Raw genomic sequence first — 144,179 nt, 5'->3', positions numbered from 1 at the left:
TCGAAATGCTTCATACGAGCAGGAAAGTCATTCTTTGCCTGATGTTTCAGTTTTACCACTGCGACGCCGTAAGCCTGAATGCAGAACTACAGAGTGATTCAGTTCCAAGTTCGACGTGAGACAGAAAATGACGAAAGAAATACTTGTTCATGTGATATAGTTACAAATTAACAATTTTCCAATTTTTTTCCTTTACTTGTGCTGTGAAACCTTACTTCCTGGCAAATTTCATCATTGTAGATCAACGGAAAGGACACTATAGGTTTTGACGAGTGAGTTTGCGAGTATCAAAGTGTTTGACAAAAACGGCCGTACCTTTTGTTTTTTATACCGCCAAGAGGCCATAGATCTTAGTATGTAACATAAAAAATCAATTAACCGCCCCTGAGAAATACTCTAATGGAGAAAAAGTCTGATAGCAAATGAAAAAACTTTTTCCCTGTGATTAAAAATTTACAGTTTTCGAATTTTTTCCTTTGGTTTTACAATGAAAACTTGCTTCTTGCCAAATTTCATGATTCTAGGCCAAAAGCAAGTACCCCATAGGTTTTGCTGAGTGAATTTGCGAGTATTAAGATATGCGACATAAATGGCGGTATCTTTTGATTACATTGACTAAAAAGCTTTAATTTTTTTACACTGCCAAGGGACCATAGACCTCAGTATTTGACAAAAACTTCCATATGATGTGTTTAACATTTCCTGAGAAAAAATCTTTTTAACAGTCAGACAGACAAACAGACATGCAAAGTGACAACAAAGCAATCCTATAATGGTTCCGTTTTGACTGATTGAGGCACGGAGCCCTAAAAAGGATGTAAACTGTTACTATTTCTAAATTAACCGCCGTTATTGTTAATACATCCGTCTCACAGTGGGACAAGAGAGTCAATGCCTTTATGGAAAAATGTTTACAGTTGTTCACGGAACCAGGATTATACCGAAGCATCCACCTCTTCGTCCGAAGCAAATCGGCAGCCATGAATATCTTTCTTCAGGGTTTCAAAAATACGGAATATGCATGGCGAGAGATAGGAACTGTACGCAGGCTATGTGAAGACTTCCCAGGCGAGACTTCTGCAACGTTGTCGAAACAACCCAGTCAACGTTTGGATGGCTATTAGTCTACAACGAAATAATGCCGTCCGTCAGCATTCCTGGCCGTTTGGACTCGATGGGGAGCTTCAGTTTTTACAAAATGTCCACGTACCTCTGTGCGTTAGTAGTAGCGCTGTATTACAGGGGGCCTTGCAATCAAAGAAGGTCGTCTTGACTTACCAGGTAGTGTCGTGCATGTTGTTTCGACTAAGATGCAAAAGTTTCACAGAAAAGTGCTTATACGTCCTCCGCACAATCCCGGTCTGTCCCCATGCGATTTCCATATTTTGGGACGCCGAAAAAGACGTTGGTGGATGTCGATTTGCTTCGGAAGAGGGGGTGCACGTCTGGGTACAATCACGGTACCGTAGGCAACCGCGGACGTTTTTCTATGAAGGAGTTCTCTGGCTTGTCTCACAATGGTATAAATGTATTAATATTTACGGCTATTAGTTTTGAAACAATAAATACTTCACTTACTTTTTTCCTTCTGTTTCGTCTTCATTTCCTTGCGTGACTTTTTGTTGATGACTCGGAAAATCGAAAATACTAGGCACAGCGTTGTTATATAGTCACCTTTTGTCGCCTTTTGTCATAAATTTGACTTCAAATCGTGAAGGAAAATGCGGGTATTTTCTGTCGGAAACTAATTTTCTTTTCTCATCACAAGAAATCATTTTAAAAACTTAGACACAGTGCTGAGGTTCAACAGTTTGATTTATTTCATATCTCATTATAAATCGGCTTTTGGAAATGTAGACCATCCTCAGATATCATAAGACTAAAGAGACAGTCCACATATCACCATCAGCGAGAGTTCATAGCTGTTCAAAGATTAGTGCTACTTAGTAAATCAGAATATATAGAAGAACCGCACTCCCTTATTACATCTAGAAAAGTATTTACATTCATCGAACTTGCGGAATTCCTTAAGTTATCGAAAGATCTCGCTACGAGATATGCTATAGAAACTAAAAACCTTATTAAAACCTAACAATCCATATTTAATGGTAGTAACTTCAAATACCCCCCCCCCCTAAACATGAATTAATAGCACCTACATTGTACGGGTTACCTAAGCTTCACAAAGAGTATTCCAATAAGACCTGAAGCGTCTTCGGTTTCAGCACTTTGTCATAAATTAGCCAAAGAGTTACATTCGCTAGTTAAAAAAATTATTACCCAAAATTTGGAAAAGCTAATTCGCTTACATTAATGCAGAAAATAAAAGATGCTCCCGTTCCACTTAACGCTAAGCTAGTCTGATTTGATTTCAGCAACGTATTTTCCAGTACTGCAGTTAGGGAGACTATGGAAACGTTATCAGATCTTATATACAATCAGAACGAATCCAACAGATACAGAGGATATAAGATTGGCAACTGAGACGCGCTTATAGCATAATTATTTTCAATTTCAATAGACTTTGTAAAGTCAGTCAAATGGGTTAGCAAAGGAGTCCCCTCAGGGCCATTAGCAGATGACTTAATTTTGAACAAACATTTTTAGATAAAATCCCTAAGTTCTACAGTACGGTACAGTACTAAATATTTGAGTGATGTAATGTGCTTGTGCACAGGTACCACCAGAATATTAATCGAGTTTTTCCAACATATAAATTTTCATTACTATAAAACTAAATTCACAATGTTTATAACGCAATTCGGAGGAAACTTAATCACCTTTTTAGACCTTGCCACTGGCAGTAGTAACCAAAAGCATTTATACAGACACAGTATAACCTGCGACTGTATCACATAAACATGCAGCTTGTTGTTCCGTGATACATCACTTGCTATCTTTACACAGACCACATTAGGTTTCTAAAATGAATTAAAAATAATTAAAGAAATAGCATACACTGATGGCTATAGCGCTATGCGCTATGCTAATTGACAACATACTCAGTAGAAAGAATAGACAGAATGCTTTTCTTACTTTCTGGTTCAAATGGCTCTGAGCACTATGGGACTTAACATCTATGGTCATGAGTCCCCTAGAACTTAGAACTACTTAAACCTAACTAACCGAAGGACAGCACACAACACCCAGCCATCACGAGGCAGAGAAAATCCCTGACCCCGCCGGGAATCGAACCCGGGAACCCGGGCGTGGGAAGCGAGAACGCTACCGCACGACCACGAGATGCGGGCTCTTACTTTCTGCTTCAACTTCTTCCACAAGATGGAACTATTACTCATGTTCAAACCAAGCATACTAGGGAAGCAAACCGTAGGCAAAAATACTCCTCGTGTGGTGCAAGGCCGCTTAATTAGCAGCAGCTGTTAATTACTGTATTAGCAACCGCTGCCACGGGCTGTCGGATATTGGCTTTTGAGCTATAGAAGCATTGTTATTTCAATTCATCTGGTGAAACGCTTTTTTTCGTATTGGCAATAGGTTTATCATAACTGCTTAGTGCCTGCTCATTGCGTTGTGCAACGAAGCGAAAATTTCTAAATTCATTGAAAAAACGAAGCTATTATCTCTAAGATAAAACTTTGGATGGAGGATCTCCCGTTTCTTCCAACTACAAGAGAGGGCTAGAAGATAGACTTTTGAATCGGAAAAAAGTCTGTCAATGCATATCCAACCTTTTAGACCTGTCTAGTAGCGTCTTTGTTTTGTCCAACACGTTCCGTGAAGGAAATCTTGTACTCGTACGCAGCATGTAACCTCTGTTTGGACTCTTTGATAATAGTACTTTGCATAGTCATCGGATTGTCATGGGCGGATCACTGTCTTCGGCAGTATAATATTTCTATCGTTTATCCACTTATTTCTTTAATACTTGTGAATGATATGACGCACTTAGTGTACGAAGCCGGCAGTTATTTGTTATAATCCTGGTTATTTCGAGGATGTTAGGTACGTAATTGAAAGTAAGCCCAATTGTTTGGCATTGAAAAATACCTCACCGAAGGGCACCCACAGAGGCAGTAGCGATGGTGACGTAGCCCCAAGAGGGTGGGCGGGCGGGGTGGAGTGGGGGTGGGTGGGGGGTGGGTGGAAGGCTAGAGCCACCAACCTCATTTGCACTTACGCCCTTCCGACAGGCCGCTACCGTCGGGTGTCTCGTCAGACTATGCCCGTCAACGGACAGGCGGCGTTCGAATGAAGATTAATTGAGGTGGAAATGAGACTGGGAGTCTACTCCCGCTAATATTAGAAAATTACATGAAGCGTTCAATACATAACGTAACACTTTTTTTTGGCCCGTTTGGGTTGAAAAATGCAGAAATTGTTGTGGGACGTCGTGGAATATTCCCCCTTCAGCCACCATACTTTCATGAAGTTCCAGTAGGTGGCGGCACTATACGTAACCTTCAAAATGGCGTCTGTAACGGAGGTGTGTTCCAACCACAGAGCTGTCATTGATTTCTTTTGACGAAAAACCAGAGATGTTCAAAGGCGCTTACAAAATGTGTACGTTTACCTTGCAGTGAACAGAAGCACGGTGAGTCGTTGGGTGAGGCATCTGTCATCATCGCAACGAGATCGCGCGAACCTGTCCGATCTCCAGCGTGCCGGCCGGCCGCACACAGCTGTGATTCCTGCAGTGTTGGAACGTGCGGACACTCTCACTCGAGGTGATCGACGGATAACAATCAAACACCTCGCTGCTGAACTGGACGTCTCTGTTGATCGTGCTGACACACTCGTCCATCACTTGTGGTGCTCAAAGGTGTGTGGCTGCTGAGTTCCTCGCCGCATAACGTAAGACCATAGAGAGCAACGAAGGACCATCTGTGAGGAGTTGCTTGCGCATTACAAGGATGATCGTGACAACTTTTCAATGAAACATGGATTCATTGCCTCAAACCGCAAACAAAACGGAGATCCATGTAGTTGCGCCACAGCACTTCTCCTCCGACGAAGTAGTTCAGCGCCACATCCTCAGCCGGCAAAGTCATGGCGACGGTCTTCTGGGACTCTGTAGGGATTATTCCGCTTTATGTTCTCCCTCACGGTGCAACGATTAACTCTGAAGTGTAGTGTGCTGCCCTCAGGAAAATGAAGAAACAACTTCAGCCTGTTCGTCGCCACAATAGTGCAAACGAACTTTTCCTTCTCCATGAAAACGCAGGGCTCAATAAAGGCTTGTGCCCTGTCTCCAGTAAACGCTTTGGCAACGAGACTTTCAATCATAATCTTACTTTTTTCACTTGTCTGCTAGGAAAACAGTTTCAATACCTGTACGATGTTACACAGTGACACTATAAAATAAGATAGATTTTTAACACCACCCCTATATTCTCTTACGACACTGTCATTTTGCAACTATATTTTGCCTGGATGCCTTTGCACTACCATAACTGACCTCGCAACTCTGTAAATGACGTTGTTGGACACCTGGTGTATCATTTCTTCTGAAGAGTTTCGTCCCTCCATATGACTGTCCTGGGTACGTTGAAAGGTGATTGTGTCGTATAGACGTATCACAGTGTCACCCATACCTAACATTGTCGCCTCGCAGACAGTACAATGTGAAGAAATTGCGGTGCACGTGTAGTCAAGTGGCCGCTGAAGCAGCAGGTCACATTGAAAAGCTGAGAGTAATACTGGAATTACAGGGTACATGCCACATCAAAAATTACCAGAAACATTCTCCGTGAAGCTGAAACAGCGAGGAAGGCGAAACGTCGATTTCAAAATGACCAAGTGTATGATAATAAATCATCCAAATGTGAATGAATGTCCTCATTTAAGTACGTCGGTGTATTCTATGGGCGGAAGGGCAATACATCACTGAACTCAAATATATTGTCACATAACTATGCCGGTTTTAGCGCGAGCAAGGTCATCCCAAGAGTGATGTGGCCGAAACTTTCATTAGCAATGATGTAAACAGTCACAATGGGAGAACAGAAACTACGACTATTAGGCTTTTGTAAGAAGCGTGGAATGTCAGATCCCTTAATCGGGCAGGTAGGTTGGAAAATTTAAAAAGGGAAATTGATAGGTTAATGTTGGATATAGTGGGAATTAGTGAAGTTCGGTGATAGGAGGAACAAGGGTAAAAATCGTAGAGGGAGACCTAGAGATGAATACACTAAGCAGATTCAGAAGGATGTAGGTTGCAGTAGGTACTGGGAGATGAAGAAGCTTGCACAGGTAGAGTAGCATGGAGAGCTGCATCAAACCAGTCTCAGGACTGAAGACCACAACAACATCAAGAGAGTAAAACATACATATTATTTCTCAAGTCAACATCCCTTTTTCGCAACACGTGTTGATTGTACGGGGATTAATGAGATACAGTTAGAAAGTTTTTTAACCAGCTTCTGACGTTGTATACCGATTTTGCATTAAAACGTGCAGTTAGTGGGAAAAAAATTAGCATAAAAGAGACTTTTAAGTATCATCATGGATTCACAGCTTTGTTCCTATATTTTACACAACGAACTTATTAATTACTTATTAAACGAGTTTATTAATTCAAATAACTTACTGAAATGGAGCCGGATGACGTCTTCGACAACCGTAGATACTACAACAAAAGCAAGTCTTGCCATTTTCAAGGCAAAACTGCGGCAAGTAAGAGCTGTGCAAGGGTACTTAAAACCTCAGTTTTCAGAGATACTCCGGGAAGATAACACTCCCACTCACTGTAAACAACAGCGCCATCAAAAATGACCGACGTCAGAAGTTATCGATACTGAAATTGATAATCAGAGGGTGTGATAGCATAAACGCTGTCCGCCTGTTTTTTGACAAGGGAGAGAGCAGGATTCCATGCAGAATTTAAACGGAAACCACCATTTCTATTTATAAGATTACTTGCTAAATTAATCTCAACAGCTTCCTTAATAACACTATTACAGTAGCTGGAAGTGGATGCCAGAATCCCCGTGTTGTTATATTCCATTGGATGACCAGTGCCAAGACATTGTTCTGCAACGGCGGATTTTCTCGGCTGTTGTAAGCGTGTGTGCCGCATGTGCTCAGTCCACCGGTCCTCCACAGTCCTGATAGACCGACCAACATATGACATGACACAACTGCATGGAACACGAGAGACACCCAGCTTACACAGACTAAGATCATCCCTTACGGAACCTAAAAGGACCTTGAACTTAGATGGTGGTCGAAGAACATAGTTCACAAAATACGAGTATTTCCGCAAAATACGATCAATCCTGTTCGAAATGCTCCCTGCGCAAGGCAAAAAGGCCGCAGACTTTGGTGGCACCTCTGTATTACCATCACACACCCTGTGCACAGTTGGTCGGTAGCGCAACGCACGTCTCATTTGTCTTTCATCATAACCATTCTGACGAAAGGTGACTTCGAGATGGATTAACTAAGCTGACGAACTCACAACTGACGTGGACCCTGTGAATCAAGGTATGAAGTACCCCTTCACGTAGATCCGGATGGTGACAATTACAAGCCTGCAGATACAAGTCAGTATGAATAGGCTTCCTATAGACGACGTCTCCCAACGCACCATCCGCCTTCCTGCTGACCAACACATCAAGGAAGGGAAGACAGCCATCCTTTTCCACCAAAGTCAAGTGTTCTAAAAGTCGTTTAAGTTCTCACTGCCATGAGGCCAAACAACAAAACTATCGTTTAAATATGTGAAGAAAAAAAAAACACAGGTTGCAAAGCCACCGGCTCCAACGCACGATCCTCGAAATCTTCCATAAACAGTCGGCGGCTCGTGGTCTTGCGGTAGCGTTCTCGCTCCTCACGAACAGGGGCCCGGGTTCGATTCCCGGCGGGGTCAGGGATTTTCTCTGCCTCGAGATGACTTGTTGTTGTGTGTCTTTTATCATCGTTTCATCCTCATTCACTCGCAAGTCGTCGTAGTGGCGTTAAAGAACTTGTGGAACGGCGGCCGAACCGCCCCGCGAGGGGTCTCCCGGCCACCAATGCCATACGCTCATTATTATTATTATTCAATAAACAAATTGCACGTAACTGATGACAACGGGCTTCCCATCCCAACTCCATCTGTCACTGGTCACTGAATAAAAAGTAAGTGGAAGTCAACACATGTCGAAGAAAGTTCGTTAATTCAGTACCAAGCATAACCTCAATCAGCCGTAACGAATCAGACAAAGAAACACGAATGAAGAGAGAGACCACATCGAAACTTACTAGATTATCAGAGTCACTGAAACGCATTCCCTCGAATCGACATAAGAAATCCTCCGAATTCTTAACGTGCTGCTCACACCTGCCTACTATAGCGCCCAAGAGAACAGCAAGGTGTTTTGCTACACGACGTGTCGGAGAACCAATCTTACAATTATATGAAGAGGATTTCCTTCCTGGAGGACGTTAGGGAGACCATATAACCTAGAGTGAGCAACACAGTAAGAATTAAGATTCTTGATAGTCTTCTTCGATGAGTAACTTTCTTCAGGAGGCTTGTCTAAATACTTTTTTGGGGTCAGCACCGATCCTTCGACATGCTGAATCAGACAGTACGTTCAAAAGATGACGCGTTTAATGGGTCTAATCCCCACAGTATTTCTTTCCAGATAATAAATAACGTGTGCATCTAGTTTGGCAGAAATCGATCCTTGGGTTTAGGGGTAGCTTTTTACCCGCTTCTTTGGCCGCGTACGCACAAGTCACAAATATTTCACATATTTGTACTCATACGAGGGTTGTCCAGAAAGTAAGTTCCGATCGGTCGCGAAATGGAAACCACAGTGAAAAACAGTAACGTTTTATTTTCAACAGTTAGATACACATCCCACCTACTTCTCTACATAGTCGCCGCTCCAACTTCGAGTTCTTTCGTAGTGTTGTATCAGCTTTCCAAATCCTCGTCTTAGAAAGCAGCCGCCTGTGCTTTCGGCCAGTAATCTTTAATTGTCTGTAGCTCGATATCTGTGGAAAAAATGTAGCTCGATATCTGTGGAAAAAAATCGTTTTCATAGCCAACGGTTCTTGGGAGAAGAGATGAGACTCGGGAACCCAATTACGGACTGTATTGTGGGTGATCAAACACTTCTCATCGGAAACGCTGCAGGAGCGTCTTCATTGCCCCTGCAGGGTGCGGCCAAGAATTGGCATAAAGAAGGAACTGCTGCACACTTGTGTTATGTGGGCTGCATGACACAGACGAAATCTCTAACCAGTCCCTCATACTTGGCGGGAGACGCTATTCCCTACGCATCTTTACGTGCTCACTGTTCACTCGAAACTGAAAAGAGCGACGCGACACGACCGATGGGCATACTAGAGACACTGCCCAACACATCTGTGCAAAGCTTTACCCGATTTTCCCAGTGGTTTCCATTTCGCGATCGATCGGAACTTACTTTCTGGACAACCCTCGTATTTCATCTGTATCTCTGGCGAATTTCTTCCTGCAGCTTTGGTTACAGGCAGCACATCATGTATGATGTCATAGCTCCTCAATGATATGCGGTACAATGACATACTTGTGCAGATACATCCAGTGGCATGTGTGGATACTATATGTGAAATGTGTTGCTACAAGAGTTAGAAGCAAATGACTAACAAACTAAAACGTCATGCATAATGTGGCAGTTTCCCTGCAAGAACAGCGAAACTATAATAAGCGATAAACTTTTGTCCTTTCATCACTTTGCAGATGATGTAAGTGACGAGAAGCCTCGTAAAGGTTTGAAATCATGTGTTATGTGTATTGCAAGTGCTCTCATTCTCAATTACTGGATGGGTGTAGTCTGGCTATTTGCGTGTCGTGAGCTACACTAATGTTTCACCCCAACTCCACGATTTGAGAGCCAGGTCATTAGTATCCTCATAAATTTTCTTACTACACAGGAAATGACATATGTATCAAAGTTGGGTGAAATCGATCCATTGGGTTTAGAAGGAGTTTTGGAACATGTATACATACATCGACCTTTATAATATGTATGAATTTCGTAACCTGTACACCCCCAAGCATCTACTGATTTACTCATGTATTCTTTCTGCTATACAAAATGTGCACAATAAGTAACATTTCTTTTTTGTTGCTCTTCCTCATGTTGCGGTCTTAATGTCAGAACTGTAAACGGGCAGCTTATGACACGACAGAACCATTTACAGCTACTACAAGCGTTGCAGGACAATAACTAAATAACTGTTTCTAAATGAGAATTCAGGCTTTATCGGCGAATCTCGATGATAAAATCTTCTCGGGTTGACATTCGAGTCAGTGCGTTGTTCTCCGGCAACATTTCATCAAGTTTCTTGCTCCATCTTCAGGCGAATATGCCTGAAGATGACTAGTAACAAACTTGCTGAAACGTTGCCGAAGAACAACGCGTTGGCTCGGCTGTCAACACGACAAAATTTTATCAACCATTTCTAAAATTGTGAAAATCGAGAAAAAAATGGTTCAAATGGCTCTAAGCGCTATGGAACTTAACATCGGAGGTCATCAGTCCCCTGGACTTAGAACTACCTAAACCTAACTAACCTAAGGACATCACACACATCCATGCCCGAGGTGGCATGGTGCGACCGTAGCAGTAGCGCGGTTCCGGACTGAAGCGCCTAGCACCGCTAGGCCACAGCGGCCGATGAGCAAAAATTAATAACTGAAGTTTATTCACTATGTTTGGTCTGCAAGAAACCTAAGGAATATGTAGTCCTTCACTGAAATAAATACTGATCGAAGCAACAATATTCCACTTTAACAGAGGGCCACACGACGTCGTAATATATCACACTCCTTCAAAAAAACCAACGGGGCACAATTGGTAACGCGTGGGTGCCCAGAGCTGCTACGTCTTTTCATGCAAACGCGCCATAGCAAGCTAATGCAGAGTAGACGTTGTTGCCGGTTACGTTATTATAAAGGTTCCCACAACAAAGCCTAACTTAAAGCATAATTTGTTTATTGTTCAAACCTGTTTATTAATAATGGCGTGTTATGGCAATTCGGGAGATACGATAATCTCAGAAGCTTTGCTGTCCTTCACAGACAGTTTGATAGTGATGTTATTTATGTTGACTGGCACTGGTATAAGTGGTTCCTTATGAGAATCGTAACTGCCACATTCAGTTCAACTCCTCTACTTTGACTGTCTGCTCTGAGTAACATTGCTCCGTCACATTTCAGACGATAAGATGCAGTGACCCGTGAATGGGAAAAGATTAATAACAGTCTACTCAGCATGGGTATCAAGTCAAAGAGACCATTCTGGACAGTTTATGTGATCCAACCACTCTAGACTGAAGATGGATGGAGGGAGACGTGAAAAAACAACACCAACATAAAGCGCCTGGGCATCGAAGACCCTACACGTGTATCAGACCTGCAACTGCCTTGGAGAAGATGGTGTCAACTGAACAGAACTCAATCTGGACATGGTGAACTGAGTTCTTTATATACAAATAGTGAGTCTCAGATTCCCCATTGTGTGACTGTGAAGCTTTAGAGGTATTGTATAGGAATGTCCCGAGAGATGTTTCAGTGGAGACTGGAAGGATACCACCAATGCCTCTTCAACAACACTGGAATCGCTACACTCTCGACATACTCTGTAAGGTCAAATGAGACTAGAGCTCTTCCATATTCCTTTAGTGCTTTATTATGTAAATACTGCTGTGATCTCTATATGTCATACAATAAATAAGAAAAATAAATAGCGGGTCGAACAAAGCACCACAGTGCTTATAAATTGCATTCATTATTGGCAGAACCAAATTGCAATTCTCATTCCTCCATATTGATTAAGGATTTCCATGTTTTCTTAAGCTGTTTGGCCGGCCGCGGTGGTCTAGCGGTTCTAGGCGCTCAGTCCGGAACCGCGCGACTGCTACGGTCGCAGGTTCGAATCCTACCTCGGGCATGGTTGTGTGTGATGTCCTTAGGTTAGTCAGGTTTAAGTAGTTCTAAGTTCTAGGGGACTGATGACCACAGAAGTTAAGTCCCATAGGGGTCAGAGCCATTTGAACCATTTAAGCTGTTTCAGTAAGATGACCACCGATTTTCTTGTCCATCTTTGTCCAGTCGACCTATTGTTCTATCTTTAATGGCCTTGAAGAGCTGTTAAATCATAAGGATCCTTATTCGACGCATATGAAATGGTTGTTGGCAGATTATGAGGCTGCGTACAAGTGAGATGATACCAGAGTTGACAGTGGTAGCGGTCTCGCTTGCCACCGGCCCAGATGCCATGGTCCTAAAAAATTATGCGCGTCGGTCGTCTGCGAATGCCGCTCTCAGTTATCTGCACCGAGCAAACACAAATTTAATATCAAGTTCCGCAAGGATTCCACCTGCCGTACACGCTGTCTGAGTTTGCTCTTCATTTTCTCAACCCGGGAAAATACACGAGATTCTGTTCTCTTCTGGACCTTAGTCAAGATTACCATGCTGCCGCGTAAAGGAAATGCAACACAAATACCGGAGGGAGGAATTATCTTACGTTAAAACAATTTTGGTCTAAAGGACTCATATGCTACCAATCAAATACGTACACATTGGTTGCTGAAGTTTATAAGCACTGTTTTCCTGGAATCTCGCATGTAACTGATTTTCGCGCATCGTAAGAAGCTCGTGGAACATGGAAATGCTTCTATGATTTCCTTAAAAGTACGTTGTTTGATTGAATGCGTTTAATAACGTTTTTAGCCTTTTCTACATTGCGATTACTTCCAGATTTTGGTCGTTCTTGTAAAGATATTGTTATATAAATACTCAGCTACTTAATAAGAAATGTTCCACAGAGAGCAAGTGATAGAGCAAACGAAATTGAACAAAATAGAAAAACTACAAATGTTTTAATGAAATTTGACATTAATAAACTGTAAATGGTATGTGATCATTATACGTATGCTTGTTTGAAAGCCGCCCGCTGTGGCCGAGCGGTTCTAGGCACTTCAGTCCGGAACCGTGCTGCTGATACGGTCGCGGGTTCGAATCCTGTCTCGGGCAAGGATGTGTGTGGTGTCCTTAGGTTAGTTCGGTTTAAGTAATTCTAAGTATAGGGGACTAATGACCTCAGATGTTAAGTCCCATAGTGCTTAGAGCCATTTGAACCATTTGAACCTTGTTTTAAACTATCTATTTAGTGTTTTATAACTACAGATTACAAACGTATGACATGTGAAACAATTTTCGCATCCAGTTGCTTAATTCTGTTATATACGTACAGTGCTCCGGCAGGGCGAAGCAGGCTCTAAAATGTCCGCGAGTTGCCTATCATAAGAATCACACGTGAGTTTCCAGTGATCGCCAAAATACATTGTATCCTGTAACAGCTTTCAGGCAATTTCTAATTTTTTTTTCAAATAAAATTTAGTCGTCAGTTGCTAATATATTTTTCATTATTATGCTTTACCTGTTTCGACAAATTATTTTGTCATCTTCAGAAGCTTACAAAACTAGGGATGTTATACAGTGAGGTAATGGGATAGCGATATGCACATATACAGCTGGCGGTAGTATCGCATACACATCATATAAAAGGCCAGTGCATAGTAGGAGCTTTCATTTGTACTCAGGTAAGTCTTGTAAAAAGGTTTCCGGAGTGATTATGGCCGTACGGCGGGAATTAACAGACTTTTGGACGTTGAATGGTAGTTGAAGCTACACACATACGACATTCCATTGCGGAAATCACTCGGGAGTTCAATATTCCGAGATTCACAGTGTCAAGAGTTGCTGAGAATGTCAAATTAAAATTCAAATGGCTCTGAGCACTATGGGACTTAACTTCTAAGGTCATCAATCCCCTAGAACTTAGAACTACTTAAACCCAACTAACCTAAGGACATAACACAGCCGGCCCGGGTGGCCGAGCGGTTCTAGGCGCTACAGTCTGGAACAGCGCGACCGCTGCGGTCGCAGGTTCGAATCCTGCCTCGGGCATGGATGTGTGTGATGTCCTTAGGTTAGTTAGGTTTAAGTAGTTCTAAGTTCTAGGGGACTGATGACCTCCGATGTTAAGTTCCATAGTGCTCAGAGCCATTTTGACATCACACACATCCATGCCCGAGGCAGGATTCGAACCTGCGACCGTAGCGGTCGCGCGGTTCCAGACTGAGGTGCCTAGAACGGCTTGGCCACCGCGGCCGGCATACCAAAGTACAGGCATTACCTCTCACCATGGACAACGTAGTGGCAGCGGCGTTTGCGTAGAGTTGCCAGTGCTAACAGACAACCGACACGACGTGAAACAACCACAGAAACCAATGTGGGACGCCTTTGCTAACCGCACGATATCGCCTACAACGCCACTCCTGAGCTCGTGACCATATCAGTTGGACCCTAGACGACTGGAAGATCGTGGTCTGGTCAGATGAGTCCCAATTTCGGTTGGTAGGAGCTGATGTCTGGGTTCGATTGCGGCTTAGACGCCACGAAGCCATGGACCGAAGTTGTCAACGAGGCACTGTACAAGCTGTTGGTGATTCTATAATAGTGTAGGCTATGTTTATATGGAACAGACCAGGTCCTATGGTTCATCTGAACCCGCCATTGACTGTAAATGGTTAAAGGCCGCTCCTTGGACACCATTCGCAACCATTCATCGACGTCATGTTCCCAAATAACAACGGAATTTTTATTGATGACAATGTGCCATGTTATCGAGCCACAGTTGTTCCCGATTCGTTTGAAGAACATTCTGGTCACGTACATCGCCCAACGTGAATTCCATCAACCATGGGACATAATCGAGAGGTCAGCTAGCGCGCAAGATCGGCACCGGCAACACTTTCGCAGTGATGGACGACTATAGAGGCAGCATGACTCAGTATTTCTGCAGAGGACTTCCAACGACTTGTTGAGTCCATGCCACGTCCATTTGGTGCACTACGCCGGGCAAAAGGAGGTCCAGCAAGATCTGAGGTGGTATCTCATGACTTTTGTCATCTCTGTATAAATCTTTGTAGGCTTCTGAAGATGAGAAATTAATTTGACGAAACCGGCAAAGCATAATCAAAATATGTTTGTAACTGACAACTAGCCGGCCGCTGTGGCCGAACGGTTCTAGGCGCTTCAGTCCGGAACCACGCGGCTGCTACGGTCGCAGCTTCGAATCCTGCCTCGGGCATGGATGTGTGTGATGTCCTTAGCTTAGTTAGGTTTAAGTAGTTTTAAGTCTAGGGGACTGATGACCTTAGATGTTAAATTCAAAAATGGTTCAAATGGCTCTGAGCACTATGGGACTTAACTTCTAAAATCATCAGTCCCCTAGAACTTAGAACTACTTAAACCTAACTAAGCTAAGGACATCACACACATCCAAGCCCGAGGCAGGATTCGAACCTGCGACCGTAGCAGCCGCGTGGTTCCCGAACGTGGCACCTAGAACCGCTCGGCCACCCCGGCCGGCAGATGTTAAGTCCAATAGTACTTAGAGCCATTTGAACCATTTGACGGGTAAATTTTACTCTGAAAAATATATATGACAGTTGCTTAAAATTACAGCCATGTACAAAATAGTTTCTAAATATAGTCTTTAAGCCCAGTCTATTTAGACTGGCGTATTATATCCATGAATAATCGGTTGAGAGATATCTAGTAAGTCTTCAGCGTTCCCTATCACCGGACAACCCTGATCCATGACAGCTGAATTCCTGCATATTGGTACTGTGCTCACACGTCTTCCCTGATGATGTCCTAAATCTCCTCAGTGAGAGTTGGCTATTGGAGGGGGCGGGACGGCGGGGTGTGGCTCACAAGCATCCTCCTGTCCGTGGAGTATTCTCGAACCCATCCTGATACAATGAGGGAGCGAATGGCTGGTACAGTGTCTTACTGAGCGTATGAATTGCGTTCGAGTTGTTGTAGGATAAGAGATACTCATGAGGTTCCTCAGTCATTCACCGATAAAGAACGATAGCAGACATATCGGTGAACCACTGTCAATACTCATAAACATCCCTCACACGAGACTATCTCCTCTAGTTGCCTGAAACGCCTCCTGAGCTCAAGAACGATGCTTCACCTCATTCACAAATGGATACTCCGGTTCATCAGTCCGGGCTGCCTTTTCCTGAACTTCGAGCATCGGATGTTGGTATTCCTATATCAAAGCTCATCGAAGTGCAAAACGATCTGCAAAGAACAGATATACGAATGTGAGGCTGTGGCTGATTTGCTGTGCTGTGATCCACCTAGCCGCTTCTGCAAATCTCAATAGTCGACGACGATATTTTTCGCAATCCACTGTTGCCTGCCACTATTGCTTCTGGAAACGGCGGGTTCAGATGGCTCTAAGCAGTATGGAACTTAACATCTGAGCTCATCAGTCCCCTCGAACTTAGAACTACTTAAACATAACTAGCCTAAGGACATCACACATGTCCATGCCCGAGGCGGGATCCGAACCTGCGACTGTAGCAGCCGCGCAGTTCCGGACTGAAGTTCCTAGAATAGTTTGGCCACAGCGGACGGCTACGACGAGTTCCTCCAAGTCGAGGTACTTAGTGTGCACTCTTCTCATAGTGGCAGGTGAGAAGTCCAGTGAATGCACGGTCACACAGAGACCGTCGCACGAGTCGGGTATCCGCAAGCTCATTGCTGAGCTCCTGGATAGCATTCCGTAAAAGAGAAAGAAATTGCGATGCTCTTTTTGGATTACAAACATAAGGAATTTTCCAGGGTTACCCTTTCAATTGTGGACAGGCTGCTGATGTTCATAAGCGTGTTACAAGGAATAGAGTGAAAAACATTACAGAAATAGGACCTTCGCCCTACACAGGTTCCAAGACGTAAGACACAGCGTTACTTCGCGGTACCACTTCCACATATCAGCGAAATTGCTCTACGTGTAATGAAGTCCAGTCTGATTGAGCAACTGCCTCTCATGATTTCTTAGGAACTACTGTCTAGCACAATTAGGCCGAGCGACAGACTGTTGGTTATAAAACCCAATTTATGATGAACCATATACGATCATTTTGCGAATCATGAAATAAAGTAACCACCCAGCTGTTTTACCAATTATTATTATTGCAAGTGATAGGAGGATAGAGAGATTTACGTGACGCAGCATGTAATAGTGTCATGGAAATATACAGCAGCACGAGAAGGCTTCTGAACTACATCTAATTTAACGAAGGTCAGCCTTCGGATTCCAAAACTTCTTCTTTTCTGCTGGAGATTCATGAATATACATGCTAAATGGTTGTCAGTGACATTTGATACAGTCTCTCACTGTTTCTTGAGAATACTGGAGGTGCATAAAAGAGTCCTTAATTGCTTTTCGAGTACGTACCACAGTGGTTCGATAATACATAACCATTAGATTGTTAAGGCCATCTGGGCAACGTTGTATGTTTCCAGCGGAGCATATTTCATCTGTGAAATTCGGTCTGCTGTTGGGATCGACGCCTGTGGTATTGAACTAACATGTTAACTAAAATGATTTTGCAAACCTTACCATCTTCAGTTTAGTTCTATTTAAACTTTCGCTACTTGATAGGACCCGCCTGAAAAGCAAAAATTTGTAAAGACATGTGGAAGAGAACGAATAAACCATTGAAAGAAACACATTTTAATCCGTATGAGAGGGTAGTATTTCATAAATGCGTACCATGTTTACGATACAGGTTACAAACATTGCTCAAGGTCACGACAATCTGCATCCACAACAATCTGGAACCGCGCTGGAGACTGGCTCCACGAAACATCACAGGTGCAACATTGGCTACTTCCCTCGGTATTCTCCTCCAACATATGTTAGTGTCCCGTTGATAATCTCTGTCCTTCAGATAGCCCCACAGACAGAAATCACACGGGTTAAAAATCTGATGATGTTGATGGTCACGCAATTTTGAAACATCGGCCATTGATTAGTAACTTAATGAGCAATGCGTAGATATTCGCTAGGAGCAGCAGCGCTATTGCTGTTGTTCTGTTAAAACAGCTTTACGAGGAAAGCCCTGTTCACTCTGTCCAGATCCATGTTGACTGTCTGAAACTGACGCTTGTGTTTCAACATTTCGTCGTCGTACTAGAAACGGCTTCTAACGGCAAGTCCTCTAAACCACTGGACCGATTTCAACTAGATTTCGTACACATATCATTTACCGTCTGTAAAGAATGTGGGGCAAGAACCACCCACCTGTCAAAGGGGTGGGGGTATGACACCAACACCATTAATAACGCAAATCCTGCAGCGCACAGTCTGTTCATCACACCTGTCAAGTTGGCTACCGCACTACGGTACTTACGAGGGTTGCCCAGAAAGTAATGCACCACACTTTTTTTTCAACAATTCTTTACTGAACATAATGAGAATTATACACACGAAAGAATGGTGTTTTATCTACGCACTCTATTTTTTCACGTCATCTACATCCCGTTCTATGGCCTTCCTCCAGCACGAAACAAAGGCGTGTATGCCCTGTCGGTACCAATCCTTGTCCTGGTGGCGGAGCCAGTGCTTCACTGTGTGAATCACCTCCTCATCGTCCTCTAAATGTCTTCCACGAATGGCATCTTTTAATGGCCCAAACAAGTGGAAGTCCGAGGCGCTAGGTCAAGGATGGCGTAACACTGTCCAACCCTGCAATTGTAGTCTTTCTCGCGTATTCCAATTATGAATTCTTATCGGGTTATCAGCCGAGTGGTGGCATCGTCTTTTCGCAACGTTTCGGTGAGTTTCGTACCCATCATCTTCGGGCCGGCCGAAGTGGCCGCGCGGTTCTGGCGCTGCAGTCTGGATCCGCGAGACCGCTACGGTCGCAGGTTCGAATCCTGCCTCGGGCATGGATGTGTGTGATGTCCTTGGGTTAGTTAGGTTTAACTAGTTCTAAGTTCTAGGGGACTAATGACCTCAGCAGTTGAGTCCCATAGTGCTCAGAGCCATTTGAACCATTTTTGAACCATCATCTTCTGGAAAAGTCGCCAGAATATAATTGGTACTAAACTCATCGAAACGTTGCGGCAAGACGACGCACCACTCGGCTGATAACCCGAGAAGAACTCAAGAACTCATCACTGTCCAACCTTGTTTTGTGACGTGTTCAGCAGTCCTTAGACTTGTGTGGAGCCGAGCGTTATCGTGTTGCAGCAGAACCTCTCCTGGGTTGCTATGGCTTCTCAATTAATGGTACCGCCTTTTGGCATCACATCAATGAGAACCACATCTTAACAGTCCCGGAAAACGGTGATCATGACCTTACCGGCGGAGCAGTTGCGTAGAATTTTTTTCTTCTGTGGGGAGACCGAATGGCGCCGTTCAATCGACTGTCGTTTTGTTTGGGACTCAAAATGGTGAATCCAAGTTTCATCACCTGTCACAATCCGGGACAAGAAGGCTTCCTCCTCAGCTTCAAAACGTTGCAACAAATCAAGAGAAATGTTTTTCTCTGCGATTTGTGATTTACCGTTAGACGCCGTGGGACCCACCTCGCACACACTTTTGAATATCCAAGAGTGCGGATAATTGCCTCGACAGTTCCTTTGCTGATTACTAGATGCAGCACTAACTGCCGAGTCGTAATGCGTCTGTTTTCGCGAATGGAAACATCAGCTCGCTACAACACGTCAGGTGTGACAACCGTGGATGGTCACCCCGACCGCTGCAAATCGTGGAGCTCCGCCGAACCGCCTTCTGATGACCTCATCCTACGTGCCCAGTCACCAACTGTACTTCTGAGAGCAGATGCTCCATAGATTTTGCAAAAGCGTTTGTGACGTACGTCACCTACAGACGCCATTTTGAAACTGTCTTGCAGCTACGCTATCTGTCGGAAGTGACGGGAATTTAGCGCCCTCTCTCAGGAGATTTCAAATAATACGTACATAACGTTTCGAATTCGCAGTATTGTTTTCAGCTGAGAAAAAAATGCGGTGCAATACTTTCTGGACAACCCTCGCAGTTATCCGTTGGCTCAGGTAGCGAAAGTTTAATTATAACCATCCTGTACTTTTTAATTCATTGTTCACAGCTCTTGGTTTACGGTAGATCATCGTGTTTGGTCAGAGGACTGGATGCCCTCTCTAATAAAAGAAACCGTGACGTCCTCCCAGACCAAACACAACGAACAATACCGAAAAAAAATCTGGGTAGCGTTGCTGCGCCTAGATCACGGGGTCGCAGGTTCGATACCCGACCGGGTCTGAGATTTTCTCCGCCCTCGGACTAGGTGTTTGTGTTGTCCTAATCACTACATGTTTATTGAAATTCGAGCAGTTCGAGTAACCGTCTCCACAGATAAACCATACAAAAATTTTTAGGGCCAGTCGTACACTAGTGAGAACACGATGAAATCATTTACAGTCAATTTTACTTTTCAAAATTTCTTACTGAATGAGTTTAGGTAAAATATGTTCAGACTTCATATGCAGACAGTTTATTTTGTCACAGTGCAGCGTAGCTGACCGGTGTGGCCATGCGGTTCTAGGCGCTTCGGTCTGGAACCGCGTGACCGCTACGGTCGCAGGTTCGAATCCTGCCTCGGGCATGGATGTATGTGATGTCCTTAGGTCAGTTAGGTTTAAGTAGTTCTAAGATCTAGGGGACTGATGACCTCAGAAGTTAAGTCCCATAATGCTCAGAGCCATTTGAACCAGTGCAGCGTTACATTCGCGTATGTATTATTCAGTGCTCAGAATTTTTTCATACACATTTCGTACCAAAATACACATGGCATTTTTAGGGAAGCATTTTTGGCGATTCATTCTTTCAAAATTCAATCAGTAATTTTGTGTAGCATTTTTCATTCTGTTAACTTAGTGTGTTGGAACTACAAGTCACGTATTGTGACGTCACGATTTGTAGCACTCCACTGTACCGCACAATAGAACTTCAAACAACGACTTACTAAATATACAGTTTTCCGATTTCTATCCACTTTGCTGAAGTTAATTAAAATTACACATATACAGTTTTAGATAGTCTCGGCGACCCATTTCTCGCGCTTACATTAACTTTTGATTTTGCCAGTTAATGACTTAAATGTATCCCCGAAATGTCATTACTGCATATTAATTGGTTTTTGGTATTGCGATTTTTTCCGTCATTCTAATTAAGTTTGTACGGAACCCTCAGAGCGCGGCCCTACTTGCTCTCTCCCTCTCCCCCCCTCTCTCTCTCTCTCTCTCTCTCCCTCTCTCTCTCTCTCTCTCTCTCTCTCTCTCTCTCTCTCTTCGGCTGTCTCTTATACACTACTGGCCAATAAAATTGCTACACCAAGAAGAAATGCAGATGATAAACGGGTATTCATTGGACAAATATATTATACTAGAACTGACACGTGATTACATTTTCACGCAATTTGGGTACATAGATCCTGAGAAATCAGTACCCAGAGCAACCACCTCTGACCGTAATAACCGCCTTGATACGGCTGGGTATTGAGTCAAACAGAGCTTGAATGGCGTGTACAGGTACAGCTACCCATGCAGCTTCAACACGATACCACAGTTCATCAAGAGTAGTGACTGGCGTATTGTGACGAGCCAGTTACTCGGCCACCATTGACCAGACGTTTTCAGTTGGTGAGAGATCTGGAGAATGTGCTGGCCAGGGCAACAGTCTGTACCCAGAAACGCCCGTACAGGACAAGCAACATGCGTTCGCGCATTATCCTGCTGAAATGTAGGGTTTCGCAGGGATCGAATGAAGGGTAGAGCCACGGGTCGTAACACATCTGAAATGTAACGTCCACTGTTCAAAGTGCCGTCAATGCGAACAAGAGGTGACCGAGACGTGTAAGCAATGGCACCCCATACCATCACGCCGGGTGATGACGCCAGTATGGCGATGATGAATACACGCTTCCAATGTGCGTTCACCGCGATGTCGCCAAACACGGATGCGACCATCATGATGCTGTAAACTGAACCTGGATTCAACAGAAAAAATGACGTTTTGCCATTCGTGCACCCAGGTTCGTCGTTGAGTACACCACCGCAGGTGCTCCTGTCTGTGATGCAGCGTCAAGGGTAACCGCAGCCATGGTGTCCGAGCTGATAGTCCATGCTGCTCGTCGTCGAACTGTTCGTGCAGATGGTTGGTGTCCTGCAAACGTCCCCATCTGTTGACTCAGGGATCGAAACGTGGCTGCACGATCCGTTACAGCCATGCGGATGAGATGCCTGTCTTCTCGACAGCTAGTGATACGAGCCCGTTGGGATCCAGCACGGCGTTCCGTATTACCCTCCTGAACCCACCGATTCCATATTCTGCTAACAGTCATTGGATCTCGACCAACGCGAGCAGCAATGTCGCGATACGATAAACCGCAATCGCGATAGGCTACAATCCGACCTTTATCAAAGTCGGATACTTGATGGTACGCATTTCTCCTCCTTACACGAGGCATCACAACAACGTTTCACCAGGCAACGCCGGTCAACTGCTGTTTGTGTCTGAGAAATTGGTTGGAAACTTTCCTCATGTCAGCACGTTGTAGGTGCCGCCACCGGCGCCAACCTTGTGTGAATGCTCTGAAAAGCTAATGATTTGCATGTCAAAGCGTCATCTTCCTGTCGGTTAAATTTCGCGTCTGTAGGACGTCATCGTCGTGGTGCAGCAATTTTAATGGCTAGTTGTGTAGAAAATAAACGGTGTTCTGTATTTACAAGAAAAAAGGAAAGGCAAAGAACAACTTTCTTTTTGGATTATCTTCTCAGTTCCACTGAGCAAAGATGAATTCCCTGGTTACATTTATGTACACATAAAGCGTCAACGCCTAAAAGCTTTTTTATGATGCTAAAATACACAAGTGTGTCTTTCAACTGCAAATGTTTGTTACCTCAATTCCACAGTGACCCCCTTCTCTTAGAAGATCAGTACCACAGGGCGTTAACCCCGACAAAGAGGAAAAAGAAAAAAATCCCTTCGGTGTGTTTGAGTGGGCGGCGCCGCTTGCCTGTGCCTGGGGACCGCGCCTCCGCTCTGCCCGTGGCGGGGCGGCCGACTTTATTGGCACGCGCGCGCCGCGCCGCCTCGCATCGCATCGGCTGCATCTGTGTAATGGGCGGATATTGCTTCATGTTTCACGGCCCGCTCCCTGGCGCGGATCTTGATAACAAATATTCAGACATATTTAAGAAACACAAATGCAATCTCGGTAGGAGATTTTAATATCTCAACTTGGACGTGACTTTGTTGCTCAGAGAAGCAAATATCATTTCTAAATGTAGCAATTTCAGTAAACAGAAGAGGGCAGTCGGATCGGCCTAATAGAACTACACTTCGCGAAAATCGTTAATAGTCAGACCAACTATACCATCCGCATATTAGAGTTGGTCGGAAGCAAAAGACACCGTTTGCTTTACGGAACTAATTCCCTGGAATAAAACGAGGAAACAAGTCGGCATTTCTACACGGGATTATTTACCCAAATGCGTGTAGGATTGCAGATCCCTTTTTGCGCATAAATACCAGGCACGTGGTGCATCTCCAACACTGGAACAGTTTGTTATGGATGGATCGGTTTTTGTAGTTGGCTTTCTGTACACCGCGGCCTCTCCCTCCACCAAGTGATGCCTAGGAGTTACTGATTATGGGATGCAGCTACAACAGACTTAAAATGGGAAGCTTTTCACAAGATAGTCATGTACAACTCGATTTTACTGTCCTTAGTTCTAATATAATTTCCAAGAAACTGAGAGAAGCCCTTCAGGACAGCCATACCGAGATAGTATCCATTCTGCAGATGAACCGTTATTACACTGTAAAGTGGGGATCAACTCAACAATAGCTGGTTCGAATCTCCGTAGTGAAATGCATTTGATGATTAGTGTTTGGCTACCAAGTGGAGGCGAGGTAGTGGCGTACAGTTTTTCATGATCATATTGTATGCCAATCTTTCTGGAGTCTGTTACATGTGCTGTGAGAGTGTGACATCGTTGATGGTGATCCGGATGTCGAATGGAAATTTTACAGAATAATTTAGGAAATAAACATGTTTTTTTAATGAGATCTATGGCAGAGGCTAGCTCCAGCAGCGTATGTGCATCTCTCCTTTTTTAATTTCGTTTTAATCGATGCTGCAAACCGACGGTGTTCTACAAAAGATACCAGCGATCTGTATTTCAAATCAGAACTTTCTAGACACTCAGAGACAAGCATTATTCGTTTGCTAAAACAAGAAAAAGTGACGGTATTTTTTTTTTTGTGCGCTACCTCACTTCTTTTTTGTCTTCCACCTTATACGTTGCAGATTAGAGCTATTCTTTAAGTGTTTGTCCATATATGTATTTTCTCCGCTGACTTCAAATGAGATTAAACTTGTGTATGACCTAGTCTACTGACATCATTTTCAGTACTTTTCTTTCCGAGGAACACACATGTGTATGCATTCACTATTTTTCAGAACATTCAACGGCTGGAACAGCGAATTCGGCAACGAATTGTTGGGAGACGTAATTACCGAATACATACCGTATTCGGTCTTCATTTCTCTTTGAACAAAATACAGTGACCCTGAGATACGTTACCTACAATTTTGCAGTAATTTTTGCTTAAGTTATGCTAAAAGCGATATGGTCATTGGTCTCAAATTAATAACGTTGTCGATCTTCAATACCTGTCAGACATAGCCCCGCTGTACTATTTTTTTTAATCAAGGGTGATAGAAAAAAGGTTTAGTATTCTCATACAACACTCTGTATTACAAGGGGCGTTCAGTAAAGAAGGCGATTCATTATTTTCTGTAAGGGAGTTCAGGATTACAAAACTTTCCACACATATTTGGCTATAAAACCCCGTTTTTCAACGCAGTCACCGTTCAATGCAACGATCGTACACCCCGTTCCTGGGAGAGCCTGTATGCCCGCATGGTACCATTCTATTGATCGACATCGGAGCCAACATCTTACTGCATCAGTAACTTCTAGTTTATCCTTTCTTTTTTTTTTTTTGAGATCTTCTCGGACGCACTAACTTCAGAACAATATACACTAGAGTTGACGTTACGCAAAGAGAAAAGGCGAAAAGACGTCAAACAGAATAACCCCTTCATAATGCTAGAAGACTGTCGACACGACTGCACCAGCCGAGGTTGTGGCTTTGAACTTTTTCTCCGGAGGACAGGTGGCGTGGCGCCATTACATGGATTGCCGTTTTGTTGCCCGTTCGAAGTGATGAACCCATGTTTTATCGCCTGTGACGATGTTCGGGAAAAACTTGTCCCGTTTAGCCTGGTAGCGCGCAAACAGTTCCATAAAGCTGGTCTTCCGTTGCTCTGTACTTTCTTCTGTTAGGCGGCGAGAAACCAAGTGGGCACACGCCTCTGAGTACCCCAACTGATGGACGACAGTGTCAGCACTACCAACGGAGATGTTCAATAGAGTAGCGAGGTGTTTGATTGTAATCCGTCTATCACTTTGAATGAGAGTATTCGTACGTTCCAGCATTACAGGAGTCAGAGCCGTGTGCGGCCGGCTGGCACACGGGAAGTCTGACAGGTTTCCATGATCATTTCGCTATTATGACAGACGTCTTGCCCAACGACTCATCGGGCTTTTGTTTACTGACAGGTCTCCATAGACATTCTGCAAGCGTATATTAATATCTACGATGCTCTAATTTACCGCCAAAAGAAATTCAACGGCAGCTCTCTGCTTGGAGTGCACCTCGGCTACAGACGCCATTTTGAAAGTTACGTGTAGCGCCGCCACGTGTCGTAACTTCATGAAACCGTAGGGACTGAAGCAGGAATATTCCACTATGTCCAACAAGTTTTTTTTTTGCCGAAATTGGGCGAGAAAAAAAGTGATGTATTACTTACTGAACGCCCCTACGCCCCTCGTACTTTGTTTTCGATGCACGAACTCTGTATGATAATAGAATCACGAATCATCGTCAAATGAAATGCTGTCTTCTCGTGGTGACTGTTGTTTGCATCTGTTACATTCATGTCATTTAACTTAGTTCACTTAATTGTCCCCTCATGAACGTCTACGTGTCAGTGTATATTTTCTCTCCATTGTCTCCCCTTACTCTGTTTTTCTGTCCCCCTTTTTATCGCCATTATACTTATAATTTTCTCCTTTTATTAGCTGTCATTTCACTCGGCTGAAGAGCGGCGGACTGTGCCGCTGGCAGCCTTACCCTGCCTATGTGAGGCAGGGGAATCAAATCACAATGAAGGGGCGAAAATTAGTTCAATTAAATCATCCGTCTGAGAACCTTCACTGCTTTAGCGACAACAGAGGGAGGTGATACTCCAGACAGTGTTAGGGCGACGTTCTTCTTGTTCACTGTTGAGAGCAGACGATGTGAATACACGTGCGTCTTTCTCTCTTTCTCTATCTGTCTGTCTGTCTGTCTTAAAACTTCAATTTACAGCTTTATACCTGAGCTTCAGAAACTGCCCGCAGGCATCTACGGTAATGAACCGACTAAGTCTGACACGGCAAATATTTACAATGTCCAGATTTGCTGAAATGTTATAAACCAACCTCCATGTCTGTGTAACATTCAACTGTATACCTTTTTTCTGTTTTCCGGTAACATGTGCTGTGAACAGAAATAATGTCATCGTGGTCTTCACCCTGAAGACTAGTTTGATGCAGGTTTCCACGGTAGTGTGTGGTGTACAAGCCTCTTCATCCCTGCGTAAATATTACAACCTGCATAATTTGGAACCTGCTTACTCTGGGCAAGCCTTGGTCTCCCTCCGCAATTTTTACCACCGTCACTTTACTCCAGTATTAAGTTGATGACTTCTTGATTCCTCGGTATGTTTCCTGTGAACCCTATTCCTTCTTTTAGCCAAGTTGTGCCGTAAATACCTCTTTTCCAACTTTTTGATGCATTACCTTCTCATTAGTTATCCTATCTACCCATATAACTATCAGCACTACGCTGTTCTACCAAGTTTCAAAAGCTTCTATTGTGTTTTTGTTTGAACTGTTTGACGATAACGTTTCACTTCAAAACAATGCAGCACTCTAGACAAATACCTTCAAAAATATCTCCAAATACTTGAAATTGTATTAGATGTTAACAATTTTCTCTTTTTCAAAAACGCTTGTATTGCTGTTGCCATTGCGCATATTACGTCCTTTCTGATTCAGCCTTTCCACGTTTTTTGCTATTTAGCAAACCTCATCTATTCGTTAGCGCCTCATTATAATCTAACTGCATTAGCATAACCTGATTTAATTCGACTACATTCCATTATCCTCGTTTTCGTTTTGTTGATGTTCATCTTGTAATGTCTTTTCAGGACACTATCCATTCCGTTCAAAAGCTGTTCCAAGTCCTTTGTCATCTCTGATAATATTACAAAGTCATCTCCAAACCTCGAAGCTTAATTGATTTTCTCTGAACTTTGATTCCTTTTGCAAATTCCTCCGTGGTTTCCGTCACAGCTTGCTCACTATAGGCTACAAAACTGCCTTATTCTCTTCTCCACCACAGCTTCCTTTGTATCTCTTGTGACTTAATTGCAGCCTGTTTTCTTAACAAGTTGTGGTTAAACCTTCGCTCCGTGTATTTTATCCGTGTTATCTTCAGAATTTTAAAGAGTGTTTCGAGACAAACTGAAACAATTCTCTGAAAAATTTCACTTTCGCTCGCGCTCGGAAATAGTGACGCTATCGGGCATCGCCCGGTTCGGCCGTGCACCGCTGGAGCTGGTAGGCGGCAGACGCAGCAGACAGCTTCATTAACGGCGGAGACCCCCGGCCCCACACTGTGCCGCTCGAGAGCAGCCGGAAATGGGAACCTGTTGATGCGATCCGGCGAGCACAGCGGCCAGAGGTTGGGCACTACTGCATGCGTAAAGCGAAGATAAACTCCTCGTGGCTAAAAAGCGTCATTTTAACTATTTCGAGTATTTAGTAAGCGAAACGATATTTCTGTATTGTAGGTTGCATTAAGTTTACCCAAGTAATGTAACCGAGCTCCTTAAAGAGCGGGTAATCTGATATTATGTGGTTGTTTCGTTGCGTAACAGAGTAAAAAAAAAATATCTGTAAGCTCCAACGGATGCAGCAATGCTAAATAATACTACTGCTAGTCACTGTTTTACGTGTAAAAATAAATTGCAGAACTTAGCAACTTCAGATGTCCTTCGAATCAGACTGTGGATGTTCCATAGAAGATCCCAAACAACTTAGATCAGTTGTAACAAGACTGAGGTGAACTAATCTGGACCAGACCTATCGTTTTAATTCCACCATAATCTAATGAGTCTCAGTCATCTTCTAATCTGGTAAGAAGAAACATCCGCACTTGCTGTGTTATACAGGGAGGTCCATTGATCGTGACCAGGTCAAATATCTCACGAAATAACCGTCAAACAAAAACCTACAAAGAACGAAACTTGTCTAGCTTGAAGGGGGAAACCAGATGGCCCTATGGTTGGCCCGCTAGATGGCGCTGCCATACGTCAAACGGATACCAACTGCGTTTTTTAAAATAGGAACCCCCATTTTTTATTACATATTCGTGTAGAAATATGAATGTTTTAATTGGACCACTTTCTTCGCTTTGCGCTATAATAGTCACAAACATATGGTTCACAATGTTAGACGAACAGTTGGTGACAGGTAGGTTTTTTAAATTAAAACGTAGGTGCGTTTGAACATTTTATTTCGGTTGTTCCAGTGTGATACATGTACCTTTGTGAACTTATCATTTCTGAGAACGCATGCTGTTAGAGCGTGATTACCTGTAAATACCACATTAATGCAATAAATGCTCAAAATGATGTCCGCCAACCTCAATGCATTTGGCAATACGTGTAACGACATTCCTCTTAACAGTGAGAAGTTCATCTTCTGTAATGTTCGTACATGCATTGACAATGCGCTAAAGCGTGTTGTCAGGCGTTGTCGGTAGATCACGATAGCAAATATCCTTCAACTTTCCCCACAGAAAGAAATCCGGGGACGTCAGATCCGGTGAACCTGTCCCGAAATATGCTATTCAATACCGCTTCAAGCGCACGCGAGCTATGTGCCGCACATCCATTATCTGTCATGCAGTGAAACATCTTGTAGTAACATCGCTAGAACGTTACGTAGGAAAACAGCATACACTGCACCATTTAGATTGCCATCGATAAAGTGGAGGCCAATTATCCTTCCACCCATAATGCCGCACCATGCATTAACCCGCCAAGGTCGCTGATGTTCCACTTGTCGCAGCCATCGTGTATTTTCCGTTGCCCAATAGTGCATATTATGCCGGTTTACGATACCTCTGTTGGTGGATGACGCTTCGTCGCTAAATAGAACGCGTGCAAAAAATCTGTCATCGTCCCGTAATTTCTCTTGTGGCCAGTCGCAGAACTGTACACGATGTTCAAAGTCGTCGCCATGCAATTTCTGGTGCATAGAAATATGATACGGGTGGAGTCGATGTTGATGTAGCATTCTCAACACCGACGTTTTTGAGATTCCCGATTCTCGCGACATTTGTCTGCTACTGATGTGCGGATTAGCCGCGACAACAGCTGAAACACCTACTTGGGCATCATCATTTGTTGCAGATCGTGGTTGACGTTTCACATGTGGCTGAGCACTTCCTGTTTCCTTAAATAACGTAAGTGTCCGGCGAACGGTCCGGACACTTGGATGATGTCCAGGATACCGAGCAACATACATAGCACACGCCTGTTGGGTATTTTTATCAAAATAGCTATACATCAACACGATATCGACCTATTCCGCAAATGGTAAACGGTCCATTTTAACACGGGTAATGTATCACGAAGCAAATACCGTCCGCACTGGCGGAATGTTACGTGATACCACGTACTTATACGTTTGTGACTATTACAGAACCATCTATCACAAAGCGGAAAAAGTGGTCCAACTAAAACATTCATATATCTTTACCTACTGCTCGAATATGTAATAAAAATGGGGGTTCCTATTTAAAAAAACGCAGTTAATACCCGTTTGAACTATGGCAGCGCCATCTAGCGGTTCATCCATATCGCCATCTGGATTCCCGTTTCAAGCTAGACGAGTTTCGTTCTTTGTAGTTTTTTCGTTTGATGCGTATTTCGTGAGATATTTGGTCCGGTCACTATCAATGGACCACCCTGTATAGGTTTAGCTAGGTGCAGCAATTACCATTTCGCTGCTGACAACAAGTGGCGAATCGTTTTCGGTGAAACGCTGCCTCCCTCTTGTATCTAAAATCATGGCAATCTTTTGTGTGGATGCTGTTCTTTCCTTGCAGGATGGTTCGTTTCTGCATGGAAAGCGGAAGAAAGTTTAGCTGTGAGCGGAAAAGCGGTATACATTTTTCAGCGGAACTGGCCAACGAAAGCACTTCCATTCTTTCATTTCCGTTTTGCTCTCAGTTCACGGGCAGTTCTCTGTTCCTTAGCTCCAGTCGAGCATCTTTTCAGTTCGGATCTGTAGTGCTCATGCACAATCTTGTGTCGTCCACTATTAGTACGAAGAGTTTCTTGTACTCACAACACTAAATACGGAACTAATTCTCATGAATTCGTTTACGCCCTGCTCTGTCCATGAAGTCATTCATGCGTCAAAGTACAAGCAATTGCCAAAGCTTAAAATTAAGAAGTAGGTGCAACAAATTATGTGAGGTGCATTAATAATTATTAACCATTAACTTCATATTTTCTATGTCTTGTACAGATTAAAAAATAAATCAATAAACTTAACAGGGAAGGCTCTTCTGTGGCGAAGGATTCTCCTTCTTCATTTACACTAAGTAGTTGCTGTTTATCTTGGACTTTTTGCTAACTACCCATACAGGTACATTGATAGCTAGGTAAACCTCAGTCACTTACATTCTATAAGAATTGGTATCTATTTAAAAATAAAATAGCTGTTTATCAAGATAATACACTCCTGGAAATGGAAAAAAGAACACATTGACACCGGTGTGTCAGACTCACCATACTTGCTCCGGACACTGCGAGAGGGCTGTACAAGCAATGATCACACGCACGGCACAGCGGACACACCAGGAACCGCGGTGTTGGCCGTCGAATGGCGCTAGCTGCGCAGCATTTGTGCACCGCCGCCGTCAGTGTCAGCCAGTTTGCCCTGGCATACGGAGCTCCATCGCAGTCTTTAACACTGGTAGCATGCCGCGACAGCGTAGACGTGAACCGTATGTGCAGTTGACGGACTTTGAGCGAGGGCGTATAGTGGGCATGCGGGAGGCCGGGTGGACGTACCGCTGAATTGCTCAACACGTGGGGCGTGAGGTCTCCACAGTACATCGATGTTGTCGCCAGTGGTCGGCGGAAGGTGCACGTGCCCGTCGACCTGGGACCGGACCACAGCGACGCACGGATGCACGCCAAGACCGTAGGATCCTACGCAGTGCCGTAGGGGACCGCACCGCCACTTCCCAGCACATTAGGGACACTGTTGCTCCTGGGGTATCGGCGAGGACCATTCGCAACCGTCTCCATGAAGCTGGGCTACGGTCCCGCACACCGTTAGGCCGTCTTCCGCTCACGCCCCAACATCGTGCAGCCCGCCTCCAGTGGTGTCGCGACAGGCGTGAATGGAGGGACGAATGAGGACGTGTCGTCTTCAGCGATGAGAGTCGCTTCTGCCTTGGTGCCAATGATGGTCGTATGCGTGTTTGGCGCCGTGCAGGTGAGCGCCACAATCAGGATTGCATACGACCGAGGCACCCGGCATCATGGTGTGGGGAGCGATCTCCTACACTGGCCGTACACCACTGGTGATCGTCGAGGGGACACTGAACAGTTCACGGTACATCCAAACCGTCATCGAACCCATCGTTCTACCATTCCTAGACCGGCAAGGGAACTTGCTGTTCCAACAGGACAATGCACGTCCGCATGTATCCCGTGCCACCCAACGTGCTCTAGAAGGTGTAAGTCAACTACCCTGGCCAGCAAGATCTCCGGATCTGTCCCCCATTGAGCATGTTTGGGACTGGATGAAGCGTCGTCTCACGCGGTCTGCACGTCCAGCACGAACGCTGGTCCAACTGAGGCGCCAGGTGGAAATGGCATGGCAAGCCGTTCCACAGGACTACATCCAGCATCTCTACGATCGTCTCCATGGGAGAATAGCAGCCTGCATTGCTGCGAAAGGTGGATATACACTGTACTAGTGCCGACATTGTGCATGCTCTGTTGCCTCTGTCTATGTGCCTGTGGTTCTGTCAGTGTGATCATGTGATGTATCTGACCCCAGGAATGTGTCAATAAAGTTTCCCCTTCCTGGGACAATGAATTCACGGCGTTCTTATTTCAATTTCCAGGAGTGTATCAAGGAGTTTCAGTCCACAAATTTAGAGAGCCAGGTAATTAAAATCTAGAAGCAATGGCTAACAGACCTGAAACGTTTTCTTTCGATTTTGCAGACGTTCCTAATTTTTTTGTCTCATAACTGTAAGACAGTTGTAGGTATATAGACCGAATATATAGCAACATCCTGAACCTCAGGGAAGAAGTCACAGCTTACAGCCGGCCGCGGTGGTCTAGTGGTTCTAGGCGCGCAGTCCGGAACCGCGGGGCTGCTACGGTCGCAGGTTCGAATCCTGCCTCGGGCATGGATGTGTGTGATGTCCTTAGGTTAGTTAGGTTTAATTAGTTCTAAGTTCTAGGGGACTTATGACCACAGCAGTTGAGTCCCATAGTGCTCAGAGCCATTTGAACCATTTTGAACCACAGCTTACAGAACATTATTTCTGTGTTGTGGATGTGTGAATCGCACTTAAACTGAAACTGGTCTTTATTGCTGGTTTGAAAACAGTCACAAAAAGCTATACCTGGAAGCGTGAGAAAGAATCCCAAGATTAGTGAAGAGCTTTTTTCTCGACGTACCCTTATCAAATTTGTACAATAATTTTAATTATTAGTTCTGGAGAATACATATTTTTGGGGTTTCGTGTTTCAGTTCGTAAAAACGGGGCAGTTATGATATCACTTTGTTGTCCATCTATTAAGACTCGTTTTTCTCAGGAACAAGTAAGACATCAAGTTGAAATTTATGTCAAATATTATGATCTACGGTCCATTGGTGGTGAAAGAAAGTTTAATCGTCTGAGTCAATGCAGTCAAAAGATATGGGCATTTGTGTCACATATTTTCATAAAAGCAAAGTTACTCATAAAAGTCTGTAGAAGAACTATCTACTCACTTAATTAAATTTTTACGAAACCCTCAGTGTCTGGTCCTGCTCGCACATGTTCAGTTTTTTCTTATTTTATTTGCGAAAGTTACAAAGCAAATTAGAATATTTGTCAGAAGATCAACAGAACAAGAAATAACACTAAACACAAAAAACAGCGAACTGAGCTTCTTTATCACTTCAAAAACGAGCTGATTCCTTTTCTTCTTGTTGTGCAACGAACATCAAAGTATTTCGCTTTTTATTTCTTTACTATGAATTATCAGTAGTAGCGTTCTAGCAGTCTTTAATGTCCTTGGAAGATCATTGATCACAGTCAACTTTGCAGAACATCACATTTTATGTACTTTTATTACCGTTGCAATTTTACTACCGTGACTCGGTTTATTCACGCGATCTTTTCCTTTATGTTATGGAGGTATGCTTGTATACATGGAAGAGGGATGCTATTAACGTAGTAACATTTCGGTTTCCAAATTAGAATTGTGACCTACACACAAGCATTTCAAGGTGCATTTTTAAATGTACGCGCATATATTTCTATACTCCGTAACATAATTATAATTATCAGCAGATAATAGAAAATTGACGACGTGTTAAAAATCTATTGGACTTCTAGAGATATCAGAAACATCCCCAGGCCCAAAAAAGAAGTATCAAGACACAGTAATTTCTATTTACTTTGTCGTGACATAATCGATTAAAAAACGTCGTTCCATGTAGCAAGCCATTTGGTCAAAAAACAAGGCTACAGAACGCTGTCCATGGGCCTCAGATTTCCAAAACATAGAAATTTAGATTAATAAAAACCTAAAATTTAAGTAGAATTTACTAAATATATCCTCAGATTTTAATCTGATATACCATTTTTTGTAGAATCGCGTCTCTCTAGACGGGTCTAATAAGGAAACGAGGTAATACTTTCTGAGACACAGCCACGCGGGATTAGCCGCGCGGCTGGTCCCGGCGGAGGTTCGAGTCCTCTCTCGGGCCTGGGTGTGCGTGTTTGTCCTTAGGATAATTTAGGTTAAGTAGTGTGTAAGCGTAGGGACTGATGCCCTTAGCAGTTAAGTACCATAAGATTTCAGACACATTTGAACATTTTGGAACACACACACTGATGATTGCCACGCCGTGATTCAAAGAAGCGTTAGACGCTATATTTAACTTAAAAAACTGGCTTCTTAGATGTGTACGCCAATACGTGTTTCTTGCAGGATGCCTTGTTGCCATGAGGTCTGTATATATGGGAAAGCTAAACTACTGCAGCATCCCAACTCCCATTCTGTTCATACATTTGATAGTTTTGTTCAACATGTATTATGTATCGGTTTACCAATTCCATACTATCGTATAAAACCACATTAATGCGAAGCGAAGAGATATTTCTCGCATCCTCAGGAATTATGCTTCCTGAGTCTTCAGTTATTTCTATCGATTTTGATGGGTATATTGCACAGTTCCTTTGAGGACAATTTCATCGAATAACCCTAAAAAACATTAAATTGTTGTATTGTTTCATAGATTCACTTTTTTGTTTTATGACATTGTTTTGAATAGTTCATTTAATATTACATATTACCAGTAGGCACACTATTATATTACCATGTATAAATTTTGGCTCCAATGTGAAGAACGTCATTGTTATGTAATAGAAATTGAGCGAGTGTACTACGGTTTTGTTACGCCCTTAGTGTCACTCCTTAAGTCTTTGTAACTTTACAGAGTAAAAACAGAAAGAAAATAAATGTTAATCATACCTACACGTCGACAAACAACAGTTTATTTTTTTAAATTTAGAATGTATCTACAGATTTTATCGAATAAACTGTAAGACCAGCGCGTCAAATGTATTTCGTTCTATAGTATTCGGGAATGTTAGTGCCGTCGCTAAGGAGTCTGATCACAATATTGTTTCTGTTCGAAGAGTCATACGGAATTTCTGTACACGAAATTCAGTTTTCTCAGTGTTTCTCTGGTGTAAGACTATTTCATTCTTCTGCCGCGGTTTCAAATATTTTATAGATACACTTTCCTTTGTGTCGGTAAAAGTTAAATTCTACCAGTGAAAATCATGGATGACGGTAGTTTAGCCCCATATGACTGTTAGAAGTAGCCATCAGAATCAAAATGTTACTATAGTTTCAGCTTATATACTGTCGGGCTTTTACTGTGTGAAGTTTTTGCCTTCTCTTTTCGTTTAGGATGATGAAGTAAAAGTAAAAAAATAACAGCTACTATCTATATCGAAATATCTACGGAAATAACGTCGCTAGCGTCGACAACAGTTTTATGATAGTAAGAAACTGCTTCGATAGCAAAAAGAAATTATTTAATCTCCCATCATTCAAATTTCATAGAGGATATGTCACAACAGCACTGAGAAAACATTGCTAAGTCAGTAGCGCTCGTAAGATTGTGTGTTCAAAATAAATACGAGCACGCCGATTTTCATTTATTGTTCACTGCCATGATACGCAGTTCTATTAAACGTATTATCTCTGATCTTACGTTTGACGTCAGGTTTAACTCGGAAACAAAGAGCGCGATTCTAAAACAACGCTGAAAAATTATCAAGTGAAGGAAGCTGTCATCGCAAGCTGTTGGGGCTAACCTGTTGCTGGTTAATGTAAGTTATTGCTGTCTGCTCTGTATTTCTCCAGCAGTCTCATTAGTTGCTAATTTCTGTTTCGCTATTTACGATGACTATCTATGTTCTAGGAAAGAGCACCGTTTCTCTTTTAGAGACATTTTAACGATTATCTGTTATTTACTTTTGGCACTGAGGACTGGAGATGTGTTTACTATCCCTGTTATTTCGCATTTTGTTGCAGACGAATACCAAAGCAGAATCTAAATCAATCCCTTAGGGCGATTGTGTGTTTGTTTGCTGTCCAACTGTTGTTTGTTCAGAACATCGTTAGTTTCAGAGAAAAGAGCAGTACCGTTCTCGAATAATTTTCCTTGATTTCCACATCCGGTACAAACTTCTCATTGATTTCCCACGGTGGCTCTTCTGCACCGAAATCTGGCCGTAGTGGTAGTGCGTTGGATATTTTGTCCAGTATTTGCAATAACAGTTTTTCTTCTTTTCTTGATTTTATGCTTGTCAACAGCGCATGACCGAGCGTTAGTAAACTTCTGTCTAAAATCTGATGACATGAAACAGATTAAACGAGTTGTAAAACATTTGTCCTTACCACCTTTACCGCGCTTCTTTCAGTTGCGTGGGAATACTACGTACTAGATCCACCGTGAAAAATATGTTGTGTAAATCTTTTTGCTGAATGTTGATAATGTCTTATGGGTCCGCATTCATCTGTGAAGTTAAAAATGAGCAACGGATCTCAGTGTTTAATGAAGTGCTCGTTTAAATTAACAGCCCAGTTGGAAAAGAGATCATATTTTATTTTTACCGAAGGTGTCGTTAAACCAGAAGACGTTAATTACTCGTATTTTAGGACTGATTAAGGTAGAAATCAGTTTTTTGTAGCAGGTGGCTCAAGTTCTAAAATTTCAGTGTGTATTCTGATGAAATGGATGTACTAACTGTAAGAAACTCTTTTTTTGGAAATACAGAAGCGTCCGATCTTACCCGTCGGCTTTGACCCATGACGTCACAAATACCGCGGAAACGACTATAAACAATTCCAATATGGTGGCTATAAAAACATCGCATACGTATTGTAAACACTGAAATACACAAGTTTCACAAAAAGCCTAATGACTGTAACGGGACAAGCGTGGGAAATTAGGGGTTTTTGGGTGCGGAGAAACTAAATATACAGAAATGTAGCCACCGACCGCCATTCAAAACCACGCAAAACAACGAAATAAATCAACATCACAAAACTGACCAAATACCAAAAAACACATTCCTATCCATAATCGGACACTTCCCTTAACCTATATAGCTCAACAGAACCTACCGATCACATCCCCCAATAGAAAACTAAGAAACGAAAGCTTCCCTTACACCTACATACATCGGCACTTATGCAGTTTAGCAGGTACGGAAAAAATTTTTCATTTTTTTTCAAAATTTGATCATCATGTGTCGTTATGCGGTGGGGGGAGTCTGCAGTGCCCCCCCATCCCCCCACAGGCTTCATTAGTGTCAAATCAATATTTTCGAATCATAGGCGGCCGCTGCCGCGGCCGCATTCCAAAAAAAAACTCCCAACCTAACCTCAAGTGGGCTACGCTACAGATCAATATGTTCATCAAATTGCTTCATATTACGTATACATGTTCATTAGTGTCAAATCAATATTTTCGAATCATAGGCGGCCGCTGCCGCGGCCGCATTCCAAAAAAAAAACTCCCAACCTAACCTCAAGTGGGCTACGCTACAGATCAATATGTTCATCAAATTGCTTCATATTACGTATACATGTTCATTAGTGTCAAATCAATATTTTCGAATCATAGGCGGCCGCTGCCGCGGCCGCATTCCAAAAAAAAACTCCCAACCTAACCTCGTATTCAGGGCTACGCTACAGATCAATGTGTAGGTCCCTTACGTCACGGGTCAAAGCCGACGCGTGAGATCGGATGTTTCCAACCTATACCCAATACACAAAACATACATAAATAACAAAAAAAAAAACGGAACTTACCTCAAAAAAGTTCCAGCTCCACAAACTAGATTGGCCACCACAATCACACACAAATGCACACACGCACGCACGCACACACACACACACACACACACACACATACAAAAACACACACACACACCAACGAAAAAATACTGAACTAAAATAAAAACCCAACCCACCCAAACGTCAACCCCCTCCCCCACAACTCCAAAATACAACACACAAACACTATACAACAAAATAAACCACCCACCCACCTACCCAGCCCACCCTAACTAACCACTTTCGGTCTATACATTTTACCCACAGCCCTTAAAAAAACCCGAAGAATGCAATAGCCCTCTGGGACACTCTTCCGCCAACAGTACTCATCTAAATGAGACTGAAGGTTGGAAGAGCGCCTCTTCCCCCTCCCAAGAACTGACTTAACCGCTCCCCACATCCCCTCAATTGTGTTAGTGCAAGCCCCAGTATCATAATTCTTAAACTCTAGACTGTGGTTCACTACTAAATGATTAAATCCCCTCTCACCCAACCCCCTATATGAAGAAAACGCATCTGAAACTACTGTGGACCCCGGCTCTACATACTCCTCAATTAACCCCACTAATTCAGGCTTCGACCTCCCCTCCACAACCCTAAAAACACATTCAGTACCCCCACCCCCCTGAACAACAGCCCCCCACACCCAAAGACCAGCCACAGACTTCCCCCTCCCATACTTCCTTTTACCAAACTGCGACTCATCCACCTCCACAAGCACCCCATGCCCACCCAACTTACCCCTGTACTTAATAAATTCGGAACACACCTCACGACAAAAGGAATACCAGTCTAAAACAGTCCTCTCACTCACACCAGTCTCAAACGCGCAAAAACTCTGCCCGCAACTATAACAAAAATAATACGTAATAAGCACAATCTCACGCATGGCCAATCTAGACTTCTCGAACCAGGTACCACGCCTTACAGAACGCCATACGCCATCTTTCCGGCAACACCACATGTATCCGTCCCTGGTCCGAGAGTCCGGAACTTTAACCAATTTCATAGGTTCACCGCACACACCGCACTTCACGACCTCGGCAATTAAGCCAAATAGCTGAAGAAATTTAATCAGCTCTAAAGCTGTCTCCCCCATCATCGCCCTCAACCGAACACTGTTAAGGCGGTCTTTCATATCCATTCCTGAACAAAAAACCACAACCAAATACACTCAATAACAAACTCACCCGACGTACAGCAATGAGCATTAAATTAACCATTAACTCACTAATAGAAATTCCGCTTCAAATCCAACACCTGAGCAACAGAAAACTGACCCCACCACACGAAACAAACGAAAGAAACGAAAACCATGAACACACCACCAGAGAGCACGACAAACAAAAACAAGACATCTACAAACACGCCACAATCGCAAATCAAACTCCGCGCCGTAATGACGTCACACACCACAACACGCTTACGTCACGGGTCAAAGCCGACGGGTAAGATCGGACGCTTCTGTTGACCCCTTTTTTTTATATGGTTTCAGTTTTTAATATCGACATTAATATTAGTTCTAAAGACGTTCTGAACAGTGTAGGCACTCTTACTATACATCACTGGAAAAAAACTGATTGTGGACCCGATGTATGAACTGAAAGACAGAAGTTACAGAATTTTCTGAACATACTGCCGCGTTGTCAATGTTTCCAGTACATTTTTTCCCATCATTATGAGCATGGTCCTCCGTGGTTACTGTTAATAGTGCGGTTCTTACAGTAATGGCACGGAATACATGGTTTACATCCTTTTCCATTTTTCCGTCCCTTCTCCTATTGAACAGAGAGGTGTCGAATATTTTATTTTATGAAATTAAGCTCCATTGTATTACCAAAAACACATTAAATCAGATCGGTACGTCACGTCTGCAATATCGCCTGTTTCCTAGCCAAACAACAACAGCAGTAACAACTGACGAAGGAAATTTGGAAGAGAGATACTAGTGAAGGAAAGCAATAGAGAACATGTTCTCGCCATACGGCAAACTATCCATATTAGCTAGTCTGCAGTTTCCTATCTATTTCACCTTATTTCTGCAGATGTTTTAAAAGGTCTTGCGTCCGCTAGGTTGTAGAAGTCATAGAGATCAACGAGAGAGTGATGACGAATATCTGTTTCATACTTGACTAATATGAGGAAAAGTCGCTAGACTCCCAGGAGAACATGGACATTTTTGAATCCAGTACCCAATGTAAAGCATCTACTTTCTAATGTTAAAGAAATACAGGTAACTAAAAACAGAATGATACAGCATACCGTGACATTACGACAGGTCAGTAGGCAAGACTCTAAGGACAGGCGAGTGATGTAGTAGCGTTCAGTCACCTATAGCAGCCAAGCAAATAACCGACCACTGCCAGGACTATAAGCACGAAGGCAGTTACAAGTCCTGGACCGTGCCACAGCTTCCAAGTCTTGGAGATGGCGTCAGTACAGATTCGACCGGGGGTCAAGATGTCGGAATACTCAGTACAGGACTTGCGATTCGTAACTCAGTTTATTACGAACTGGACAACATTCTGGTAGGTCTTCTGGTAGTTTTCTATTGAAGATGCTGTCCGTTTTTTGTTCCAACGACTTGTTTACTTACGCTGTCCCAAAAGATGTCACTGCGAAGCAGGACAAATGCGTAGTCAGACTTGATCCGATAACGTTTTCCAGTACGTGCTCAGCTATAGCAGATTTTTCGGGGTAGCGTAAATATGTTTATTGACACTTTGTGCGTTGTTCACGGTGAGCACTGTTTGCCTGACGCGTGATATTTGCACGCACACGTTATTTTGAAAATTCCAAGCCTTCTATCATCTACTGCATTTTTTATTGGTCTCACTAGTTGGATATTTAACATAGGCCTAAAGATCGATTTAATTATGCTTCTCTTCAGCAAGAAGATTAGCTATTATTATTATTATTATTATTATTATTCTTTCTTTTCTCAGACGTTATGTCTGGTCAAAAATAAAAGTGACGCAGATCTTGATCAAGCTGACTTCCTTTTAACTGTACGGTATATGTTACATTGCATTTAGGAACTTTCGGGTAATTGAACATGTATCAATAATTACAGATTTCTGTAGTTGTATATATAAGTTTGGATGTAGCTGTATTGCGTTGATGTACTAGTGGATATTGTGTGGTATGACTCCTGTAGTTGATAGTATAATTGGTATAATGTCAACTTTATCCTGATGCCACATGTCCTTGACTTCCTCAGCCAGTTTGATGTATTTTTCTTTTTTTTCTCCTGTTTTCTTTGTATATTTGTTGTTTTGGGTATGGATATTTCGATTAGTTGTATTAAATTCTTCTTTTTATTGGTGAGTATGATGTCAGGTTTGTTATGTGGTGTTGTTTTATCTGTTATGATGGTTCTGTTCCAGTATAATTTGTATTCATCATTCTCCAGTACATTTTGTGGTGCATACTTGTATGTGGGAACGTGTTGTTTTATTAGTTTATGTTGTATGGCAAGTTGTTGATGTATTATTTTTGCTACATTGTCATGTCTTCTGGGGTATTCTGTATTTGCTAATATTGTACATCCGCTTGTGATGTGGTCTACTGTTTCTATTTGTTGTTTGCAAAGTCTGCATTTATCTGTTGTGGTATTGGGATCTTTAATAATATGCTTGCTGTAATATCTAGTGTTTATTGTTTGATCCTGTATTGTAATCATGAATCCTTCAGTTTCACTATATATATATATATATATATATATATATATATATATATATTGCCTTTTCTTACCCATGCGTTGGATGCGTCTTGATCGATGTGTGGCTGTGTTAGATGATACGGGTGCTTACCATGTCGTATTTTCTTTTTCCAATTTACTTTCTTTGTATCTGTTGATGTTATGTTATCTAAAGGGTTGTAGAAGTGTTTATGAAATTGCAATCGAGTAGCCGATGTATTTATATGAGTGATTGCTTTGTGTATTTTGCTAGTTTCTGCTCGATCTATAAAGAATTTTCTTAAATTGTCTACCTGTCCATAATGTAGGTTTTTTATGTCAATAAATCCCCTTCCTCCTTCCTTTCTGCTTAATGTAAATCATTCTGTTGCTGAATGTATGTGATTTATTCTATACTTGTGGCATTGTGATCGTGTTAGTGTATTGAGTGCTTCTAGGTCTGTGTTACTCCATTTCACTACTCCAAATGAGTAGGTCAATATTGCTATAGCATAGGTATTTATAGCTTTTGTCTTGTTTCTTGATGTCAATTCTGTTTTCAGTATTTTTGTTAGCCTTTGTCTATATTTTTCTTTTAGTTCTTCTTTAACATTTGTATTATATATTCCTATTTTTTGTCTGTATAATAGATATTTATAGGCATCTGTTTTTTCCATCGCTTCTATGCAGTCGCTGTGGTTATCCAATATGTAATCTTCTTGTTTAGTGTGTTTTCCATTGACTATGCTGTTTTTCTTACATTTGTTTGTTCCAGAAGCCATATTTATATCATTGCTGAATACTTCTGTTATCTTTAGTAATTGGTTGAGTTGTTGATTTGTTGCTGCCAGTAGTTTTAGATCATCCATGTATAGCAAATGTGTGATTTTGTGTGGGTATGTTCCAGTAATATTATATCCATAATTTGTATTATTTAGCATGTTGGATAGTGGGTTCAGAGCAAGGCAGAACCAGAAAGGACTTAATGAGTCTCCTTGGTATATTCCACGCTTAATCTGTATTGGCTGTGATGTGATATTATCTGAATTTGTTTGGATATGAAGTGTGGTTTTCCAATTTTTCATTACTATGTTTAGGAACTGTATCAATTTAGGATCTACTTTGTATATTTCCAATATCTGTAGTAACCATGAGTGGGGTACACTATCAAAAGCTTTTTGGTAATCAATGTATGTGTAGTGTAGCGACCTTTGTTTAGTTTTAGCTTGATATGTCACTTCTGCATCTATTATCAGTTGCTCTTTACATCCTCATGCTCCTTTGCAGCAGCCTTTTTGTTCTTCATTTATAATTTTGTTCTGTGTTGCATGTGTCATTAATTCTGTGTAATGACTAAAGTTAATATTTTGTAGATTGTTGGTAGGTATGTTATGGGGCGGTATTTTGCTGGGTTTGCTGTGTGTAAGTGTATCAGGGACTGTGTATGGGTCTGCAATGTAATTGTTAAATAATTTAGTTAGATGTGAATGCGTTGAGGTGAACTTCTTTAGCCAGAAATTTGCTATTTTATCATTTCCAGGGGCTTTCCAATTGTGCGTAGAATTAATTGCTCGGGTGACTTCATGTTCCAAAATTATCACTTCAGGCATTTGTGGTACCGTCTTGTATGTGTCTGTTTCTGCTTGTACCCACTGTGCATTTCTGCTATCGATGGGTTTGACCATATGTTGCTCCAGAAGTGTTCCATGTCTATTATGTTTGGTGGATTGTCTAGGTTTCTAAACAAAATTAAGTCATTTATGGGGGGAAGGTATCAGTCAAGAAGATGTGTAAAAATCTAATTTTTGGGCCAAATAGTTTTTGTGGAATCGAATGATAAGAGTGTCAAAGCAGTCGGAACACGATGTGTCTGCACAGGCGAGCAGTGCAGTGACAAAATCGCGCACAGCGCGGAATGCAGGGAGCACGTCTTTGTAGCAGCGAAAGGGTTAATGCGGCCGTGGCGGCCTTACGTCATGAACCGCGCGCTCCCCCCTAAACCTAAGCTTGCGAACTATGCTATACTATGGCGCTGCTTCTATTGGCGCGTGCGTCGTGTGCAACTGGCAACGCAGCAATCTCCCGCGTCTGGGCGGGCATGCGCGAGCCGCCAAGATAAAAGAACTGAACTATAGTCGTCGTCGGAGCCGACGTCTTGCTGCGTCAGTAAAATCCCGACAGTTCTGCGCGTCCTTGTTGAGATGCTGACCAGTCACCAAGCTTTTGTTCACTGCTAGGCCCCCGTAGACATTCATCAAACGCCTATTATGCTCTGGTTTACCGCCAAAAAAAAAAAAAAAAAAACTCAGTGAAGGGTGTCTGCTTGGAAAGCACCGCGGTTGCAGTCGCCATTTTGAAGGCTACGTGTAACGGAGCCACCTGTCGGAACCTCAAGAAACTACAGTGGCAGAAGCGGGAGTATTCCCCGACGTTCCACAACAAATTCTGCATGTTTTTCAACCGAAATTGGCCGAGGAAAGAATGTGATGCATTACTTAATAAATGTCCCTCGTATTTGTGATGGTTGTTTCGTAAGTGCTTGTGCCCATGCTGCAGGTTATAGGCGTATGGTAAAGTTGTTACACGACGCAATGATAGTGTCGGTGCCGGCAGCGCGCCATGTGGCTGTCGCCGGCGGCGGCGGCGCTCGCGCTGTCGCTGTGCCTCTGGCCGGAGCCCGGTGCGGGCGCCGAGCAGGACCTGACCGTGGTGCAGACGTCGGAGGGCGTGCTGCGCGGCCACATGATGACGTCGTTCGGCGGCCGGCTCTTCATCGCGTTCCGCGGCGTGCCGTACGCGCGCCCCCCCGTCGGCGTGCTGCGCTTCCGGCCGCCGGAGCCGCCCGTGCCCTGGACCGGCATCCGCTCCGCCAAGTACGAGGGCTCCGTCTGTCCGCAGGTAGGCCTGCACGCTGCCACTCACTATCTACATCTACATCTACGTGATTACTCTGCTATTGACAATAAAGTGCCTGGCAGAGTGTTCAGTGAACCACCTTCATGCTGTCTCTCTACTCTCTACCGTTCCACTCTCGAACGGCACGCGGGAAAAACGAGCACTTAAATTTCTCCACGGGAGCCCTAATTACTCTTATTTTATCGTGATGATAATTTCTCCCTATGTAGATGGGTGCCAACAGAATGTTTTCGCAATCGGAGGAGAAAACTGGTGATTGAAATTTCATGAGAAGATTCTATCGCAACGAAAAACGCCTTTGTTTTAATGATTGCCACTCCAATTCACGTATCATGTCTGTGACACTATCTCCCGTATTTCGCGATAATACAAAACGAGCTGCCCTTCTTTGTACTTTTTCGATGTCATCCGTCAGTCCCACCTGATGCGGATCCCACACCGCACAGCAATACTCGAGAATAGGGTTGTGCATATATTTGAATTTTAAAAGGCACGACGAAATGTTTTGTACTAGATACGCATTGAGACCAAGTACTAACTAAGCAAAATATGAGGCGTATCGGAAGGTAAGTTCCGATCGGTCGTGAAATGGTGACCAGGGTGAAAATGAAAAATGTTTTATTTGCAACATTTAGCTACAACTACCAGATAGTTATCTACAAAGTCGCCGATCCAACTTAGACATCTGTTGTAACGTTGTACAAACTTTCCAACGCCATCGTCACAGAAGGCAGCCGCCTGTGCTCTCCGCCAATTCTCTACGCTGGTCTACAGCTCGTTCTCTGTGCCAAAATGTTGTCTTCATAGCCAGTAGTTCATGTACTTACAGATGAAATCCACAGGGAACCATTTACGAGCTGTATTGTAGATTATCAAACACTTCCCATCGGACACGCTACAGGAGCGTCTTCATTGCCCCTGCAGAATGCGGCCGAAAATTGTCGTGAAGAAGGAAACGCGTGACAGTTATGTACTCGAGAATAGGGCGGACAAGCGTAGTGTAAGTAGCCTCTTTGGTAGACCTGTTGCACCTTCTAACTGTTCCTCCAATGAATCGCAGTCTTTCGTTGGCTCTACCCACAACATTATCTATGTGATCGTTCCAATTTATGGTATTTGTAATTGTAATCCCTAAGCATTTAGCTGAATTTACAGCCTTCAGATTTGTGTGACTTAACGCGTAATCTAAATTTTGCTGATTTCTTTTAGTAGTCATGTGAATAACTTCACACTTTTTCTTATTCAGGATCAATTGCCACTTTTCGCACCATACAGATATCTTATCTAAATCATTCTGGAAGTCGTTTTGGTCATCTGATGACTTTTCAAGGCGGTAAATGACAGCATCATCTGCAAACAATCTAAGACGGCTACTCACAGTCTCCTATGTCGTTAATATAGATCAGGAACAATAGAGGACCTATAACACTTCCTTGGGGAACGCCGGATGTTACTTCCGTTTTACACGACGACTTTCCGTCTATTACTTCGAACTGTGACCTTTCTGACAGGAAATCACGAATCCAGTCGCACAAGTGAGACGATACTCCGTAGGCACGCAATTTGATTAGAAGACGCTTGTGAGGAACGGTGTCGAAAGCCTTCCGGAAATCTAAAAATATGGAATCAATTTAACATCCCCTGTCGATAGCACTTATTACTTCATGAGTTTAAAGAGCTAGTTGTGTTTCACAAGAACGATATTTTCTGACTCAATGCTGACTATATGTCAATAAATCGTTTTCTTCGAGGTACTTCGTAATGTTCGAATACAGTATATGTTCTAAAACCCTACTGCAAATCGACGTTAGTGATAAAGGCCTGTAATTCAGCGGATTACTCCTACTTCCCTTTTTGGGTATTGGTGTGACTTGAGTGATTTTCCAGTCTTTAGGTACGTATCTTTCTGCGAGCGAATGGTTGTACATAATTGCTAAATATGGAGCTATTTTATCAGCATAATCTATCTGATAGTCAAGTCTGCTGCCTCAGTACACAGAGGATGTCCCACTCGTCTTGACAAGTCCAAATAACGTTTGTCGAGATGCAAAGTAACAAATATATTACAATTTGCGGCATGGCTGTGCATTAAAACAGTGATCCAATAAGTGTAGAACTAGATTGATACTGATAGGACGAGAATGATTGCTCGTGACGTTTTTACATATGTGTAGTGTGGCCTGAAGAGATCATCCTCGATGACTTATTTTTCTAGGATGGGATGTAAGGATAAAAGGAAAACACTTTATTTATTACACATTCAGTTAGGCTTGGGCACTCAATGGGTCCTTTAGCCTTCTGTCTTTGGTGATATCTGTCTGCTGTGGAGGGTGAGATGTGTCTAGGCTGCTTCCTCGTGTTATGACGTATCGCCTATGCGGGATGAAACGTTATTGACTTCGATACTCGATATTTGTGCCATCTTGCAGGGTTTACCGTTCCTACAGATTCTAATTGTCGAACTTCGTCCCTAAGGGTATCGATTTTTTCAAAAACTCTTTTATAGTGGTCTCGTGGAGTGTGGTGCCGATGTCGACGTTTCTTGTCCACCATGGAGCTCCTGTCATTCATCGGTGGCAAATGTTTTGCAGCGCTTGGAGTTTGTTGTAGTTGGAGACGCACGTAGTTTCCCACGAGGTGGAGCCATATAACATTGTGGGTTCCAACATTGCCTTATAAAGTTAGAGTTTAGTCTTAGGGTTGAGATCCTTACTCTTCAGGAACGGAATCAATGACCTGGCCATCTTCTGGGCTGCCGTCTTCTTGTCGTCAATATGCTGCGTAAAGAGCAATCTTTTGTCAAGGTAGACACCGAGGTACTTCACTCCCGGCGACCATGGGACAAACTGATCAGCTGTTTGGAGTCTGTCGTTCAGAACTGGTTTCCTCCGTGTGAACATAACGGCTGCCGTCTTCGTCGGGTTGATCGTTATCTTATTTTGCAGCGCCGAGCGTTCCATTACATCAAGTTGCCGTGGCATCCTAGCGATTAGCTGGTCCAAGTGTCGTCCAGTAGTCAGAAATGCCGTATCGTCCGAGTAAAAACTCGCCGTAACAAGGGGGACTGTTGGGATGTCATTTATATGTAAGTTGAAAAGCAGAGGCGAAATGACACAGCCCTGCGGAAATCCTGCAGAGATCAGTTTCATTTCGGAGTTTTTATCGTCGACTCGGACATACAGTTTCCTGTCCTGCAGAAAGCTGTCTGAGTCCAATGTAACAATCCGCAATAGGGATAGTGCGATGTAGTTTGACGATAAGGTTGGGCCGCCACACCTTATCGTATGCTTTTTCAATGTCAAGGAATACACCAGTTGTGAAGTGCTGCTTGTTGTATCCTTCTTGTATCCGTTGGGTGATCCGTAGAAGTTCGACAGATAACTTGTCCTTGAAACCGAATTGTTCGGGTCGTATAACATCATGCGCTGTAAGCGTGTCTTGGAGCCTCTTCAACAGCACTCTCTCGAGGACCTTGCCAAGGGTCGGCAAGAGGATAATTGGCCGATAACTGCTGGGTTCTGCTAGGTTTTTACCTGGCTTTGGGACTGGAACTATTCGAGCTTTCTTCCATGCCGTAGGAAAATATTCCCGCAGTAGACAGCTGTTGAAAATTCGGGTAAGGAGCACAGTTGGCTTCCTGGGCAACTTGTTTCAAATCGGTGTTGCTTATGGAATCGTTGCCTGGGGCGTTATTGCGAGTATTCCGGATAATTTTACGGATCTCTGCTGGTGTGGTGAGTTGTGGGCGGCTCTGCACAGGCGTAGTACGAAAAGCAGTCCATTCTGCTGTAACGACGGCTTCCTGTTCTTGCAGGCGGACGTCGTTCACGGGGGTCGCTGGTGTAGACGTCTGTTCTTGGTAAGTCGTAGGGTCCTGACGTCTTCTACATCCAGACTTTTGTGCAGTCATCTTCCACTAGATGTAGTTGCTATTGACATTCCTGAAATGTTTAGATACTATCACAACGGGCGTGCTTATTTACCAAATCATTGAGCTTATTACACCACTATATGAATAAAGTGTCCACTATTGCTTATTATATCAGTGGAGATATAATTTTGTGTGTTTTATAGACGATTCTGTTGACGCACCAGGTTTGAGTCTCCTTCAGGCCGTTCCGCAAGAGCACTGGGTCTCGTTTTCCACTCGTTTACCCAACGGATATAGTTCAGAAATGCCAGGAATCAGTTGTCAGGACCCGAAAAGACTAAACGACTACTTTGTGTCATTGTTAGCCATACTGGAGCTATTTTGTGTTTTTCGGAATTCTGTTTCTTAAACAAAATTTTGTAAAAGTGCTTAGAGCACAGTGGCGTGCAGCGTACATGAAGAAGGTTCAAGTTCCCGTAGTAGCCTCGAAATACTTTACACAGTAACACTCGTGTGACAAGTCAGATGTACTATCTTTCACACTGTAACGATATCAATGGAAACTAAACAGCTGCGTAGGCTGATACGTTAAATAATATATCACACAGATGAAAATCTAATTCATATAGAAGGACCCTGAGTTAATGAGCGTATGCAAACGTCTTTGATAGCATCACTCACTGTGAAACGCATACATTTATAACGCGGGCACCCGTAGGACGACGAGTCTGCAGAGTATTATCCGTATTCCTTTTTACACTATTATCAAGAGTGGATAGTTCTTTCCTGGGTTACTTTAGAAACCTACGGGAGGAATTCGAAAACAAGATAAATTACGTGAGTGGAGAAAAGAGGTTTCCTTACAGAAATACAATATGAAATCATACCCGTAGCGTAATAGACTTATTTACTTATGTATGCAGTTTGGACAAGAAGAGAATAGAAGCTTTCGAAATGTGGTGCTACAGAAGAATGCTGAAGATTAGATGGGTAGATCATATAACTAATGAGGTGGTATTGAATAGGATTGGGGAGAAGAGAAGTTTGTGGCACAACTTGACTAGAAGAAGGGATCGGTTGGTAGGACATGTTCTGGGGCATCAAGTGATCACCAATTTGGTATTGGAGGGCAGCGTGGAGGGTAAAAATCGTAGAGGGAGACCAAGAGATGAATACACTAAACAGATACAGAAGGATATAGGTTGCAGTAGGTACTGGGAGATGAAGAAGCTTGCACAGGATAGAGTAGCATGGAGAGCTGCATCAAACCAGTCTCAGGACTGAAGATCACAACAACAACAACAATGTCATTTTGCCAAAAGGCAATAAATTAAAATCAGTGTGAATATAAGAAAGAATTTATTTACAGATTCTATATAAACGTCTTAAGTGCTGTCCTGTATTACGCCAAAACCGATGTAGAATTTATCGTAATGCTGTACCAGACTCCCTACCCCTTTGCATATAAGCTTACCGTCCGTCTACCGAGTTTTGTCATAGGATGAACCTAAATTCCGTCATTTGAAGAAGTCACAGTTGTTCCTGCCACCAGGGACAGCAGTCAATATGACAACATATTGTGACACATTGTGAAGCTCGTGCACATCCTTACGAAACAAATGGAAGTCCAATATGTCGCCAGATGTCGTCTGCTGGACGACAGAGGCCGTCCGCATCATGCTGAAGCAGCTCAGTATCTTCTTCTCCGATTCTAAGCTGAGGGAGATGTCAGCCTTCCTTCAGTCCGGATTCGAAACCGCAGGAGGCCTATTAATTTCTGTCGGTGAAGAAGTGGATGGTCGGCTGGGAGTGAACGCAAAATGAGGAACTACACGACTTTGCTAGCTACCATCCTGTTAAGATATATGTGTCTTGGGAGGGCAACATAAGTGGTTGACTGGGGGTTGAGGGACTAAAAAGCAAAAGAACATGAATGCACGATCGTATTTATATGAACTGATTTTGGCCCATCAGTTGTAGTCAAAGCACCGATCACACACCGCTGCAGAACAGTTTCTGTGTTTTAAAAAATTACAAGTTTAGTATTTCTCCGCAGATTTTTTAACGAATGTATGAATAAATGAATGCATCTGCAGTTGATTACATTGGCTGGATAACTTAGAAATACGAGGAATGCCTATGACATTCAGTAGTTAACTCATTAATGTGTGACACAGTTGTAGTGGCGCTGGTTATTTAAGTAACTAATGGAGGCAGCCAAATTCACAAGAAACAGACTCAGGGTCTCCTGCAATTCGTGAATAATCAATCAAACTGTTAAGTCCATAATATGTTCTATATGAAAACTCTAAGGTTCTTTTATGGTCTCACTCACAGAAAAATTCTAATTCGCTGTGTGTGCTGGGCTCTCGAAATGACTAAAATGTCAACATTTGCACTGCTCAGCCACTTACCACACACAACTCAAAAAACGTAAACTTTACAAGCGAATGTCCTGGAAACAGAACTCCTCACCCTTTGGAGTCAAAAAACCTACCCCACCCATCCTTCTGAACATCCAAGTCCAGCTTCAAAGCGTTCCTTCACTAACCCTTTCAACTGCCTTCCCATTCGTTGCCACTATCTCTCTTTCCTACCAAGCCATTCCTTCCTATTGACGTGCATTATGTTACATTTCACCATATCTACAGGGTCTAGTCCATGACCCCTATACTCATCAGTGCCGTGTCGATCAGGGAGCAGTGAGGGGGCATGTGTTTGTGCTCTAGAGTGCCAAGAAAAAATCATTCACAGTGACTTGTTTATTATTCATAATACAGAATGGTCTTCCCAGGGCTCTAGCTGCTCAGCCGGTTTTGTGCAGACCCCGTCAGCATTAGGAGGCACCGTTACGTCACAGCCGGCCTGTTCCCCCAGGCGTCGTAGCCAGCAGGGACCACGCCGGTGGACAATAGCTCTCTGAAGCGCTCTCGCTGACGTAGAAGACGTGCCCCCGGGAGATTCGCCCTCCAGCCCAGCAGAGTTGGGCCAGAAGACTCCACTTATGAGACAGAGGCCGGCTTCATGTGTTGGCTTCCAACACTACGGCGGACGGCGAACAGCTTCTTGCCCCGCTATCAAGCTCCTGTAGGCCAGTAGGCTGATAGCGGTTTCTGCAGCCCATAAGAATCCAGAAGTTGGTGCTACAGCGTACCGGGGGAGTCACTCTTGAAAGGTTTTGTATTTTTACTGGAACTTCCCATGCGCTCCACTGCAGTGGAGGTATTACTCTCGTTTAGTCAGCTCTCCTTGTGACTTCAGATTTTCGTAACTTAGTTTTTCAGACGCTCTTTCTGCTGTGTCAGAGGTTGAATAGTTACTGTCGCGTTGGATCTGGGCTTTCTTGTGACACTATGCTCTGTCACCAATATGACTTCGTCGTTTTGCCCCATGATGTCATTGTGACTTGTTTGCGGATTCGGGCGCTCGCAATCGCTTCTGCATTCACCTCGTCCTACTCAGAATTTTCCCCTAGTTGGCAGTCTGATGGTCATTGATTCAGACAATCTGGCTTCAGTAAATATTTATTCTTTGCCTGGGATACTATTCTGTGGTGAATCACAACTTGGGATGAATAAGCCAACATTAATAAAAAGAGTTTCATAACATATCGCGCTCAAAACGATCACAATGACATCAAACACTGTACAGGGTATTCAGAAAATAGTGTCACCTTTATCTATATGAGGCAGTATTGGTCGAAACTAGATGGGGAGTCCCTACAATTATATGTCTGGAAAACCAATACCTGTTGAGATATGGCCTAATCTGTCCTCTCATTCTTATCTGTTACGTTGAGATAGACACTAGAGACAGTGCTGCATGTGGTTACCACATATCCTTACACATACTTCAGCCTTTCTTCGCAGTGAATCAAATACATCATGCATTGTTCACACACATGTGCACATTATCGACGAGGTGGGCAAACACCAACACCTTTAAATCTCCCAAAGGGCAGAAATATAACAGATTCAGGTCAGGTGAACGGGGAAGCCGTGCTACCAGACCTCCTTGGCCAATCTTCCGCCCATGTAGTATTGCAGTGAGGTAGTCTCATACGACCACTAGAGAATGGAATGGTGCCGCGAGGTGCAAAACCGCAGTTGTCTTTCTGCAAGTGTAACGTTTTCCAATAGCACTGGTAATTAATCATTCATAAATTAGTGATACACAATACCCGTTAATGTGTTTGGTAAAGCATATGGCCCTGCGAGTCTGTCACCAGCAATTCCTGTCTATCTACTGATTCTGATAAGATATTGGTGGCTCACCTCCATGACTGCTCGAGAATCTTCATCTGCTCACACGTGGATATTGTGGTAATTTGCTATGCCATCTCTTGTGATGACTAATACCACCACAAACTATACATTACTTGCCACATTTGAAATGTCCCATATACCACAGGGACTGGTTTCTGAACAAGTAATTATAGAATCTTTTCTTCTGTCTTTGAGCAGTACTACCTCCTGCAGGAACATGTCACTTTTTAAACATCTTCTGTATTCAAAATTAATAATAAAATATTTCACTAATATGAATATTCTACTGCTAGCCTAAGAGATAAATAACCTGTAAGTTTTTATTATTAAGTAAAGCTGTAGAAGTTTCGAAATACCAGTCTTGCATACTTTGACGTGTGCATTAAAAGTCTCTATATTTTTTTTTGTTGAATTTCTGCCGTAGACGATCGTAACGAGAGTTCCATGTACAAACATGCCCGCTGGTTATGCCGCGTGGGCCGTCCCAGCTTAGCCGCCGGGGTAGCTGCCCCCGACGAAACACATCTCTAAACGATACACCAGAGCGTGTTCGCTAAAGTAGCACCCCTTTCAGCTTTATATATTGGGGTTACTGCGGTACCAATTACACGCAGAAACATTCTGTCTTGCCGGATCTCTAAAGAAACTCCCACCAAATTTTTCTAAACTGTGCTGTGAGCTCATGGCTTAAAATTCATTGTCTTACAAGTGCTCTATATTCAGCGTTCCTCGCTGAAGTAGGGTAACACATTAGGTTCGTTTGAGTAAGGATCAGCACCAGACACGACTATGTGAATTCATTTGTTCGAGACGTTATTGCAGTTGCAATGAGTCATGACTGATCGAAAGCTGGGCGAGTGCTTGTCAATGGATGGTCATGACTAATCTGGACTGGTCACAGATATTTATTCTTGCAATTCCAAAGTGTTTAATTACATTCCTACAAAGAGAACTCGTTGAAGAAACAAGTACTAGATTCCTGCTAGCCTTTTGAGCGGACGATACATCTGAACCTTGTCGAAATTTATTGCATCCTAGTCTAATTTTACTTCCTTAAGGGATTTTCCAGCTGTAATGGGTTGTGCCTATGAATCCTGGACTACGGAAAGCAAAATGAATAATTTTCCATTTTCCATATAAGGGGTGCAACATAAGATCCGACAGATAGGGGTAAAAGCTGTATCATTGTCATAGTGAGATGCACGGGATAACTTGACTCAACGAAGAACAGGCATGGGTAACAATATGCATACAGTACAGTTACATACATATACCGGTGAAATCAAACTGCATACCAGATTCGTAACGAGTCTTGGCATTGACCAGACAAAGCTCTATCTGTTCAGATGTTTGGATGTTTAGATGTTTACATTTAATACCCACTTTTAAAGCAACAATAGTGCATACGAAAATGAAAAATTTTGATAAATGTTCTACGGTCGCAGGTTCGAATCTTGCCTCGGGAATGGGTGTGTGTGATGTCCTTAGGTTAGTTAGGTTTAAGTAGTTCTAAGTTCTAAGGGACTGATGACCTCAGATGTTAAGTCCCATAGTGCTGAGAGCCATTTGAACCATTTGATAAATGTTTATCTAGGAAATATTATTACACTACCACTGATTTACCTGCTATCAAAGGCCTGACTAGGCAGCCAGAATAATGTAGAATGAGACGCAGCTGACAATGTACTTCTCTGTAGCATACTGAGGTACGGTCCGTACCGCTTGAAACGATATTGCGTTAAACCGAGCGATGTGGCAAAGTGGTTAGCTCTCTGAACTCGCATTTGGGAGAGTGACAGCTCAAACCCCCGGCCGACCATTCAGAATTAGGTCTTCTGTGATTTCCCTAAATCGCTTAAGGCAAATCCAGGGGTGGTTCCCCTGAAAAAGGCACTGCTGATTTCCTTCCCCATCCTCTCCTAATCCGAGCTTGTGCTCCGTATATAATGGACTCACTGCCGCCCGGACGTTAAGTACTAATTTTTTTCTTTTTGTATATTACATTAACTGTTCGTGACTTTCTAAATAAAAATAGTTTTTGTGTACGAAGTTAATTCATTGAGACTAACCTGGTGTACTTACGTTTGTTAATATACTGAATGCCAATAGCACTAGCCATACGTTCGTACACTGGCCACATTATAGCCACTCTCTACCAATTTAACCACTGATGATTTTCCTTGAAACTAGTTGATTACCAGCATATATTTCCTATTATTTTTCATAAATATCCGCTATCGCCAGATATTAAATAAAAAAATGAATGTCTTCTCTGATATATACTGCACTTTGCAGTCAAATATTGGCCGTTAATCTAACGTGTACTGCAAGCCACACCGGGGGCAAATTTTGCTACTTTTCGTAATTGCCGTTTACCTTCAGTTTTTGCTTTTACAGTATTCGGAATGGAGATGTGTGGCGCAGCAAGAAGTAGCACTGTACAGGTGTAAGACAATCAGATCACGTTGTCGAGAATGTCGTTAAAATTGGTTGTGTAATTTCATGCGTCGCTGTACTATGAGGGATTTGACGCGGGGTGTTTTACCAGTCAGTTAGGAGGATTAAGACATGTATACAGTTTTGAATATCGGAATCTTCTTGGGCCTTTAAGCTACATTCTGAATTATTTAGGTTCCGTCGTTGGAGTTACCCCGTTAGTGGAGGCACGTTCCAACTACGTAGGATTAATTAAATACCACCTACACGTAGCGCCATTAGAAAAGCACGAGTTTACCGAAATACCGCTAAACTGCTCGTAAGCTCCTAAGCAGGTCGAAAGTTTGCGTCTGAGTAGGGAGTAGGGTGTACTGCGCTAACCCTCTGATCGGAATATACTGTCGCCTCCAGATTTTGGATTGAGAACGCTACAGTAAGGCAATTGGGTCTCTAATCACTATGCTCTGTTGATGATTTTAGAAAAGACAACGATGGCGTTTCGACAGTCATCTTAACAAGTCAACTTTTTAAAAAATGGGGAAGTTGCCGTAAAGAACAAATAGATTGTTGGCCGATAAGCATCTACACGTACTCAAAGTAAATACTAGTGCTGACCGCCCTGCTTTATTATATCACAGACTGCTGCTATTGAGTAGAAGAATGCTGTCAAATATTTTCTTCTGCACTGCTTAAATATTTGCAGCGTACCACCGAATCGGCATTGTGTTAAACCGATCCAAATAAATATCTGTTTGATACTACCAATCAATGTGCTCCGTTTGGTATGAGTCTGATGTCTGGGATATATGGCATGAAGGGTATAAAAAGTTTAGTTTAACAATTCATATGTTAAACGAGGACTCTGTTTGAAACTTTCTAACACTGAAGAACTGTCACCCAAGGACAAAATGAGAAAAGAAGCCGGACACATGGGGGTAGGACTCAAGCTTAGAGGGTTCCATACAAACTTCATTATGTGTATAGATCGTTAATCTACAGGTTTTGATCGATGAGTCTATCCGTATCAAAATATGGGACACAAATGGTTGTATCTTTTGATTACATTGACTGAGAAGCTTATTTTTTATACCACCAAGGGACCGCAGACCTTAGCATTTTGCCGGCCGAAGTGGCCGTGCGGTTAAAGGCGCTGCAGTCTGGAACCGCGCGACCGCTACGGTCGCAGGTTCGAATCCTGCCTCGGGCATGGATGTTTGTGATGTCCTTAGGTTAGTTAGGTTTAACTAGTTCTAAGTTCTAGGGGACTAATGACCTCAGCAGTTGAGTCCCATAGTGCTCAGAGCCATTTGAACCATTTTGAACCTTAGCATTTCACATAAAATGATTCAAATGGCTCTCAGCACTATGGGACTTAACATCTTAGGTCATCAGTCTCCTAAAACTTAGAACTACTTAAACGTAACTAACCTAAGGACTTCACACACATCCATGCCCCAGGCAGGATTCGAACCTGCGACGGTTCCGGACTGGAGCGCCTAGAACCGCTCGGCCACCGCGGCCGGCTAGCATTTCACATAAATTTCAACTTGAGACGTCTACCCGTTCCTGAAGAAAAGGGGTCTTAACAACGGACACACAGACTGGCGGACAATAAAATATTCTTATATGGGTTCGTTTCATTTTTAGCGGTGGAGGTATGGAACCCAATGAAAGAGAATGGAACAGGGCAGAATTAGCACCACAAAATTTATGGCAGGAGTCTATAAAGTGGCTTCATGTTAACACGAAGCCCACTAACTTTTACGTGCATGATATGAGAGACTCCGAAGTAACTCTCTGGATTTATTGGCTTCTGCAGTGTCCGGCGAGCAGTACGAAGTACTGCGAATTCTCTATAGCACGATTTTTGTCTCAAACCTAAAAAAATGCTTCTTTATTAGGCACAGGAAGCTTTAATTTAGCTTGTTGTCATAAAAATCATGTTGTCTGCGATTCAAGTAAGTGGTATACAAGTAAGAGTATACAAGTCTCCCCGTCTTTGCTAAACTCGTCACACAATATATGCCAACTGACAATACTGTGAAAACGATAGCTTACTACCCATCTCGTAGCGGAGATGTTGGTCTGGCTTCAACAGCCACAGACAGTGGTCATGTGAGCGTGAGTTGCATGATATGAGAGACTCCGAAGTAACTCTCTGGATTTATTGGCTTCTGCAGTGTCCGGCGAGCAGTACGAAGTACTGCGAATTCTCTATAGCACGATTTTTGTCTCAAACCTAAAAAAATGCTTCTTTATTAGACACAGGAAGCTTTAATTTAGCTTGTTGTCATAAAAATCATGTTGTCTGCGATTCAAGTAAGTGGTATACAAGTAAGAGTATACAAGTCTCCCCGTCTTTGCTAAACTCGTCACACAATATATGCCAACTGACAATACTGTGAAAACGATAGCTTACTACCCATCTCGTAGCGGAGATGTTGGTCTGGCTTCAACAGCCACAGACAGTGGTCATGTGAGCGTGAGTTGTGTTTGTGTGAATGTGTGTGTATATGATGTCTACTTACGAAGAAGGCCTCATGGCCCAAAGCTTATTTGTTAAGCAGTCTTTTTGTTGTTCCTGTCTACGACTCAACTTCTCCGTTATAAGGCAAGTAGCTCAGGGATGTGTGTTAATTAACCTCTGCATATTGCGATTTTACAGGAGGAGGAGGAGGAGACTAGTGTTTAACGTCCCGTCGAAAACGAGGTCATTGAGACGAGCTCGGATAAGGGAAGGATTGGGAAGGAAATCGGCCGTGCCCTTTCAAAGGAACCATCCTAGCATTTGCCTGAGACAATTTAGGGAAATCACGGAAAACCTAAATCAGGATGTCCGCAGACGGGTTTGAACCGTCGTCCTCTCGAATGCGAGTACAGTGAGCTAACCACTGTGCCACCTTGAGATTTTACAAACCACGTTCCAGGACAGGTGCTTCCCCATTCATACGACATCCATGACTTAAAATAACGTCCATGGACAAAGTAAAACTTTTGTGTCGTCTTCTCATGTGAATTTGGAGGGATCATATTCAGTGAACCAATGCAGTTTAAATGCTAAAGGCATTAGGCGCAATAACGTTGTATCTGTCTTCTCTTCCTAACAAGATACAATATTAAGAGAAACAGTGTTGCAGCCACCTACAACCATTGGAATAAATCAGTAGTGAAGGTTGAAATTGTGTGTCGGACCGCGACTCGAACCTGGTTGCTCTGATTCTCTAGAAGTGTTACCCTAACCACCTCCGTCATTCGGACCGTCTTCACGGCTGACCCTAGTTCTCAACCTGTTTCCCGCGAGTAGCAACCCCTTCCATTAACACCACTGTTGTAGCATTCGCTAAGTTCCGGAGTGGTTCGAAAGATGCGGCGCACCGGCACTGAAAGTACCTAGAGCCGGACATGTCCGGCAGAACAGACAACACATGGCAGGGCGAGAATTCGAATCGGCCAGCTAGCGCGTCCAGATGGCCGAGGCGCGCCGCACGGTAGTTCAGCGTGTTCGGTCAGAAGGTTAGCTGCCCTCTCTAATAAAAAACTGAGTTAGTGGATGAACGATTATCTTGAACAAGCGGCATGGGTCGTCCTGCCCAAACAAACAGAACGATCAAAATGACATAAAGAAAGGCGGTTAAAGTAACCGTTCAAGAGGAGTGGGGAATCCAAGTTCGAGTCCCTGTCCTGCAAAAATTTCAACCTTCATCACTAATTTATCCCGATGCCAGTCCGCTGCTGAAGTCTTACTTTTCGCAATATTGTATTTTTACGGCCGCTGAAACACCAGTTGTGTCTTTTCTGTCACACATGGCCACAAACCAATTTACAATATATATATATACGTAGGTTGGAACTTAAATAGTGGCAACATTGCTGTGGAGACACTATGCAATGGAACCTACTATTGTCGCTGATAGCACACGTTGTTGACATACCTACCTTACCTCAGAGCAAATGGACTCGCCAGTCCCACGTCACCGGCATGCGCATAATCGAGGGAAGCACAGTCACTTCTGAGCGAGCGGTCTAACGTAACGGTGTCACTATGTTTTCGAAACAGGAACAACGGAGTTGGATCAAGATTGAATGTGCCAGAGGTCGTACAGCACGACAGTGTCATCAAGGTCTTCAAGAGGCGTGCAGGGAATCGGCATTGCCATGCAGAACAATGACACGTTGGGTAAAAGCCTTCAACGAAGGTTGGAAAACTGTGGCAGACATGCATCGAGCAGGCCATCCTAGCGTCTCTGAAGAAGGAGTGCGTGCTGTGCCACGTTAGCGTACAGTGATCGACGCAAAAAGATTCGTGAGCTCGCCCACGAAACCGGATCAGCGCATACGACTGTGCTTCGCATCCTGAAGGAACGCCTGGGAATGTGAAACATTGCATCACGATGTGTTTCGCATCACTTGACGGAAATGCAGAAATGGATGCGTTACGACGATGCTCAGACGCACTTGGAGCGCTATGAGCGCGAAGGAGAGGATTTATTATGGCGTATCGTAACAGTGGATGAGACGGGCCACATCGTACGAGCCAAAACTGAAACGCCACTCCAACGAATGGCGTCATTATGGGTCGCCGCGAAAGTCGAAAGTGCGTCAGAGCCCCAGTATAGTGAAAGTTATGCTGATTCTCGTGTACCACTGTGATGGTGTTATCCTAACGCATTACGTTCCTCCACAGCATACAGTCAATGCACAGTATTACTGTTAGTGTCTGGAGCATCACCTGCGACAAGCTTTGCGAAAGAAGCGGCGATACTTTGTGCCCAACCCACCCATCATTTCACACGACAATGGGAGGGTGCGTATAGCGCAAGCTGTGGCTACTCTGTTCGGCCAATGGGACTGGGAAGTACTATACCATCCACCATACTCCCCGGACGTAAGTCCTTGTGACTTTGATTTGATTCCGAAGATGATGGAACCACTTCGTGGCATTCGCATCACAACTGTTCCAGAGATTCCACAGGCAGTAGACCGCTACATTCGCACCATCAACAGAACAGGCTCTGCTAACGGTATACTACGCCTTCCACATCGCTGGCAACGGGTTCTACACACATGTAACTCTTTTGTATAGGTTGTGAATAAATAGTTGCCACTATTTAAGTGCCAACTCTCGTATACATACGGCTCTATGTACTTTCGGTGTGGATGCACCATAGGTTCTGAACTCCTGTGGTACTTAGCGAATGCTACGAGCAGTGGGGCTAATGGGAGGGGCTGCTACTTGCACGTCACAGTTCTTCAACCTCCACCAGTTATCCCAAAGCTTTTAGGCGGCTGAAGCCCTGTTTCTCGTGATGTAGCAGCGTCAATCGCTTCCGTATTCTCCGCAGCTGCTGGTGACGACTGACATGTTCGCGGGCGACGAGGACTGCCTGTACCTGAACGTGTACACGCACAAGGACGCGAACAAGGTGCCGGTGCTGGTGTGGCTGCATGGCGGCGGCTTCCACGCGGGCGATGGCGGCGTCGAGGAGAACGGGCCCGAGTACCTGATGGACCAGAACCTGGTGCTCGTCACGCTCAACCACCGCCTCGGCGTGCTCGGCTTCCTCAGCACCGGCGACGCAGAGCTGCCCGGCAACTACGGCCTCAAGGTGCGCGCCTCACGGCTCACTGACTCTGGCGTGCTGTGCACTCACCGTCGGGACACGCCGCTAGCTGAACGTAGCTCTGCTTCTTTCCTTTAAAAACTAAGCGCTTAGAATGCTCTCTCGGGTCAAAGTTATCTAACTGGTATTTTAGGGCATAACACTCATAAGCTATCAAAAGAGACTATAATACGTGTTGATGGTGTTGGGACAGCAACCAGCCACAAACTTACTTTCAGTTCCTTTATTCAAAGGCTACCGTTACCGGTTTCGAATCGCTGTGATTCATCCTCAGACGGTTTACACGCTTTCTTTATGACATGTGGTGTGTTTTTTTACACATTAATTGTCCTAAAATATAAATAATACATAATTATAAACACGCCACACTCAGATGGTTGCGTTACAGATTTTTGTTGCATGTGATTTACGTGAAATGTCGGTTTGGAGTGTTTGTTTTCACAACATTCGTCCAACAGATGTGAATACATTCCCACTGCATTCTTATTGTTGCACACGTAAATTTTTCTCACTGAACACTTTAGATTTGTCACTGAGAATATTTCTGCCACGCACTACATGTTTTGATACATACAAAGAGCTTACAAACATATGAGTATCAAAGATAGTATGATATATCGTAACATTTGACGATGATGTCCTATATTTGGAAAGGATCATATATTCATTTACGCAACTGTAATGCCTTTTACACTAGTACAGAGTCATTGATTTTTTGAGTTGATATTGTTACATTAATTATATATATTACTGTATAGGTAAAATAGTACATTATTTAATTACATTTAGCATCATGAGAATTATAGTAACATATAAATTTGCTACTTGATCTGCAGATAGGCGTACTAATATTATTTGCTTTGGAGGTTGGAAAATAATTTTTGGAAATTTTTCAGGAAAGGGGTGTTAGCTAACTCTGTTTGTTCGTTAAGGATATAGTCTGGGGTGTTGTTTTTGTGTGTGTGTATTTATATTTTTTCTAATATATTCATAGGGGCTCCATTTTCTGCTAGATGTAAAATTTTTAAGTTGTCCTCAATGTTTCCCACTGAATGGTTTTCTTCAGCAATATGGGCTCCAAATGCGGATTTGTTCAAGTTACCAAGTCTTAAAGCATCAATGTGTTCTTTGTATCAAAACTTTTGCCTGTCTGTCCAATGTAGAATTTTGGGCATGTATCGCATTTGAGTTTGTATATTCCTGATTTACGGTAGGGACTCTTGGAGGTATTTACATCATGGATTACTTCTTGTTGTAGTTTATTATTTGTGGAAAAGCTGATTGTGATATTTTTCTTTTTAAATAAGTTTGCTATTTGGTATGAAAGTGGGCCTATGTATGGGAGAGTAGCATATTTAGGTTTGGCTTCTGTGGCACACAGATTTGGCTTGAGGTGACTGCTGTGAAGTGCATCTGTAGTTTTTGTCTGCATTTTGTTGTATAGTTTTCTATTATTGTGGGTTTATATCCATTATTATGAGCAACTGTTTTAATTATATTGATTTCATTTTGTTGGTCTGTGTCACTCATAGGTACTTTTTTTTAATTCGGTGTAGCATCGTTTTGAAATACGCCATTTTTCGTGGTGCGTGGTAGAAATCTTCTCAGTGACAAATTTAAAGTGTTCACACAGAAAAATTTACATGTGCAACAATCAGAAATCGGGAATGTATTCACATTTGTTGGACGAATGTTATGAAAACAAATACTCCAAACCGACATTTCACGTAAGTCACACGCAACGAAAATCTGTAACTCAACTATCTGTGTGTGGCGTGTTAATAATTATGTATTATTTATATTTTAGGACAATTAATCTGTAAAAAAGAAACCACATGTCATAAAGAAAGCGTGTAAACCGTCTGAGGATGAATCACAGCGATTTGAAACCGATAACGGTACCCTTTGAATAAAGGTACTGAAAGTAAATTTGTGGCTGGTTGCTGTCCCAACACCGTCAACATTTGTCTTCAAACAACAGCCACGGTCTCCATCATGTCATGATATGACAAAATTGCATTTAATACGAGTATTAAACCTAATTTTTATTTGCTCATCCAAGTTAACATTTGTGTCAAGATAGCATACATTATTTTAAAAAAAGAAACAAATAAAGAAAGAAAAAAAACCGACGCACCACGAAGGAATTATTCAAATGGGCTGGGAATAGGTAGATGTGATATTCTATCATCCTCAGAAATATCCGAAGGAGCTGAATTGCTTTTCAGCTCATTTGCATGCACTCCACATAACGTAAGTGTCTTGCAGGTCCTCCAATCTCGTTTTGGTGCAGTCATTAGTTATACAAAATGGTGACCACAAGAAAATACTGCTCTCTATGGTAGTTAACTAGGGGTATAAATTGGTGTCATGAATCTAAAATTTTCAGGGAATACCAGAAACAGTCCTTAAGTCTTGTAAACTCAAATTCACTACAAGAAGCTGTATTTGTGAAGTGCTAACACTCTCATCATTACCTGCCACAAATAATGAACATAACTCTAACACATCAATCATTCTTGAACTCTTGTACTCTAAAAGATTTTCCCATCGTCTGTTAACTGTCGTTCACTAAGCGAGGGCTTTTATATAAACCGAATAATGAACTAAGCAGCCACAATCAAAAGCGTCAAGCGCTCTGTCAAAAACTCGCCGTCAACAACGTATCACTAGTAATTTCACTATTTTCGTGATAGTACGCTGATTTATGTGTAGTTCGAAAACCACCTATCGTACTTGTTGCCTAACACAAAGTGTTATTAAAAATCTAAGTTATTCGTATGCATTGAGACTCGACGACAACACTAATCGTCGTTGCTGACTAACCGCAAATAAGCGTGATATAATACATTTTTAGCTAGTATCAGATGGCAAATCTGAACTTTAAATTAGTTGACGAAAATGTTTGAACTGGATTGGGACAGCGATCTAGAAGCGTATGTCTGTTAACCAAACACGAAGTATGTTAATCATTGTTTCATTCCCAAACAACAAACTTGAAATGACGTAATGTATGTGTTGGATAGTGATTCGAACACATCATCTAGCCCGATTATCATGTAAGCACTGTCATGACATATACCGTATTTTCTCACCAGTAGTGTGATGTTTGGGACTGCAGTGACGAGAAAATTAACAACTTCTGCCTTCTCGGGATTCGAACCCAGCTCCTATCGCCGTTGTTTTCTAGACACGACCAGACATTAACTATAGGTTTCTTTCACCAGTAGCGACATGTGCGCATTTTTGAACTAGAAGTGACGTGATGAAGAGTACAATGATGACTGAGAGTCGGATCCTGTGCTTATCGTTGTTCACTACACATGAAGACACAATTTTTTCACCATTGTTCGAAGTTGAAACGATGATAAGAAAAGATCGTGTTTCTCTGTGGGAGCCGAACCCGTCATATATCATTATTGACAATGAATGAGGAGACGTTAAAAATGAAAGTGAATTTCCATCAACAGTTAGGTGTGCTCTAGCTTATGCCTGAAAGGACATTACGAAAGTTTATGTGCCCATCCAGGATCGCATCCTGACACGCCCCGTAACTGGAGAACTTGAGGGGTTTATAAACTTGAGCGAAGAGCGAATGCTATTTTTTCAACTGTAACACATCGGTCTTCACGAATAATGTCGCCAATGTGGGATTCAGGCGAAGGAGTTAACACGTCTCGTGACCGGCCAGGAATCTTCTGCCCACTTACAATCATTTCCGCGATTCGTACAACTTTCAGCACAATATAAAACTATTCGAGAACAGATTTTATCTTGTTCTTCGCCTTCATCAAACAAAATAGCGGATCACTGAACGTTGTTGAACTCAAATGGAAGGTTTTAGCAGCCACGCCATCGTTACTTGCAATGTTGAGTTATAAACGAAACAATTTTTATCCGCCAGCAGTTCTCAGCACATGCATGTGATGAGAACCAAAAGTCATGAAACTAAGAAGATCCTGCAAACTTTTATCTTTTTAAATCCTTTTTCCTCTTTAATTGCTGAATTTACCTCGTATATTTCGTTATTCACCATCTCTTTTCGGCAGTTGCCGTTAGAAAAACAAAAACTATGTATGAAATCCTTTTAAATGATGTTGTGATGACGGGCTACGCCCGAAACACCTAAACAAAGAAATTGTTAGTTATAAGTAGAATTTTACCATTAGCTGCAGAATAAAGCAGTGAAAAAAGGCGTGCTCAGTACTGACTGGCGTTTGACCTCTTCGTGAAGATATAGTGCCATCAATTCGTTGTTTTCTCAAGGCTACGAACTCCTTAAGTTCTTGCGTAAGACGCATGTCAGGGTTCGAAACCTGGCTGGGCACAAAAACTTTCATAATGTCCTATCAGGCTTAAGCATGAGTACACCTAACTGTTGATGGACATTTACTTTCATTTTTAAAGTCTTTGCATTCATGGTCAATAATGACATATGACGGGTTCGACTCCCAGAGAGACACAGATCTTTTCGTCACGTCGTTTCATGTTCAAACTTGCCGCTCCTAGCTAATAGCGAAACAAAATTTGATAATTAATGTATCTTCTTGTGCAGTGAACGATAAGTGCGGGATCCGATTCCCAGTCGTCGCTGTACTCTTTGTCACGCCAATTCTAGTTCAAAAATACGCACATATCGCTACTAGTGAAAGAAACCTATAGTTAATGTCTATTGAATCATTGGAAGCCAGAAGTTGCTAATTTTCTCGTCACTGCAGTTCCAAACGTTACACTACTGGCGAGAAAATTCGATATCTCCACATGACTGTGCTTACATGTAGGTGCTGAGTTCGAATCGCCACGCAACACATACATTACCTCATTTCAAGTTTGCCGGCCAGGGTGGCCAAGCGGTTAAAGGCGCTACAGTCTGGAACCGCGCGACCGCTACGGTCGCAGGTTCGAATCCTGCCTCGGGCATGGATGTATGTGATGTCCTTAGGTTAGTTAGGTTTAAGTAGTTCTAAGTTCTAGGGGACTGATGACCATAGCTGTTAAGTCCCATAGCGCTCAGAGCCATTTCAAGTTTTTTTATTTGGGAATGAAACCATAAGTAACATATTTCGTGTTTGGTTAACAGCGACAACTGATTCTAGATACCTGTCCCTATCCAGTTCATACATTTTCGTCACCTAATTTAAAGTTCAGATTTGCTAACTGATACTTGCTAAAAATATATTGTATCTCGTCTCTTTACGGTGAATCAGCAATGTCGATCAGTGCTGTGGTCGAATCTCGGTCAGGCACAAATAAGAGGCGTATTTGGAAAGTAAGGGCTGATCGGTCGCCAAAGGGAAACCACTGTTAAAATCCGATGAAGCTCTGCACAGATGTGTTGAGCAGCGTCTTTAGTACGCCCGTCGATGCCGCAACGTCTCTGTTTTCAGTTCTGAACGCACAGTGAGCACATAAAGATGCCTAGAACAATAGTATCTCCCGCAAAGGGCCTGGTGAGAAATTTCGCCTGAAGCTATGCAGACCACGTAACATAACTGTCACGTGTTTCCTTCTTCAAGACAATTCTCGGCCGCATTCTGCAGGGTCAATGAAGACGTTCCTGCAGCCTGAAGCTATGCAACCCATGTAACATAACTGTCATCCGTTTCTTTCTTCAAGACAATTTTCGGCCGCATTCTGCAGGGACAATGAAGACGCTCCTGCAGTGTTTCCATTGGTAAGTGTTTGATAATCCACAATACAGCCCGTAAATGTTTCCCTCTGCGTTTCAGCTCTAAGTACACGAACCACTGGCTATGAAGACAACATTTTGGCACAGACAACGAGCTGTAGACCAGCGTAGAGAATTGGTGGAGAGCGTTGGCGGCTACCATCTGTGACCATGGCGTTGCAAAGTTTGTACAACGCTACCACATATGTCTAAGTTGAATCGGCGACTATGTAGATAACTAGCTGGAAGTTGTAGCTAAATGTTGCAAATAAAATATTTTTCATTTTCACTCTGGTTACCATTTCGTGACCTATCGGACATTACCGATACGCCTCGTAATTTGCTTTGTTAGTATTGGGTCTCAATGCATATCTTTAACAAAAAATTTCGTCGTGTCATTTAAAGTCAAATAAATACACAACACTATTCTGGAGTATTGCTGTGCCGTGTGGGATCCACATCGGGTGGGACTGACGGATGACATCGAAAAAGTTCAAAGAAGGGCAGCTCGTTTTGTATTATCGCGAAATAGGGGACACAGACATGATACGTGAATTGGAGTGGCAATCATTAAAACAAAGGCGTTTTTCGTTGCTATGAGATCTTCTCATGAAATTTCAATCACCAGTTTTCTCCTCCGATTGCGAAAATATTGTTTTGGCATCCACCTACAGAGGGGGAAATGGTCATCACGACAAAATAAGAGAAATCCGGGCTCACACCGAAAAATTTAAGTGCTCCTTTTTTCAAGCGCGCCGTTCGAGAGTGGAACGGTAGAGAGACAGTTTGAAGGTGGTCCATTGAATCCTCTGCCTGGAATCATAGAGATTTGGGAGTCCAGATGTGGTGTCACCGCCAGACACCACACTTGCTAGGTGGTAGTTTTAAATCGGCCGCGGTCCATTAGTACATGTCGGACCCGCGTGTCGCCACTGTGTGATCGCAGACCGAGCGCCACCACAAGGCAGGTCTCGAGATATGGACTAGCACTCGCCCCAGTTGTACGGACAACGTAGCTAGCGATGCACACTGACGAAGCCTCGCTCATTTGCAGAGCAGATAGTTAGAATAGCCTTCAGCTAAGTCAATGGCTACAACCTAGCAAGGCGCCATTAGTAACATTGCATGTATCTAAAGAGTCTCACTTGTATCGCCACAATCTCCAGATGTACCAAAAGGATGGATTAAAGTTAAATATTCCAGAAGCCACGTACTTTTCTTTATAGCATTCATTACGTATCCTGTTTCAGACCTCACGCCATCCTGCTTTAGCTTAGCGCGTGCCTTTCGGCTTCCTCTCATTGTGTCTAGGCTGTCTTGTCTAGACACAACATTTTTGGTGACGAGTCAACGGAAAGGGTCTTGTTCTTTCTAATTGCTTACATTTACTTGTGTCATGGCTTCGCCAGATGTACTGTCCGAATTTTATCGCTTGCAAAATCAGCAGACGCAGGCGTTATTGGATGCCCTTGGACAGCTCGTCCAGGGTCAACGTGCACTGCAAAACGATGCGGCCGCCGCCGCTTTACCGCTACCGCAGCCACAACATGCAGTTGCACCCCCATTCCGTAATTTTCAGGCAGACGTGGAAACACGGACGGAGTGGTCACGCCAATTTGGATTTCATCTCGCCGCCTACAGAATTCAAGGTAACGAGCGGCAGCCTCATTTATTGGCATGTGTAGGGGTGGAAACGTACCGTGTGATAGTGAAATTATTTCCCCGACGCGACATAGCAACTCTGTCCTACGAAGAAATTTTGTCGGCATTGGACACCTATTTCAAAGAAACAGTCAATGTCGTTGCAAAAAGGTATACGTTCTTTCGTACAAAACGTACGGCCAGTCAGACTAATAGGGAGTGGGTTGCAACTTTGCAAGGCCTTACAAGGGATTGTGCTTTTGAGTGTGAATGTGGACTCCCTTATTCAGATACAATGGTCCGTGATGCAATTGCACAGAACGTTTCTGATGTTCGTATACGGGAACAGATTTTGAAACTAGTTAATCCCTCCCTTCAACAAGTGATAGACATATTGGATAGACAAGACACGCTTGACTTTGCTCAGGAATCATTTGCAACTTCGCCAGCCGTGTGTACCATTAACCGGCCCGCCGGGCGCGCTGCACAGCCCGGTAAACTGCCCTCGCGCACGTCCACGCAGCTGCCGCCACGCTCTAAACCAGGTGTGCCGCGCCAGCATACAAATGTAGTGAAATCATGCCCGCGGTGTGCTACTAGACATTCGCGTGAAAATTGCCCGTCACGCCAAGCTATTTGCTTTTTCTGTAATAAGAAAGGACATGTTCAAAGTGTTTGCTAGAAAAAGCTCAGATCAGACACTCATCATTCCAGGCCCTTTGCTTCGTGCCGGAATCGAACCAAGAATACTCAGGCTCGTGAACCTTCACCCATGGACATTCATGTAGTTAATTCCACTCTGCCCAGTGCCACTCTTTCTAACAGTGACTGTGTTCGTCCCACACAAAGTGTGCGTCGACGTCGCCGGAAATCACGTCAATTAACAAGTGATGCTGTACCTGTATCAGTTCAAATTGCACGAGACAGTCGCTCTTGTCGTCAGCAGGACAATAAACTTTTTGTAGATTTGGACTTTAATGGCAAGGTCATACCATTCCAGCTCGATACCGGAGCTGCTGTTTCATTGATCAATCACGACACGTACAAACAACTGGGCAAACCTCCGTTGCGTGCCGCAAATGTTAAGTTACATAGTTATTCAGGTCAGAATATCCCTGTGTTAGGACCGTGCACTCTTCTTGCAACATACAAGGGGCAAACAAAACTTGTGTCATTTTACGTTCTTCGTTCTTCTACTGCAGTGAACTTGTTTGGTTTAGATTTATTTCAGTTGTTTAACATGTCTATAGTAAATCAGGTCCTATCAGTGAATCAGACTGTGCTTTCAGACAGTGTTTCTCGTCTATGTGAAGAATTTGCAGACATTTTTGCACCGGGCCTTGGTTGCGCTAAGAACTATGAAGCACATTTGGAACTGAAAGTAAACACGCAACCGAAATTTTTCAGAGCGCGCAATGTTCCTCACACATTGCGTGATGAGGTCGCGGGCCCCTTACCTGATTTGGAATCACAAGGTGTGAGTGAATGTGTGCAATGCCTCTTCCATTTCAGCTCCGCTCCATAGCTTACGCCGTACAGGTGTTCCGTTCGGCTGGACGACGGAATGCGAACGCGCCTTTCTCCAGTTGAAATCGGCGTTGCTTTCAAATACTTGCCTTACACCATTCGATCCCCTTTTGTTGATGGTAAAAGTATCGGATTTCGGGATCAGTGCTGTGCTTGAGCACAAAGATGGATCGCATGATCGCCCTATTGCCTTTGCGTCCAAATTGCTCTCGTCTGCGCAAAGAAATTACTGGCAGATAGAGAAAGAAGCTTTGGCTCTCATGATTTCTTGTATGGTCGTCACTTTACCATCATCACAGACCATAAACCCTTGACATCGCTTTTTCATCCGAACAAGCCTGTACCTCCACGTACAGCGCAGAAATTCATTCGCTGGTCTATTTTCCTCTCACAGTACCGCTACGATATCTTGTATCGGTCCACTGCTAAGCACGGAAACGCCGATGCGTTGTCCCGTTTGCCTGTTGCTGAGGATAGAGCATTCGATTCTTCCGAACTTGCTTGCATGTTCATTGATGCGGAAACCGATGACGTGGTCGAATCGTTTCCGATTGGTTTTCGTCGTGTAGCTACAGCCACAGATGCTGACCCTGTCCTTGCTACCGTTTTGCGTTTTGTTGCTACGCAATGGCCTTTGTCAAAGTCTCGGATCGAGGATCCATTGGTTCGCCGATTTTTTGCTCACAAGGAGCGACTTTTTGTTCGACATGGTGTTTTGTTGTTGCGTTCTGATAGTGATCAGTCCCGAGTCGTGGTCCCACGTTCGTTCGAGTCCTCTGTTTTACGGCTTCTTCACCAAGGACATTGGGGTATAGTGCGAACGAAACAACTTGCTCGTCAGCACTGTACTTGGTTCGGAATCGATGCTGCGATTACGAATATGTGTTCTTCTTGCATGGCGTGTGCCGAACAACAATCCGCACCGCCGCGGAAAGTCTTTGCATGGCCACAAGCCACTTCCCCTTGGCAACGCTTGCACATCGATTTTGCTGGTCCATTCTGGAATGCTCGATGGTTGGTTCTGGTAGATGCCTTCAGTAATTTTCCTTTTGTTGTCCAGATGTCTTCCACGACGTCAACTGCCACCATCCAAGCGTTGTCTGCTATTTTTTGCATTGAAGGTCCTCTGCAGACTATTGTTTCTGACAATGGCCCACAATTCATGTCCGCAGAATTTCAGTCATTCTGCCAGGCCAATGGTATTCAACATCTGCCATCCGCGCCGTTTTCGCCTCAGTCAAACGGTGCCGCTGAACGATTGGTCCGCACTTTCAAGTCACAGATGTTGAAGTTGAAAGAGTCGCATTCTCGGGAGGACGCGTTGTTGCTCTTTTTGTCTTCGTATCGCTCTCAGCCCCGAGATGGTCGCTCACCGGCTGAGTTGCTCCACGGTCGTCCTCATCGAACCTTGATGTCTTTGCTGCATCCGCAGCATCAGGTTCCTGTGCAGCGGGAGACTCCTGCTTTTGCTCCAGGCGACGTTGTATTCTATCGCAACTTTCGCGGTTCACGGCGTTGGCTCGCAGGGCGCATTCTTCACTGCCTCGGCCGCGCGATGTATTTGGTTTTGGGGGCCTCTGGTGAGGTGCGTCGGCATCTCAATCAGCTGCGCCTCTGTCGTCGCACGGGTTCTGCCGCTCCCCGTCTGCTTTCAGCGACGGTGCCGTCCGTTCAGCGCCCTGGGGACCCATCTACTGGCTCGCCTCATCCCCAGGTGTTACCGACGATGCCTTCCATTTTGCCCCATGGCCTCCGCCGCCGCCGCCGCCTGTCCTCCAGCCGGCGCCGCCTGCAGTGGACGCTTCGCTGCAGCCGCCAAGAGCCTCCCTGGGTTACGCGCCGCCGATCGCTTCCCGTGACCAGCAGTCCTCCGCCATGGAACTCTTGCCCGCTCCGGACCACACGACGTCATCGCGCGTCGGATAGCCCGACGCAATGGAGGTCGACCCTTCGGCCCCTCCTGTCTCTTTACGGGCGCATACACCGCATGTTGACGTGCACCCTGGACTAGGTTTTCAGGCGTTTCCTAGCTCCCCTTGGACCGAATGGCCGGGTGCGGGTGGCACAGCCTCGCCTGTTGTTAGGCTCCCCACCTCATCGCATACGTCAACATAGGGTCCTCCCCACGGCGGGCGGAAGCCTTATAACACGACCGTTCGCCGATTTGCGGGGGAGGAATGTGGTGTCACCGCCAGACACCACACTTGCTAGGTGGTAGTTTTAAATCGGCCGCGGTCCATTAGTACATGTCGGACCCGCGTGTCGCCACTGTGTGATCGCAGACCGAGCGCCACCACAAGGCAGGTCTCGAGATACGGACTAGCACTCGCCCCAGTTGTACGGACGTCGTAGCTAGCGATGCACACTGACGAAGCCTCGCTCATTTGCAGAGCAGATAGTTAGAATAGCCTTCAGCTAAGTCAATGGCTACGACCTAGCAAGGCGCCATTAGTAACATTGCATGTATCTAAAGAGTCTCACTTGTATCGCCACAATCTCCAGATGTACCAAAAGGATGGATTAAAGTTAAGTATTCCAGAAGCTACGTACTTTTCTTTATAGCATTCATTACGTATCCTTTTTCAGACCTCACCCCATCCTGCTTTAGCTTAGCGCGTGCCTTTCGGCTTCCTCTCATTGTGTCTAGGCTGTCTTGTCTAGACACAACACCAGATATTCCTGAAACTCTCTTATTCGCAAGAGAATGTACTTTTGAGTAAGGTTACGGACTGATTGATGTGTTATAGTTGCGGGTATTATTTCTGTCAGGTACTAGTGAAAGTGGCAATAGTTTAGAAATGTCGCTTCTTGCAATAATGTTGAGTTTACGAGCATTAAGGACTGTCTCATGTGTTCCCTGATATTTGTAATATCGTGGTATTAATTTATATTTGCAGTTAATTTCCATACAAAACCGTGTTTTCTAGAGGTCACTTGTGGTAACCATTTTGTATAGTGAAGCAACTATACCGAAACGCGATTAAAGGACTTGCAAGACAGTTACGTTATCTGAGCTGGATGCAAATCAGCTGAAACGCAATACAGGTCGTTAGGATACATATACAGACGAACAAATTTTTACTATTTCATAAAAAATTGGATGATTTATTCTAGACAATTAATGATTTATTCTAGACAATCTAGACAATTCAGCAAGTCGATAAGGTGTTGGTCCACCTCAGGCCCATATTCAAGCTGTTATTCGACTTGGCACTGATTGAGAGAATTGTTGGATGTCCTCCTGAGAGATGTCGTGCCAAATTTTGTCCAATTTGACGCGTTAGGTCATCAAAATCTCGAACTGGTTGGAGTATCCTGCTCATAATGCCGTTGTCGATCGGGCGACCTTGCTGGTTAAGACTGTGTTTGGAAAAATGAAGACGAGCAGCAGCAACCTGGCCTTGTGCAGGCGATTCAAATGGTTCAGATGGCTCTGAGCACTATGGGACTCAACTGCTGTGGTCATCAGTCCCCTAGAACTTAGAACTACTTAAACCTAACTAACCTAATGACATCACACACACCCATGCCCGACGCAGGATTCGAACCTGCGACCGTAGCAGCAGCGCGGCTCCGGACTGGAGCGCCTAGAACCGCACGGCCACCGCGGCCGGCTGTGCAGGCGGGCGTTATCTTGCTGAAATATAAGCCCAGGAAGGCTTACCATGAAAGGCAACAAAACGGGGCGCAGAATATCGTCGACGCACTACTGTACTGTAAAGGGTCCTGTTAACAAAAGAAATGGCACACCAGACCACCACTTCTGGTTGTCGCGCTATATGGCGGGCGACAGTCAGGTTGGTATCCCATCGAATAATCATTCCGGTCACATATATCTCTGAGTACTGGCCATTCCTCCTGCGTCACCCTGTATTTTAGTGGGGAAAAACGGTCAACGTAGTTCTGTGCCAATGAACCTGAAGATGGGAATTCATTGCCTAGAAACATGTCGTTCAACAGAAAGAAAAATATAAAATGGTTAAATGCAATGATTCAAGATATTAGTAATTTATAAGCTATGTTTGAGCTGTTTTATGGAGAATCATCCTTGTAAACCAATTTTTGTGTTATTGTGACTGAGACAGAAACGAAACAAGTTAGCAACCCATCATAGAAAAAGAATGTAATTTGATTTGAACAGGCAGCCCAGGAATGATCAGTGTTTTCTGGGATACAATAGGTATTTTCCCCAGTGATTTTCTTTCTAAGCTAAAAAAAATCTGGAAGGATCTGAAGTACAAATTGTCAGAATATCGACCCTGTGCACAAACCTCTTCCCTTTAGTAAAAAGTTTAAAGATCTTTTTGGGTGACAAACTTTTTAAGTTTAACGAAGGGTAGGTAGGTGTATTGCAGACGTTCAGGAGTAGTGCTTGAGGAATACGACCACGTAACTGGAGGAAAAAAAATCTGGACTGACCTAAAGGGGCTATGTCAAAATACAAGACTTTATGACTTACAAGATCTGACACGTGAAGCGTCGTGGCTAACTCGTCCGTTTCGGTCAGTTTTGGAGCAATTTGGAGCAGTTTACTCACAAGGGAACCTCCCCATCGCACCCCCTTCAGATTTAGTTATAAGTTGGCACAGTGGATAGGGCTTGAAAAACTGATACAGATCACTCGAGAAAACAGGAAGAAGTTGTGTGGAACTATGGAAAAAATAAGCAAAATATACAAACTGAGTAGTCCATGCGCAAGATAGGCAACATCAAGGATAAACTGAGCTCAGCAGCGCCGTGGTCCCGTGGTTAGCGTGAGCAGCTGCGGAACGGGAGGTCCTTGGTTCAAGTCTTACCTCGAGTGAAAAGTTTAATTTTTTGTTTTCAGACCATTATTTTGCGAAGTTGCACACGTACACAGAGCAGTATTGTTTACGTGATTGTGTGTCAATTATCAAAGTTCAGGCACTCACACATAATCAACCTCGCTCTTCAAAATTCCGGGACATGTTCAGATTTGCTTGGACATATGCAGGATTTGTCGGTCTACACACGAAAAAATTTGAAAACGTTAAAAACATATATTTTGACAGGGCATGGGAAAACTGTGCGACTGTGAAACTGTTGCATTCATTTGTCGGAGTTTTGTGACAAACTCTTATGTTTTCATCACTTTTTTGGGCGTGATTATCACATCCACAAGAAAACCTAAATCGGGCAAGGTAGAAGAAACTTTTTACCCGTTAGCCAAGTGTACAAGTTAGGTGAGTCGACAACATATTCCTGTCATGTGACGCACATGCCGTCACCAGTGTCGTATAGAATATATCAGAAGTGTTTTCCTGTGGAGGAATCGGTTGACCTATGACCTTGCGATCAAATGTTTTGGTTCCCATTGGAGAGGCACGTCCTTTCGCCTACTAATCTCACGGTTTTGCAGTGTGGTGGCAAAACACAGACACTAAACTTGTTACAGTGAACAGAGACGTCAATGAACGAACGGCAGATCATAACTTTGCGAAAATAAAGAAAGTAAACTTTTCACCAGAGGGAAGACTTGAACCAAGGACCTCTCGTTTCGCAGCTACTCACGCTAATCACGGGGCCACGGCGCTCCTGAGCTCACACTATCCTTGATGTTGCCTATCTTCGCATGGACTACTCAGTTTGTATATTTGGCTTTTTTTTTTCAAATACCAGACAACTTCTTCCTGTTTTCTCGATTGATCTGTATTCAGTTTTTCAAGGCCTATCCATTGTGCCAACTTATAACTAAATCTGAGGGGGGTGCGATGGGGAGGTTCCCTTATCAGTAAGGCGCGTCTGATTCAAATACGCCCTACATTCTAGACTTGATAAATGCTTTTATTGTGATTACCGGTGTGGCTTTCTGTGACATTTTTACTTCCCTCTCTTCTGCTAGCTGTAACTTATTCTTTCAGACCAGACTAGTTAATTTTTTCTGAGGATTCTGTTGTTTCAGTATTGCTAGGATGCCATTGCATCAGCATGTCGTTACTCCCATATGACTTGAAATAAACTTGACACAATGTTGATAGGACTGTCATTATTTTAATATTTCTATTCATTGTGCCAACTATTGTTATTATTATTATTATTATTATTATTATTACTACTACTAGTGGCAGCAGTAGTAGTAACCCACGGACTATGTACATTGCAGAGTTAACTGTAAATACAATCTCTAACCATGCCTGCTTAGATGTATGAGAACGCCTGAAGATCTCAATATTATCAGTGAAAATAAATATGCAAATAAACATACATTTTTTAGGACGCACAGTAATTGTGATAGTTTTCGATTAATAACTATCTTGTTATTCAGGATGATATAAATCCGACGTCACGTATGTATTTCTTTTCTGGCTTCAGACGCGTTAGAATCATGTTACATTCGTATTCGTATCACCACACTGAATTTCCTTCCGAATGACCGTTTTTAAGAAACGATTAACTTATCGAAAAGTTCCTGCTCACAATATCATGACCCTGAAAAATTCTTCTTTCTTTAAAGACTTAAAGATAACTATTTTAAGCCAAAACTGTGTACACAGAATTACTTACAGCTGTCGAGCGTGCAATGTAAATTTATAATACAGTACGGACTCTGAGTCTCCATCTATCAGCAGCACTCCAATATCAGTGTTCACTTAGTACGAATATTCGCAAAATGCACGTATCATTTAATAATTTCTCCAGCAGATACTTTCGTTCAGCCTAATAGCAATTACAGTAATCATTGCCTAATGCAATATGTTATTTGCATTCTGGGCAATTCCCAATTACAATTAATATTTCTGCATCAAGGCCTGATTTTCCAGCCAGCAGGCATTGCCCGTGATTTGTTGTGATCCTCGTTTAACATTGCTCGGATAAACAATTAATCCATCACTAACAACTGCAACTGATTTCTCCGACAATAAAAGCTTTCATAATGCATTATGCAGCCAGCAATTACTCCTTTAATGTTGAAAATGGTATTTTTTGGCCTGTGCCAAATTCATCTGATGTCGATGGCATTTAAGGACAAAAATAAATTAACTAAATAATTGAACTCCCAAGTGTCGTAATGGGTAAGCAACAATTTAAGAGGAAACACTGCGCTAGTCATCCGAGTGAAAATAAATAGAAATAGAAACTTTTACACTTGGAATGGTCAGCATCAAAACCCGATGACGTACTAACCGACGCCTTTGCGACAGTGAATATGTTTTAAATGTTCACAGGGTTTCAGATGTGAAAAGTCGATGTTCGTCCTCAAAGTAAAGATGTTATTTTACATTCAACTTTTGATGGGTGACACTAACTGACGATTAGTGCTATGTCGTCTCCAGGTGTTCCGATTTAAGGGCTCAGAAAATACTAGGAAACCTAAACGCGGGGCATGGGTCGAGACGTAACGAGATCTTAATGTGGGCAAAAGACGCTTGTGGGCCTCTGTCAGAATTTCATTATTTACTATTCATTAAACACTTTTCTCGAAATAGGAGCAGACCCTATATTTTAGACGTGTGCCATGCACATGGAATCATATAATAGGTCTCCATGAATTTACGATAATTTAGGCTCTATCGGCAGCGCAGGTAAGAACTCATTTACGTGAAAAATTTGCTTGTTACAGAAAACATGCTTACTGCGGTGATATGTAGTCAGTATAATCACCCACATGTAAAAGCGCAGAGATCACATTTCCGAGTTAGCACGGAACACGACGGTTGATCGTATCTGCTGCTATTATTTCCATAATCTCTTCACATACCTTGTGCAGACCAGCGGTTTAAATCTATACGCAAGGGTCTTGACCAAATCCCACGCACAGATGTGTTCGGCGTCGATTTCAGGTGAATTCGTATCGCAGATATTTGGGAAAGTACCAGCACGGTCTCCTTAACTTATGGCTGAGGTTCTGACGAGCTGTGATGGAAATTTATGGAGAGCTACATCCTGCTGAAATACAGGCGTATTCAGAATTTGATCAGTCTCCGATGGTAATTCTAGAAAATGGTAAAGATTTTTAGTTAAATTTTGCTTGTTACAGAAAACATACATACTGCGGTGTAGTTCTGTTCATCCGTAGCCACGATATTCCGTTCTGATTCTTGTGTCTCATGATGCAGTGAAGTAGGCCAGTGGACAAGGGAACATTCCCAGGGGTAAATAAATGATCTTGATGGAACTTGGCGGGTGTGCGGAGGGGAAAAAATAATGCAGTACGTATTCTTTTGTTTGTGCCAATTCCACTCTGAAGGAGTTAAACGCACCCTGAAAGGTAATTTGGCATATTAGATTTGAAGAGAATATCTTCGAATCGATTCAACATAATAAATGTTTTTCAGGTAAAAGTTGATCTATAATTAACGTTGTAGAAATCTGCATAATCAAGTACTGTAATAATTTGAAAGTTGACAAACGAAAACACTTGTTGCAATATAAATCAAAGAAGCTTTCAAGCTACATGGGTCCATGTGTAATAAAGCTAGTTTCTGCAATACCATTTTTGGCAAATAAGCTGTATACAATATGCTGTCGAAGTATTTTCAACATACCTAATTAAAATATCTAAGTAGTAGTTATTATTCTAATTATTTATTTTCTTCGTTTTTATTTTACTTTTTAAATTTTTATTTTACGTTTTACATTTTTAGATTACCGTTTCACATACCTATATTTTGTTAATGTAAAATAATATACGACTTATTATTATGATAGAAAATCATTACAATAATCATAATCTATACAAAAATGCTTAAAATATAACTTGTTTTGCACCTTACAGATAAAATGAAAGAAATTTCTCCACATAATATACACGATGGACAAGACGATATAAAACAAAATCCAGCAGAATTTCAAATTTCCACGGTAAATCCTCTAATTATTTTGGTTTGTGTCAGGCAAATTTCCGGACATTGGTAAACCTCGGCGAAGATAATTGATTATGTAATTGTCACTGCAGTTTAGTTACTCTGACGGAACAAAATCGCGACACAAAAAAGGAGCTGTGCGTTATAAAAGAAAATTCGTAATCGCATGAGACTTGCCCTGGCAGCACCACTATGAGGATACAAATCAAGTTTGCTTTAAATAGACGCTGCAACGGTCGTGAGTGTTGGTTGCCTTTGACAGTGGACGTCGTGGGTTGATGTTAGTCAGGAATGCCTTTAAGGCAACTTAATCACTCAACTTATTAGAGAATTTATTGTCGGTGGAGATAGCAACTCTTACATTGAATAGATTCAGTAAATTAACATTTTTTTGTGAAATGGGTTTACTTACAGTGAGTCCAAAAAGTATACGTCTAGTTATAATTTTTTTAAATAATTAAGTGTATGTCACAAGAAAGGAAGGGAACATAAAATGTGAACATCCAGTCATATGCAACGAACCTTGGTAAGTCATTGTTATTGATGGACAAGGAAATAACTCCCTCCATAGCGATAAAAAAATTGACAAAATGGAGAATTTGTTCAAGGGCTACTACAAAATGTATTCATCCACTCATATTTTTTTAAATTATCGATCTGAAAATATGATTTCAGTTACAAAAATTAATATTTAGTGGGGTTTCCCTTTGCAACTATTACTGCTAGTAGCCGTCTGTAAATCGACTTGACCAAATGTGCCGTCAGAGAGGCTGGACTTTTGTCCAATTCGTCTCTTGTTGGAAATGTGATTTCTCCTCATGCTATCTCCCAGTACTTTCCAAAGGCGTTCAATACGATTAGTGTCTGGGCTCTGAGGAGGGGTGTTAAGTTGTTTTGGGGTATTGTACATGAGCCACAGTCTTGTATTTAGAGCCGTATTCTTTGGGTCGTTATCTTGCTGAAAAATGTAGTTTCCTTGCAGACCTAAATTTTCGGCGCTAGGATTCAGATTGTCCTTTAAAATGTTGATATACGTATGGTGATCCATTGAACCTTGTATGAAATGCAATTTTCCAACACCTGCAGCACTCATACAGCCCTACAGAAAGTGTTTAAACGTCGCACAAAATTGCGTGGCAACATCTCGGCATTCTCCTAACGCCACACCATTCGCCTGCCATCCGACCCGGATACGTTATATTTACTCTCGTTAGAAAATATTACTCTATTCCAGAAGTTTTCTTTTTTGGATCTATGTTGCATGTTGCACCGCAAAATAAAGACGTTTCTTTCGATTCTGTTCTCTGACCCAAAATTTCTTGCGCGCTACCCGGCTGTGATACCATACGGTTTGAAGGTATGTCTGATTGTGTTGGCACATACCTTCTTTCCCTAGATTAACTCACCAGCCAACTTAGGAGCGCTAATTTTAGGTTTTTTCTTCATTTCTCTCATGATAAATCTCACGTCTGCATCAGTCAGAGTGTGAGGGCATCCGGTACGTGGTTAGTTTCTTAATGATTTTGTTGCGCAAAATTATCGACTGAACCGTCGATCTAGGTCTACCGACTACTTTAGCAATCTGGTAAGAAGATTTTCACTCATTATGAAAGCGCAGAATAAGTTTTCTTTCGATCAGCGTCGTCTCACTACCCTTATGGCCCATGGTGCTAATTTCACTGTATCAGCGCCTTTCAGAACCACAACAGGCGATACAGTGCGGCCGCGCACGATTGACTCTAGTGTGTCGCGTGGGTCAGCGTTATAGTTTAATCACTGCGCGCAGAATTTTCGGCATGTTGAGCTCTTGTATTACATTTTCTATTTTGTTAAACTTGCTGTCGATTTGGATGCATTTCTTTCCTTGCTTCTCAACAAAAATGAGTTACGAGGTACTTCTTACATGACGGGCTCCTTAGATTTTGTATACATTTCTTTTCATCTTACACAGACTTTGTTTTCTAAAAGACATGCAGCTAGACGAATACTTTTTGGACTCACTGTATATCTCTTTATGACTGCAGCGTCGCCCACAACCAGCATTAATCGTCCCTCTATTGGCCGACCAGATGTTAACATGCGTGAACTCCGTTAAAACAAGAGCGACATTTCAGATTAGTGAGTTACATCTACACAAGCGTAGGGATGCTTTCACGGTGGTCTAGCGGTTCAGGCGCTCAGTCCGGAACCGCGCGACTGCTACGTTCGCAGGTTCGAATCCTGCCTCGGGCATGGATGTGTGTGATGTCCTTAGGTTAGTTAGGTTTAAGTAGTTCTAAGTGCTAGGGGACTGATGACCACAGAAGTTAAGTCCCATAGTGCTCAGAGCCATTTCCCATTTTTTTTGCTTTCAGATGAGCTGCCAAGCGGTCTCAAAAATAGCTCGAAAACAGATGTAAGATTGGCAGTGTCCTCAAAAGTTTAGGAAACGATCCTTGTAAATTTTTAAGGCCGCAGTGAATTCTCCAAATCTCGCGTTTTCTTTAGTGTCATTGAGCTTCGTGAATTGAACTTTGTTTGTCAATGTTCGTCCCGTCCAGAATGCGATTTTCTTTTTAAATTCGTCAAAATCAAATCAGAAATAAGTTGTTTCACACTTTACAGCGGCTTACTGTGGCCAGCGTGCATTAACTCCGCTTAACATGCGAAGCGTTCAATCCATTCTGAATGTTCTAATTTCTGTTCCTGCCCTCCTTGTTGCATCATATATTCGATAACAGCGGCTTTTAAATCGGAAAATCGTCCCAGGCATGCCGCTTGATTTAACTAACGTACATGGCAGTAATGTTTAAAGTCTCCATAGTTTTCCTTCTTTTCCGTCGAAAACTGTTGCAAATCACAGTGGAGTAATGTGTGCGACTTCAGAAATTTTGCTATTCATATCACCAATTTCTTCAAATGCTCCATGCCTGCAAAATTTAGCACGAAGTGCTTCGTGGTGTACATAAGTATAAATACTATCTGTCGATCATTGTAATTTTTGGTCTTTTATTGACAGCTATATCTTTAAATTCTTCCTCCGTGATATTGTAATACCGTTTCATAGCAAATTCGAAATGCCTGTCGATTATGCTACTGCATAATAGATATTGAAAACCCTCATCACTTTCTTCTGACATTCCCATTCATTTTTAAGCTTGTGGCAATAGATCACTGGACTGCCTCGTTTTTTGGAAACAGCGACTGGCCTGTCAACATCGTTCATACCATGAACAAATAATGTAGTGTAAACAGCACTGACACCACGATTATGCCGAACTAAAGCGGGTTGTGCCGACCAAAAGATTCCATACTACAATACTAAAGGAAATTTTGCAAAAACAGACATAATGTCCGACTGGATACCGTAATCACTGTTTATACAATGCTACTTATAATCCGTCTTGATTGCAAAAATGTTTATTCACATGAGTGGTTTCGGTTCCTCTAGAACCGTCTTCAGTTCTGAAACGACAATGATACTAATTTCTATTTCACAAATGCAAACCTTTTTCATCCTATCCGATCAACATCAAATGTACCAGAACGTACCTGCATTTTTGGCTACAGGAATAGCCCGTCCCGTTACAGGAGTAACCTTCACATGTTGCGTCACATTAAATTGGTCGGCAGAATGCACGTCATTTATATTAATTACAAAACTATTACCGACATGGCACGTGTGAGGTTTGCAACGCTTTATCTGGCTCTGGCGTAGATCTGTTGCATCTCCTGATCTTCTGCCAATACAACGGTCTTTGATTCGCCTTCTCCGCAACGTTTTCTATGTGGTCGTTCCAATTTAAGTTGTTGATAACTGTTATCCCTAGATAGTTAGTTGAATTGACAGCCCTTAAATTTGTGTGATTTATGATGTAAAAGAAATTCGACTGATTTCTTTTCGTGCTGATGTGCATAGTCTCACACTTCTCGTTGCTGAGAGACAATTGCACATTTCGCACCATACAGATATCGTGTCTAAGTCATTTTGCAACTGGTTTTGAGCTTATGATGACTTTACTAGACGGTAAACGATAGCATCATCTGAAATTTAAGAGATTTTCTCAGATTATCTCCTAAATCATTTGTGTAGATTAGGAACAGCAGAGGGCCTGTAAGACTTCGTTGTGAAACACCAGATATCACCTCTGTTTTACTAGATCATTTGACGTCCATTACTACGAACTGTGACCTTTCTGACAGGAAATCACGAATCCAGTCGCACAACTGAGGCGATTCTCCAAAGGCGAGCGATTTCGTTAGATGCAGCTTGTGAGAAACGCTGTGGAAAACCTACTGAAAATCCAGAAATATGTATTCATTTTGAGATCCCCTGTCGATAGCACTCATTACTTCGTGCGAGTAAAGAAAGCTTTGTATTGCAGAAGAACGATATTTTCTCAATCTGTGCTGACTGTATGTTAATAGACCGTTTCCTTAGAGGTAATTCATAATGTTCGCACACAGTATGTCACCCACAAATCTTTCAAAAATCGATGTCGATGGTATGGGTCTGTTATTTAGCGGATTACTCCTATTACCTTTGTTAAGTACTGGCGTGGCGTGTGCAACTTCGTAGTTTCTAGATACGGATTTGTTACCGAGCGAACTGCTGTGCACTGGAACTGCTACCGGATGATGCAGCAAAGCATCCTAAACGCGTCGTCAATAAAAAGAATCACCACTTAGTAAGTGCAGGGTGTTCCATTTATCTGATGACCGCCTGCCCCGGCTGTTGCAGACCGACCACGAAAGCTACGGCTGCAGATTGAATGGGTTTCCTTTGGGTTTGAGCCTGAAGGCCATACAGACATACGCGCCTTGTCGGCTAGTGTCATTCGAGCAGCGAAACAGGCATCAGGAGTGTAACAGTGAAGTCTGCGAACGCAACAACGGCAAGAGCGAATTAATCAGTTCCACGACGAGTGTTTATTTACGATTCGTATGTGCGTACAAAGGCTGCTCGTACTGTTCGACGAGTGTTTGAACAGAAGTTTCCCGGTGTTCGAGTTCAGAGTCGTGACGTAGTTCACAAATTAGTGAATGATTTCGTGAAACGGGAAGTGCTCAGAACAAGAAGCGTAAACGACGACGTACAGTGCTCACAGAAGCTCATCTCAATGAGATTGCATGCCGCCTGGAAAACTCCGCTACAAAATTTCGCAGCAAACACAAAAATCGTGCACCTCTGTACAAAGAGGCGCTGCGCTGCTTGGGCGAAGGCCTTATAAAGTATCAGTAGTACAAGGACGTCGAACTCGTGATCCTGCGCACATGGTTAAGTTTTGCAAATGGGTTTTAAAACAAGTGCACGACGGTGAAATGGATCTTTACATGATTCTGTTTTCAGTCGAGGCTCAGTTACGTTTACACGGGTGTGTTAATTCCCAAAACTGTCGACATTAGCGCGCAGACAGACCTGTTCTGCTTCGTGAGGATCCCCTTCATGATCAGAAAATAGGGGTGTGCTGCCAGAATAGTAGGCATAATTTTTTTCATGACACAGTTAGGCGTGAAAGGTATGTGCAAAACATGTTACGACCGTTTTTTAATGAACTGGGTGAAACAGAACGAAGCTTCGCATTTTTTCAACAGGATTCGGCAAGGGCTCATACGGCCACTGTTTCTTTGCGCGGAATTCGCGATGTGTTCAATGAAAGAATGATTAGTAACAATATCTGGCGCGCTACAAGTCCTGATTTAACTTCGTGCGATTTTTATTTGTTGGGCGCACTGAAGGACAAAATATACACAACAAATCCTCACACGATAGAGGAACTCAAGGATAAATGGCTCTGAGCACTACGGGACTTAACTGCTTTGGTCATCAGTCCCCTAGAAGTTAGAACTACTTAAACCGTAGCGGTCGCGCGGTTCCAGACTGTAGAGCCTAGGACCGCTCGGCCACTCCGGCCTGCGAACTCAAGGATAATAGCCGTGAATCAATTAATTCAATAATCGTGCGATTAATAATTTCTTGAGTAGGTGTCAGAAATGCGTGGGAAATAATGGCATCTCCTTGCGTGACATAGGTGAGTACAAAATTTATTTGCTCATATTTAAAATGTAGTTTTGCCCTACCGGTGCAGTAGACGGGCGACACGCCATCTGATGGCCTGGCAGCGGAGCGCTCTCTGCCCGGCTATCTATTGCGCCGAACAGGCGGTCATCAGACAAATGGAGCGCCCAGCAGCTACGTTGTCTGTTTACTTATAATTGGTTTAGACAGGTTCCGGATGAAGCAGTGCCAGCGTGTAATGCGTCGCTTTGCCGCAGGACCAGGTGATGGCGCTGCAGTGGGTGCAGCGCAACGTGGCCGAGTTCGGCGGCGACCCGTCGCGCGTGACGCTGTACGGCGCCGGGTCGGGCGGGGCGTGCGCGCAGTACCACATGCTGAGCCCGCTCTCGGCCGGCCTCTTCCACCGCGTCATCGCGCAGAGCGGCTCCGTGCTCAACCCCTGGGCGCTGCAGCGCAAACCCATCCGGGTACGCCACCGCAGCACCACGTAGCATACCGCAGCCGAAGCGTACGTGACGGCGCTGATGTCTCATTCTAATTCTGCACCCACGAAGTCCGACGACACCCAGGGTATCATCAGATAATACAGACCATTAAGTGGGGTAGGACGTCAAACGGGCCGACTTGGAGCAGGAGAGGCATCGCAGGAGATTTTAATTTCCAGAGTCTATACTTTTACAAATAAAGTCATAAAACTTTGTCAGCATCAGCAGGAAGGATTCAGCATTCACACTGATTTCAGTGCAAGTTCGAAAACATAACAAAATAATTTTTTTACATGTGAATTTCATTATTTTTTTCACTTACTTGTGGCTGCCTTTGTTCCTATAGCTACACTTTTCTTCATAAGTTAGAGACATCCTTCGATGAAATTTTCACAGCATACATACCATACTTACAGGTGTATGAAGCTCTAGAATCTATTTAATTTATGAAAAAGCGAATGAACTGTTATATTTTAAACTTCATGTTTAGAAAAAACTTAAATTTTATAGTTAATTACCTCAATTTGTACCACAGTTTTTAATAGATGTGGAAAATTCTAGAGTTTCATACACCTTTAAGTATGGTTTGTATGCTGTGCAAAATTCATCGAAGAATCTCTTTTACTTATGAAGAAAAGTGTATCTATAGCAACAAATGCTGCCGTTAGTAAGTGAAAAATATGATGAAATTTCACATGTAAAGAAAATTACTTCGTTATGTTTTCGAACTTCCACTGCTATGAGTGTGAATTCTGAATCCTTCCTGGTCATGCTGACAAAGTTTCATGAAATTATTTGTAAAAGTATAAACAGTGGAAATTAAAATGTCCTGTGGTGCCTCTCGTGCTCCAAGTCGGCCCGTTTGACGTCCTACCCCCCTTAAGTAGCAGGGGTGTTTAAAGCTGAAATGTTACTATAGAGAACTTTATTACTTAATCAGCTATTACTATTTGAATACCTATTGTATGAGATGGAAGTTTCTCGCGACGACATCCTTGTACAAAACATCCTTATTTAACCTGTCACGTTGGATCTGGGTTACATTGCGATCCTTCAACGAAATTGTCCATCTTCTCCGTCAGCAGCAACGGACTGTTGCGTCTGGTCCTCTTTATTCGTTTACTGTTATTTCCATCCCTCACGAAGCAGTGCCCTGGCAGCGGAAAAAATCACTCTTCAGCCGAAGGTTTTACATATTTCATAACAGTTTTAAAATATATAAAATAATACAGTCAGGTGCGAGTAGGACTCGCGCTCCGAGGGCTACGTACAAATTTTCATGGTTGGAAGGAGGGGGGTGGGGGGGGGGGGCAGGATGCTGGAATCACAGATGCACTGCAAATTTTGTACACCTTCAGTAGGCCATTAAAATAACATAGCGTGCATGTAGTGAAGTGCACTACTCTGGCAATTACGAGAAAATAAGAGAAGTTTTACCCGTCTATCATGTGGCTCTTGTAACTGTGAGTAGGTGCCGGAGCTTTAGAGTTTCATGGTGGTCAAGTAGCAGCTGTGTCTTTGATGTGTTATCACGGTGTTGGACCCTCGAGGGAGACATCCGTGTTCAAATCTCCCTCATGGCCCAATTTTTTTTCCCGCACGGTAGCTCAGCGTGTCAGGTCAGAGAACTGCCTGTTCTCTGTAATAGAAAAGACCGAGTGAAGGGATCAATGACGAACTTCAGCGAGCGTCATGTGACGACCGCCACGATCAAATGCAACGAACATTAACAAACAAATGCAAAAAAAGAAAAAAAAGAGTGGTTAGCGTTCGATCTACATAAGGCGAAGGCGAACGTGTATAAGGCGACGGTTCGATTACCGCTAAAACTTAATTTTTAATCTATATTAAACTGTTGGGTGAAACAGAAATTTTTCAAAATGTTAACGAGGTATGTTTTCCCTCAGAAACTCTGAATATTCCCTGTCAATGCGGGAAACATGCGTTCATTCGATGCAGTAGATGCCGTTTCAGTTGATGTTTAGCACGTCTGCATGACAAATTTCATCCTGCAACGTGTGATGTCGAGAGCACATTTGACGAGTAGTTGTACGTTACTCTTGTGAGCTGCCACATTCTGACTTACTATATTACCGAATAAAGTGATTTGCATGATTATTTATCGAGGTCTGTCTTGGGCTTTCCAGACCTGTCCCTCGTCCTTGAAAATTTAATTAAAAATAGTAAATACTCAAATAACAATGTGAAATTCACTACAACTTCATGAAAATGCACGTGAGGTTATTTTTCATTATGTTATCTCTCAAATGGTACATAAGTTAAGTAACGCGACCAGTGATAATAAATACAGATTAAAAACTTAGAAAAGTATGGATTAAAAAATGAATGTTAACGTGACTCAAACAGCCCCTTCGACCACTACTATCTCGCTCAGAGCGAACGCTTTTGACCACAATAACTTCTCATGGTCGGCGCCTTCACACATATAACGTACATCAGTTCCAGAATAGACGAGTAAAACTTCTGTTGCGATCTTCTCAGAGTTTCCAGAGTAGTGCACCTTACTACTAAGGTATACAAAGTTTGAAGTAAGTCCATGATCCCAACGTCGTGGTCTCTACTTGTTAGTTGTGTATATCGATAGTTCATCCATCCCGTTCATCCATCCCGGGAATCTGAAACCTAAACGGTTTTTGCCTCTTATTGATATCGATAGTGGCAAGACATCTATACCAGGAATTTCTAGTCTTTCAAGAATGTTTTAATTTTCAATTTTAAGTTCAAATTATTTGTGTAATTTCGCTTTTGCTTCTGTAATACCTTAGAAAGCGAGGTCTTATCAGACGGACAGTCAGTCGGATAAGGAATGAGAAACAAATATTTTTTCTCGTGTGATATAAATACAGATTAACAATTTTCCTTTACTTGTAACGTGAAATCTTGCTCCTTGCCAAAATTCATGACTGTAGGTGAGCGAGAAAAACTCAGTAGGTGATATGAGTGAGTTAGCGAGTATCAAAATATGTGACTTCAAAGGCCTTGATTCCACTGACTTAGAAACTTCAATTGTAGGCCACGATAATCGTAGAAGGATATAGTCCACAGGAGCTGCCTATTAATAGCTATAGTAATTTTGTTGTATGTTCGTTTACAGTCCCTAGACGACATGTGATTGTTCGGCGTAAGTCATCATCACTTCATGCACTTTTGTCTATATCTGAACTGGCGGAGCCAGCACTGTAGTAGGAAGGTACACAGTTCAGTATATTTCAGTGAGCGTTCTCAGTATCGAGAGTTGGTTAGCATGCTCTAGTAAGGTTACAGCCACTGTCCCGGTTGAAATTATCCTCGCAGGTCCTATCTTCTATTTCTTCTTTAGTAACAGAATCCGAGTATGTACAAGAGTGAGACAAGGTTTTAACTTCATGAATCATTATTCTGTCTTTATTTATGAGATTGTTCATCAAATACTTATTTCTCAGGTTATCGATATTTCTGTGTTTCTTTGGCGCTCCGCACTGCGATCTGTAGCAGTAGATCGCCACGTAGTTGTTCAACATCTTCACGTTTTCGTTTCTTGGAGAGCGCTACCTTTATATCGCGAACGCCATAGCCAGTCTTTCAAAATGTGTACGTCAAATGATTGATCTAAGAAGCCAGGTGGTCCTTGTCACAAATAGTTGTTGCTCTTCATATTAATATACTTAAAACAGCTGTCTTCTCGACATGGCGGTGATAACGCTGTGCACTGTGATATAGATCAGTGAGCGTCGGCTTGCAATGCACAGTGTGGTCGTGCCATCCATCCGATTTTCATTGAACCAAATATCTAAAATTGGCATTTTCCTCCTCTCTCTGTCTTCACACTGAACTGATTTTTCTTCCTGAGGCAACAGAGACATGATGATTTTAACATACTACCGTTCCTCTGGTGTAGAGTTATTGTCCATGATTTTTGCAGGACGTTAGTGGCTGTAATAAATTAAAAATTATCACCGAGTTTACGATTTCCTCTAAAATAAATTCCTTGTATGTGAATGCGTCCGTCAACGCACAGAAACACGAGAGCAAGGAAAAAGTGTCTGTAAAAATTCAGAATAGCCCGGGCATCAGGCTGCCAACAGTGATTTCTCCAGAAAGAGCTAAATAAAGATTCACTTTTGTATGATGCAAAAAATCTTCTGACATCAGTTATCAACCGTGTTTGTGTTGGTAGCAGTTTTCAAATAAGACACAGGAAGAACCGCTGCTCTTTATTTTTAGCTGGATTTCGAAGGATAACACGAGCATCCGTGATCGGTTTGGTCAGCCGCCAATCCACATTGACCATCAGTTTTGGCGCCATTTAGGCGGACGTTCTCCTGACTGCTGGAGCTTTGTAGGCTTAGAGAGTGCTACCAATTCGACAAAAAATCATTCCGATCTGATCATTACTTATGAGTCACGATATCTCATTGACTAATTTACCGATGGTAGTCCGGATGTCCCATCTGCACAAAGCCACGAGATCACCTTTGCTGCACCTCAGGTAACGCCAAATGTTCTACGATGGTTGTGTCATGACAGTACCACTCTCTCATCCTTTTGTTATTCTCTTATCTAACACTTTTTGCTACTTATGATTTTTATTACACAGTTGCCCGAGAAATATTCGCCATACTTTCTTTAGTTTTCAGATTCAATGGTCTAAGCACTCTTTACGACTTATTTCAACAATTAAATTTCCTGCCAGATTAAAACTGCGTGCTGGACTGAGGTCGAACTCGGGACCTTTGCCTTTCGCAGCCAAGTGCTCCTGATATTATTATTGAACCAGTACGAGGTATTTGTATTTGCTTTTCAAGATGGCAGTGCAGTATATCTGTTTTATCCGCGTCAAAATATGATCATCATCGGAGTGGTGTTGCACAATTTCTCTCCTCTTCTATAAATCTATGAGTGGCTTTAATCATGTCAGTTGTGATTCAGTAGAAAGTCTAGGTTTAACTACATTATGCTGCTGCTTGGTATCACGCTCAAAGTAGCAAGATATCAGGCAGGTTCCCACTTTTAGCAGAACATAGTCGAAAGCAGGAGAGACAATAGCGGCTATTCCGGTTGCCCATAGCCTCTTTATATCATTGGCTGTTAAATTCACTTGCAACTGGTAACTGATAACGGATAATGAAAATAAAGAGAACGAATTGTAGAGACCAGACTAAATCTGTGTAGCCTCATCTGCAACAGTGTTACATATTGCAATGGAATTGCCTTCAAGTGTACCCAAATGTATAGCCTGCCCTTGTCAGTTGCGAAAGTGTTCTGTTGTACACACGAAACAAATAGCGTCCCGGGTCCATTCAGTGAAAACTGTTAATAAGTTTATGAGGTCAGTCAATGGCTAGGCAGTTCTCACTGGGATGTCTGTATGCCTCACGCACAGACTGAGGTGGAGTTCCACATGTGTCGACAATTAGACAAACATATTTAACAGTGAAACTTCCTGGCAGATTAAAACTGTGCGCCGGACCGAGACTCGAACTCTGGACGTTTGCCTTTCGCGGGCAGGAGCTGCACCACCTGAGCTACCCAAGCACGACTCGCTACCCGTCGTCGCAGTTTCAGTTCTGCCAGTACCTCGTCTCCTACTTTCCAAACTTCACAGAACCTCTTCTGCGAACCTCTGCAGACTATCGCATATTTCTCTGGACTTACTGTCCTTGAAATAAATTAAAGATAACTCCAATCCCACCGCCGCGACAAAATTTCTGGGAAATTTCCCTTGTTTGTAAGCTAAATGTCTGAATTGGAAATTCTCTCTCTAATATTACCAACAGTGATCTCCACTGTCCAACAACTAGCTCGCCTTGTATTTATCGGAAAGGAAATGGTCTGTAATGGATCGAATCTCGAATCTACCCCTCTGCCATTCGGTGGAAAAACAGAAAAAAGAACTGACCCTGCACTGAATCTTGTGAGATACACTGCAACATACATTAAAGAGCCGAAACATTACGACCCCCTGCTTGACAGCTTGATGGTCTACCTTTGGAACGTAATACGAAAGCTATTCTGCGTGGCGTGGAGTTATCAAGTTTATGGTAGGTTTCCAGTGGTATGTGGTATCAGGCGTCTAACTACAGGTTCCCCAATTCCCGTAAATTACGAGCCGGTTGTTTGTAAGACCATAGCTGGCGGTCGACATCGTCCCAGATGTGTTCTATCGGGTTCACATCACGTGCATTTCATGGCTAAGCTCACTATTACACTCCTGGCCTTGTGACATTAACTTCTATCTTGCTGGAAGACGCCATCGCCGTTGGATAAGTCAACAGAGATGATAGGATGTTCGTGGTCCTGAATAATGATCACATATTCCGCAGCTGTGAGGTGCCTTCGATTACTACCATCCGTGGGGCAATATATGTTCCTAGCAGCCGTTCACCTGTATGACACTGTATCCTGATATGACCATCGACATGCACTAAAATGGAACGTGTTTAATCCAACAGATAACACGTTTCTATTAACACGTGGTCTAATTTCGATGACTCTGTGCCCTCTGCAGCCGTAATTGCCGAAGTCATCGGTTCAAAATTGGTACACTTAGGGGTCGTCTGCTGCGAGGCCCCGTGTTCAATAATGTGCGTTGAACGGTGTGCTCCAAGATGCTTGTGTCTGCACATGCTATGTTGTCAAATGTACCAAAGATCATTGCCTGTCCTTATTTGCGGAGCGGACAAACATTCAATCTACGCCTTCTGTGATGACGCCCTCACGTCCAACAACTTGTCGTCCACTCGTGGTTCCATCGTCCTTCAACCACTTTTCGCAGATACTCACGACGGTAGCACACGAGCATCCGGCCAGATTTGCCGTCGAGATTCTCGCTCCCACGCGATTAATCGTACCCTTCTACGCTTCGTTAAAGTCGTTTAAGTCAGTCGGTTTCTCTAATTGCGGCCCGTATCGTCACTAGAATGATTCCACAGTCGTCTCTGCTGCGCTCATACGAGGGCTGGAGCTTTAATAGTGGCAACTATTTATTTACAGATCTTACAAAATGGATACGTGTTTCAAAGTTTTACTGACCTTCAAAGTAGTCACCAGCATTGTGCATAACCCGTTGCCAGTGATGTGGAAGTCGTTGGATCCTCTTAGCAGTGCCAGTTGTGCTGGCAGTTCGAGCGGCGCGTCTATTGCTCGACGAATTTGTAACAGTTCTGAAGCGAATGCCGTGAAGTGTTTCCATCAGTGTAGAAATCGAGTAGAACTTACGAGGGCCTAACTCAGGGGAGTGCTGTAGGTGGCGTAGCACTTAGCAGCCCCATCAGTCAAACAAATCAGTAACAGCTTGCACTGTACGTGCTTGAGCATTATCCTGCAAAATGATGGTCAGTTCCTGCAGAAAGTGTTGTCTCTTTTGTCTCTAAGCTGGTCGTAGGTTGTGTTCCAAAAATGAACAGCATAGAGATAGAAGTGATGACGCTTTCTGCAGGACATGACCATCATTTTGCGGGACAATGCTCAAGCATGTACAGTGGAAACAGTACGTGCTGCAACGGGTTATATACAATGCTGGTGACTACTTTGAAGGTCAGTAAAACTTTGAAGCGCGTATCTATTTTGTACGAGCTGTAAATAAATAGTTGTCACTATTAAAGTTCCAAGTCTCGTATGTTTACCGCGTCATTTGCCCTCAGCGCCACCAAGCGACATTTACTCTGACGGTGGGCAGCGACCGTAATGTGGTGGCTAATGTTATTATAGTTCGGTAGTTTTGGTATACTACGTAAATGACGTAGTAAATGGTGCGATTACCAGTAACATTGGTAGCACAGGTAGGGAAGAAGCATAAATGAATGTGTAAGAGAGAAACTGGGGGCCGACGACTCCTATTTACTGTTTTGGTTGTTTGGTTGTTTTCCTTACAAATAATTACAACCGCACACCATTCAGTGTTAGTCCGCTGTGTATTTTATATCCTTTCAAAATATAAATTTCAATATGTAATAAAAATTAACTGATCACGTAACTACTGCGCGTTAATGTTACCAAACAATTACTTTTGATGCAAGTACAGTTTATCTGCACAAATATACGAAATATATAGAACGCTTTACATCATGTTCAAAGGCAAAACTTTTCTGTTATTGTTGATAAATGCGAAAAGCGCTTAAGAATAACAGAAACATATTTTATATAAGCTTGCGAAGTATTGAAGAGATGTCTGATATGTTGTTCTGTTGCAACCTTTTTTTATTTTATCTTTTTTTATTAAATTGTGTTTTCTGGAGCTATATGATCAACCTGTATTTTTCTTTATTTTTAGTACAACACCCCTCTGTCCCACGTTAAAGATCACCAAATTTTCGAATAAATCCTGAATTAAACACTGATAGTTTCAATTTTGCTATAAATGCTGTTAATTTTTCAGTAACAGACAGCAGAACAACTCTGTAGAACAAAAATGTTATGTAGGTTACGCAGGCCTTTGTATATCCTTACTCAAACACTTTACTGCTTCTAGTTTCTAGGAGAATCTCGTAAGATGCGATTCGCATACGCTAACAAAGAAATCGAAAAGGTGTAACGCCCGATAGCTATGCAACAAGCCTATCGTATGGGAAACGCGGGTACGAGCGTAACTGACCAAAGTTCCTAGGAAAGCTACCGTAGTCTACGCTTATTTATCGTAGTCTTCGGCCCACGCTAATTTTACAACTTTAGTTGTGGCTAATCAGCATATATTCATCGAAATCTCATTTTTTCGCTAACCTTCTGTTTTCTGCACAAACGTCCAATAAGAACAACAGAAGAGATTTTAAAGGAGTTTAGTCTACTGTAGTTTTTGTAGCTTCAGGTAAATGGAATAATGGATATTTGAAGCTGACATGCACGGTGCAGAGAGGATGGTTCAGTTTTTAAGAACGGTGCTTGTGTTGGCAACACCTTAGCGAATGATTCACACACAAAGACTATGGACGCTTTCAATTACTTTAGTGTACCCTGCACGTTTTATAAATGTGTGAGCGCGAAATAATTTGACTACGTAGTACTAAACTTGTTTGTGATCCCAAGTGCATTCTGTAAAAAAAATTGTAGATGTTAATTAGATCTTACTGTTGTTAACAGAATTATCTTCTTTGGCTGACCGCCCCCTGATCATTTACTTAGCATCACTGATAAATGAGTCGGATGTTTCAGATTTGGTTGCAGATGACAACCTCATGACGTTCTATAGTGGGTGTATTCGGAACGGGAATCATTTAGACTCAAGAGAACAAAATTAATAGCTAATCGATTAAATAATCAGTGACACCGACACTAAAGCCACCGAAGTAGCGCCAAACAGAGAGCAAAAAGATAGATAAGTCAGTAGAATGCTTACGCACGAAAGGAAAAAGTTTCGTGTTTTAATCTTCCAGGGAGACTCAGATCAGCACACATTTCTCTGCAGATTGTAAATTCAATCTCGAAATTATATTTCGAATGTTCAGGATTTAATTTCTTGAATTTCTTTTATTAAAATATTGTTTTTAATCGTCAAACAATATCTTCTAGAGAAGATCTTGAATATTTTGTTTGACGAGAGAAGAATGACAGAACTCGAGGAGCCCGTAAAGCTCTTTTCATTCTTGTCGAGACCTCAGCAGTGTCTCACGGTCGCTCGAAATCCTTTAAGTACCAGAAACGCGGTTAAGTGCTCCGAGTGATTCCGTCCTCAACTTGCTGCTTCAGAAGCACTTAGTGGAAACGAGTCTTACTTGAGCCCACGGCTGTTGTTGAATCACAAGGAAGCACGGAAGAACGTAAATCTCGTTTTAAGTGTTGGTATTGTACGCTTATCTCGCCGTGGTTAAAGTGAGCTGGAACGCTAGGCTCTTTGACACTATGGCACATTGATTCTTCTAAGTCTGCATATGTCGGTACAAAAAGACACGCTTGAAGCACTTTAAAGTTCTCGTGTGTGTTGCCAAACATTGGCGATGAAGTATAAGTAGGAGAAAAACTGAGATTACCAGATAACTTTTGCGAAAACAGTCAGCTGATATGAACATTTTATTTATTCTGCACGTTCTGACAGAATGTAATTGTAAAAGAGCCAACTATTGGCTTTGATGGAGAGCGGTATTAACGTCATGGAACTAGAACGTTTCAGCCATTAGTACCGCGATAATGCCACACGGCGATGGTTAAATAGGCAAAATACATCGATTAATATAGTTGTACAAGTAGATGCTGTCACCAGTTACCCAGTACTGCAGTTACGCAAAAAGTTGGGTTATCGTGCCGCTAGATTGCGTGTAGTTCGTATGAAACAAGCTACCGGCATTACGATGCGGTCTGGGTCAATGAATATGCGAAAGCCTGTAATAACACGGTTAGTACTAAGAGCAAGTCTAAACTGCAGCTTGAAATGCATATCTGGTGCACAACCATTAGGACTACATGGCGAAACTGGGTACCGAAAAGACGCAATCTGACGGTGACCAGAAGACAGTGGCCAAATTTGTTCCCTGGCAACGGAGGAGATAGAATTCACAAAAAAATTAAATGACTATGTATGGAAAACTGTCAGATTATACCCACCAAGAAGTGTGTAAAAGCGTTATTCAATTGCAAAAGCATACATCTAATGAAATACAGTTAGCAAATCCGTCATCCGTCTACGGCGCTTCGTGTCTCATACCTAACTTCAAATGTGCATTATTTTAAATGAGATATTATTTACAAATAAAAAGTTCACTATCAAAAAGTCTAACGATATTGGAGGTTCGAAAAAAGCACCAGTTTCTGGTTATAAGGACGACTGCAAGCACAGAGATTAATTGGAAACTCAAGCCTGCTGTAAAAACGTTACACAGGTAAAGGTGCATATTACGTAAATTATGTAAATATTAGTACCTAACAGAATGTTATTACATAGACAGACAGATAGATGATGCAGAAAAACACGATAAAAATGTCAGAGTAGGGTAGGTGACGTCGCAATGAACGAAGTTTGTGAGGTAACTGTAGCTTTGTAGTCTGGAGATATTTCTATATAACGTAGCTAACCAGAGACGAGCTCGCAGAAGCGTGCGTTTGTGATGTAGCTGCCTCCAACTAACACCTGTTGTGTTAAAAAGTAAATTAGCTCAAGGTAATTGTTTAAGCTGGACAGTCAAAGCTAGGTTAACTTTATATTCCTTTGTATGTTTATTTATTCTGTGCTTTTTACTGAGTAAAGCGTGACTACAGAGGCAACTACGCTAGAAGTAACTACATTAGTTTGTGATAATAGCAAGCAGTATTACGGCAACAGCACTACAGTAAGATAGTTGTCCTGTATTGCTGTAAGTTGCAGTGTTTTTCACAATGGAATCCAAACGCCACGTGTTTAAGTATTTGCTGATGAACTAAGAGCAGGATGAACTTAAGGGAATCGGAAATTAAATTTCGAAAAGTATTATTTTCTTAAATCTATACGAAGTTGAAATCCCCGAAGGCACAACCTCTCGAAAATCGATGGAAAGTTCACAATGACTGCCGCGGCTTCAAAAATGCTTGGCACCAGCTCTTCACCGTTCCGCGCACTCATGTTTGCCTGGCCGCCGTTTTGGGATCGTGGCTTCACCGTGACCTATGACTGCTTCTCTAGCAAATTTTGATCGATTGAAAGCTCACTATCCTAATCATATGTATTATTTCTCTGTTCAACATTCTTTTTTCACAACACATTCTAATCGCACAGGGAAGAATTAGGCACCGTTAGAGATAATTTTTATCCGACTTCTGACATTACGTACCGATGTTGCGTTTAGACGTACCGTTTGTGAAAACATTTAACATAAAGGGGAAGTTAACAATCATTGGCAAAAGGGACTCATGGATGCCCAGCTTCATTTTTCATATTTTACGAAGATAACTTATTAATCGCGAATAAGAGACTCCCTTTCAGTATTGCTACAAAAACCATTTTGTTTGTTTTAAAGTGCTTAATTAACTGGATAATTTGTATCCAGAATTGTCATAGATAATAACCATGATCACTGCGATATTCCGTTATCTCTGCTCGTCGTACAAATTGACTTTTCTAAATGAATCTACTTTCCGAAACGACGAATATGTTTGTCGTCGTCGTCTTGAATGGTGATTTACCTATTGCTACTACGGCCTAACGAGTAACGCGCTTAATGTAACTGAAAATGTTTATCGAGTTAAAGTTGCAGGTTCTGTGCCCCTGCTGACAGCGCCTGACCTCTGTCCGACGTACCAGCTGGGACAAACATTCCGAAAGCAAAACACATTTTTGGAGAGATGGAAATTTATATGTAAAGATGTATGGGGTGTTCAAAAAGTCTCTCCGCAATGCCGTATGATTGTTAGCCGCGCGTGCCGTACGCCGCTGTGAATATGCCGAAATGAAACTCAGTGAAATACAAGTTATTACTTTATTGAATATTCATTTTTACTTACAAATTTTCACGTGAAACGTTGAAAGTGTCCCCCCTGTTGTTGAGTACACAATTCAGTTCGTCTAATCATGTTTCCAAACACAAGCTGTAGCATTTCTTCTGTAACAAAAGCGATGAAAGTGGATATTGCTGTATTCAATACATCGATGGATTTTGGATGGTGTTTTCGCTGCACCCCAGAAGAAAAAGTCAGGTGGTGTTAGGTCAGGCGATCGTCGAGGCCAGAGTCCCCATGAAATTATGCCATCACCAAAAACATCAATAAGCAGTGACATTGAAATGCGAGGTGTATGCGCGGTTACACCATCTTGTTGAAAATAGCCGGCTAACAATCATACGGCACTGCAGAGAGACTTTTTGAACACCCCGTACTATAAATCCACGATTATTATTTCCCGTCGATCAGTTCATTTTTAAAAAAAGTTTTCTCTTCATTCCCACAACTAATCTCATCTCAAAGACTACATTTATTCCAAATATTGTCATCATTTAAAACAACAAAAGTGCGAAAGTTTCGCATGGGTTACCTGGTCTGGATTAACCTTAATTTTTTTCTCAAGAAAGTAACATGTGACGGTTCTCGATTGTTCTGATGGTGAAAATTATAGTAAAACGACAGGAGAAATTGAATGGAAGAGTAAAAAAAAGGAAGATGGAGAGAAAACACACTACGAAACACTGAGTTATTCGAGACAAAAGAGTCACCTAGCTATTTCCTTACTATCAAATGTATAAGCCTACACCATTTACCTGTCTTTGAAACTTACGAACCTTTCTGTGTGAAAAGAAGTCTCCGTGTGTTTTCTTTTATAATATCACATTGTTTCAGCGATAAATAGATAAAAATTAGGGTGTAAACTATCGTGTTAATTTTTTCCTTTCGAAGCGCAGTATACTGGGGGCACCAGTCGTGCATTTCTGACAGCGTGCTGGATTGGCCATGCTGGAACGTCTACAATCTACACTACTGGCTATTAAAATTGCTACACCAAGAAGAATTGCAGATGACAATCGGGTATTCATTGGATAAACATATATTATACTAGAACTGACACGTGATTACATTTTAACGCAATTTGGGTGCATATATCCTGAGAAATCAGTACCCAAAACAACCCCCTCTGGCCGTAATAACGGCCTTGATACGCCTGGGCATTGAGTCAATCAGAGCTTGGATGGCGTGTACAGGTACAGCTGCCCACGCAGCTTCAACACTATACCACAGTTCATCAAGAGTAGTGACTGGCGTATTGTGACGAGCCAGTTGCTCGGCCACCATTGACCAGACGTTTTCAGTTGGTGAGAGATCTGGAGAATGTGCTGGCCAGGGCAGCAGTCGAACATTTTATGTGTCCAAAAAGGCCCGTACAGGACCTGCAACATGCGATCGTGCATTATCCTGCTGAAATGTAGGGTCTCGCAGGGATCGAATGAAGGGTAGAGCCACGGTTTGTAACACATCTGAAATGTAACGGCCACTGTTCAAAGTGCCGTCAATGCGAACAAGAGGTGACCGAGACGTGTAACCAATGGCACCCGATACCATCACGCGAGGTGATACGCCAGTAAGGCGATGACCAATACATGCTTCCAATGTGCGTTCACCGCGATGTAGCCGGCCGAAGTGGCCGTGCGGTTAAAGGCGCTGCAGTCTGGAACCGCAAGACCGCTACGGTCGCAGGTTCGAATCCTGCCTCGGGCATGGATGTTTGTGATGTCCTTAGGTTAGTTAGGTTTAACTAGTTCTAAGTTCTAGGGGACTAATGACCTCAGCAGTTGAGTCCCATAGTGCTCAGAGCCATTTGAACCATTTGAACCACCGCGATGTAACCAAACACGGGCGCGACCATCATGATGCTGTAAACAGAACCTGGATTCATCCGAAAAAAATGACTTTTTGCAATTCGTGCACCCAGGTTCGTCGTTGAGTACACCATGGCAGGCGCTCCTGTCTGTGATACAGCGTCAAGGGTCTCCGAGCTGATAGTCCATGCTGCTGCAAACGTCGACGAACTGTTCGTGCAGATGATCGTTGTCTTGCAAACATCCCCACTCTGTTGGCTCAGGGATCGAGACGTGGCTGCATGATTCGTTACAGCCATGCGGATAAGATCCCTGTCATCTCGATTGCTAGTGATACGAGGCCGTTGGGATCCAGTACGGCGTTCCGTCTTACTCTCCTGAACCCACCGATTCCATATTCTGCTAACAGCCATTGGATCTCGACCAACGCGTGCAGCAATGTCGCGATACGATGAACCGCAATCGCGATAGGCTACAATCCGACCTGTGTCAAAGTCGGAAACGTGATGGTACGCATTTCTCCTCCTTACACGAGGCATCACAACAACGTTTCACCAGGCAACGCCGGTCAACTGCTGTTTGTGTATGAGGAATCGGTTGGAAACTTTCCTCGTGTCAGCACGTTGTAGGTGTCGCCACCGGCGCCAACCTTGTGTGAATGCTCTGAAAAGCTAATCATTTGCATATCACAGCATCTTCTTACTATAAGTTAAATTGCGCGTCTGTAGCACGTCATCTTCGTGGTGTAGCAATTTTAATGGCCAATAGTGTATTTCCGTATTACCAAATGTATTTTCTTTGAAAATTAAGAACCCTTCTGTGTGAAAAGAAGTCTCGGGGTGCCATCTTTTATAATATCACATTGATTCAGCGATAGATAGATACAAGGTAGGATGTAAACTATCGTGTTAATTTTTTCCTTTCGAAGCGATGTGTACTGGGGGCACCAGTCGCGTGTCTCTGACAGTGTGCTCGATCTGTCAAGCTGGATCGCCTATAATCTAACTAGGTAATGTTAATGATGGGACTCATTTGTAACCGTCGTCAAGGGGGAAACCGCCGGTGACCAGAGTAAAACCTGGCCAAAGAACGGAAAACGGCACGTGTGTGAGTGGCACACGTGCTGCAGGTAGCGGAGGAGGGGGGGCGGGCGTGTGGTGCTGGAGCGCCTCGCGCTTGACCCGCATGCCAGCGCGCCGGTAGCTGCCGCCCGCATCCCACGCCGCTGATGAATGGCCGCCGCGCGCCGTGACGTCAGCAACACGCGAGCAGCAGCGCACGTGCTGGCTCTGGACACCCACAGGAATTTACTTACTCGACACAAGTTACTTCCTCTGCCTCTAAGTGAGCAATCCCAAAAATCTCCGAGAACGAAAATGAATGTGGAGTGTGGCGTCAGATTAACCATACGACAGGTTCACAGAGGACACAAAAGGCATGCGACACCGCATAATCTCGTGTCGGACCTCCATTTTCCCGGCGTAGTGCAGTATCTTCTGGTAGTCGAAAATGACCATTTACAGTCAATGACAGCTTCAGTTGGACCACAGAAACCCGTCCATCCCATGTAAATACAACACACGCCACTATGCAGTCAAGTCGTTGGATGTCCCCTGCAGAAATATTGAGCCATGCTGCGGAGGCAGCCGTCCACAGGATTTTGTGCATGATCTGACCACTCGCTTATGTTCCATAGCCGGAAGGAGTGGCTGAGCGGTTCTAGGCGCTACAGTCTGGAACCGTGCGGCCGCTACGGTCACAGGTTCGAATCATGCCTCGGGCATGAATGTGTGTCATGTTCTTAGGATAGTTAGGTTTAAGGAGTTCTAAGTTCTAGAGGACTGATGAACTCAGAAGTTAAGTCCCATAGTGCTCAGAGCCATTTGAACCATTTACTTTATGTCCCATAAATGATTGATGGAATTCATGTCACCCGATCTGGGTGGCTAAATTATTAGCTCGAATTGTCCAAAATGTTCTTCAAACCAATCGCAAATAAATGGGACCCAGTGACATTACAGAATACCAGCCATAAAAGTTCCATTGTTGTTTGGGAACACGAAGTCCATGAATGGTTGCAAATGGTCTCATGGTAGCCGAAAATGACCATTTACAGTCAACGACAACTTCAGTTGGACCACAGAAAACAGTCCATTCCATGTAAATACAGCACACGCCATTATGCAAATGGTTCAAATGGCTCTGAGCACTATGGGACGTAACTGCTGAGGTCATCAGTCCCCTAGAACTTAGAACTACTTAAACTTAAGGACATCACACACATCCATGCCCGAGGCAGGATTCGAACCTGAACCCGCAGCGGTCTCGCGATTCCAGACTGTAACGCCTAGAACCGCTCGGCCACCCTGGCCGGCGCCATTATGCAGCCAACACCAACATGCACAGTGCCTTATTGATAACTTGGGTTCATGGCTTCGTCGAGCGCTAACATTAGCTCTTTTTTTATCAGTCTTATTTGGATTGATGCGGCCCGCCACGATTTTCTCTCCTGGGCTAACCTCTTCGTCTCAGAATAGCACTTAAAACCTACATCCTTAATTATTTGCTGGATATATTCCAATCTCTGTCTTTCTCTACAGGTTTTACTCTCTTAGCAACTAAAATCGGGACTTGTCTGACCAAGTCACGGTTTTTCAGTCGTCTAGGGCTCAACCTATATGGTGACGAGACCAGGACACGCGCTGTAGGCGATTTTGTGCTGTTAGCAAAAGCACGCAGTCTTGCTTGTCTGTGAGCACTGACAACTCAATGCATAAGCCGCTGGTGTCGGTCGTTAAGTGAAGGCGGTCGTCCACAGCGTTGTCTGTGGTGAGAGATAATGCCTGAAATGTGGTGTTCTCGGCACACGTTTGACACTGTGGATCTCGGAATATTGAATTCTCTTACGCTTTTCGAAATAGCGTGTCTCATGCGTCTAGCTCCAATTACCATCCACATTCAGAGTCTGTTAATTGCCGTGGTGTGACCAAAATCAGTCGGAAAACTTTTCACATGAATCTCCTAATTACAAATGAGAGCTCAGCCAATGCACTGTCCTTTTATATCTTATGTACCTGATAGTATCACCATCTGTATATGAGCTTATCGGAATCCCATCACTGTTGGAATCACGGTGCATAATCATCGAGACGTGCTCGGCATGGCACTGAGATGACTTTGACGTCAATGATATATTGTCTTTGTTATGTTGTTAGGTGCTGTGCTAAAGCTGAGATGTAGACTCAGGTCGATTTTTATCCATATTTTTAAACTAGTAGAGTCTTAGGTCAGGGGCAATGGTGATATAGTGTGTAGAGCAGCGGTATTTTCTCCGTTTTTGCCACTTAAATGTCCTCGATCTCAACGGGACGCTAAACCTCAATATTCTTTCCTTTTTTTGTTTTCTCCGTTCCATTCCCGCTAAGAAGGCCCCATATTCGCTCCGCCGGCTGTTAGTGTTAGTACCGGGTACATCACGTATCTTTCCCGTGGGATAAACGCTGGTCGTGGTGAGCGATTCGCCACACCTTCCCTCCAAGTTCCGCGGCGGATAGGAGAGCTGCACTACACCTGCATTTAAGCCAATATTTCGATCACGGGCTTGTGTATAGACTTTACCTTTTAAATTACCTTTCTTAAGTCTTTCTTGAGCTGTTTGTTACCAATTTAAACTTTTCGTTAGTTGTCTGCCCCTTGATTTTTCAGTGATTAAGTAATTAGTGACTCAATTAGAACGTGACTGAACTCATCCTGGAGATATTCCACGACATGACAAAAGCGCAACCGTATATGGTAACCTAGGAAAGTGTAGACAGTACTGGACATAGCAACTGTAATTGCAACCACACCTGAAACGAACGAGAAGACGTACTGTACGATATTGGGCGAATGACGACTAAATTTGTGTGAAAAAGCTGCATCCATGGGCATGTCAGAAGAGGTGGAACAATTTACACGTAGCAGTCTTTGTTAACATGGGTTATTGTGCAACTAGTTGTGTAACGAGTCACTGGTTGATAGGCGTGTTAGTCGCCCACCATTGTTACGTTTAGCTTTCCAACAGCATATTTTCTCTGCTAATAACCACTGTTAGCGTTTCTCCCTTGTACCACTACGTCTGATTCTTATGCGGCTCCCATACACTTTCGCTCTGATTAATTCCACCTTCAACGTGCCGTATTTTCATTGGCTGCTTTCACCAATGGCTCCTTTAGACATTTACATCCTTTATTCTCATTGGGGATTGAGAATATCATAAACATTATTACACGTTAATTCTATCTTAGCAAATCAGATTTAATGCAGTTACCATCGTCTAAACGCAAGTTATTAAAATGTGTGAAATGCGTCAATCAGTAAACGATCTCCATGTTCAACCTTTGTTCAAGGGATGACTCTCCAAGGGATGACTCACGAGAGATGATTCCGTCCCATCAATATCGCTCCAGAGCGAGGGAAATATGTTCAGTTATGAATCGACAAAACTATGTCTATTTTATCTAAGAGTTACAGGTTGTGAATTTTAGGTCTGAATTATTCTTTAAAACACACACTGAGCTGGCTGAAATCCAAACAATAAAAAAGTAAAGTAATAAAAGGTATCATGATCGTTAGCTTATCAGTGAGTTAGCTTTCACGCTTCAACAGGTTTATCAGCGGAAGGCGTCATTTGCAGTAGATAATAATAGTAATTCTTTTCGACTCAACAGCGTAGTGTTAGTGTTTCTATTGGAAGGCATTTCGGCGACATGCGTGTCCCTGAACTACCTCAGTGATCTTACCGAGGAAAGAGGATCTACAGTTTAATCTGGAATCCGGCCAGTCAGACTGAAATATTCCGTGGTCCGACCTACTCGATACCGCGACCTTTCCGTTTCAACGCACGCAGTTCACCACTACACCACCAACCCCTGACATATACAGCAAATTACACTGTAGTCTGCGGGCAGAAGCCGGATTACAACGGAAGTATTTCTACCGTATTAGTGTATGACTGTGTTTCGACTTACAATTGTGTCCTAGAGCTATGACAAGTGTACGCATGGAACTGCACTATCTGACAGAAAAAGTGAACGAGCCGTAAAGGGAGGAAGAAACGAAATGAAACTTCACAGATTTGGAGTGTATGTGATGTCATTTCAATGTAATTTACATAGAACATGACACCGTCAGCTTACTTATCACGATGACATTGTTCCACCTCCGGCCTTGATTAAGGCACTGATTCGGTTGGGAAAGGTGTCGTACAGTCGTTGCATCCTCTCGTAAGCCACGTTGGCCCGTTACTGTTGTAACTGGTCCTCGATATTCCGGATGCTGGCAATGGAACGGAGTTGATGTCCGAGATGGCCCCACACGTTTTCAATCGGAGACAGATCTCTATATATTGCTGGCCGCGGGGAGAACCTCAACATCACGCATACAGTTCACAGAGACACAGACAATGTGTGGACGAGCGTTGTCCTGCTGAAAAATGGCAACACGATATTGCCTCATCAAAGGTAACGCGTACGGACGCAGGATGTCTGTGACGTATCGTTGTGGTGTCAGAGTTGCCTCAATCACTACCATCCGTGATCTGAAGTCATGCCCGCATGCTTTCCTCACCATGACGCCGGGAGTAACACCATCCTGTCAAAAACGTAGCAAGGATGCGATCTCAGAATAGGTCGCTGTCATTTGTCGTTGTGGTACAGAACCGCGATTCATTGCTGTATACAATGCAATGGTTTTCATCAGCCGTCCATATTCCCGATCACGGCACACCTACAAACTCAGCCGTTTTGTAGTCTTAACTGCAGCCCTCGCTGGGGATGGTAATTCCCTAGTCTGTCTGCTGCTAGTCTCCCATCAGTAATCCACAGAACCTTGCAAAGGGTCCATTACATGTTCTCGGATGGCAAGCGCAGATGTGAAGGGGTTGCAATATGCCAGGTGCACAATACGACCATCGTCCCTTGCACTGATCAGACGTGGTTGATCTGACCTTTGTGAGTATGCCTGGCCTCACGTCACATACAGTCCAATAACGGATCACAGTCAGATCCGAATGCCCTAGAAATCTGAATACTGCACGATTCCACCTGCCGGACAAATGTAGGCCACAAAATAAGGCTCCTTTCAAACCGTTAAGTGCTGATAACGCTGTCTCATACGTGTACGCAGGATCTCCATATCCTTCACAGCGATATTCAGCTTCTGACGCTGCTCACGCCTCTTATACACCCTAACAGGCCTGGTAACAAAACCAAACATGAACAACATTAACGTAGTCTGGTGGCAGTTCTAGCTGGCACAGAGGACTGCAACTCTAACCATTTACAAATCCGCCGATTGTGTGAACATGTACGAAGTAACGTTGACATCTCACCATATCTTCTGGATGTTTCACTTATTTTGTCAGGAAGACCGTAGCCACCGCATTTCTGACATGTAGTGATGCATTTTCAGATGAAACGGACGGAAGCTATAGGCACACCGCGTTAATAACATTTTCTTGACACCTAAAGAAATACGGAAAATACTTCATGATGGTTTCCTTCCTGACCTTCTCACACTTTCTGTTAATTCCTCACTCCATCCCTTATACCATCCGCCCTTGTTAGTTTGTTTTGTTTAAGCACGCTCAATCTAGTGAAACCGAAATGTATGTGCCTTTCATTTATTTTTAGATTTCAACCAAGAATAGTTTTACCTCTGGATCTCTTTGGACACCTGTATCGACAAGAATTCAACGAAATTCCAATTCCAATCTCCGAAACAACATTCCGGGGTAAACGTGAAGCTATTATGAAAATGGAATGAGCAATTCCTTAAAGAGATGAAAATAAGTGTTTAAAAGGTATACAAAATGTGTGTGTGAAATCTTATGGGGCTTAACTGCTAAGGTCATCAGTCCCTAAGCTTACACACTACTTAACCTAAAGTATCTTAAGGACAAACACAAACACCCATGCCCGAGGGGGGACTCGAACCTCCGCCGGGACTAGCCGCACAGTAAAAGGTATACATATCAATAATTTTTAGTATGATATAATTCAATATAGATTATGTACAAACAAAGAAGGTATATCAAAATATACTCTTTACATTTCAGTTCCAGTGGGTCAGCTGGTGTAGTGGAAGTAGATCCATATAGTAGTCGACATCGAGAAACAGGGTCTCTCTGCATCGGGAAAGATAGTTCTTATTTAACTCTTACTCAATAGAGTGCAATCAGAATATCCTTATGGGTTATTTTCATATCCCCTTCCCATTTCAGTGCTCTCCAACCCTCCTCCTCCTCCTCTTCTTCTTCTTCTTATTCTTATTCTTCTTCTTCTCTTCTTTCATCTTGACTGTTACCCTTCTGTTTGGATTGGAGCTTCCTCATTTTTTACTCCCTTTACAAAACTGTGTTGCCACAGAAACGCCTGCCAGGACACGTCCCCTCTACCCCCTCTCTGCCGTACCCTACTTTCACCGCTGCGTTAAAGTTCTTGGACGTTTCTCTAGCTGCTTCCACGGATTAAAACAAGTCCACGTCGCTGATGCTGCATAGATGGCCAGTCGCTTTTGGCTTCTATGGAAGCACAACGACTTGAATGTGGGAAATTTCTCGTTCACTGCCTCTCAGTCGATCCTTTTTAGTGAAATACGAACAAACTGAAGGGCCTTAAACAATTCCGCAGCGATTTAGGCCAATTAAAATGTATGTATTGATTATAGACCGTTATAACTGTTTAATGCTTAGTGATATATTGATAAGAACTACGTAAACTATAAAGGAATGTTCAAATTTTTATATATTCTGTAGTTGTTCTGATTGACTCCTCTTGGCCACATGGACAACATTTGAGCCATAATCCCTTTCAAAACATACACTGATATGGGATGCCTCCTAATATTGTGTCGGATCTTCTTTTGCCTGACGTAGTGAAGTAACTCGACGTGGTACGGTCTCAACAAGTCATTGAAAGTCCTCTGCAGGAATATGGAGCTATGCTGCCTCCATAGCCGTCCACAATTGCGGAAGTGTTGCCGATGTAGGATTTTGTGCTCAAACTGGCCTTCCGATTAAATTTTAGAGGCGACGCGTAGGCAAAATCATTTGCTCGAATAATGCAGGACGTTCTTCTAACCAATCGCGAACAATTGTGGCCCGGTGGACATCGCGCATTGACATCCACAAACCTTCCATTGTCGTTCGGGAACATGAAGTCCATAAATGGCTGCAGATGGTCAATGACGTGTCAGTTGGACCAGAGGACCAAGTTCATTCCGTGTATACACAGCCCACACAATTATAGAGCCATCATTAGGTTGCGCAATGCCTTGCTGATAACTTGGGTCCACGTCTTCGTGGGGTCTGCGTTGCACTCGAATCCTACAATCAGCTCTTACCAACTGACATCGGAACTCTACTGACCAGGCCACTGTTTTCCAGTCGTCTAGTGAGTACGTAGTTACAATCACAGGAGAGACGCTGCAGGCGATGTCGTGCTGTTAGCAAAGGCACTCGCATCGGTCGTCTGCTGCCTTAACAAGATTTGGCCGCACTGTCCCAACGGATACATTCGTCGTACGTCCCACACTGATTTCTGCGGTTGTTTCACACAGAGTTGCTTGTCTGTTAGCACTGACAATCCTACATGTACGCCGGTTCTCTCTGTCATTATGTGAAGGCCTTCGACCACTGTGTTGTCCATGGTCGGAGGTAATGCCTGAAACTTGCTATTCTCGGCACAATCTTGGCATTGTGGATCTCGGAATGCTTATTTCCGAAATGGAATGGCTCATGCGTCTAGCTCCAACTACCATTCCGTGTTCAGAGTCTGTTAATTCCCGTCGTGGGGTCATAATCACATCAGAAACATTTTCAATCAATCACCTGAGTACAAATGTCAGCTGCCCCAATCCAAAGCCCTTTTATACCTTCTCTATGCAATACTACCGCTATCTGTGCATATCGCTTTTCCACGAGTACTGTGACATTAATGAACATTATGACACACATATGGGATCACCGACGCAAGTGCATTTTGAGTTGTGGAATTACTCAGGGGGCACATACGAAACGTCTTACATATAAATTCGCAAAAAGAAATCCAACGGTGTCAGACCTTCAGATCTAGGAGACCAAGAACAGGGAACAGTATTTTACGCCCAGTACGACCGATGCCACTGTTTGGAAGATAGTGATTTAAAAATTTGCGAACCTCCATACTCCTGTATGAAGATTCTCCCTCTTTCCGAAAGATTTCATGGAATCTGTATCAGGTTGTGACATCAGCCATTGCTCAAGCACGTCCAGGTAAATGTTTGTTTAGACGCTTGGATCAATAAAGGAAAAGCATCGTTCAAATTTTGTGCTGACATCGCCCACGGAACATTTATGTTCAGTGAGTCACGCTGATAATTAGTTGTAGGCATTTCTGTAACACATATTCCAATTTCATCAGGTTAACGTTGCCATTTATGTTTCCAGCATTGCCGTAGCATAATTCATACGTTTGACGGAGTCTTCCTGTTTCATTTAGTGTAAATTTTGAATTGAGCGCGGTATCATGCTCGCCTTCCTTTTGAGAACAACCAAACCGATTTTCATCGGGCTTTAAAGCTCCCTATTGCTTTCGTACATCGATTTCCGTGGACTACTTTCAGACGATAGAAGAATTATTTAGACGTCTTGTGCTGATACACATGGCGACCGGTGTGTTTTTTTTCCCTCTGCACAAACATCCTTTGTCTTCAAACTACCGATGACGTCTGCGAACGTCGTTGGCATTTGTAGGTGCCTGACTATACCAATGACAAAACTCTCTCGGCACTATGATGCCAGGATAAGAATTGTTTGGTGCTAACACGCAGCATAGCTTCTGTACGGTCGCCAACACTTTCAAGTTTTCCACGGATCTTTTCATTTATTGCGTAACGACGTTGGTTTCCAATTCATTGTGCTTGATCAACAATCGAAATTTCAAACTTTATTTTTATATTCATTGCAATTCTTATCAGTATATCTCTGTGCATTAAGTTCACGGTTATTCAAAAAAGGAGCAGATTTAAAGAACTTAATTCTCAGAAGGCACAAAAGATAAAAACATAGCTGCGACGGTCCTAGAGAGCATAGAAGTTCATTTCAAACCAGCAGTGGCCCAGTAGCTTGTTTGATTAGTGTCCTGCAATTAGGAAAACAGAGACCGTTGTTGATGTGCAAAATTAATTTCGCTCATAATTCCATGAAGAGCCACCTCGTCATATGAACATTTATGAGTCAGCGTATCCGTACAACTTACGAAAAGGAGCCGTTGGAATCCACAATACGAGAAAGCAATGAACTTAAAATCCGTCAACAATAACGTGTCGCGTACTTAAAGATCATCTCCATCAAAAACCGTACAAACTACAGCTATTATTAGAGTTTGGTCCAGACGACTACGCCAACAAGTAAGATTCTTGCACTTCAGCCCTAGAGTACATAGAGGACGGTAATCTTTCTGACGATCAATTTTTCCGATAATTCGCCTTTCACATTTCTGGCACAGGTAGCCGCCACAAAGCCATATTTATGCAGAGTGAAAATCCTACGGTACTTATTCAACATAACAAGTGACTCACTGAAAGTTAACGTGTTCCACGCCATTGTTTTTTTTTTATTGAAAACACTGCCACAGGAATCTACTATCCAGACATGCTAGAAAACTGGCTGTTTTCCCAAGTCCAAGGTGATACTTGTAACTTAATTTTCATGAAAGATGCTGTTCCGGATCTCTTCTCCAACCACGTCCGATGTTAACTGGCAAACATCATTGCAAGAAATAAGATTCGAAGAGGAGTATCTGAAGCAGAATTTTATCGTCGATGGCCTCTCAGGCTATCAGACCCAACCCTGCAATTTTTATATCTGGGGGTATATAAAAGACGTTCAGTTTCTCCCAATTATACCTGCAACTCTGATTCGCGTGTGGCAAGAAATGAGCTACCTTGCATACTGGGTGCTCCACAGCGTGTACTTATTCGATAAAGGATACCTTGTTGTACGCCATGACGTGCGCTTCAAAGGGATTTATTTATCAGGCAAGTATTCGACAATGCAGTCCATGATGAGTGGCATCTGATACAGGGAATAAACAAGAAATGTATGCAACTTATGACGATAACACAGTAACACCTTACGTAGACTAAAGCAGAAACGTAAGATTACTGTAGTACTTTGCACGTCTAAATCAAACGAGGTGTTTGTAAAGTGTGAAATTTGTACGGCGATCAATAGTTATGTTGCCCTAGAAAACATTGAAATCCTGTGATTATTTAAAATATAAATATAGATCGACGTAATTTTTAACCATCATAGAGATTTTACATTTGACACATACGTTGTTTTATGTAGACGTGTACAACGTGTAATAAATGTTATATTTCTGCTACAGTGTATAGAAAGTGTTCTTGTATTGTACACATGATGTAACGGGTGTAAGTGCAGATAAGTGTGAACGCAGTGACGCAAAACGGTCAGTATAAAGGGCTAGGCGTAGTATACACAGTGGTGAAGATACACAGTGACAATTATTGAACTATATGAAATAAAATCGTCATAACATCTGAACGGTTTGCGCCTGGACCTTCAAACTGCACGATTGGCCACGGTGCATGATGAGAATTAGTATGCGCACGATATGGTTTGGTTTATCGACGAAGCCCACTTTCATTCGGATGGATTCGTCAATAAGCAAAATTGGCACATTTGGTGGACTGAGAATCCGCATTCCGCGATCGACAAGTCTCTTCAGCTTCAACGGGTGACTATGTGATGCGCAGTGTCCAGTCACGGAATAATCGGTGCGATATTCCTAGACGGCACAGGTTTTGGAAAATGATTTCATCCCTGTTATGCAAAGTGACCATGATTTCGAGAAGATGGGGTTCGTGCAAGGCAGAGCTCGAACCCATCAAAGCAGGAGAGTGTTTAATGTCCTGGAGGAGCACTCTGGGGACCGCATTCTGCCTCTGGGGACCCAGAGGCCACTGGCATAGGCCTCGATTGGCCACCATGTTCTCCAGATCTGATCACCAGCGACTCCTTTTTGTGAGGCTACATTACAGACTAGGTGTAAAACAAGAATCCCAAAACCATTGCTGATCTGAAAATAGCCATTCAGGAGGTCACCAACAGCATCGATGTTCCGACACTTCAGAGGGTCATGCAGAATTTCGTTATTCGTCTGCGCCACATCATCGCCAATGATGGCAGGCGTATCGAATATGTCATAACCTAAGTCCGAATATCTGTAGTGACGTTTACATGTTGGATAAAGTGTGTGCACACCGTAGTTTGTAACTAATTTACGTATTTTTCATGTAGTTCAATAAGCGTCACCCTGTATTACAGTGCAGAAAACATCAGGTAGCAAATTATGTGACGTGTTTGTGGTAAGACTGTTGGACGGACAGAAAAGACAGCCCACACATTGCTGTGTGTACATATTTAAGACACCACGTATAAAAATATCTGCAGCTATCCCCGTTACACCCTGTATGCGTAGGTATTTATAGATAAGTATGCATATATTTCTTAGTTATCCTCTGTGTCAGATGCCACTGATAATGGGCTGTATGCCCGAGTACTGGTCTGCCAATAAACACTTCTGAAATGCAAGTGAAGTTGCACAGCCATATATCGTTTCTGAACTGAGCTACCATTTTGATGTCTGCCGTGCTCACGTGGAATGCACAATCGCTTCAACCTTTAAATCATAATCTCTTTCTGTCCAGGAACGTTGGAATTGTGTTTCTATCCATTATATTTCGTGAAAAATAAGTTCTTGCATTCTTCTTCCTATTGTTGAATAACCCTCTAGGTGTAGCAGTTTATAATCGCTAAATTACTTTTAAGATTCTACAGAGATTTTGCAAAAGAACTTGCTCTGCTTCCAGTAGCAGTTAATCGTAGGTCGCCTGAGCAACGAAGCGTACCTAGCGACTGGAAAAAATGAAGCTCATTCCCGTTGCCAAGGACAGATGCACATAGTTATAGGTCTATGTCGTTGACGTCAGTCTGTTGTAGAATTATGGAAATGTTTTGTGTTAATTTATTACGACGTATTTGGAGGACGAAACTCTCCCGTATAAAAATCAGCATATCTCGAACAGAGATATTGTGAAACTCATCTTGCTCTGTTCCTCAACGAAATCTACAGCGTTGTAGATGTTAGAGCTCAGATTGATGTCGTTCCGTGTCTCTCACTGTCGTTTGGTAAAAAAATACGAGCTTATTGAGTACTGGGCCAGATGCGAGTGGATTCAAATGGTTCAAATGGCTCTGAGCACTATGGGACTTAACATCTGTGGTCATCAGTCCCCTAGAACTTAGAACTACTTAAACCTAACTAACCTAAGGACATCACACACATCCATGCCCGAGGCAGTATTCGAACCTGCGAGTGGATTCAAGGCTTCCTTGTAGATAAAACTCAATACGTCATTTTTATGGAAGAAAATCGACAGATGGAAAGCTAATTTCTCCCGTCGTGAAAGCTGACAACGGCCGGGAGAGTTGTATGTTGACCACATGCCCATCCGTCTCTGCCTCCAGTCACACCTATCGGCTGAGGATGAGTCAGTACCGTCGGCTTAGAAAGATCTTTTCGGACGGAGTTTTTAGTTTTAAAGCTAATTTCGAGAGTACCGCAAGGAAGCGTTATGCAACCGTTGCTGTTTACAATGTATATAAATGATACGCTAGAAAGCATCGGACGGTTTTTAAGACTGTTCGAAGGTGATGCATGTCCAATAGCAAGTGACAACGCCAGAAGACACTATCAATTCGCAGAATGACCAGTAGAGGACTGATGAATGGTGCAGGGAATGGCAGTTGACCCTGAACATAAATAAATGCAATATTTGCACGTACATAGGAAAAGAAAGCCACTACTGTACAACTTCACTACTGGTCACAAATTGCTCGAAACAGCAACCACGATCCGGATTGATCTTATGTGGAATGTCAATATAACACAAACAGCAGGAAAAGCTGCCAACAAACTGAGATCCGTAGAAAGAATCTTCAGTCAGTGTAACTCATCCACGAAAGAAGTGGCTTATAAGGTTTTTGTTACACCGTTTCCTGGATATTATTCATCAGTTTGGGAGTCTTGCCAGGTATAAATGATAGAAGAGATAGAAAAGGTCCACGCGACAGCCATACAGAGCTGATGAAGAATCTCCACTGGAAGACGCTGGAGAGAAGAGGTTTGCTATTGGACTTTCGAGAAAGTACTTTGTTGGAAGAGTTGGTCAATATACAGTACTGGCCATTAAAATTGCTACACCAAGAAGAAATGCAGATGATAAACAAGTATTCATTGGACAAATATATTATACTAGAATTGACATGTGATTACATTTTCACGCAATTTGGGTGCATAGATCCTGAGAAATCAGTACCCAGAACAACCACCTCTGGCCGTAATAACGGACATGATATGCCTGCGCATTGAGCCAAACAGAGCTTGGATGGCGTGTACAAGTACAGCCACCCTTGCAGCTTCAACACGATTCCACAGTTCATCAAGAGTAGTGATGGCGTATTGTGACGAGCCATTTGTTCGGCCACCATTGACCATACGTTTTCAATTGGTGAGAGATCTGGAGAATGTGCTTGCCAGGGCCGCAGTCGAACATTTTCTGTATCCAGAAAAGCCCGTACAGGACAAGCAACATGCGTTCGCGCATTATCCTGCTCAAATGTAGGGTTTCGCATGGATCGAATGAAGGGTAGAGCCACGGGTCGTAGCACATCTGAAATGTAACGTCCACTGCTCAAAGTGCCGTCAATGCGAACAAGAGGTGACCGAGACGTGTAACCAATGGCACCCCATACCATCACGCCGGGTGATACGCCACTATGGCAATGACGAATACACGCTTCCAATGTGCATTCACCGCGATGTCGCCAAACACGGATGCGACCATCATGATGCTGTAAACAGAACCTGGATTCATCCGAAAAAATGACGTTTTGCCATTCGTGCACCCAGGTTCGTCGTTGAGTACTCCATCGCAGGCGCTCCTGTCTTTGATGCAGCGTCAATGGTAACCGCAGTTATGGTCTCCGAGCTGATAGTCCATGCTGCTGCAAACGTCGTCGAACTGTTCGTGCAGATGGTTGTTGTCTTCCAAACGTCCCCATCTGTTTACTCAGGTATCGAGATGTGGCTGCACGATCCGTTACAGCTATGCGGATAAGATGCGTGTCATCTCGACTGCTAGTGATACGAGGTCGTTGGGATCCAATACGGCGTTCCGTATTACCCTCCTGAACCCACCGATTCCATATTCTGCTAGCAGTAATTGGATCTCGACCAACGCGAGCAGGAATGTCGCCATACGATAAACCGTAATCGCGATAGGTTATAATCCGACGTTTATCAAAGTCGGAAACGTGATGGTACGCATTTCTCCTCCTTACACGAGGCATCACAACAACATTTCGCCAGGCAACGCCGGTCAACTGCTGTTTGTGTATGAGAAATCGGTTGGAAACTTTCCTCATGTCAGCACGTTGGAGGTGTCGCCACCGGCGCCAACCTTGTGTGAATGCTCTGAAAAAGCTAATCATTTGCATATCACAACGTCTTCTTCCTGTCGGTTAAATTTCGCGTCTGTAGCACGCCATCTTCCTGGTGTAGCAATTTCAATGGCCAGTAGTGCATATTACATCCTGCCACATACATCTCGGGATGTTATGACGATGAGAAAATTCGAGAAATTAGAGTTAGTACAGAGGCATACCGATAATGATCCTTCTCACACGCCATTCCCGAGTGGAAGCAGGAAGAGGGGATCTGTTAGTGGTTGAAGTAGTATGCGGCATGTAAAGTCAGGTAGCTTGGGGAACGTTGATGTAGATGTAAATGTAGAAGTTCATTTTGGGCTGTCCTGAAGTTGATCAGCAAAAAGACGCGAGCGCTGTGAGGGGTGTTCGGTTTGCCACAGAACGCGCAGAAGCTGGCGCAGTTGGTAGGCTGCTCGTCGTGGGAGACCTCGCTGCAGATTCGCCACTGCCTGTCGGCGGCGCCGGCCGAGCAGCTGGTGCGCACGCTGTACCACTTCCCGCACTGGGCCGTGCGCTTCCCCATCCCCTGGGCGCCGGTCGTCGAGGCCCCGGGCGACCGCAAGGCCTTCCTGCTGGGCGAGCCCGAGAACCTGCTGCGCGACGGCTTCGTCAACTACGTGCCGCTGATCGCCGGCAGCTCGCTCGAGGAACACGCCGCACTCGCCACGCTGGTCGAGTCGCGCCAGGACCTCAAGAACGAGCTGCTCAACGACTTCGACGGCGTCATCCGCAGGTTCGTACCTCGACGCCACTCGCCGTTTGCCTGCGTTCAAAAGCTGTCTTCTTGATGCAGATATTTTCTAACTAATCTACTTCTTGAAAAGGGAGTATTACACGGCTGGCCACTTTAACTGTAATTTTGTTTATTGGATGTTTCAATATTGAAGGAACAATACATGATTAAATTTTTAGATGATATGGAGGAATACAGAGTGTGGAATTTGTACCCAGAGCTGCCACCTCTTGCAGCAACCATGACCCTAACCCGGTTTGGAATCGAACTGACTTGTGAGCCTGGATAAAAGATAAATTATACCATGCTGCTTCCCTAAACAATAGTCACTGGCGAATGGTGGCCCAACAGTCTCTTGGCAACCCAAGACCACCATATTTTTGTGGTGAGAGATCTGAAGAACGTGCTGGCCAGGCCAAATGTCTAACAGTCACTCTATCGAGACAGATCTGGACAGTACAGGAACATGGGGTCTTGCATTATGTTGTTGAAAGACCACGCCACGGAAACCTCGAAGGTAGGGCACAGCCGCCTCCTCAAATACTTCAGAAAAGTAACGCCTGCTATCCAAATTATGGGCTGTCTGAAAGAGAGTTAATCGTATTGTGTGCCCAATGGACCCCACTACCATCACGATAGATTCTGTGGTCGTGTGATCGTGGCAAAAGCGTTTGTCAATGTTATTTTCCACGATGTATCGTATACTTCCTTCATGATATTGTACGCCAAACTGGGATCCATCAGGCTATATGATGTGGTGCCACATCTTTGTCCATTGCTGTCGTTGGCTGCACCACTGTCGACGCGCTTCGCTCTGATGCTATTTCGAGGGAAGCTGCAAGTGCGACCACCATGCTGACAGTACATGGCGCTCCAGACGTGGTCACATTATACTTGTGGATCCTGACCTCAGATTCTGGCTGACTTTTGAGCAGTAAGTCCTTTTCTGTACTGTAGTCAGCCAAATCAGGAGACGCGCTGTGTCACCAGTGGATCTTCTCCTGGAGGACAGGTATGGCCTCTGAACATCTCGAATACATTGAGCCTGGCGATAGCATCTGATTGATTCGGACAGGGCTATCGTCAGAGAAGTTGGGCCACGAATTACCGTGGGATTCGCAAATTGTACAAGTGCTAGTAGGGGACCACGAGACAATCTCTTCCAAACAGCACAGCGAGTACCGAAAAAGTTATCTTGTACTACCTGAACCCTACTTGTGTGATCGTGGGCCAAAAGGCTTCCTGTGTAGCCTAAGATGAGCTACAGAAGTTCACACAACCATCCTCAGCAGGTACTCGTTAAACACAGCGAGAATATCATGCTAACACGAGTAGTATGTGGCGTTCCAGTCACCAAACCAAAAGAGATAAACTCTTGAGCAACCATTTGAGGTTGTACGGAACTACAATGCCTACATACAGTTGAAGTAATTGACTATGCGAAACGACACTCAGCGAGGGAAGCTGAAACAATGATATAACTGTAACAGTTTTCCTGTATACTCGAAAAAGTTAATGAAGTGTTGTTTCTTATTGTTACAAGTGCTGACATACATTTAAAACGTGGATGATGAGTCCACGAGCAGCGTGGATGAGCGGATCGTAATGAACCGTGGACCCACGAAAGACTCCACGTCGGAAAATCAATGAGAGATATTCGGCACGAACGTTTCAGAGACCAACCCCACCAAAACAAATTGTTTTATGGTGGGGAAATAGCTCTGTGCAACTTGTTGCATAAAACATAAGCCACGGTCAGGACGACCACCAACACGACTGGAAACATGTTTGGAGGCTGCAGCGTCTGTCGAAGTTTCGCCAGAAAAGTCTATTCGTAAGCGGTCACAGGGGTTCGGAGTGCGATCGTTGTCATTACAAAAATAAATGATTTGAAGTTAAAGGCTTTAAACCTTTGTTTGTAAACGAATTAAGTGCTAATGACGTGTAAAAAGTTGGTTGGTTGGTTGTTTCGGGGAAGCAGACCAGACAGCGAGGTCATCGGTCTCATCGGATTAGGGAAGGACGGGGAAGGAAGTCGGCCGTGCCCTTTGAAAGGAACCATCCCGGCATTTGCCTGGAGCGATTTAGGGAAATCACGGAAAACCTAAATCAGGATGGCCGGACGCGGGATTGAACCCTCGTCCTCCCGAATGCGAGTCCAGTGTCTAACCACTGCGCCACCTCGCTCGGTGTAAAAAGTCATCAGGCTTGTGGGCAAATGCTCGATATCTTTACATCTCTTCCTTCAATGGGGAAATTGTTTTCTCGGACGAGTGTGAAATATAGTGCAGCAGAAAAGCGAGAAAAATTTATTTCTGTAGTAAAGAAAAACCTGCATTTTTATGAAGGACTTGAACAGAGTCCACCACATATGGGCTGCGATATTTACAACCTACTTGATAGGTTCATATTTCTTTGACGGCGCTGTGAATCAAATTGCTTATCTCACCGTGTTATCTTATTGGTTTATTCCACATCGACAAGAACGGCGAGAATATCTCAATGAGATATTTTCTAGTAAGTAGCTTGGACGTAGTACTGTCCATTTTCCTCCACCTTTGGAGTGACCACTCCGAAGTCCTGATCTATCATTTTGCGACAATGTGTTATGGTGGTTCATTAAAGAGAAGGTTGCTGCCACACGTTACGAGACAGCTGAAGAACTTAAGAAAGCTGTTCGACGTGCATTTGCTGCCATTACGCCAGCAGTATTGAGGAGAATTTCACATATACATGTAGGAGATACATATTCTGTTACGAAAACTGTGGTATGCACAAAAACACTGAGAAATAAATAATAAAAAATTCTCACACTATCTCAAAGTGTCCTTTGCCATTATCCGACATTAATATAATGTGATCATCTACGAATATGTGGACACGTGATAGGGGCTAATGGAACTTTGCGATCGTTCTGTAGATTACGTTGGAATTTCGAAACAAATTTGACAAAACGTAAGTTGACAAAACTGCTTTTTCATAGATTCGCGATTATTTTTTAGTTCGTTCTGCTGTTTCGTAACACTTAACTGTTTGGCGCAGTTAATGAACGCGACGTGTAGTGTTAAATTTTTTAAATCTTGGTGCTTTCAACTGGGAAACGTATTTTTCTTGTTAAGCGAGTGCTTCGATAAGACGATAAGTACACAGATTTAGTACAGGAGGTATTTGCTGAAAAATTCCCAGAAACAGCCGTACGTCATCGTAATGCGGTTCGTCGATTTATTGGAAAATTTCGAGATACAGGCTCTGTGTTCAACGCCATACTACTTGGAAGACCACCTAAGAAATGAGAGGTGCCGATCATGGAAAGTGAATCCGTTGCTGCAAATGGTATACATCTGTTATTGAGAAGAATACCATTAATATGCTTCATGTCATCTTCTATACAGACGAGGCCTGGTTTCACCTCTGTTTATGTAAACACACAAAACACACCATCATAGTAACGGAGAATCCTAGTGTTGTTCTTGAAACGCCATTGCGTGATCAGATAGTAGGAGTGTGAGTAGCAATATCCACGAGGCCAACTGTTGGACCTTCATTTTTTTCAAGAAACCATTAACAGTGAATTTTATTGTTTAATGTTCCACGATTTCACTGACCGGTTAACGGCGAAATAAAGTACTCATGCTTTCACGGAAATGGCGCTACTACGCACACAATAACAGTACTTTGTGTTTTGCGGAAGAGTTTTTTTAGGGAACGTGTCATTTCAAAAAAAGCTTAAGATGCCTCGCACATTAGCCCTAACTCCACCAAACTTTTTTATTTGGGGAGAAACAAAATCTGTAGTGTATCGGAGTCGCTCACGTACTCTATGACTTAAAACCTGAAATAACTGCATGCGTGAGACTCTTATCACAATCAGATCTGCAGAAAGTGTTTTCAGTTGAAATTATGCGAGTTCAGATTTGTATAGCCATCCGCGGACGTCATTTCCAACATACATTGCACAAGGAATGGGCGAAAATACTGGAAACGCTTTGAGAAACGAATGCTTGAGCGTAAATGCAGATGGTCGCCAAGTCCGCAGACGGCGTAGTTGTATTTGAACACGAACGGCACCGGTGCAATGTCCTCAATACGATGCAAGTGTCAGTCTTCGTCAAAACAGTTTCCTGTGTAGTTGTGAGTGCATTATATCGGAGCTGAGTGCAAAGTGGAATGGTGGGAGCTTCCGTAAGCAAGGTAGCTAAAAGTGTATTGTGTTTCAAGAATGACTGTATTGAAGATTTATACAGGGCGAGTCGCGTAAGACGGGGGCGATTGCACGTATCGACAAGTGATGTTTGGCGAATCATAGACGACTATGGGGCACATACTTTGATACATGCACAATAATCACAACGTTTATATTGACCGAGATAATGAGGGAAGCACATGTTTTTTAAATGGGACGCTATACTTTTTTTACTATCATTCGAACGCTCTGGAAAAGACTCGTATAGTGATGTAACGCATGTTGCTATTGTAATTCAAACTTCGCTTGAAAGACGCTGGGAAATATTCTACGATTGAAGGTCGAGGCGTTCGGAAGCACCTGCAGACTGTAAACACGCCTCGCGCGAACCGCTGTCCGAATTGCCGTGCTCTATGCAGCATGCACGGCCTGCGCTACGTAGGTAAATCTTCATCCACCCTCTTTTAAGCAAAGTTTGAATCACAGTAGCAACATGCGTTACATCACTATACGCGTCTTTTCCAGGGCGTTCGAATGATGGTAAAAAAAGTATAGCGTCCCATTTAAAAAACATGTACTTGCCTCATTATCTCGGTCAATATAAACGTAGTGATTATTGTGCATGTACCAACGTATTTGCCCCATATTCGCCGACAACCGCATGCCGATACGTGTAATCGCCTCCAGAATAAAGGGGGTGTTACGTCTTACGCGACTCACCCTGTAGACATACACGTCAAGCTGAAAAACATGATGCACTAAGTCACAACGCGGTCGAAACTGTGTGTGTTGAACGAACATGTTGTGACCGACGGTCACTGAAGAGCGTTCTGATGACAACTGAGACGGCGACAGCTGCAACATTCACTTCAGAATTGAATGTCGTATTCGCGAATCCTGCCAGCACCAAAATAACGCGAAGGGAATACCATAAGGAGCACATTGGATGGCGAGCTGGAATTCCAAAACCGCCCATCAGTGATGCAAATTCTCGTAACAGGTAAAATTAGTGGAGAAGCCGCAAAACGTACACTATGGAGCAATGGAAGAAAGTCGTTTGGTCGGATATGTCTTGTTGGGCATTGATTCCAAATTCTGTCCGAGTTTACGTCCCAAGAGTGTAACAGGGCGAGGGTTCGGTAATGATACGGGTAACCATACGTCGTGTTCCATGGGTCCTATGAGTCGCATTACTACCATTTTGACTGATCAGCTCCCTTCCAAGATATAGGCCTCATTTTTGTTATCCAATGGTGATACAGTGTTCCAAGACGACAGAGCCCCTGTTCATAAGAGAGATATTCGGAAAGTGAGTTCCGATCGGTCAAGAAACGAAAACCATTGTGAAAATCTAATAAAGCTTTGCACATACGTGTTCGACAGTGTCTCTAGTATCCCTGTCGATTGGATCTCTCCGCTCTTTTCAGTTCTGAGCAAATGGTGAGCAGATAAAGATGCGTAGTAAATAATGTCTCACACCAAGTATGAGGTCCTGGAGACAGATTTCGCCTAATGTTATGCAGCCCACATTACAGAACTGTTATACGGTTCCTATTTCATGACCATTCTCGGTCACAATCTGCAAGGGCAATGCAAATGCTCCTGCAGCGTTTTCGACGGTACGTGTTTGATCACCCGCACTACAGCCAGTAACTGGCTCCCTCTGTGTTTCATCTCTGCTCACATTAACTACTAGCTATGAAGACAACATCTTCGCACAGACAACGAGCTATATATGAGCTTAGACAATTGGCGAGAAGCACAGGCGGCTGCCATCTATGACAATGGTATTAAAAAGTTGGTATCACGGTACGACAGACGTCCTAGCTGTATCGGCGACTATGTAGAGAAGTAGATGGAAGGTGGAGCCAACTATGGCAAATAACACATTTCTGATTTTCAATGTAGTTTCCGTTTCGCGACCGATCAGAACTTAAACCACTGGCCATTACAATCGCTACACCAAGAAGAAATGCAGATGATAAACGGGGATTCATTGGACAAATATATTATACTAGGTCTGACTTGTGATTACATTTTCACGCAATTTGGGTGCACAGATCCTGAGAAATCAGAACCCAGAACAACCACCTCTGGCCGTAATAACGGCCTTGATGCGCCTTGGCATTGAGTCAAATAGAGCTTGGATGGCGTGTACAGGTACAGCTGCTCATGCAGCTTCAACACGACACCACAGTTCATCAAGAGTAGTGACTGGCGTATTGTGACGAGAGAGTTGCTCGGCCACCATTTATCAGACGTCTACAGTTGGTGAGAGATCTGGAGAATGTGCTGCACAGGGCAGCATTCGAACATTTTGTGTATCCAGAAAGGCCCGTACAGGACAAGCAACATGCGGTCGTGCATTAGCCTGCTGAAAAGTAGGGTGTCGCAGGGATCGAATGAAGGGTAGAGCCACGGGTCGTAACACATCTGCAATGTAACGTCCACTGTTCAAAGTGCCGTCAATGCGAACAAGAGGTGACCGAGACGTGTAACCAATGGCACCCCATACCATCACGTAGGGTGATACGCCAGTATGGCGATATGGCGATGACGAATACACGCTTCCAATGTGCGTTCACCGCGATGTCGCCAAACACGGATACGACCATCATGATGCAGTAAACGGAACCTGGATTGAGGCGAAAAAATGACGTTTTGCCATTCGTGCAACCAGGTTCGTCGTTGAGTACACCATCGCATGCGCTCCTGTCTGTGATGCAGCGTCAAGGGTAATCGCAGCCATGGTCTCCGGCTGATAGTCCACGCTGCTGCAAACGTCGTCGACCTGTTCGTGCAGATGGTTGTCGTCTTGTAAACGTCCCCATCTGTTGACTCGGGGATCGAGACGTGGCTGCACGATCCGTTACAGCCATGCGCATAAGATGCCTGTCATCTCGACTGCTAGTGATACGAGGCGTTCCGTATTACCCTCCTGAACCCACCGATTCCATATTCTGCTAACAGTCATTGGATCTCGACCAACGCGAGCAGCAATCGCGATAGGCTACAGTCCGACCTTTAACAAAGTCGGAAACGTGATGGTTCGCATTTCTCCTCCTTACACGAGGCATCACAACAACGTTTCACCAGGCAACGCCGGTCAACTTCTGTTTGTGTATGAGAAATCGGTTGGAAACTTTCCTCATGTCAGCACGTTGTAGGTGTCGCCACCGGCGCCAACCTTGTGTGAATGCTCTGAAAAGCTAATCATTTGCATATCACATCATCTTCTTCCTGTCGGTTAAATTTCGCGTCTGTAGCACGTCATCTTCGTGGTGTAGCAATTTTAATGGCCAGTAGTGTACTTTCTGGGCAATCCTTATCTAAGTGGCACGGTCCAAGATGGTTTTGTGAGCGCAAGGATGAATTGTTGCATCTCCCCTGGGCGCCACAATCACCAGATGATCTACGTTACAGAGAAATGTGTACGATTGCTATCCACCTGAATCATAGTATCTGAACTAGTTATTATTTTGCAGGAAGATGGTATAAGATTCCCCTGGAACCATACTGGACCTGTATTTATCCATTCCGATACGACTGGAATCTGTTTTGAGCGCCATCGGGTTTTCTATGCCGTATTATGCATGATAATGTGCTGTGTTTTTCCTGTTTTGGTATTTTTGTCCAGCCCCTGCTACCGCACAACAACGTTCCGTTGACGTTTTAGTATAGGGCCTATTAACCCTTCACCGCATTGTCTTGCAGATGTGCAAAGCAAAGTTTCAACTCTCTTTTTCCCGTTGTTCTTGAAGTTTAACGCTTTAAACTGCCTTGCTGATGTGCTATGTTGAGTTTCAACTCTCTTTTTCCCGTTGTTCTTGAAGTTTAACGCTTTAAACTGCTTTGCTGATGTGCTATGTTGTATTATGACGGTAACTGATAAGATTATGCCACTAGAATGCGCTATTGAGTGTATAACCCGACAATGTGTGTTGCTGTGAGTAGCATTGTAAGTCAGGCTGACATTGCTCTCTTTCGGCAGTGATTGTTAGTAGTTGAATGGAAGAACACGTGAACGCAAAACATTTGTAGTGCTCCTACAACCTTTGGAAAGTATTCTGCTCCGTTCATCTCGTATTTCTGCTAATAAATTTGTGAGTAGTATACAAACGAATTTCGTTTGCGTATGTGTAGTAGCGCGTAATAATACTTCTATCCACAATCGAACGATGAGAAAGTAGTGTTTCCTTCTTTCTGCTTTTTTCTCGTTTTCGTGATAGTTCGTACTGTAATGGAGGGATTCTCGTCTTTCGACAATGGACGACGTAAAGTGATGACGTATGAAGAATTCATGGCCCTAGAATGCCCTTCTGGCAGTGAAGATGAGTTAGATTTTGAAGATTTAGATGAAGACCCGACCATAAACGTAAATGATCTGGAATCTGCAGATAGTGATAGCCATAGTTTCCCACAGTTTTGCATAAATGCAAACTGAATAAAGATAAATTTTTTCTGAATTAAAAACATCTTATTTTTTTCAGCATTGTTCCTGACACCCTTGAACAGTTTAAAATACAAATAAAAAAAAAATTTTAACTTTTTAAAAAAAGTGTGTAATGGAGGGTTAAGACGTTGCGGGCGCACAGAATTTTTCTGCAACACGCGTCTAGTAATACTAGGACGCGTGTTGCGCGGCAGCCTCGCTCTGCGGCTAAGTCCCGCTCAAGGTTTGTGCAGGGCGGCTGCGGAGTGATGCTGAGGCGGCGGTGTGTGTGTGCGCAGGGCGCTGCACCTGCACCACTTGCGGGCCGACCTGCTGCGGCGGCTGCGCGACTTCTACCTGGGCAGCGGCGCGTCGGGCAGCCTGAACCGCCAGGGGCTGGCCGACCTGTTCTCGGACGGGATGTACACGCACGGCGTGACGCGCGCCGCGCGCCTGCTGGCCGCCTCCTCGCCGCGGCCCGTCTACTACTACGTCTTCAGCTTCGCCGGCCGCGGCGACGCCACCTCCGTCAGGCACATCGACGACGTGGGGTGAGGCGCAATACTCAGTCGCAGCCACTTCTTTACTATCTCACGGCGATTCGACTGCCCATTCTGCACGAGTATCGGCATCGGTACCACAGATACTCGGCTCTCCAGTCTGCCTAATGTCACGAGTGAAGCATCCCCAAGTCTCTTGTGGTTCCCTTTTGAGGTACTCCACGTCGACGTCTGCTCGTAGATACGTAACGTCGGCACGTTTTCCGGATTTACTTCCCGACGTGACAGCGACGACTCTCCGATGAAGTGCGGGCCTTGTGTTTTGCTATTACTGCGAGTCTTGTAAATATCGCTTTTATTTAGTAATTTACCCTCCTAAACCTCCCCTTTCATGATTAAGACAGCCTGCGCCACCTTTCGGAGGGATTGGGGACGTCAAAGAGTCACAAAAGTTCATATTAAGCAGTCCGTAAAACACTTAAACGTTCACTTCAGTTAGCGTGTTAGTTAATGCCTACGCTTTCCGCTAGATGATGCTGACTTACTGCTGAATAGCTTTGGTTACGTAAAACCTTCACTGATTAGCACTAGGTAAATGAAATAAGTAAAACGCTCTTGCATTTCACGCTATATTTAAGGATTAAGATGGTGATGGATGATGGTCTATTTAAAAGGTTCCTAGCCTGGAGGAATCTAAATAGTCCGCAAATGCCGATATGCACGCGCTCTACGTCCAGGTTCGCAACTAACGGCACATGACACTTTCAAAAGTCCACACGTTAATATCTGAATACCGGCACCTCTGAATTCATTGTATCAGCAGATAATTTGAGTTTCTGTCGTCTATATGTCCGTAAAGTTCCAATCGAGCACTAAAGTCCTAAAATCCCCTTAATACTCCGTTGCTACCAACAGTCACAGATCGTACACTACACCACTTTTAATCTCCGTAATATTCTACCAGTTTATCGTGAATCATAACACGGTAAAGTCCAATCTAATTATTGTCTCGATGACTGACACGGGTTGCCCGCTCTTTAACGAAGCAATCAAGGAAAAAAGGTTTTTTCATCACAAGAGTTTAACGCCACTGCCATCTCCGTGACGGAGCTTCCGTGGCTTTGCTGTACTTAGACGTTAAAGCACTTGCTGATATACTATAATTTTGATATGCAATAACCGAACTCTGATTCTACACTATTTCCCCTCTAAAAATTCTATTCTTAATTTTAAATTATTCTTTCTATAGCTTTTATCACTGTAAAATGAACCGAGATGTTACACGAGTCATCGTGCAGTACGCTACTCGTGCATTACGACGCTACCCCTCCGCCAACCCCCCTGTTTCCGCACTTTTACCCAGGGGGCGTCAGAAAATTGAAATAAAAATTTGGTCCAGTCTCCGTTTTAAGGCCGATACCCCATGTTCCTAATACACTCATGAGCCAAAACAATATTACCACCATATTAATTTAATAATATGTTGGACCACTTTCAGAACGCAATAAAACAGCGATATTTGGCAAGTCCTCCGTAGACTTGCGGAGGTATGTGGCATCAGCTGTCTTATTTACTTAGCGTGTGGCTTACAAAAATTAAAAATGGCTCTTAGAACTATGGGCCTTAACATCTGAGGTCATCAGTCCCCTAGAACGTAGAACTACTTAAACCTAAGTAACGTAAGGACATCACACACATCCATACCAGAGGAAGGATTCGAACCTGCGACCGTAGCAGCAGCGCGGTTCCGGACTGAAGCGCCTAGAACCGCTCGGCCACTGCGGCCGGCGAGCCTCCCTCTCCTGCGGCGCCAAGGGTAGGTAGCGAACAATATGTCTGTCGTCTGGAACACTTGTCCTCAGGAGCCATGGAGATTCTGTGTGGTGTTACTTGAAGGTCTCCTGAACCCTTACACTTCGTATTCACGTAACGGTCTTGAGATGCCAGTCACACGAGCAGCAATGTTGCGGAACGAAAAAACCCAGTCTTAGTAGGCTTGATCTTGTCACTGTCAGTTCAGGTATGTTCTGAGAGACGACTCTCTCTGTCTCTACACGAGGTACAACGCGATCGTCTCTCAAACAACTAACACTGGAATGTGATTTATGGATGAAAAAAAAAACATTATATAGGTGTATTACCTGATTTCAAAGCTCCATATTCACTGATAAAAACCTACTACAAGCATGGGATGAATTGCAAAATACTCATAAAGTCTTAAAGTTTTACCTATGCTATTACAAATGGTCTATGTATTCACGAGCAGCAGCAGGAACCACATCTAGACGATAGCTAAATTCGTCATAAATTGTACACGATATATCTGCTTTTACAGAAGTTGTGGTGGCTGTCATTCTGTTCTTCAATTCTTCTACGTCACGAGGTAAAGGTGAGCGAATAGGCTTCCCTTCAGATACGCCCACATGAAAAAATCGTACGGAAACATGCTGGCGATCGTGGACGCCAAGAATGCAGGGCAGTGTTTCGATGTCCCGTGCGCCCTATCCACTATTGAGGCAGAGTGTCTTTGAGAAACTGCCATAAGTTGCTGTGCCAACTGTGGTGGAGCTCATTCCTGTTCGAAAATGATGTCATCGCATTCCTCCGGAAGTTGTGAGGAAGAAAATTCTGCAACGTTTGAAGATGGCTCAGCGTGATGTGAAGGAAGGTGTGTTCATCTCCACTTTTTACCTTGTAGCTTAGAAGAAAAGAAGAACAAAACAACAGCCGCTACAACTTCTGTAAGAGATGGTATGTTGTGTTAAGCTTATGACGAATTTAGCGATTGTCTAGATGTTGTTCGTGCTGCTGCTGGTGGACACATAGGTCACTTGTAATTACATAGCTAAGACAAATTTTTGATACTTTTGTAGGCACTTTTGACAAACTGCCTGTTTGCTTCTGTCTTGATTCTTCGACGGACGTTTTCTGATGATTTTTCTGACGTTACGCCAGCACGAGTGGCTGGAATTATCAGTTTCACCCTCCTTTGCTGGTGGGTTGCGGCCTCGAGCGCGGCTCCAGTCCACCGCTAGCAATCGAGGGTGAAACTTCGCAATGCCATCCACTCGTGCTGGCGAAACGTTGGGAAAAATCGTCAGACGAACGTCGGCCGAAGAACCCGAGACAGAAGCCAACAGACAGTTCGTCAACATAGCTAATACTTCATTTAGGATTTCGCTAGTATTTTTCAATACATCCCGTGTTTGTAATATGTTTTTATCCATAAATGTGGTATTTTGAAACCAGGTCATTATATTTTAAACAAGCTGTGCACGGACTGCATATACCCTTCCTCCTATGCTCTTTGTGCGGGCACGGCCGATTTCCTTCCCAATCCTTCCCTAACCCGAGCTTGCGCTCCGTCTCGAATGACCTCGTTGTCGACGGGACGTTAAACACTACCCACCCCACCACCACCTATGCTCTTTGTGCGATTGCGCTGAAGTGGTAATCATTTCTATATCTAATCATGTAGCACTTTTAATGTAAATTTGACGTATGTTTCATGTCTTTGTGTTGTAATTTTAATATCCAGCAGAGTAAGAGCCAACTCAGGTGATCTATTGAGTTCCGTGACGCTTCACTTATCGCACCATACAGGTACAACAAGTTCAAATTTTCTTTTTCCGCTTGATGGCGGCTCCTCGCATGGCACTCTTGCAACTTATCCAATTTTGACAGAAGTTTAGCATTATGCAGTCGTCGAATTCATGAAATAGTGCACCACAAAACACAACTGCCATAAAATAAAGTGCAATGAGATGGAGAAATTAGCTCAACTGAATGGCGCTTTTAAAGTGGACGCGTTGCTATCGCCGATGTAGCAGCTGGGGAATGACTTGAGGTCTAATACCGGGTAATCTGATCGCGAACGCGGTCAATTCTGAAACTGTTTCCGAAGTTATGATGGTAGAATGGAGGCAATGATCGCATGAATGGTTTGGGGGGAAAAATCGACTATTACGCTCGATGAACAAAAAAAAAAAAAAAAAAGATTCAAATGGCTCTGAGCACTATGGGACTTAACATCAGTGGTCATCAGTCCCCTAGAACTTAGAACTACTTAAACGTAACTAACCTAAGGACATCACACACATCCATGCCCGAGGCAGGATTCGAACCTGCGACCGTAGCGGTCATGCGGTTCCAGACTGAAGCGCCTTTAACCGCACGGCCACACCAGCCGGCCGCTCGATGAACACAAAATGGGCATAAAATACTGTAGGTGTCCAAACCCAGATATTTGCGTTCACAAGAGATAAAGGTATCCCGAAGTTCTTGTAAACTTATGTTTGATATTCCAAGAAAGAAATAACTAAAAGCATGATATCATTGTGGATCAAGAGGAAGTCTCCTGCGTTCTGTGGGCAAATAAGGTCTTCGGAAGAAATAGTGACACACGAGGCATCTATGATGTTTACAAAATCAAATACATGTAATACAAGCAGTATAGAGGAACAAGATTTCGTGTGAAAGCAGAGAGAAGGTATTATAGCTTATTGCCACCAGAATGTCGATTAAAAGTCAAAGACACAAGGAAAGAACTGTATGGAAAGATAAGAGCACAAAAAGAAAAAGAATAAGTACAGATGCCACATGAATTTTAAAGTAAAAGTATGAGCAGCTCAGAATAACTGCTAAATTAAGTATATGAAGGTGCTTCTATAGATATAGATAAATGGTAAACGAAACAATGAATAAAGAGATGAGGAGTAGCAGGGAAGGTAATTGAGGTTCGCTAAACAATAACACAGAGGAAGAAACAGTAGAAAAAGTGATTTGAGACTGCTGCATAGACAAGCCAAAAAGACGCTAGAAGCGTGCTACCAAAAACAAAAAATGTATTTCTGCTGCATAATAATTCTATTGCCATCAAACGTCCGCATAAAGTTGTTAAAGAACCAACACGGCATACAGTGGTAAACACTATATGTAAATGCAACGTTGATAGTCGGAAAAGCAAAAAATTAAAAACAAAAGAACTGAAAGCAGTTGAAATGGTCCGCACAGGAGGATAATGGTAGTTAGTTGACAGATCTAATACAAAATATAAAAGCCGTGAAATAAATGGAATATCACTACCAGAAAACTGGACAGCTTAGTGTCATATGTTCAAGTTGTCAAGGAGTAGTTCACTTGGTACTGACATAGTAAAAAAAAAAGATGAAGTTTCCTGGAACTTTTAAGGGTTTATTTCAACAAGAGTGTAATAGGCATGGTGAAGTTCTGAAAGACAAAACTATGAAAAAACATTACGTAGCAAATGAATCTTCGTAGTGTTTTTATGACACAGTACATTTACCGTGTAATTATAAGCACTTCCTCTGTATTAAGACAGTTCGCTGATGTCTCATGGCAAAACAGAGCTATAATGGAATGTGTGTATATTGCTTTACAGAATTCTGTGAGCAATAAGCGAGTTTTAGCAGCCCATGAGTTTGTTAGGAAAGAATATTTTCCATGATTTGAAGCTGAAGGATTCTTGATGATACTCTTTAGATTTCATATTGTAACCAATAGGCCTGATAAAATCCTTACAAATTCGGCTTCTGGATTGGAAACATAACTGTGACTAATTTCACCAAGTACCGGATGGTTATAATTAAACTGACTCTGTTCCGAGAGCTGCAGTGCTGGCTGTATATATCGCAGGACGCTGAAACACCGTAGCTATGTTCATTAATCGGTGCACTTGCGGATAATGCTGAGAAAATTAATAGCTCCATTTTCTGCCACCAGGTGAAAATATTATGCTGTATGCTGTCAAAATGTGAAATATTTCCTGTTTTGACATCAGTATGCTGTTTGTCGCCTGGCGACACGTGTTGCTTTCTTTTGTGAAGTGAATGTTGGGTCTGCCTCGGTAGCTGCTCGGTCATCGCGGTGGATTGCTATGAGAAGGGGTTCTGGTTTGATTCCCTACCGGGATGAGAGTTCCTTCTCTCGGGGCAGGGTGTTATGTAGTCTTTACGATGGTATCGCCATAATTGACATTACGATTCAGATGTCTGAATAGGCACAGCCAGAAAGCTAACAAATTGAAAAAATAACTACTATTGGTGTAAAGGGTTAAGGAGCACGAAGTTTTTCGTACGAAACGCAATGGCTATTCACAAGGAAGCCCGTGCACTGCGGTGAAATTGTTTTATCCGAGCGGCAGCAATAGTACCACTGCATTGTGGGAATATCGCGGACCGAAGCAGCTGCGAAGAGGCCACATGTCAACAAATTAGCTAAAGAATATGATCAAGAAATTTGAAGAAACAGGTGAATTAGGTGGCGCACCAGTGAGAAAGGGCGGCCTAAACCATGGCAATTGTCAAAAAAGTTGATATAGCTGTAGCCGACTGCCTAGGACATACCTCAGATTCTGCAGCCAGTGCTCGAGCTGTCTCACAGGAATACTCTCTTCCCTGGTCAACAGTTCAAAAGATTCTGCGGCGCATTTTATACTGGTATCCCTCCAAGATTCAGAACGTGCACCATATGAAGCTACAAATCCGTGACTTTGCTCGTCGTTTTTTGTCTCACATGGAAATAGATATGATGTGGCCAGGGAATATTATTTGGACGGACGAGGCACATTTTACTCTTCACAGTGCCGTGAATGCACAGAACTGTCGCATATGGGGATCTACTCCGACACATGTTATGCAGGAACATCCACTGCACTCAGCCTATGTGACTGTGTGGTGTGGTTTCAAAACATCACTCATTCTCTGTCCGTTTTTCTTCTAGGAGACGATACCTCGCAGCCCTGTTATTCGTACATCTCTATGCAATTCCAAGAGGTGCGGTCTTCCACATCCCCCGACCTAGCTCATGTGACTTCTGGCTGCGGGAATATCTGAAAGACCGTGTCTATTAGGGACGCATCCGCACTCTTCCTCATCTAGAGGATAACATACAACGGCATATCACTTCGGTTACACCGGATATGCTGCGAGCAACTGTCGGCCGTGCTGTGTTACGGACGCAGCATATTCCTGAGTGGGGAGACCATATTGAACACATGGAACTTGTTACCATATCCTAATAAATGTGCCACCATTGTCGTGTGTTTGATCATTCCTTCCCTTTTCCTGCACCAACACCATATTCTGACTGCTCACAGCGCCATATTTTCACCTGGTGGTAAAAAGTGGAATTATAATTCTCTCCAGCATAATCCACGAGCCATGTGATTAATGGACGTACCTACGGTGCTTCAGTGTCCTGCGATGTATACAGCCCACACTCCAGCACTTTCAGTTTAACTGTAACCACCTGGTACATAGAAATTCATACCTATGCCCCAGTTCATATTTTCATCGATTTTTCTTTTCAAAAATGTTCACAAATATATTTTATTGAACGGAGTAACCGTACGCCGTCATGAATCTCTTAGTTTTAAGAAATAACACAGTAAGTCGTCACAATTATCTATAGCAAAGAGTTTCATTTAAGAAACTGCAGCAGTCTTCGAAAAGAAGGACTAATATGAAAAAAAAAATGTTTGTCGAAGATGGTTTCCGTGTGATTCAGTGAGGGAAATTATAAAATCTGTCTTTAATACTCTCTAACTTAACTATACAATATTACGCGAGAGTTTCAAGACCGTAATTGAAGTCCGCTGCTGGGCAAAGGGCGACACTGCTAATCACTGAGGCAGCCGGTGCTAATCTATTAGCCGGTATATTAGGTAATCGTTACGTACCGGATCCTGTTGTAATAGAAGGGTTTTCTCAACTAGTTACACTGTGGTGTTAATCATTGTTGAAATTAGTATGAAAGTTGCAACAGTTCGCAGAAATGAACATGAAGTTTCGAAGTGGCGGTGTACTGCGTTGTATGAAATAATGGGAGGAAACTACAAAATAAACTTGACGTTATAAACGAGCTTTGATAAAATTGTGAGAATGAGTTCAGACCTGGCCGGGAAGAAATAAGGAAAGTTTTTTAATTTATTGCAACATCATTAGTCATGTAATACGCACCACGAGATTTTTCGTGCTGTTCTCATACAAAATTTTCTTTCGCGTGGAGGTATCCATCTTTATACTGTCACAGATATTCAGTGCTGTTATGCATTTAACTTTAATTGCATTACTTGAAATATGTGAACTTTTCTTTCAAGACGTCTTATCAGATACAATAAACTCGGGTGCTGAAAAGAGTATATTACACATTGTTTTTCACGTCGAATCTACATATTAGTGTAAGTCTATCTACATATTAGTGTAAGTCTCGCGTAACACTGGAACGCTTAGGGGCATTTCAACCATAAATGATATGTATGTGATTCACTGTATGGAAAAAATAATAATACCAACATAATAGGCAACTAGCAAGTTTTGCAGTGGCAAGGATAAATGTGTTAAAATAATTAGTAATGAGTCGGTGCGAAACAGCAAGAGATAGAAAACTTATTACAAAGCCGTGTCGTATTTCTGAATCATTGGCGTATTGAAATCTAGTGCGAAGTGAACTAGAGGTGTACGAAGTGAGCCAGGGGTTGAATAGTGACATTTCATAGCCCTGATGAAAATTCCAGGAAGGAAGAAAAACAAAGAAGTACAGGCAAATTCGGCCACATTCTATAACCCAGCTCCAAGGTCGTTACCTTGCATTAAGTGCGCCAAGACGCCTAACCACGTACCGGCAGCCTCAGTGTCATACGTCTCCGTTGTGGTATATACCGTCGGCTTTGAGAGGTTGCTCTGTACGGTCGACGACTCTCCACATAAAGAGAATTTCGCAGTTTTGACCTGATAATTATTCTCGATATGTGTTCGTGAGAAGAATTTGTGGGATATGCTACAATCCTCCAATTATCACGAGACGGGACCGATCCGCTGTCACCATTGTCGTCTTATGGGGAGCCACAACATTACCTCACATTTTATTTATGCATCAAGCCTAAGCTATTTGGTCATGGAACGAGTCAGTACACAGCTTACGGAAAGCTGATTACAGAATTTCTAAACAAAGAATTAAAGAATTACTAAAACACTTAAACGAAACTATAGAAATAAATGGCACATTACAGAGTCAAGTTTTCCAATAGTCCGACGAACTCCTTTACAGAATATAAGGAGTCTGCTACAAGGAAATCTTTCACCTTTGATTTGAGTACGTAGGAGTCATCACTCATATTTTTTTTGTTTTTGTGAAAGTCCATTTAAAATAAAACACTTTCCAGTACAGTACTTAAGGAAGTGTTATGCAAGTATACATAATTTCTCCGTCTAATGTTCACCGGATCACACGAGATAATAGACTGAAAGTAAGCAAAGTAAACAAGCCCTCGTATTTTAGTGTCAGAGTGAAAGGAGATCATTGTTATTGTGAAAAATACAGCATTCGTTTTCTGCACAAGATCTTGAATGCGACACTTCTAAAAAACAGTTGCACCTAGTTTAAATCCCGAGAATTTAAAATAATCGAATTCACTGACTTACTTGACCGCCTTCTGACAATACAATTTAGCTTTTACAAGATTTCTGTGTCAGAAACTATTTGCATTGTGTTTTGTTGCAGTTAAGCGTTAACATATTGTCTGCAAATAACGTTTTGGTGTTACTGATATCCTGTTGCCTCCGTCATTTATATTACATTCAACGTGTTTGACAATATATTGTGCCTTCGGCGAAGAGAACAATTTTTTGGCGTCCGTCGTGTTCGGTGGCAGATCATTGATATATGCTTCGTGACGAAAAAAGTGAGTCACCTAGAAGACATGGTCGGATGTTAGTCTAACTTTGTACACGAACACACCATCGGAGGGTACGTAAATGATTAGAGTTGAAAGTTCTGGCCGGCCGCTGTGACCAAGCGGTTCCAGGCGCTTCAGTTAGTTAACCCTTAGGTTAGTTAGGTTTAAGTAGTTCTAAGTCAAGGGGTTGATGATCTCAGGTGTTAAGTGCCGTAGTGCTTGGAGCCATTTGAATTTTTGCAAGTCCCTGTGCCAGGTACAGCGGGCAGCAGAGTACATTGTGTTGCTCATATTAAGTGTTGTTACCAGACCTTGTACGGCACAGAAGGGGCATGAACAGTGTCAGATATTAACGTAGGTCAGCCAGGAACTGAGGCTCCGCAGAGAGCAAATAGACGTGAGACAGCGAAGAAAGTGGCAGATCGTCGTCCGCATGCGGTCCCCCAATGTGCGGCGACATGGCCAGCATACGCGGGCATGAACATGGTCACGACAGGTGCGAGCGACTACGTGGAGGGATTTCCCAACGCCCTGAATAGCTACTCGCAGATAAGAGATGAGGTGAGTAGTATCGGGAGGCGGCGGCGGTGCTGTTCAGTCTCCACAACGAACAGTACAATCGTTAAGAGGACCAAAACTCGACCTACGATCGGCTACCGCTCGCCACAGAAGACACAGGTAGCGGTCACAACTACTGGAGGGCAGGAGAGATCTATAGCAGCGTTGTGCGCCGTGCCTGAACGACCGTTGCGCCGAAACGGGTGACTCGTCCTCAACACATTTCCATTCCAAGTGAAACTACCACCGCCAACAGGTTAGAACCGTTAGTAGAACAGAAGCAGGCCATGCGAACCGTCGCACCTCCAAACACCATAGAAGGGGCGAGCTCCCGCCCGGTGCCATTCACCAGGCTGTCTTAACGCAGCCCATTTCCAGTCGCCTGTGAGGTAAAGGACGTTTCAAAGTCTTCCATTTGTTTCTCGACAATCGGACAACCGCGGTCTGCACCGTGACGTCTGCGGGAAGGGATCTGTTGAGAGTCCATCTGCATCAGTATTTCGTAGGTCGCCTGACGGTGTGTAATGAGGAGTACTGCTGTCACCACTAACTGATCCTCCCTTCTCTGTTCCACCAGCGAGCGTGGGAAGAGTGTTGTTGGTAAGCCTCTGTATTAGCTCCAGATTCATGAATTTTCTCTTTGAGGTTATATCGCAAGACGTTTGTGGGAGGAAGCACTTTATTGTTCGACTTTTTCAGGAAAGAACTCCCTAGAAATTTCAGTAGCAAATATTTCCGTGGTGCACACTATCCCTCTTGCAGGTCTGCCACTGGTGTTTTGAACATATCAGTAACGCTTCCGCGCGGTCTAAACGATTCCGTGACGAAACATGCCTCCCTTCCTTGGGTTTTTTTCCATCTTCCTAGCTGGTAACGATCCCAGATTGATTAACAACACTCTAGAATCGATCTACCAAGTGCTAATTAAACTACTTCTTTAGTATATGAATTACATTTCCTTAATCCTTTGGGCCCCTATGGTCTCTGTCGGAACCCATCATTTTATTCATTTTGTTTTTAAGTACCAGTGCCTTTAGCATGAAACCACCGATGCTACGGAAGCCCTGAATCAGGATTTCATGTTAAGTTTATTTTAATTCAAGATCAGGTGCCATTCCTGCACCACTCATCGATCATGCGTTTGTCCTGCTGCAAGTTGTGACTGTGTTCTGGCGTTGCTGCCTTCTTATAGACAATCACATAATCTACGACAGCCTTAAACAGTCTCCGACTCGTTCTACTACATCGTTTGTATATGAATTTTAATCAGCAACGGTTCTGTAATAATTCCTTGCGTTACTTCCGAAGTTACCTACACATCTATTGATTTTTTTTCCATTACGAGCGAAGTGTTGAGTTCTGCCTGCAAGAAAGTCTTGCATCAAATCACAAATCTATTCCGATAGTCGGTAAGCTCGCACATTTTTTACTAAACGACAGTGCGGGACAGCGTGAGATGCCTTCCAAAATTAGAGGAACATGGCACCAACCTGAGTGGCGATTTCTGCATCGCTGTGGATCTTATTGAGGAACAGAGCGAGCTGAGTTTCGCAAGATCTCAGTTTACGGAATCCACGTTGACTTTTATAGAGGAGATTTTCATTCTGCAAAAACGTCATAATACACGGGCATTGAACATACTCCATAATTACAGGACAGATTGATATCAACGATAGAAACCTATAATTATGTGCACCTTTCCTACGGCCCTTCTTGAAAACGGGAATGACTGCGCTATTTTAATGTCGCTAGGGATCGTTCGTTGCTCCAGCCACCTACGCAAACAGCTGCTAGAAGGGGAACAAATTGTTTCACACAATCTCTGTAAAATCTTACAGGTGCCTCATGTGGTACTGATGCCTTTCCACTACAATGCGGTGATTGAAAGAATGGACAGTATTACGATCTGCCGGCCGGGGTGGCCAAGCGGTTCTAGGCGTTACAGTCTGGAACCGCGCTACTGCTACGGTCGCAGGTTCGAATCCTGCCTCGGGCATGGATGTGTGTGATGTCCTTAGGTTAGTTAGGTTTCAGTAGTTCTAAGTTCTAGGCGACTGATGACCTCAGAAGTTAAGTCCCATAGTGCTCATAGCCATATTTGAGTATTACGATCTGCCGCGGTAAAACGATTTCGGAAGACCGAATTCAGTATTACGCTCGTTTCTCTGTCATTTGCATAATGTAAACTTTCACGGCCGGAAATATCACAATTAATAAAATTTTCCGGGCTATTATACCGCGGTCGAATGGATTTCACCTTAAAACCCGACGTTTCCCCATTATTACGACCGTAAGTGGGCCGGTTCGATTCTAATATCATGAATTCGGCGTATTTTACCAGTAAATTAGACGGCATAATGGTACAACAGGAGGACATATTAGGTAGTTTCGATGTGGTGTCGCTATTCACTATGGTTGCAATCAATGAAGTGTTGCAACAGCTGAATTTTCCTTCCCGCTGTTGGAGAACTGTTTAAATATTGCCTCAGAACCACGTATTTCAGACGGAACGAAGAGTTCTATGAACAGACTGATGGAATTGATATCGGTAGCCCTTTAAGCCCGGTTATATCGAACTTCTTATGGAAAAATTCGAGGAGCCGGCACTGGAAATTGCGAACAATAAACCTGTTCTACAGCGGCAAGGCAGGGAGGACCTGTATCGTTTTCACACACACCTGAACGGGATCAATCCGAATATTCAGTTTACCAAGTAGGTGGATGCAGACGGAAGATCAAATTTTCTTGACATACTAATTTTCAAGGAAGAAGATGGTAGCTTGGGGCAATCGGTTTACCGAAAACCTAAGCACACAGACAGTTATCCACACCGAGATTCGAACCATCACCCACAACAAAAGCGAGGCATCATGAAAACGTTGGCGGATAGAACAAAGAAAATCTACGAACCAGAGCTGCTTGACGCAGAATTAAAACCTCACACCAATGCAATGCTCAAGAATGGTTATTCGTTCACCGAGGTGAAAAGAGCTGCACTACTGGCTATTAAAATGACGTTTTGCCATTCGTGCACCCAGGTTCGTCGTTGAGTACACAATCGCAGACGCTCCTGTCTGCGATGCAGCGTCAAGGGTAACCGCAGCCGTGGTCTCCGAGCTGATAGTCCATGCTGCTGCAAACGTCGTCGAACTGTTCGTTCAGATGGTTGTTGTCTTGCAACGGTCCCCATCTGTTGACTCAGAGATCGAGACGTGGCAGCACGATCAGCCATGTGGATAAGATGCCTGTCATCTCGACTGCTAGTGATACGAGGCCGTTGGGATCCAGCACGGCGCCAACCTTGTGTGAATGATCTGAAAAGCTAATCATTTGCATATGACAACATCTTCTTCCTTTCGGTTAAATTTCGCGTCTGTTGCGCATCATCTTCGTGGTGTAGCAATTTTAGTGGCCAGTAGTGTATAAGACCACTGCGTAGAAATTAGAGCGATGCTCAAGCGGCGGTGAAATCGAAAGTTTTCCTGCCATTCATTAAGAAAGCGACAGACTGCATAAGAAAAATCCTGAAAAAGCAGAACATCGCGGTAATCTACACACCTAGATGGAAGATACAAGCTCACGTGAAATCGGCCAAGGAAGCTCACCTACCGCTGGAAGAAGCTGGAATTTATAAGATTCTGTGTAGTTGTGCGGAGGTGTACGTAGGTACTACAACAAGGTCAAAAAGCGACTCGAAGAGCACAAGGGCAATTGCGGAGGAGGGGACACTGACAGATCAGCTGTTGCAGAACATTCCTGTCAGCCAGGGGACCACCTCATTAATTTTGATGAGACTCAAGTACTGGCAGCCAGAAGCGGATATCATAAAGGCTATACAAAGAGGCCATAGAGATTGCAGGAATTTCAATAGGAAGAAGGAAGGCGTGAATCTGAATAACATTTGGAGTCCGATGCTGAAGAAGATGTGTACCATTCTTCCACCATGGGGTGGTAGCAACAGGGGGCAACGGCAGTCGACAACGGCCAATTGTGCTCGCTTATTCAAAGCATGTGACGTCACGTCACTGCCGGGAAGCTCGCGGAAGCGGAATTTTGCTGTTGCTAGTAGCGAGCCAGAGTGTGAATAGGACATTAAGCAAAGCTACGATCCCCCTTGAAAATGTTCTCAACAGATGGGGACGAAACGTCGGGTTTTAAGGCGAAATCCATTCGACCACGGCGTAATAGCCTGGAACATTTTATTATTTGTGCCTCTGTCATTTTCTGTTTGGGTGCCATTACGGTCACAGAGTGACTGAATAGATCATTTCGAACCACTCCCCGATTTTATATAAGACCAAAGTACATAGGGGTTTTAGTCAGATCGGGAAATGCGAGAATTTCTCGAAGACGACGAGAGATCTAGCATCTCTCTCTGCCGTTCTACATCCACGCGACCGTCCTGGAAAGGCGGTGTGTAAGAGCTTTCCGCGCTGTGCGGCAGTTGACCACATCAAAGAGGAAATTGAGGAGCTTGGATCTAATGTGCGCTCCCTGGTGCACATCAAATCATCCAAGTAGCAGGAGTCTCCTTCTCTTATCGTTGCGCTCTAGATAGCGTGGAGGGCAGGAAATTCTACCAGGTGACGTGGGTGGCCAATTCAGCAGTCATGGTTGAGCCTCTGAGGCGTAAGAGAGGCTCGCCTCAGTGCTTTCACTGCCAAAGAGAGGATCATATTACACGCCACTGCTGTTCCTCCGAGACACGCGTGAAGTGTGCGGGCGACCACGCGGGTTCTCAGTGGCTACAACCGAAGTCGCACTCGCCAAGGTGAAAGAACTGTGGCGGCAGCGGTGTTGAGAGCTACTTGGGTACGCAACGTTCCGGGCAATGCTCTCGAGAAGGCCCACTGCTCCGACGTCCGCGCCCGGACACACAGACTGCAGGAGAGCCTGGCCAGCGATGAGCCCAAAGCTGCCCTCACTCCAGGAAGCAGCAGAGGACGGTGAGGCGCTCCAGGACTAACACGCCATAGGAGCAGCGAGACCACCCACTCTTCCCAGGGGGAAAATTCGCCGCCCATCAGGAGACACCAGTTAGGCTGGCGGCAGAAGCGGAAACGATCAAACCGCTGTCAGCGCAGAAGCAGCGCCCTTCTAAGCTACACTACTGGCCATTAAAATTGCTACACCAGGACGTGCTACAGACGCGAAATTTAACCGACAGGATGAAGATGTTGTGATATGCAAATGATTAGCTTCTCAGAGCATTCACACAAGGTTGGCGCCGGTGGCGACACCTACAATGTGGCGCGACTGCTACGGTCGCAGGTTCGAATCCTGCCTCGGGCATGGATGTGTGTGATGTCCTTAGGTTAGTTAGGTTTAAGTAGTCCTAAGTTCTGGGGGACTGATGACCACAGCTGTTAAGTCCCATAGTGCTCAGAGCCATTTGAACCATTTTGAACCGACAATGTGCTGACATGAGGAAAGTTTCCAACCGATTTCTTATACACAAACAACGTTTTGGGCTTGGAATAGGTTACAAACCTGAATCGATTCTTTCTTGTATACTAACGCCAAGGAACGCCAGATTAACGTTCGGGTCTAAGACTAAATGGACCTATTTTATTGCTACAGGCTATACGCAATTTTTCCAAGGCTCCTTGGTCTTCAAAGATTTTCTTATTTGCTCTATCATCCAATGTTAACCTTTCAACTCTTACATTAATTCTATATGTCTATAATTGTTGTGATGCCTCCTGTAAGTAGGAGAAATGCGTGCCATCACGTTTCCGACTTTGACAAAGGTCGGATTGTAGCCTATCGCGATTGCGGTTCATCGTATCGCGACATTGCTGCACGCGTTGGTCGAGATCCAATGACTGTTAGCAGATTATGGAATCGGTGGGTTCGGGAGGGTAATACGGAACGCCGTGCTGGATCCCGACGGCCTCGTATCACTAGCAGTCGAGATGACAGGCATCTTATCCGCATGGCTCTAACGGATCGTGCAGCCACGTATCGATCACCGAGTCAACAGATGGGGACTTTTGCAAGACAACAACCATCTGCACGAACAGCTCGACGACGTATGCAGCAGCATGTACTATCAGCTCGGAAACCATGGCTGCGGTTACCCTTGACGCTGCATCACAGACAGGAGCGCCTGCGATGGTGTACTCAACGACGAACCTGTTGCACGAATGGCAAAACGTCATGTTTTCGGATGAATCCAGGTTCTGTTTACTGCATCATGATGGTCGTATCCGTGTTTGGCGACATCGCGGTGAACGCACATTGGAAGCGTGTATTCGTCATTGCCATAGTGGCGTATCATCCGGCGTGATGGTATAGGGTGCCATTGGTTACACGTCTCGGTCACCTCTTGTTCGCATTGACGGCAGTTTGAACAGTGGACGTTACATTTCAGATGTGTTACGACCCGTGGCTCTACCCTTCATTCGATCCCTGCGAAACCCTACATTTCAGTAGGATAATGCACGACTGCATGCTGCAGGTCCTGTACGGGCCTTTCTGGATACAGAAAATGCTCTACTGCTGCCCTGGCCAGCACATTATCCAGATCTCTCACCAATTGAAAACGTCTGGTCAATGGTGGCCGAGCAGCTGGCTCGTCACAATACGTCATCACTACTCTTGTTGAACGGTGAACGTGAAAATGTAATCACATGTCAGTTCTAGTATAATATATTTGTCCAATGAATACCCGTTTATCATCTGCATTTCTTCTTGGTGTAGCAATTTTAATGGCCAGTAGTGTACAACCCCCGCTGGCATCAATGAAGATCCGGCATCACTTGTCGAACCACTGACTTCAGTACTCGCCAAGGTGTCACACCTTGCTTAGATGCTGCAACATGTCTCCGAGGCCATGATGAGGGTTGCTCGAGCAGCCACGACGGGTTTCTTAGAGCTGGCGCCATAAACATAATCCCGAGAGGTATCCACCCAGGGCAAATGGTTCTGAGCACTATGGGACTTAACATCTAAGGTCATCAGTCCCATAGAACTTAGAACTACTTAAACCTAACTAACCTAAGGACAGCACACAACACCCAGTCATCACGAGGCAGAGAAAATCCCTGACCCCGCCGGACATCGAACCCGGGAACCCGGGCGTGGGAAGCGAGAACGCTACCGCACGACCACGAGCTGCGGACTCACTCAGGGCAGAGATGACATGTTAGCCTATCGGCCTAAAGTGATATCAGTCGTGCTACCAGCAACAACAGCCCAAAAATCTGAAAAGAGATAAATTGCTGAGAACTTAAACAAAGGTATATAATTTTTCCACATATTACAAATCTTAGAGGGAATGGCACTACGTGTATACACCGGAGGATGAGGTATTCCCTGAAGACGGTGTTCGTCGTCACAGTCAGATGTTGCGTGATCACTCGAAGGACGCTGAAATGTCACGCGCTCGTGTGAAGCAGCGGTACCAGCGCCTGACAGAGTTTGAAGGACGCGTCATTGTGTGTCTTCATTTGACCAGCTAAATATATTGCAGATCCATTCATCACCAATCAATGCTTTTTTTGTAGACGCTTTGGCAATTTTTGTAGGCCCATGTCATACCAGCTCGCCGCTATGCTGTTCAGAAAGTTATTAACCTCTTCTTTCACCTCATCGTCGGAGCTGAATCGCTTTCCGGCCAAATGTTCTTTTAACCTTTGGAACAGGTGATAGTCACTGGGCGCCAAGTCAGGGCTATAGGGTGAATGGGTGATCATGTTCCACTGAAACCGTTGCAGAACAGCAAGGATTTGCCGAGCGATGTGTGGGCGAGCGTTGTCATAGAGAATGTGTACGCCCTTGCTCAACATTCCTCTTTCCCGGTTCTGAATTGCCCGTTTGAGTGTTTTCGGAGTCTCACAGTAACTGTTAGCGTTAATTGTGGTCCCAGTGAGCATAAAGTCGACCAACAATACCCCTTTCCGATCCCAAAAAAAAAAAAAAAAATTGTCATAACTTTACCGGCAAACTCTCTATACCACTTACGAACACTTTTGACATCCATGGACGGCTCACCATACACTTCCGTCAATTGGCGATGGACTTCAATCGGCGCAGTGCCCTTTGCGTTCAAAAACCGAATAACTGCGCGAAATTCGCACTTGGCGGTAACATCAAATGGGAGCTCCATTCTCAACGACTGCCGAGCCAAGACAGCTCCTCAGCGCGGCGTGCGCATGTTTACACACAGCGCGTGAAGCACTCTTCATAACACTGTGACCAAATGCACACAAACAGAGTTCTATACTTATAAAGAAATAGGAGGCCTTACTTTTGGGATAGGGTCTATACAAGGGCGATGTACTTGAAGACAATATTATGGAAATGGAAGAAGATGTAGATGAAGATGAAATGGAAAATATGATACTGCGTGAAGAGTTTGACAGAGCACTGAAAGACCTGAGTCGAAACAAGGCCCCCGGAGTAGACAACATTCCATTGGAACTACTGACGGCCTTGGGAGAGCCAGTCCTGACAAAACTCTACCATCTGGTGAGCAAGATGTACGAAACAGGCGAAATACCCTCAGACTTCAAGAAGAATATAATAATTCCAATCCCAAAGAAAGCAGGCGTTGACAGATGTGAAAATTACCCAACTATCAGTTTAATAAGTCACGGCTGCAAAATAATAACGCGACTTCTTTACAGACGAATGGAAAAACTGGTAGAAGCCGACCTTGGGGAAGATCAGTTTGGATTCCGTAGAAATATGGGGACACGTGAGGCAATACTGACCCTACGACTTATTTCAGAAGCTAGATTAAGAAAAGGCAAACCTACGTTTCTAGGATTTGTAGACTTAGAGAAAGCTTTTGACAATGTTGACTGGAATACTCTCTTTCAAATTCTGAAGGTGGCAGGAGCAAAATACAGGGAGCGAAAGGCTATTTACAATTTGTACAGAAACCAGATGGCAGTTATAAGAGCCGAGGGACATGAAAGGGAAGCAGTGGTTGGGAAGGGAGTGAGACAGGGTTGTAGCCTCTCCCCGATGTTATTCAATCTGTATATTGAGCAAGCAGTAAAAGAAACAAAAGAAAAATTCGGAGTAGGTATTAAAATCCATGGAGAAGAAATAAAAACTTTGAGGTTCGCCGATGACTAATTCTGTCAGAGGCAGCAAAGGACCTGGAAGAGCAGTTGAACGGAATTGACATTGTCTTGAAAGGAGGATATAAGATGAACGTCAATAAAAGCAAAACAAGAGTAATGGAATGTAGTCGAATTAAGTCGCGTGATGCTGAGGGAATTAGATTAGGAAATGAGACACTTAAAGCAGTAAAGGAGTTTTGCTATTTGGGGTGCAAAATAACTGATGATGGTCGAAGTAGAGAGGATATAAAATGTAGACTGGCAATGGCAAGGAAAGCATTTCTGAAGAAGAGAAATTTGTTAACATCGAGTATAGATTTAAGTGTCAGGAAGTCATTTCTGAAAGTATTTGTATGGAGTGTAGCCATGTATGGAAGTGAAACATGGACGATAAATAGTTTGGACAAGAAGAGAATAGAAGCTTTCGAAATGTGGTGCTACAGAAGAATGCTGAAGATTAGATGGGTAGATCACATAACGAATGAGGAGGTATTGAATAGGATTGGGGAGAAGAGGAGTTTGTGGCACAACTTGACTAGAAGAAGGGATCGGTTGGTAGGA

General features: G+C 43.4%; 1 protein-coding gene and 1 non-coding gene across 2 annotated transcripts; both read left to right on the top strand.

Moving 5' to 3' along the window:
* The first annotated feature begins 13,831 nt into the window (after positions 1 to 13,831).
* On the top strand, positions 13,832 to 13,915 carry Trnas-gga. The gene is given in 2 exon segments: positions 13,832 to 13,871; positions 13,881 to 13,915. It is a non-coding gene; the product is annotated as a tRNA-Ser (tRNA).
* Positions 13,916 to 44,008: 30,093 nt separating this feature from the next.
* Positions 44,009 to 139,494, top strand: LOC124551457 (juvenile hormone esterase-like). Its single transcript, XM_047126446.1, has 6 exons — positions 44,009 to 44,287; positions 60,220 to 60,483; positions 84,415 to 84,624; positions 114,822 to 115,174; positions 124,089 to 124,211; positions 139,287 to 139,494. Exons 1-6 carry the CDS (start codon positions 44,009 to 44,011, stop codon positions 139,492 to 139,494), a joined length of 1,437 nt encoding a protein of 478 aa, XP_046982402.1.
* The last annotated feature ends 4,685 nt before the right edge of the window (positions 139,495 to 144,179 follow it).

Source organism: Schistocerca americana, chromosome 1 (assembly GCF_021461395.2).
Source record: "Schistocerca americana isolate TAMUIC-IGC-003095 chromosome 1, iqSchAmer2.1, whole genome shotgun sequence".
NCBI lineage: Eukaryota > Metazoa > Arthropoda > Insecta > Orthoptera > Acrididae > Schistocerca > Schistocerca americana.
Note: the sequence above shows the minus strand (reverse complement) of the source record. Positions and strands in the feature narration are given on the sequence as shown.

What these genes read in the sequence shown, in the direction of transcription:
- LOC124551457 (XM_047126446.1), top strand. Translation starts at nt 44,009, where the DNA reads ATGTGGCTGTCGCCGGCGGCGGCGGCGCTCGCGCTGTCGCTGTGCCTC. An exon ending in AGGGCTCCGTCTGTCCGCAG is followed by an intron (nt 44,288 to 60,219) that starts GTAGGCCTGCAC and finishes TATTCTCCGCAG; the next exon opens with CTGCTGGTGACGACTGACAT. An exon ending in CCGGCAACTACGGCCTCAAG is followed by an intron (nt 60,484 to 84,414) that starts GTGCGCGCCTCA and finishes GCTTTGCCGCAG; the next exon opens with GACCAGGTGATGGCGCTGCA.